The sequence below is a fragment of the Balaenoptera musculus genome, chromosome 20 (genome assembly GCF_009873245.2).
Source record: "Balaenoptera musculus isolate JJ_BM4_2016_0621 chromosome 20, mBalMus1.pri.v3, whole genome shotgun sequence".
NCBI classification, from domain to species: Eukaryota; Metazoa; Chordata; class Mammalia; order Artiodactyla; family Balaenopteridae; genus Balaenoptera; species Balaenoptera musculus.
Window position 1 is genome coordinate 1979415 of NC_045804.1, and position 142722 is coordinate 2122136.

Genomic DNA, 142722 nt, shown 5'->3' on the forward strand with positions numbered 1-142722 from the left:
GACAAAGTCCTTTCCAGCATTTTGTGCCCATTGGGACTGTGTGGCCTCCACTTGGCGACAGCACCCCCGAAGGGGAGAGCGGCCCGCTTGGCCAAGCAGACACTTGGCAGGGATCGGATTTCCTGGACCGGATGGCGGCCCGGAGGCCGCGGCGCTGGCCGAGCACAGGATACGCGGCGGGCGTGCGCATCCCGGGATCCGCCCGCGCTGGGCCCCTGGTGCAGTTGCCGCGGATCCGCCACCTCCTCCGGGGCTTGGAAGCGGCAGGAATTCCCCCTCCCCGGCCCCGCGTCCCCCTCCGGCCGGGGCTGCGGGGCGGAGTCGCCCACCTGTCATCCGAGACGCCCCACGTGGGTCGGCCTGGGTGGGGGGCGGGGGTTGAAGGCAGGGAGAAAAGGCGGAGGCGGCGAGGGAGGTGGGAGTGAGGGTGGGGAGAAGAGAGGAGAGGAGGAGAGAGGGGAGCTGCCCACAGCCGCGCGGAGAGCGAGCGAAGAGCAGCAGAGAGAAAAAAGAGGACCTGTGGCGTCCAGACTGGAACAGGTAAGGGGCGGCGGGTGTACAGAGGAGGGAAGCCCCGGGCTAGAGACAGTGAGGAGAAGACCAGAGGCAAGCGCGAGGAGGGCTGCGGACGAGGGACGAGGCAGGACGGAAAGAAGAGTAGAAGGGGGACCATTCTAGGCGGAGGAGGGGCGAGGGTCCTTCAACGAGTGGCGGCGGAGGACCCGGGGCCGCTGCCCCTTTAAGGTTGCCAAGGCGACGGCTCTGGCCAGAGCGAGGCGCATTGACGTCAGCAGCCGGGCGCTGATTGGCTGCGGCGCGGCCGTTTCCGGTGGAGCCGCCGCGGAGCAGCTGTAGCCGAGTGCATCCAAGCTGGGAGGGGAGCGCTGAGGTAGCTCCGCCGGCCGCCGCCTCGACCGCAGTCCGAGCCCGCCGCCGTCCGCCCGCAGGTGAGAGGCCTCTGCGGGGGCCCCCACGCGCCCAGCTTCGCCGCCAGCCGCCCGTTTGGGGGCGCCGGGCCGATCCAAGATGGCGTCGCGGGGAGCGACCTGCGGGGGACGGCCGCACCCCCTGCGTCTCCCGGCCCGGCGCCTCCAGAGGGCCTCCCGCGTGCCTCGCTCCCCGGCCCGGGTCTGCGCCCCCCAGACCCCCCGGGCCCGCTCCGGCCGCCCCGCCCCCGCGGCCTCCCCGCTCGCCCTCCCGCATCTCCTGAAGGACGGTGGCGAGATGTCCCCGGAATCCGCCATCGCCCCCCGGCCTTTCCGGCTGCTCCGGGGACCCGGCGGTCCTCGTTTTCCTCCGTCCGGCCTCCTCCCCGGCCTCTCCCGCGGGCGCTTCCCCTTCCTTCCCGGGATTGTCGCCCCGCCCCCGCGGTGGTCGTCGCCCGGCCGCTCCGTGGCTTTCTGTCCCCTCTCCCCTGCCCCCCTTTCCCGGTCCCCGCCCCCCAGGTCTCCCCTTGGCCTTCCGACCAGAGCGGGATGCAGGATGGGCCTCCCTTCCGCTCGTGGCCGTGACTGTGGCCTAAGTGGAGTGAAGGGCACTTCCGTGTCCTTGCCCCCGAAACGTGCGCGGTACCTGTGACCCGCCCCCCCCCCCACCCCCCGGCAGCTCAGTGCAGGCGCGACGCCAAACGGCGTCACCGCCGGAGGGATGCGCGAGAGATGGGTCTTCTCGGTGCTCCGAGGATGACCCCCAGGAAGGGCTCCTGGCTGGTGTGAGGGTCTGCGGCCTGAATCCGCGAGTTTCTCAAGGTGTCTGACATAGCGCCTCGCATGTGATCCCTTTGAAACGGAATTGTGTCACAACCGACTTTCCGAAAGAAAGAATCTCAGTGTTTTCTTAGGAGGAGAGGCAATGCAGTGTATGTTTTGCAGCAGTTAAATAATTGGGCGCGGGAGGAGCTAAATTGTTAAGCTTTTACTACCAAGTACGAGGACTGGCTTAATCTAGGCATATTCGATTAAAAAATTAAGACTGTGAAATACGGATATTCCGGGGTGTACACGGTGACCTGACTGCGCCAGTCCTGGGGCGTTTACGTTAATATGCTACCTTATTTCCGTTGTCCTCCTTTCGGTGTTTTAAATACATTGTTGCAAACAACAAACCAGTCTCACCGCTTAGCCCCAGTTCTCGCATTTCTACCACAGACCTGATCTTCGAATGATTTCTCTGATCAGTTGAATACATGTATTGATATTCCTGAGATGGCTCTGAATGTTTTGAAGCATAAAAAGATCTGATTGATCATTGTTCTCGGTGGCTTTCAGTCCAGTATTTTTTCAAATGCAGAAAATCCTACTGAAGTGGATTCTCAGTTCATGTGGTTGTCTGAGCTGGAAAAGAGGCTGGTGTAAATCTATCCGAAAGTAACGTGTTTTTTTGTGTTTGTTTTGTTTTGTTTTTTGTGTTTGTATTAGAGTGTTTATTTCTGAAGTAGCAGCATGAGTCTTTTTCTGTGGCCTGTAATTTACGTGCTTGTCAGGGAGCTACAGACTTTCTCATGGTCTGTTAATTAGTTTACTCGTTATTGACCCTTACCATGAAATTTGTCAAAACAAGATGCCTAACAGCACGTATCTCTTTACTCTGCTGATTCTTTCTCCTTTGAAATTTACAGTGTCAGCTCAGTGGTTTTGTGTGTATTATATTTGAAAAAGACCAATTAGTGTTGAATTTAGTTGCAAAGTGGAGGAGACCTCACTTTTATCTTCTAATCTTAATTACTTAATAATTAGGAGTTGAAAGGAAAACAGTTTATGGCTCTTTTGTTAAATTAGTAAGCTTTTAATTCCAGGGTAAGGTTAGCTGCCCATTCTTATATTTGTTTATTTTACTTCACATCGAGGTAGTTTGAACCCTCTAAAATTCACTAAATGCAGTTTTATCTATTGAGTGTTCATGTGAGTTTAAAACTTAATGTTTTAACATTTTCCTGTCCAGATGAATAAAATGTTTTTTTTCCTGTCCAAATCTTTTATCGTTTACTTGGTAAGGTGTTTTTTCATTTATGTGGTTTTGGTTTTTGTTTTTTTCTATTAAGGATTTGCCCTCTTACTAGTGGGTAAGTGTGTTATCATCTAGAGCTGGAATCTGGTAAAAAGAGTCTAGGATTAAAAGTTGCTTTTATAACTCATCTGGGGTTTCTTTTGTGTTTTAAAAAATGGTGATTGCGCTAGTAGTTGGCTAACCAGAGCCTTTGCTCCAGTGGTTTGCTGGGTGAGATTAGGACACTCCCCTGGGATCCGGGTTACGTATAGGGAATGTCAGATGTTCTGTCTTGTGCTTTCTTGCTTTCACTTAGAGCTGACTTGCGTGCCCTTGTAATTCTCTGTCCCGTTTGCCGTGTACACACTTCGCACGGCATCATGATTTCTGTTGTAGGAGGAGAATTGAATGAAATTCCCTTAAGGGCCTGACTCCTCAGCACCCCGCCTCTGCCGGGGATAAGTGGCTCATACTTCCTCCCGGGAGCCGAGGTTCTTCTCACTGTTGCTGCCTGCAGAGCCTAGATCCTGTGCAGCAGGACCTCAGTGAAACACGACTTGGAGAGAATGCTATTTCTGTACATACTTTACCCCCTAGGCCTCACCTCCCTGTTTTAAAACAAAATCTACTTAGAAAGAAATCCTTGTGAATCAGTTGCCTAGTGAATTTGTTAGGTCAAAGGCCAGATTGACGTTTGCTCTTTGTAAACAGTTTTCACAGGCATCTGTGTGTTTTCCCCACAGCGAGCCATGGCGTCTGGCAGCACCGCCAGCGAGGAGGAGCGCAGCCTCCGGGAATGCGAGCTGTACGTGCAGAAGCACAACATCCAGGCCCTGCTCAAGGACTCCATCGTGCAGCTGTGCACCGCGCGGCCCGAGAGGCCCATGGCGTTCCTCAGGGAATACTTCGAGAGGCTGGAGAAGGTAAAAATAAATGGGGCAGAGCATGAGCTCACCCTGACGATTGTTAAGGGGGATGCCGTAGCGTGTCGCTGATTTGTATCCTTTGGAAGAAAAGGAATTCTGACCACATAATAATTGATCATCATCATCATCATCTAAAATAGAACTTCAGAAAAGAAATGTAGTTAACACACTTGAAGTAATTTTTAACTTTGTAATCAGTAGAATTTATCAAAACCAATCTGTATGCTGAGTTTACTTGGCTAACAGGTTTTCGTTTTCCAAACATAGTTCCTTGTAACTATTTAAATTAGTACATAAAACTGACTAAATGAAATAACTGACTAGATACAGTTGATCAGAAGTAGTGCGGCACTGTACCGCAGAAACTAACACAACATTGTAAATCAGCTATACTCCAGTAAAAATTTTTTAAAAGTAATACAGCAGTGGTATGAAGTGAGAAATTCTACAGTACTTGAAAGCATTTAATGCTTTTTTATTCAGCAAAGCAAGTGAACTTGTAAGTTTTATCCCACCTTTTGAAATCACTGTAATGAAACAGTTGAGTCTAGCTTGTGACTGAAATTTCAGAAACTGAATTAGTGAAGTGTGTTTTACTGTAGAATATGTCTCAGGTGAATCGACTCTGGAGCAGAGAGATCAAGATTGATGGTTGTCAGAATTTTACTTCACAGTTTTGGTCAGGACTTGTTTCCTCTTGAAAAAAAATTAGTGCAGTTCTTAGTCGTTGTTGTTCACCCTCATTCTGTGTATGTCAGTGGGACCTAAGCATGTGGTGTGTGCTTTTCTAAGCAAAATGATCATTTTTCATCAAGGTCGATGCTTCAGTTCACTTCCCTCAAAAAATGATGAATGAGAAAGTTTGGATTGTTAAATGTTTTGAGTAGTTTGTTTGGTTTACTTCTGAAATTCAGCGAGATAAATTTACAGGTTTTCTTAAGCATATTGAAGTTTTGATGTGGTTCGTAATGATTGTGAACCAGTTGGGAGGCATTTTCTTAGGTATATGATTGTTAATTATCTAATTGTATTGCAGAAATATTTGTAATGTATCCCACTGGTTTGGACAGTTTCTTAACCAGCATAACTTACTAGTAAAAGAGTCTGTTTTACTGATGTTTAAAAAATGTTTGGGTGGCTCAGTGATGAGGAATTTTCTACTGTTTTCTTGAAAAGCTGTTTGTTGAAATTGGTGTCTAGTACCATGATTAGATTAATCAAAAACAACAACAACAAAAAACTAACCAGTCCCGGTGAATGTCGCCTTGCTGTCTTGGAATTGTGGTAGAAAGTCTGGTTTTCTCTCATTTAAGCAGTTTCCTGATAGTGAAATGCTGTAGCGCCAGGCTGCTGTGGGCCTTCCCTGTTTTGAAGTGAAGCGTGTTGCTGGAGACCTGGTTCTGAAATTGGTCACTGTAAGGGGATCCCTCTTCCCTCTGGACATCAGTAGAAGCCGTCTGATGAGGGGTGAGGTTGGTGAGACGTGAAGGGCGTGTCTTTTTATAGAGAGTGTTGAGTGTGTGGCGCTCATTTCAGAGCCTGTGCTCTCATGGCCCTGTTGAAGCACTGACCAAGGGGAAGACAAGAAATGATCATTAAAGTAGTTTCTTTGCACGTGGGATTTTTTAATTTAATGTGTGTTGGCTTCTTTGCCTTTTATTTATTTATTTATTTATGGCTGTGTTGGGTCTCCGTTTCCGTGCGAGGGCTTGCTCTAGTTGCGGCGAGCGGGGGCCACTCTTCATCGCGGTGCGCGGGCCTCTCAGTATCGCAGGCTCTCTTGTTGCGGAGCACAGGCTCCAGACGCGCAGGCTCAGTAGTTGTGGCTCACGGGCCCAGCTGCTCCGCGGCATGTGGGATCTTCCCAGACCAGGGCTCGAACCCGTGTCCCCTGCATTGGCAGGCAGACTCCCAACCACTGCGCCACCAGGGAAGCCCGGCTTCTTTGCCTTTTAATAAAAGTCACAGCTTGACACTTTTTCCTATAATTCAAGGATCTTTGTTCATTTGCATACATTCCTTTAGCCAGGGTTGAATGTAAATATCTGGACTTTCAAGTAACTAGGTTTTCGACTTTTCAACAGGTCATTGTTCTGTGCATTAGGTGTTAGGTTATATGTGTGAAAATATGGTCACACTCTTGTCACCTCTTTCCCTGTGTTAACCAGGGGTCATGTTTCTGCTACCCTCAACTGCTCAATAACAAATGCACCAAAAAACTCCATTGAAAGCTTCTGCGTTTTATTTCAGACTGTTACCTGTAATTTGAATCCTCTTTTCTGCATATATTTATTAGAACCTCCCTGTCTGATAGATCAGAGGAATTTCAATAGCTCCGACCATGGAGTGTCTTCTGTGTGCCAGGTACCGTGTGAGCACTTTACACACCTACACACATACTCATTATTCCAGTTGTGTGAGGTTGATGGTCATCACCATTTTACAGAGGTAGCAGGTAAAACTGAGAGAAATCAGGTAACGTGGCTGTGGTCATACAGGGTAGTAGCTTTATGCTGCAGTACGATACGACCCCCAAATTTCAGTCGTTTACTACCAAAGTCCTGATTTCTTGGTCATGTGCAGCTCTTGTGGGCTCAGCCCATCTTCTCTCCTTGGCTCCACGTGTCTTGTCCTGAGGTCGAGTGGAAGGAGCAGCCATGTGTACAGCACGCTGTTCTCAAGGCAGAGGGGGTCACATGCTGCAGGGGCCGGGGTCAGGTCTTACAAGAGGACACGGTGTGGCGAGTCAAGCCGCCTGCCAAGCCCCAAGTCCGCGGGACGACGGGACGTGTACTTCCCCTACAGGGAAGAATGGAACGGCAGGGGCAGGGAGGGGACAAATAGCGATGGTTGAAAGCATATTAAGTAAGCGGTGGGCACGGGCATCGGAGCTTAATACTCGAGGATGTATTGACAGTAAGTGGACTGGGAGGGGTTCTTTTGTCTGTTCTTGTTTTAATAAGTGAGAGAACTGAGGAGGGAGGAGACTGACCGAAGAATGAATGACAACAGCAAGAAAAAGGGCGTAAAAATGTATAATAGAAATCGGTGATCTCAGTAATGGCTCTGAGTCATCAGGATTAGGTTCTAGCTGATTGCTATTAAAGATGAAAACCCATGGAACAGTGTTAAAATCAAAATGCTTTTGGTACTTCAAAATTGTCTTAAAAATTCAGTTACAAGACAGTTCCAAATGAGATATTACTTGTGAAACTTTACATGAAATTTTTGTGAAATATCAGTGACAGATTTTGGGGGTAGAATTTGTGTTTCCATTTATACCCTTGAACTTTAGACTTTGGGGAGACTTGAGTTTTAAAGTTCTCTGTTAATATGGAATGGGAAAACCTTACCTGTTTACTGGAATTACCAGAATGAAAATGAAGTGGGTTTTCTTTAAAAATGTATTTTTTAAAAAAATGGTTCTCTATTTGCACATGGTTCAAAATTCTGCAGGTGCAAAAGGATATGACAATAAAAAGTCTTTTTCCCACTTCGTTGTCTTCCTAGAGTGCAGCCTGTGTTCCAGGGACAATATATGGGCACTTACAGATTCGTATCCAGCACGTTCTTATCCAGCATGTGCGTGGTATTCCACTGTATGGATGTACTACAGTTTATTTAATCACCATGTTGACGACCGTTTTGGTGGTTTCCAGTGTTTTACTATTAAAAGCAATGATATAATAAATAACTTTGTATATCTGTCATTTCTCACACATGCATATTTTAGAATAAATTCCTGGCAGTAGACTTACTGGATTAATTGGTCAACAGGTAAGTGCATTTGTAACTAAATATGCAAATATATTAAAGTCGTTTTTGTTATAGGCTTTTCTTACTGTGTTTTTAATTGAAAATTAGAAAATCTAGAGAAATGAGAAAAATAAAGCCAATTCCTCCCTCCAAAAAATAAAAAAATAAAAATCAAGCATGAGTCTGTAATAGAGATAAACACTATTAATGCCTTGATTGTTATCATTCTAGACTTTTCTTGCTGCGTTTATATGTTCTTTTATTTGTCTTGATGCCAAATGCAGAGCCGAGTACCATGCAGGAGAAAAAGTAGGCAGCTCCTTAGTTTCTTTTTTATCAAAAAATTTTCAGAAATAGTAAATGCTGAGTTCATTTAGAATTTGAAAGACGGCTTAGAAAAATAATGGAGAGTGAGTCAGATGAATGAGAATGTAAATAGCTCACCATTCTTGGCTTTTTTCATTCTGATTTTACGTCAGGCATAACTCATTCTTTACTGAAGACCTGAGAGGAATTTCTTTTTAAGGTCCTAGATCTGAAAAATAAGAATGTTAAGTAGTTGATATCACTTTTAAACGAATTGGTTTAATAAGTTTTTAAAAGTGGGTAAACTTTTTTTTGTTTTAACTTCAAGTGTCAACCTTGACCGTAAAGAATGCTTCCAGCTCTGTTAGGAGAAGTATTGTTGCAGCCGGTCTTAGTTAAATTCTAGGTTGCCGTCACATTTTATGATCTGTTTATAACTGAGGCTCCAGCTAGAATATGAGCTCCACAGGCTCAGGACTCTCTCCTATTGTTTTTTTGTTTTTTTTTAATTTATGTATTTATTTATCTATGGCTGCGTTGGGTCTTCATTGCTGTGCGCGGGCTTCTCATTGTGGCGACTTCTGTTCCGGAGCCCGGGCTCTAGGCGCGTGGGCTTTAGTAGCTGTGGCTCGAAGGCTCTAGAGCGCAGGCTAAGTAGTTGTGGCGCACGGGCCTAGTTGCTCCGCGGCACGTGGGATCTTCCCGGACCAGGGCTCGAACCCGTGTCTCCTGCATTGGTGGGAGGATTCTTAACCACTGCGCCACCAGGGAGCCCTCCTATTGGTTTTTATATTCCCCTTGCCTAGTGTAGACTTGGCGTGGCAGATCCGGAGAATACATATTGAATTAATGGAGTAACCCAGTGATCTAGACATTCTTCTATCACTTTGCTATGCCTGAGTGATTATTCCTAGATGGCATTCTTGGACGCGGCAGGGATCTCACACTAATTTCCCAGCCTTTTGTTTTGCAGTTCATTACTGTTGAGTGCATTACAAATCATTGTCAGTATATTATCATAATGAGTATATAATTTTTTATTTGCATGTTACGTGCCCTGTACCAGTGGCTTTTGTTCATTAATAAATATAGCATCTGTTGCCCTCTGAGAAACAGTAAAGTCCTTTCAGAGTATTTCTTTTCAAGCTTGACTCTCCATTTCCCCCCGCCCCATTTGTAATTGACCTTTGCCCCTTAACTTTCACCTTGGTAATAGAGGGAGAGATCTGAAGTGACTGAGAAGGACCGTCATTGGAGTATGAGAATACCAGCTGAAGAATACCATGCTGAAGGGTCTCATTTTATAAACTTATAATTTTTTTTTTTCAGGAGGAGGCAAAACAGATCCAGAATCTGCAGAAAGCAAGCTCTCGTGCAGACTCGAGGGAGGATGAAATCTCTCCCCCTCCACCCAACCCGGTGGTAAAGGGCCGGAGACGACGAGGTGCCATCAGTGCCGAGGTCTACACGGAGGAAGATGCCGCGTCCTACGTTAGGAAGGTAGTTTTGATAGCTGAACACTGAGGAAACGGCTTTGGGACCCACGTGGTAGCCATCCAGTCTCCTTTGACGAATGCGTGCACTGTTTCGAGGAGTAAAACACAGACAGGATGGATCGTACTCCGTCCTGGACAGTTCCTGGGTACTTGGGGAACAGGTTTCTGTAACAACATGCCATCAGAGGAAATAACTAACAGTAATTATAAAACAGTGCATAAGTGAGTTTTGGGGGTTTTCTTTTGCATGTTGTTGTTTTGCAGTAGAAGAGCAGGCAGTACTCCTTTTTCTCTTGAATCATGGTGTCAGTTTCTTGACATCCTGTAATTCATGTTGTGGCTTTTAACCTTTTACCCCACAAGCGTCATTTGTCTCAGTTAGAGCCAGTCTGCCATTTCGAGTTATGCTGTTAGCCTGAAGGGGGAAGAGAATTGTGCTCGCAAGAGGTTGTGAGACTAACAGTACGTGATCACAGTTTAGAGGTTGTGAGACTAACAGTACGTGATCACAGTTTAGAAAATGACCAGTTGTCATAACATGCTTAGTTTTGCCTCACTAATCACCTTGGGCAAGGTGATTTTGGTCTGTTCCTTTAGTTGTTGACTAGGAACCAAATACTAGCCTTTAAATACAGGCCTAGATATAGGCAAAGGGGATTATTGAGTCAATATTTGTTGAGTACTTTGTGGATCAAAGACAGTGTGAGAGTGTTGTGTTGAAAATGTTTCACTCAGGGCAGCTTTGTTTAAATACCGTGATGTAGCTTGACATTTCATTGTAATTTAGGTTGCAAGCATGAAGTGGTCTTGCTTTATGGAATTGTCATTTTGCCTTTCTGTTCTTTCTTAGGTTATACCAAAAGATTATAAGACAATGGCTGCTTTGGCCAAAGCCATTGAAAAGAATGTACTGTTTTCACATCTTGATGATAATGAGAGAAGGTAGGTACAGGTACTTTGTTATACTATTTTTCCAGTACAGCTGGTGTCCCAAACTAGTCTCATCACTGTTGCAAGTTTTAAGGCTCTTAGTAATTGTTCACCTGATAACAATCCAGGCTGAAAATCTGGGAGCTTTAACTCTAAGGTTAATGTTTGAAATCCACAGAAGCAGCACATGAAATGTAACGCGAGGCCTTCTCTCCCTTGCAGTGACATTTTTGATGCCATGTTTCCGGTTTCCTTTATTGCTGGAGAGACTGTTATTCAGCAAGGTAAGGGTTGCTGCTTTTATGGCACGCACTATGATTATTGAAGTTTGTTTTCCTCTTTAAGCCTACCATTTTCCTTCTGTTATACCACTGGATTTTCTTATTTCTTTTAATTAAAATCTTCTGAGCTAAAAGGCACACTTTGCCTAAGGGACTAATATTTCCCTAACATCTGATATAGTTTTGTTTATGGTAACTGTTAAAGGGAATTCATGCATTTTTACTTTGTATGGAGTTCCAGAACCTCACTTATTTCATATATCCTTTATATTGATTATTAACCACTTACAAAGTAAAATAAAGTAGAAAATAAGCAAAACACTTAATATTCTTCATCATCTAGCCCGTCTCTTTATAAGGTTCTGTGCCTTCTACTGATGCTTGCCTTTTTTTGACCACATATAAGTAACATGGATCTCATCTTTTGGTGTCCTCTCTTTTTTCCTTTCTTATTTACTCTCGATATTTTCATGGGTCTTCATCATCCATATATTTTCTTGTTTAGTGACAATCTGATATTTGTTGCTTACTATTTGAGTTGTTTCTTGTTTTGTTATAGGTGATGTAGTGTTTAGTGTCTTTGTACACACAAGTGGCTTTTTTTTTTTTTTTTTCCAGAGGCATTCTTCACCACGAGATGACTAAAAACTCGATCAGTTTTATGACTTTTAAAATAAATTGCTGGACTTTTTTTCTTGAAAGGTTCTGTTAATTTGTAATATACTCTTTTCTCTCACAGCACCTCTCTAACATAAGTTCATTATTTTACATTAATTTGGTTTGATTTGTGCTTCTTTAATTAATATGCTTCTAACTTTTTTTACTCTCGCTTTTAGGTGATGAAGGGGATAACTTCTATGTGATTGATCAAGGAGAGATGGATGTAAGATTTAATAATTGCAAAAATATGTTGATAATCTTAAAAGTCAACTTGTTGATATTTATTGCTTCTAAGAGTTTCTGAAGGGCTATTACATCCTTGTATGTTCGATTCCTTTTGCCAAATATTTTACTGACACAGATACTTTCTAAAGGTAATTTCTTCAGCTAGACCTACAGTTCAGAACTTTTGCCAGATTAGTGGTTAAGGCGCGTGTGTGTGCTGTGGAGTAAGACAGGTGTCAGGGAGAGTCTGGACTGGTCGTGAGCTGGGAGACTTGGTACAGCTTTCTTGGTTCTGGAAGTCTTGTTGCTCCCGTAAGATTATTAGAAAACTCGGCACCTCCTGCAGGTAAAATGCGTGCTTAGCCCGGTGCCTGGCACAGTGCTCTGTAAGTACATATAGTTAATATTAATGCTTAGTTCACTTTTTTTGCCCTGGTCATCCTTACAGAGGACCTTTTTCTTATCAGATAATTAAACTAGGTAAGCTACAGACACTCTGAACTTACTTAACTCATTGTCAGAAGTCAGCTGTTTTGTTCCCTTGTGTACGGAAAATGTAACACATTTTATTTTTTAAAACAAAGTTCAGGATTCTGACCTCTTAAAAAGGTTTGCAGGTTTTTAATACTTACGTATTTGTCTATGTAGAAAAAAACAATGCTTTTGTGTTTTAGGTCTATGTCAACAATGAGTGGGCAACCAGTGTTGGGGAAGGAGGGAGCTTTGGGGAACTCGCTTTGATTTATGGAACACCTAGAGCAGCCACTGTCAAGGCAAAGACAAATGTGAAATTGTGGGGTATCGACCGAGACAGCTATAGAAGAATCCTTATGGTAAGATACATGGGTTCTGGAGTGTGGCTCACAATCCAGACTGTGTAACTAATGTTCAAACAGTGTCACCACATTAAGATGGGAATGTTTTTTACTTTTAACGATTGAATGCTTGTGTTAAGCCCAACTTAGCATTATTCATTATACCGTTTGAGACAGTGATCTTTTAGAACAAAGCTTTGGCCAGAAATAACATGGGAAACAAATGTGGTGTATACGCAGTGGTCAGCTTATGTTTGGGAATCTCTCCATTCGTCAGTCAGTGCATCTTCCCTTAGCTGATCTTTACACATTACAGTCGGCCTGAGAGGTGCTGCTTCTGAGTGCATGACGTTATTGAAGCCCACTCAGAAGCGATCAGCTTCTCTAAATGGAAAGGAGGTTAGCGGTGATGCAGGTTTCATGTCCCCTCTCACTGTAAAGGAATAAACGAAGTAGTAAAACCATTGGAACGTTCTGCTGATGTAATTAGACTCTATGAGAACTTTCTGACAAAATTATGGAGTAGCTTGGGTGTTTAAGTCCCAGTAAATGGCATTAGTCATCTTAAATGGCTTTCTTAAATTTATGTATTACGTGTCTGATTATTTGACAGTACGCGGTTGGACGTACTTAGAAAATTTTCTGTACTGGGGGATGGAGATATGTATATCTATTGTGTATATACTTATGTATATGTAATAGATACATATTATATAATAAATATTAAATACGTACTTAGAAAATTTTCTGTACTGGGGGATGGAGATAATGTATATCTATTGTGTATATACTTATGTATATGTAATAGATACATATTATATAATAAATATTAAATAATATAAATACATATTATACATACATATTTATAAGTATATAAATTGCCAAGGCAATTTACTGTGTAAGGGATGTTTATTATAGAGGAACTGTGTGTTTCCCCCTTTCTGTCCCCCAGATATATTTAGCAAACCTTGCAGATAAGACATTTTGGTTTAGTTTGGGGTTACGGCACTTTTTTTTGTCAGGGTGGGGTGTTGTTTATATGGTAGCAGTTGTATATCCTTCCTTCTGTGGAGGATCGGGGTTGTGGAAAAGGACCCTGCGCTGGAAATACATTCAGCCGTAGTCACATATATTACTTGGGTTTTTGTGTTTTGTTTTGTTTTTTTTGGAGAACTGATTGTTTGCTTTTTTGACATTTCACTAATTCGTGAATTCTTTGGGCATATCCGTGGTGTTTCTTTTAGGAGCAAGTTACTAAGAGCTTTTGATTGCACTGAACAGAGGGCTTACCGTCTTCAACAGGAAGAAAACAATCATGTATCCAGCAGCAGCAGCAAGCTTTGACTTCTCTGTTGTTGTTGTTCATTTACTTGAAACAGTATTTCTTACTCCACAGCATTATGTGAGTTACACTTTCTTTTTTCATTTATAGGGAAGCACGCTGAGAAAGCGCAAGATGTATGAGGAGTTTCTTAGTAAAGTGTCTATTTTAGGTAAGTTTTGGAAGATTGCATGGAGAATTGTTAAATTGAAGTGTTAGTAATGCTTAAGGAAACTGATTGTATTTCATAAAGATTACTCCAGTTATCAACTCTTTTTCTTTTTTTAATGGTAACAAAAGCCACATGGAATGCAGAGTTGAAGTTTGACTAAGTTAGAAGTAATTTTAAAGTGTGTTTAATTTGCTAGTAGATGACAGACCTCTAACTTAGAAGTAAGTGTTACTTACTCCTCCTGGAGAGACAGAGGACTGGAAGTGTTCTCCTGCGTGTGGACTCCCACAGTCAGTCCCCCGGGACTTGTTTCTCTGTTGCTCCATCAGTGAGTTTATTGGTTCAGGAAAGTGAGAAATGCATCCAAGAATGCATTTCCTCTGTAGAAGAATAGGTGTCATTTGCTTGCTTTCTCTGAAAAAATGCTAGAAGTGTGGGGGAATTTAGAGTAAAGTAGGGTAATTGGAGGCATTTCTACATATTTTGTTATGTGGACTTAAGAGACATTATTACAAGCTGTTCTTCATTGGGAGGGGAAATGGCGATTTTTGTAAGGTAATATAGTCTTGAGTCGTTGCTTTGTTATAGTGAATTGACTTTTTTGCCTTTATTTGTCCTTTCTCTGGAATGGTTACATTTGTTTAGTGTCTTGGGTGTTAGTTTGGCCTTTGGGAACAAAAGTTATTTTCTAGTTACTCTTGTTGGTTTTGTAAATAAATTCTACTGAGGATTTAAATTGATAAATTATTTCTCTTAATCTCTGTAACTATTACTTTTGGGTCCTGTAATTGTAGGTTCGGTTTGCATTGATGGCAGTCTTTAGGAATACTTAACGATTACATTTTTCTTATCCCTGTACCATCGGATGCAGTTGGTATAGGTTAACCTGGCCACTGGGCTACTGAAAGAAAGCTCTAGGGTCATCTGTAAGTAACAGGAGGATCTTGGTGAGACAAGAGGTAGTTGAAGACAGGTGCCATGTTGGATTAGAGCCACTACTAGAGTATTTTGGTTGACTTCTTTATACCTTTTGTTTTGAGATTTTTAGCAATACCAAATAATGCAGAGAAATTCTTTTGATTCCTGCCTTTTAGAATCTCTGGACAAGTGGGAGCGTCTCACGGTAGCTGATGCGTTGGAACCAGTGCAGTTTGAAGACGGGCAGAAGATTGTGGTGCAGGGGGAGCCGGGAGATGAGTTCTTCATTATTTTAGAGGTAAAGACGGGGCAGCACCGGGCGGGGAATAAGGGGGACACCAGTTCTTATTTACAGCTACCGTTCTTAAGATAAACAGTTTTATTTAAAAATGATCGTTCCCTTTGAAATGTCGTTGTTTGGTTTTCGGCCAGGCCACCACATTTTAAATGAGGGCTTTGCATGAAGTAATAGCCGAATTCTGACCTACTCGAATTAATTCTCCTCACAGAAGCCAAACAGAACTCAGCCATTTAGCACACAGGCTGTGATGTACTGCACCGTTCTTGTTAAAATCATGCATTTGGGCTAATTTGGCAAACAAGGATCAAAGGCAGGTATTTAAATTCTAAATGTTACCATGTTTTATATCGTCACAATCCATGGAAATGTATAGCAGATACTCTTGCCAGCCAAGGAGATCCACAGAGCAGATTCGCTGTGAATGTGGCTCAGTAGATGCTAATCGGTGTTGTTTAAACCAGGGGTCGAGGAACTCTTTCTGTAAAGGGCCGGACAGTAAGTAATTTAGGCGTTTATGAGCCGTGGTGTTTCTGTTGCAGACTCAACTCTTGTCATAGTGGGGAAGCAGCCGTGGACAGCATCTAAATGAACTGCTGTGTTGTTCCTATAAAACTTTATTTGTAAAAGCAGTGAGCTTGGGTTGGCCCTCCTTCTGCAGTTTGCTAACCTGCGTCTGAACCCTCGAAGTACCTCAGCGTGATGAGAAGAAGTACCTCCTAGCAGGAACTGCTGGGGTAAATAAGGATCAAGCCTGTAGTGACTCTTTTCAATTACCTTTTATCACATGAACGCAGAGGATTTGAAATAACTGCTGAGTCCTTTTTTTTTTTTGCAGAGTAGCTAAAATTGCATAGGATATTTAAAATGCCACCCCAGGATTGAAAGTATTAATGCGTTTTGCGTTTTGGTGAGTTTGTTATAGGGTTCAGCTGCTGTGCTGCAGCGTCGTTCAGAAAATGAAGAATTTGGTTGAAGTGGGAAGATTGGGGCCTTCTGATTATTTTGGTATGTTGGATTTCCTCACAATAAACACATAGTTCTGTAAGTCACTTCTCAGTGAGCTATCACAGTCTTTCATAATCTTGTCTTTTCTTTTCCTGAATTTTATTTTTATTTTACTCTTTCGGCTCTCAGAGAAGTAGTGTGAGATTTTGACCTTGACTCAGTTAATTAAGTTTATTGATTGTCTCATATCTGTCAGTTGGTTTTTTCCTGAGGTTGCAGATGTAGTGTGGCCTGTACTGAGTTACTAGGAGGAAAAATACGGTTTTCTTCTCCCCGGAGGGCGCCCTCAGAAGACGTTTCTGAGGGAGGCTAGCCTACTCTCAGCCCTTTCCCCTCCTCCAGGCGAAATCGCGCTGCTGATGAATCGTCCTCGCGCCGCCACCGTGGTTGCCCGTGGCCCGCTGAAGTGCGTCAAGCTGGACCGCCCGAGGTTTGAACGTGTTCTTGGCCCGTGCTCGGACATCCTCAAGCGGAACATCCAGCAGTACAACAGTTTTGTGTCCCTGTCCGTCTGAAAGCCGTTTCCCGTGCCTCCCTTCCGCCTCTCCCTGGCCAGGCTTCCCCACGCAGACTGCTCTCTGGCCCCTCTTTGCAGCGCCACGTGGCCACTGGCATCGCAGCTTCTTGTCTGTTTCTGTTCAAAGTTGCTCTTATTGCACCGTTTTTATTTTGGAGCATTAACTGAGTGCTCATACACAGTTAAATAAATAGAAAGAGTTCTGTGGAGACTTGGCTGTTCCTGCTTCTCTCTGTGCAGTGTTAGTGTTCGCCCTGGGCCGCGCGTGCCGTGCTTCCTGGTGAGGGCAGACCCTGCGCCACGTGAGTTACCGTAGAGTCATGATGTAACCGTGCAAGATTGCCTTTCAAGTGACAGAAGTTTCCTGTTATCATAAGCAGATTCTAGACTGTGGCCATATATGCTATATTTCTTTATAGAATAAGCGATTTCTCATTAAGCTCTGAGGATTAGGAAAAACAGATATAGAAAAATCTTAGTATAGTAGAAAGACATCTGCCTGTATTTAAACTAGTTTAAGGGTGGAAAAATGCCCATTTTTGCTAATTATCAGGTAGAAATGATCTGTTCAGTTTTTTTTCTTTTTAACAAGAATTTTTATTTGTCAAGTGACTTTGCCTGGTTTTGTTTATATCTTGTTCTTAATGTTTCCTCTCCAATTCTAAAATATGTTGAGGTGTGGCTATCTATACCTACCTGCCTTTTAAGGTTCACACCAAATCATAAGCTGCAAATATTGGGTAATGATTTAACTGCATCTGCCTCAGCTCACAGATTCTGATTCCACCCTCATTTACCCCGCTAGTGCCAAATGTTGATCATCAGATGCTGAATTGAGAATAAGAATTTGAGGTCTGCACTCTCGGTTGTTAACTTAGAGGTTTTGGTTAATGTATATCCTTCAGTTGAGTCCAGGATAATAATCTCTTATGGTCTTTAAGCGCTGATTCCAGGAGATTGGATTTACTGGGAATAGACAGACTGAATGTCGTAACCGAAAATGGAGGTGGGCTTGCTGAAGGGAGAAACGGCAGGGGGACAGAGTTCAGCGTTGGGAGCTTTGCCCCACTAATTCACTGGGGCGGGAGGTTTGGGAAGAGGTTTTTTACTTTGCTTTAACCTTTCCTCCCCTTTTTACATCAACTAGAATTTATGGTGGGTTGGGGGGTGGGGTAGGATGTGTCTGTGTTTCAAATTGGTCTAAAAGGCCATCCTACTGAAAAGTTCTGCTTTCCCATCTACCACCTTACTCCTCTGGCAGACTTTTTTGTGTAAACGTGTGTTTTGAGTCTTAACTGTATTTCAGTATTTTCCAGCCTTATCAAGGTTATGTGTTGTTACATTATTCCATGTGCACCAATGATACCCAACTGTTTATTTTTATTACTGTTATTTTTTGAAACAAAATTTCACAGTTCCATAATGTAGGCACTTTTATTTGCATTGTGATTTATATAGTATACAGGGTTATACTGGGGGTGACTGCAAGCGTTTTTTCCATCTGTGTGCATCTGGCTCTGATTTTTAATCCCCTCTCCTTCCCCTTTCCCAGGTAATTTAAATTGGTCATGGTAAATTGTTTTCATAGATTTGAACAGCTTTTGGGTTGTTACGAAGTTTGGAGTGTAAATCTGGGAAAGAGATTTTATTTACATTTTAGTGTGGGATAGAAAGCCACCTTATTTCAAATTTTTTATTTTTCAAAACGATCTTTACTAAATGAGGATTTTCTGGTCTGTATTTTGTGTTTAGCTTTTTATATTTAAAAGATTAAAAATAAAAATTATGTTCTTATTAGCTTAAAGCTTGATTTGATCTTTGTTTAAATGCCAAAACTGTACTTAACTAAATTATTTAGAATGCCATAAATGTGCAGTTTCATATATGTATATAATCATGCTCATGTATATTTAGATTCATAACAATGCTTTCTAAATGAGTTTTGTTCTTAAGTCATTTGGCTTTGCTGTTTACTCCCTTTTGTAGTTTTTAATCTAAGAAAATTTAAGTCTGAATTTAAAAATGATCACATTTAAAGCTTTATCTTTGTGCAGTCTATGTGAGAAATCACGATTGGCATCATTTGTCTCAGTGGATATTCAGGGCTTCAGAAGGCATTATTTCTGGGCTTGGTGAGTGGGTTTATGAGCTCCACTGCTCTAGGAAGCATAGGTGGCCAAAGGACCATTTTGTATTGTTTCCTGGTCCCTAGCCTGATTATACTGTGTGTGCTGATACACCCTCTTCTCTTTGTTATAGATTGTCTTAATGGTAGGTCAAGTAATAAAAAAGATTAAATAATTTAATTCTCTAACGAATCAGTTTTTCTTCCCTTTCTCCTTCGCTTCTCTTCTCCCTCTCCCCCGAGCCCCCGAAGCTGCTAATTGGTGGGCACGAATGAAAATCGAAAGTGAATTAGGGGATCGGTGTTTTGAAAGAATAATATGTTTGTTTTCAGTGTTTTCCAATTCAGTTTGTCAAAGAATGAATCTAAAAACCTTACTTTAAGGGTAATTGAGATGTAGCAGATCTGTACTGAGCAATGGAAAGAAAAGATTAAATCAAAAGTCAAAGGTTTCCTTTTTATTGAGGGTAGACTGGTTCTCTGGCTTTGGAACTTTCCCCGACTCAATGGGGGAATGTCATTTCTAGGTCAGCATGCTCTTTGGTTTAAATTTAATATGTGCATTCATATATTTAGGTATGCTTCTATATTTTGCATGCATATAAAGTCATTTCTAACATTTATTTCTCAGATTTCTGAGGGGGGGATGATTAAATTGAATTCATTAGCATATTGGAATTAATTTCTTTATATCCAGTGAAGTTGGAGATAATGTTGTACTGCCTAGAACATTGCTTAAGTTGTGCTGCTTTGTAACACATGCACTTTGTCCAGATTCAGTAATCCCCTCCCTCAACCCGCTGGAGTTGGAACCTTTTGAGTCACAACAGAATATAATTGAAGAAAATTTTCCTGGGTTGACTGTACTGGTTGTAGTTTAATTTTCCCTCTAAAACACTGGCTTATATGAAATCCCTTTTTGTTTTTTAATGACTTAAATATTGACAGTGTAAAATTGAAGTAGTATGATGTTAGTTTTCTTAATATTGCTTTATCTCCAACCACAGATGAACAGCTGAACCCTTTTTGTATTTTTTGTTAGGCCCTGGCAGTGTACTTCTAGATGGGCTAAAACTAAAACAACATGGAGAAGCAGTGTGTCGATCACCATCATAATAGCCCTCAGTAAAGACTGTGGAGAGGAGAACATAAAAGGGAGAATGGTAAATCTCTCCCTTCTTACCCTAAGGAATTTCACACAGCAGTCAGTGTTACTGTGTACATACAAAGTTGAAATTTGTGTACTGACAGAAGTCCAGAGCTGTGACTTCATCCTGATGCTGCCTAAAAACCCAGACCACTAATGAGCAGAATGTTTTCGTTGTGCGAAAGCTCTCTGCCAGTGTAGCTTAAATAGCTTTGTGGTTTTCTAAGTCACCACTAGATGGAGGGCTTTTTATCATCTTTGTTAGCCTTAAAGTCAGTTACAGTTGGTCCTCATTATTCACGGATGCTGTATTTGCGAACTTTGCAAATTTGCGTACTTGCTGAAATTCATTTGTAACCCCCCAGATCAGTACTCCCGGCACTGTCACAGTCATTCCCGGACTTGAGTGGAGAGGGGCCCGCGTCTCCCGACACGCAGGTGCCTGGCGGAGGTCAGACCAGGCCCACTCTGCCTTCTAGTTTCAGCTGAAATCAGGCGCCCTTGTTTTGGTCTATTTAGTGCCACTTTTTTGCATTTTTGTACTTCCTGTTAGTGATTTCTCTATTTAAAGTGGCCCCCAGGGAGTGCTCGTGCCCTGGCTGGGGTCCCGAGGGCGAGAAGGCGGTGGCGTGTCTCTAGAGGGGTGTGTGTGAGCCAGCTTCTCCCAGGCGTGAGCGGCAGCGCCGTTGGCCGAGCTCAGTGTCCGTGAAGCAGCAGTGGATGCTAACTGAGGTGTCTTCAACACACCATAACACAGGACTCGAGATCGTTATTGGTTGGTTGACAGAAATGTCACCAGAGGCTCAGCTCACAGGAACCTACAACCCTGTATTTCTTCTAGGGGCAGATGGTTGTCTCCGCCAATTCCGTGTCCTTGGTGACCTCATCAACCATAAAACTACCACAGATAAGAGAATCAACTACCCTTTTTACCGTCTTCAGACTCAGATTGTCCTCCTGACTTTGGGGGAGGCTAAGTGAGTTCCTCCAGACCCCTTTCTCCACCAGCTCGTGGGCTGTCCGTTCCCTTTCATTTTTTAGTTTGCTAAAACTAAACATGAAAAGTTCTTACATAGAGACAGGAGAGTTTTTATTGTCGTGGAATATTGAACAGTGGTCCAAAATGAACGTGTTGGAAGAACTTGATAGTTCTAAGACTGGGGTCTTTTGTTTTCTGGTATTTTTGACAAATGGTAGAGGCTTAATTTTGGTATTAGTGAAAAAGTAATGGATGGGTGAATAATGAGACATCTAGGTACGCGACATACTGTGGTCAAACTCAGTTCTGTTACTCTCAGTCTGTAAAGGACGCCAGCATTTTTATTATAGGCCATCTGAAAACTAGTCCGTTGTCACGGAAGAGGCTGGGTTAAGGTGGAGCTGGACTTACCTTCCTGAGGCTCTGCAGTTTGGAATTTCAGACCATTTTATGCAAGTCTTTGAACACCTTCGCCTGAATATTTTCCTCTCTTCCCACTGTGTGTAATTACCTGGCTCCCCCTCCAAAAGGAAATGTAGGCTTGAAGTAGAAGAAACCGTTTGTGAAGTGGGAGGCCCTGAGCGGCAGTAGAGACACCGCAGTAACGCAAGGCTCTGGGATTAAGGTTCCTCTATTAAAGACTGATTTTTGTTTTAAAGCCAACGAATACAACTTCATAAATTGGGTGAGTTACTGTTGAGTTTTTGTGTTACAGTGGAAAGAACGCTTTGGGATAGTTTTGAATCATTAAGTTGCGTGATTTTAGTTAACCTTCCTGAGCCTTAGTTTTCTTGGAGGTACACTGGGGGTCAGGGGTTCTGCCTGTCGGGGAGGATTGGAAGCCTGCGTTTGATTTTCGCACATGGAGAAGGAGCTCCGTGAATGGAAGTGATGTTAGTATCATGGGGACATAGGTTCGGGGCAGTGTACGAGTAATGGGGGGAGCCAGGGTGGGCCAGAAGCACCTCTGTCTCTGGGCACACGGCAGAAGTCTCGGATGACGTCTAGAGGCATCTTGACCCGATACCCACTTTAGCGACAGCTTCTTCCCACCCCGCTCGTACTGGTACTTGTGCCTCTGGCCTGTACCAGAAAAGCTGAGCTGATGAAATCAGCCGTTTTTACTTGCTGAGTGATTAATGTGAATACACGCCTATCCCGTGTGTTTTCATGGATTGTTGAATAAGAAACAGCCTCCTATTCAGACACGAGCAGGTCAGCAGGGAGGAGGCTGAAGAGACAGGAAACCCCTGAGATGCCCACTTTTGAGGGAGGCTTGGAAAGTAAACTTGACTTAGTCCTTTCCGAGTGAGCAGTGGAGGGTAGTGGCATCCAGAGTGCCAGACTGCCCCAGGTAGCCGTGCTCCTCTTGGGGGTGGGTGGGGGCAACTCCTGAACCTTAGGGGGAGGAGGGCTGCCACTGGTGGGCCCTGGTCGGCCCTGGCTGTTCTGCTGCCTCGGTGCAGGCTCATGTGCCTGCTGGACCCATTCTGCTGCTGTCCCACCTTCAGGGCCACCCTTGTTCTGCCTTCTGTTGTTACTGGATGCTAGCTTTGACAGCCTTGATGTTACTTCAATTGATGCTTACTCTTCGGATTGAAATATCCCTTTTCTGATACTCTGAGCAAATTCCTATGTTATTTTCACCTCTTGTAATAACACTTCTGAGAAATTACTTTAGGACCAGTCAGTAGGGATTATTGTGTTCAGACTGGGCCACAGTGCTTAGAATATGAATAGAAAGTGTGCAGACTACTTTGAACCAGTTGGAGAGTTACCATATTTAGGTTTTTTTTTTTTTTGGTCTGCTCGTGAGATGCCAGATGTTTATTAATCTGGATCGGGAATTATCCTTGTAGATATAATAAAGATCTGGGTGTGTCCATCTGATGTCCCGTAATTTTATTTGTTACAGTTAATGCTCTCTCCTGGGAGCCAGGCTTCCAGGCCGGTCCCGCGTCCAGATTTCCCAGTGGGCTCAGCAGGTGGTGTGTGGCCTTGAAGCAGAGCTTCTGGGGAGAGAAGGAGCCAGGGCAGTGCTCCAAGGAGGAAAGTGCAGTGGGTCCCACTTCTTTTGCTCTTTGGGAATCATCCCAGTGCCCTGCCTGCTTCCTGAGCTCCTGAGCCAGGCCCCAGCCTGGCCGGGGCCCGCGAGGACACTGTGGTCCACACTCCAGAGTCCACCGCGGGCTCCAGGCGTAGTTTCCGAGGTTGGACTCGTCCAGCCCCTAGCTGGGGCCGGAGTCTGGGGCCGACTGTCCCGTGGGGCCGTTGGCCACGACGCTGTGCTCTCCGTGGGCCTCTATGCAGCCCCGCACGGTCCTGAGGACAGTCTGGAGTCTGCGATCCAGGGCGAGGAGGTGCGGCTCTGTGAGCACAGGGGCGAGCTGGTCTTGCAGCAGCGACTCCCTCATTACGTCGCTGAGTCTGTAGTCGGCTCGGGCCAGCAGCTGCAGGTGCGAGAGTGTTTTCCTTTTTATTCTGGAAGGACAAAGTCGGGGGACCAGGTAAGTAAACGCAAAGAAAGAAACTTCTCGAACTTACTTCCTTCCCCGCCGACAGTGCTGGGGGCTGACGTCTGGAGAGCCTTGGCCCCCAGTGTCTTCTCAGGCGCGTTTTAGTGCAAACCCGGTAAGAAGGGAGTGGATGAAGGGTGGCGGCTAGGACTTCGCGGTCCTTGGCCGAGTCGCCCTGCCAAGCATCTGTGCTCTAACAGCTGTGACGGCACAGCATCAGATGCTCCTCGGGGAACCCGGACGGAAGTGCCATGTACTAGTGACTTCTCAAGGACACTGAAAGCTAACGAGAGAAGCTTCCAGTAGGTGAAATGGTGAAGACGTGTGCTGTCTCAGAGGCCGCGGGTACCGCTGGGCTCCAAGTTGTTTCTGCTCGACTTTGTAATTCTGATTTCTCTGTGTCAGATTCTAAAATCAGGGCTGGAAGTGGGGTAGGGCCAACCTTGCCTGTAGGAGTTTGATTTCTTTTTATGTGGGAATGTGACTTGGACTCAGATGTGTAAGCAGCTTAGGTGTCCACGCATCGTCATACACAACTCCTGCCTTTCCTACGCGGGAGGAGAGGAAGGGGCTAGGGAGGGAGGCACACGTCAGTTACCCCAAGAAGTGGAGAAAGGAAGTTCAGGCTGTGCTCTGAGTTTTCCAGCTGGAAATAGAGACCGTTCTGCTACGTGTGGACCACGTATTTCTAATTAGCTCCGGACCCTGCAGCTGTGCAGGTGGGCCGTCTTGACCAGCTCGGCTGCAACACCGGAGAGGTGTAGAAGCAGGGCAGAGATTCTCTGGAGAAGTGTTGGCCAGGCAGGGGCCTGAGTACTTCCTCTAACCTGACACGAGTTCATGGGACTTCAGTCAGGATTTTGCTTGGCCGGCGATCAGGCAGTCATACTTATGCGCTTACGTGAGTGCGGGGCGCAGCAGAGTTCTGGTTAGTCCTGTCAGGGGCCGCGGGGCTCTTCGGAAAGTGAGTGATGATCTGAGTGTGTTATTAAAGCGGGCGACCGAGAGGTTTTAAAAGATTAGATCCTAAGTCATCTGCTGAGAGATGAGGGTGTGAGAAGTGCTGGGGGCGGTTCTGCGGTTGTGGCATAAGGAACGAGGTCGTGCCTGTCCTTCCACCCACCCGCATCCTCGGCCAGTGAAAACGGATGCAGACCTGCGCAGCTTGGTGGCAAGCAGGACGAAGTGTCACAGCTGTGACCCGTCCCTGAACGGAAAGCTCACCGGCAGCACTGCGAGAGCGGCGAGAGGATGGAGATTTCGTCGTGGGAGTGCCGTCCGAACCTGCGGGGAGGAGAGACAGGCTTTCATGGGGGCGCCGGGGCGGGGTGGGGGCGTCGGGCACCACCTCCCGCCTCAGTGCTTCCTGCTGCCTCCCCCTCTGCCGTTTCTGAATCCCAGCTTGGGGTAAAATGCCAGGGGTCACGGCGGCTGCCTCTCCAGCCCTTCTCCTCCATCAGGTCACAAGAGCCTCCGTCCACAGCTGGCAAAAGCAAGCGTCCGTCCGTTCCTTTATCCACCGGCCGCAGAGGGCCAAGGCCGAGCACGAGGGTGAGCCGCGCGCTGGGTCTCCGGGAGGGGAGCGTGGGGTGAGTTACGGAAAACGTGGGTCCGCTTCCTAGCGCGCTCAGGCTGGAGGAGAGTCAGGCGGCGCTCAGCCGAGATCAAGAGCAGAGGAAGCGGGGCCCGGAGCGGGCGGGACGCGACCGCGGAGGCCCTGGCTCGGGCCTGCCGCCCCTGGGTCGCTTAACAGCGGCGCCGCCGGAGAAGGGCCCTGGGCACGCTCACCCCCTGGCGTTGTCCAGGTGAATCAGGAAGCCGTCGTCCCCAAATTTGCTGAACGTCTCGTAGTGATGCCGGTCCATGTTCCCTGTGGAGGAGGGAGGCGTGGGCGCGGGCTCCCGCCCCGTGAGCCCCACGGGGCACGGAGGCCGGAGCCGGAGCCCGGCCGCCAGCTGTGGCGCCCCCAGCGTGGCCGGTGGCATCGCGGAGGGAGCAGGAGGGAGCCCGGCAGGCGGACAGAGCCGGTGTGAGCTGCTGGCCACTCGGGGGCTTTGCCCCGGCGCCCCCGCTCAGGCGCGGCCCGGGCTCCAGAAGCACACGGGCCGCCTCCCGGGGCGCACGGCCGCCTTCCTGGCGCGCCTGCCCTGGGCGCCTCCCGCAGCCCCCCGGCCGGAGGGGAGCCCGGCCTCTCGGGCAGCCGCGTCCCCGCCCTCACAGTGACGTCCCCTCCCGAGGGCGGCCCGCTCGCTCCTGTCCCCGGGGCCTCTACCACTTGGAGCCCGTGGGTGGCGCGACGTTACTGAGGCCGGTGGCCCAGGCCACCAGGGTCCCCGCCCGGCCGGGCCCCGCGGGCAGCACCCACCCGTCAGGAAGTCGAAGATGGCCATGTCGATGATGTTGAGGAGACGGCCGCTGCTGCTGTGCGGGTAGACCTGCTTCACCGTGTCGCAGTAAAGAGGGTTGACCTCCCACCTGGGCGAGAAGAGGACCTGGGCTGCAGAGGCCGGGCGGCAAGGCGTCCGCGCCCGCATCCAGGCCCCCCGGTCCTGCCCGGGCCGCTGGCGGCAGGCGCCCCCCGGAGGAGCTGGGCAAGGAGCTGGGCAAGGAGCTGGGCAAGGACCCGCCGGAGCCGCGGACTCGCTGGGTGAGAAGGGCTGGGGCCCGTTCTCCGCGCGTTTCCCGAGCGCCCGCCCGGCTGGGCGCCCGTGTGCCCGGGGGGCACCTGCTCCCTCTGCGGCCCCTCGCCCAGCCTCTCGGGCGCTGGCCCTCCGCTCTCCCGAGCCGCTCGCAGCGCCCCCGCCAGCCATCCTCTGCCATTTCTCTGCCACATGGGCTCCTCCGCCTAGAGCGCCCCCAGGTCTCTTTTCGTCTGGGGGGGGTCTTCCTCAGCCTTCACGAGTCCCCCAGAGATTCTGGCCCGGTTACTCCTCTTCCCACCACGGTTGGGGTGTCTGGATCGACGAGCCCATTCATTCAGTCGCCTCGTATTAACTGAGGACCTGCCCTGTGCCCGGGAGTGTGCCACGCCCTGGGGAGCAACCGTGAGGTCCCGGCTTCACGGCGTGGGCTCAGCAAGCCCGGTCCCTCCCGCGGCCTCCCCGTGGGCATCTCTGCGGGACAGCAGGTGGGCACTGCGTTCCCACAGCCTGGCCACCGTCTGCCGCCCCGCTGGACCGCAGAGCTTCTTGAGGGCACAGCCCGGGTCTGTCCTTTCTGTCTCCCCCAGCATCTAGTGCAGGGTACGCAGTGGGCTCTTTATAACCAAACGCGTGAAGTAAAGGGACGGAACGGACAGCGGGCTCCACGGGAGACGAGGCAGAGGAGGACCGAGGCAGCGTCAGGGCTCCCCGAGCCAGGCGAGCAGGTCCTTGGTCCAGGGGCCCACTCACTCCTCTTTGCCCGCCAGCGAGTAGGAGCGGATCCAGGGGCTGGGGACGGACAGCCGGGGGGCCAGGTTGAGGGACGGCAGGAACGCGGACAGCGAGCCCTCCAGCAGGTGCGGGTTGCCGCACACGGCGTACTCCGTCTTGCACAGGTACGGGCACTTGGCGAAGAAACACACGTTGCTGGCTAGAGGCGGAGAAGGAGAGCAGTAAGAGGAGGACGCACGCCGTCCTCCTGCCCCACGAAACCCATGAGGCGGGAAGGGAAACCCAGAACCCGCGGCTCGGGGGGAAAAGGCCGGGGAAGAAGAAAACAGCGCCTCTTCCCGATGTAGGGGCTTGTGGATGCTGTTAAACTGAACATCCTGGGGACCAGCTCGCAAACGTCTCAGAGTAGAGACAGTGTGGGGGCAGCCTGGCTGCATCGCGCCCGCGCGGCCAGCCCGGCCTTCGTTCGGATGGGTGGCATCTGACTCGGGGGCGGCCGGCATCAGAGTTCAGAGCCCAGGCTGGTGAGCGTCTCATGTCCAGCCGTCTCCCATCCCCACGTCACCTTGTGTGACGCCCAGGTGGCCCAGGGTGCGAGTGTCTGACGGCAGCATGTAGCCGCCTGATAGGGGATGGGGCCACCAGCAGGAGGTCAGGCCACACTGGCCAACCACATTCTTAGACCCAGAGTGTTGCTTTGGCCAGAAGCCTACCTGGAGAGATAAAGAAAACACTCTGCAGGATTTCATTCTTGGTGACCTCCAGGATTTCCTTGGTGACATTGACTAGCCTCCCTACGGTCGGTGGTACCCGTCGGAAGTCCAGAATCCTGAAAGAGGGGGAGCCCAGTTCAGATCTGGGGGATGATCGCCCATTAGAAATGGACCTGCTGCGAATTCCCTGGCGGTCCAGTGGTTAGGACTCCGTGCTTCCACTGCAGAGGGAACGGCTTCGATCCCTGGTCGGGGAACTAAGATCCTGCCCTCAAGCCAAGCGGCAGGATCCAATCCAAAAAAAAAAAAAGAAAAGAAAAGAAAAAAGAGAAAGAAATGGACTGGCCTTCTGACCACACCCAGCCGAGGGCGGGGGTCTCCGCAGTGCAGAGCTGACCGTGCCGAGGGCAAGCCTGCATCTAAGGGGCTGGGAGATGGGGTAGGAAAGGAATCCTTATCCCATGAGGCCTCCTGGGCAAAGCTTCCACCCTCCAAGCTGTGTCCTAGCTCAGTGCTTCTCAGGCTCCAGTGTGCACATGAGTCACCCGCGATCTTGTTCAGATGCAGCTCTGAGTCAGTGGGTCCAGGGTGAGGCTGAGAGTCTGCATTTCTGAAGAGCTCCGAGGGGGTGGCCAGGCTGCTGGTCCCCAGACCACACCTCTAGTAGCAATGACAGGCAAACAGAGGGAGCTAGGAAACTGAGGAAGGTGCTCTCACCTTTTAGTATCGTGACCTTGAGACCCTTTGGGGAAATGGCCGTGGGCACATTCTCCCCACTTTCAGGGCAGGAAACTAGAGCCAAATCACAACGTCAGGTTCAGGTGTAGCTTGGGCAGTCTGGCAGGGTTAGTTTTCTTACTAAGTGACTCTTTTCATTACATACATTAAAAGGCCTTGTGGGGCTTCCCTGGTGGTGCAGTGATGAAGAATCCGCCTGCCGATGCAGGGGACACGGGTTCGATCCCTGCTCTGGGAAGGTCCCACATGCCGCGGAGCAACTAAGCCCGTGTGCCACAACTTCTGAGCCTGCGCGCCCTAGAGCCCGTGAGCTGCAACTATTGAGCCCGTGAGCCACAACTACTGAGCCCACGAGCCACAACTACTGAGCCCGTGTGCCGCAACTACTGAAGCCCGTGCGCCTAGAGCCCGTGCTCGGCAACAAGAGAAGCCACCGCAATGAGGCCCCCGCACCGCAACTAGAGAAAGCCCGCGCGCAGCAACAAAGACCCAACACAGCCAAAAATAAATAAAATAAATAAATAACGAAAAAGGCCTTGTGATTTTCGATCCATGGGGTTGGATGGGTCGTGTTGGGTTTCAAGGTGTTGGGACCCAGGAAGAAGATGAAGTGCCAGGAAGAAGTGGGGTGGGGGCAGGGTCTCCCTGGGGCGCCCTCTGGGGATTGGCCTCCGCAGTCAGCGCTGCCTCCCTGGGGCCAGACCCTACCTGTCCAGGTGGAAAGCTGCAATCTCAGCGTTGTGTCTCTGAAAATCAATGAAGTAGAAGAAGTCCTCGGGCGTCTCTTCATCTCGCAGCTGTCTAGAAGGAAGGAATCATGCCCTGGACTCAGACCTCAGCTGGGGGCCTGAGAAAAGAGCTCACACACATGACCAGACAGAAAGGAAGACACGCCTTTATGCTTTTCAGGGAGGCACGGATGATGGGACAGCACATCAGGAACAGCCCGTGGCTCCCTCGGCTGGGGAGACCCGCAGGCGGGAGGAGCGAGGCTTCTTGCAAGACGCGGACCATCCTGGAGGCCCCCCGGTGCCAAGCCTCCTTCTCGAGCAGCTCTGGTGACGGCCGCTGATTCTCTGAAAAGCCCAGTGGTTGGAGGGAAGAAATCCACTCGTCCGCAGATACACAGAAGGCAGGGCACTGGCTAACACACCAGAGGTTGTGTACACCCGGGGGCCAAGGATTAAGAGAGGTGGGGTACGAGACAGAACTTTATAAAAGGAAAAGTGCCCTACAGGTGCAATTTAGCATGACTGACACGGAAGAGCAAAAAGTTCTGGGTCTGTGAATCGACCGTCTACTCAGAGGCACCTCACCTGGGTCGTGAGACCAGGTCCTGCCAGAGATTGAAGGGAGGCTAATGCAGAGGATATGTACTTATATACAGTAAAGAATCCCTACTAGATTCCTGCAAAGCACCATCCTGCCTGGTCATGAAGGGCCGGCTGGCTATGTACGTTTAGGTGCCTCCCAGTAATATGAAGGGGATCCCGGCTGCTGGGCCCAGGTTGACTGGCCTCAGTGCTGATAATCCTTGGAAGAAGGATGATCTTCGAATAATTTTATAATCCACCGTGCAGGGCTGCACGAGGGCTGCGAAAGCAACGTGAATGTAAATCAGCGTAATGTTGTGTAATGAGCTGTAAGTGCGCGGCGCCCGAAATGGAAACAGTGACCGGCGCTTCGTCCCAAACACCAGCCAGTCCTGGAAACCACGGCAGGGGGCTGCCCGGAGCGGGCACTCTCCTTTAAAAGGTGCCGCCACACTTAGAGTACAGCCCAGGCCTGACCCAGGGCTGCTTAGAGCATTGCCGAATGTCCAGGCCAGCAAGGACTGTCCGTGTGTCCTCAGCTCGTTTGCATTCCTGAATTCTGTATGTAAGAATACACAGTCTGGGAATTCCCTGGCGGTCCAGTGTTTAGGACTCAGCACTTTCACTGCTGTGACCCACGGGTTTAACCCCTGGCCAGGAAAAAAAAAAAAAAAAAAAGGTAAAGAAAAAATAAAAATAAAAAAAAAAGAGAGAATACACAATCTCTGGGATGCCCTTTAGCATTTTCTAAACCATCATTTCTTCATTTTTGTATGGCATATTTAGGCATGATTTTAAATTTGAAAATCATTTCTCCTTTACGTCGGTACTTCCCAAAGCTTGAGAAGCACAGATGTATTTTTCATTGCATCTATTGAATTATATTACATTAAAAGTATAATCTTTGTGGTCATAATTTGTATTACCCAAAGATAAATTTCTACTTTCCTTTTTTAAAAAGGGACAAATGCTGTTCACTTGTAGAAAAAAAATGCATGCTTTTTCAAGAAATACATTTTAAAATGATACTTTGGCTTGGGACTAAATTTTAGAAAATGCAGATTAAACTTTGTGTTATGCCGTGAGCGTAGATCAAATGGCTTTTGTGACCTAATGTGGGAAGCTTTTGCATTATACTCAAGGAAACAGCTGGTTCAGTTGAGCACTTTTTGCGTTTTGTTCGTAATTGACAAGGCAGAGAAGAGATTTCAGGCTGTTACTTCATGGGCTTTCTTGCAAATGAAACACTACAAGTGTGAGTAGTTTTTCCTCCCCCAAATAGAGCTCATTCACTTTCTATTAGCTTCCAGTTTTTAAAAATTACAGACACCTTAATGTGCCACATATGAATTTTGCTCAGAGAACGCAATTCGTGGATCTGGCGGTAAATGGTGAATTTGCAGATTTCTCATTATTCTGACGCTTCTCTTTAACGTCTCGTGTTTCTACGCCAGTGTTCCTTCTGCTTCCTCTCTAACTGATGCTCAGTTAGGACTCTACATTAAACATGCACGACTAACCGTAACGATCATTTAAAACTCTCCAGTGGCCCAAACACCACGGTGGCTCTGTGTTCAGCTGAGTGGCACCCAAGAATCTTGTGCCTGCTTCTGGACCTGGGCTGGTTGCCCTGTGTGTGCAAAGCTGTCGCTCTCTTTTAAAAGGAACACAGTTCTTTTTAGTACTTGATAGGCTTGAATATAAGATGAGACCCCCCTCCTTCCCCAACCTGTCCCTCAGAAAAGGGAGTCTTTCCATATTCAAGGGCTCCCTCTCAATTTCTTTATTTTGTTTGGGACAGATTCATTCAGCTGAGATGCTGCTTTTATTACCTGACTGAACTGGTTAAAACAGGCTGCTGGTGGTGACAGGGGCAGAATTTAACATGGGTTTAACATTGACCCCAAACTCGACTCCAGCGATGCTGAGGACCAACGTCAAAAATTTTGGACGAGTGACATGTGAGACTGGGGTGGGGGGGGAGCAATATTTCCAAATCTCGGTATTGTTTTATATGATGAGATGTTTCTTCATCGGTAAATTAAATACAGGCAGACATTCCCTCGTTTCATGTACATCGTTATATATTTATTTATTTATTTTGTAGTACTCCGTTTCTTTTCTTTTTTGAATTTTATTTCTTTTTAATACAGCAGGTTCTTATTAGTTATCTGTTTTATACATATTAGTGTATATATGTCAATCCCAATCTCCCAATACATCGTTATATATTTAAATTGACCAAATAACTAGATTTTTGGATTTTCACATGGAAAAATGGAGGATCTCCTTGTGTGGCAGTGGTTTTCAAGGCTGTCCTTGCCTTGGGATTAGAGGGGGCCCCCAGACCAATCCTATTGGACCCCCTGAGGGTGGGATTCAGGCATTGGGGTTTTTCAAGGCTTCCCAAGTGATTCAACGCACAGCTGATGTATTATAAAGCTCTCCTTAGTACTTTATATGCCTAAGTATGTAAGTGCTTAGTGCTTCATAAGGGTTTTTGCTAGGGCAGTGCAGGGATCAGAGCTAAGACTCTTTATTTAGTGCTCATTCGACCATCAGACCCACCTACAGGGCCTTCAATATGCCTCTCCGTTATTGGAAGTTTTGGAATCTAAGTCAGCTGAATGGGATTCCGCCGGAAGACCGTGCCTTCTGGCAGAAAGCATGACTTGGGTAACAGGACCCCTCCTGGGCCATTTTCTCTTGGGCGTGTCATGTCCAGGAGACCATCCTGATTCAGGAATCTCAAACCTCTGCTGCAGAGCCTTTGGGGGCCAGGAACCCATACGCACACCAAGCTCTGTTCGTAGACTGAATACATATTATTTCACCCACATAGACACACTACAAAATTTTAAAGGCATGTATTTGCTGTTATGAATAAAATAGAAATTAATTTAAAAGTGTGATTGGCTGTAGAGAACAAACGTATGGACACCAAGGGGGGAAAGCGGGGAGGGGGGTGATGGTGGTGGGATGAACTGGGAGATTGGGATTGACATATATACACTAATATATATAAAATAGATAACTAATAAGAACCTGCTGTATAAAAAATAAATACATAAAATTAAAAAAAAAGTGTGATTGGCTTCAGGGGAGCCTTTCTTCATGGTCTAGTTTTTCAATCAAAACAAGTATTATTATGTAGATACCTCTAACCTTTTTGAGGGTCCTAGCCGTGGAAAAAAGCGAGGCTCATTTCTGGAGGTAGAGTGTGAATCTGGCAGTCCAGCTGCCTGGTTTGAATCCTGCTTCCACTGCTTGCAGCTGGGAGGTTGGGGCGAGCTGGCCTCTCCCGGCCTCAGTGTCTTCATCCATAAAGTGGACATTATTAACAGTCCCCGACTCAAAAGATAGTTGATGATCCAAAGGCACAGTGCATGTCAAGTGTGTAGCAGAAATACTAGCAAAGACCCAGCTCTTACTATTTTGAATCATTATCACCAAAACAGCTATATGCTTGTGCAGATGGCCCCAAAGAGAGTCTATAAATGCTTGGCTTAAAGATTTTAGACCACTTTTATTCATTTTTGGTCAGAACTCCCCCAGGGCTGCCACAGCTGTGCATATGGAGGTGAGGGAAGCACTCACTTACCTCATAGGTTTGAACATGGCCTTCCCGAAGTCCGAGAACCTCAGAACCAGTTTGAGGTGGACCCCGCTGGGTTTCACGACTGTTTGGGGAGAAGGGGGAGTTAACGATGCTTCTGGGCCCAAGCTCCGGGCTGTGATCATTTCCTCATTCAGTAAACCCAGCCCATTGCTTCTCCTCGCCCTTCTTCCTTGAGACCCTAAAGGGCAGGACTTGCTCTCAGAGCCGGCAGGGTACAATCCATCGGGTCAGGCCGTGGAGAGTGTGTCCGTGGACTCAAGACAAAACTTCCTCTGCTGTTACAGGGAAAGGGCAAGACAGTGCAGCTTTCCCCAGAGGGACACTCGCTGAAAACCCCAAAGGATGTTTTCCTAAGAAGAGCTGACCCCTTCCTCTTTGCTTCAGCTGTGCCTTAGAGACTCTGATTATGCCCCCTGTTACATGGCATTAGACTTGGTTATTGATATCTCTTCCTACGTAAAACTGGCCACCTGGGCTGTGATGGGGCTTGGTGACACCTGAGGTGCACGTGCATGATCTTGACAGTGGGTACTGCCTCCTGATGTGTGTCCTGGGCACCGCACTCGCCTGGCCCTGCCCCGGCCCTGCCGTCAGCCCTGCGAGGGGCGGGATAATGCCTCCCTCACCTTTGCCTTCTAAAAAGTGGCAAATGGCAGGGGCGAAACTAAAGAAAACGGAAGCCCCAGGCCCTACAAACTTGTGTCTTTAACAAGTCGTGACACACGGAAATTTCTGACGTGTGCTCAGTTCATCGAGGTCACTGGAGGGGGCTCCTCGTGGCCGGCAGTGGCTGGTGGGACCTCAGTGTCCAGGCACACCCGTACCCAAGTCACAGCGCCCTGGCAGGGACCGTGGTGTATCTCACGCCTATCTTTTTGACTCTACTCATCATTTACCCCAGGGGGTCTCAACCTTGGCTGCATGAGGATCACCTGGAGCGTTTTTATATAAAATGCTGATGCCTGGGCTTCCCCCTGGCAATCGAATCAAAACCCCTGGGGTGGGGACCAAGACGCAGCAATTTTTAAAGCTCCCTGGGTGACTACTCTGCCGCCGGGTTGAGAACCACCGTCCTGCACCACTGCTTCTTAAATCTGAAAATGTACTCTAGTCCCCTGAGGATTTTGTGAAAATCCAGATTCTGACTCAGAAAATCAGGGCGGGGACTGAGATTCTGCATTTCTGACAAGCTCCTGGATGGTACAGAAGATGCTGGGCCAAGGACCACATGCCGCCCAGCAGGGTCCTACCCAAGAGCTCCTCTAAAATGCCGTTTCTTTTGTGCGGGAAGGTGGGGAGAAATGTAGGTTCTCAGAGATGAGGCAGAGGGACTCATGCGCCTCAGCTCCTGACGGATCCCCATGGAGGGGACAGCTGGACCTCCACGTTCCTGCCAGGTACTGGGGTTCACAAGGCAGTGAGGGGATGGAGGGGGATGGAGGTGGGGCGGGGCCACGATTGGTCCAGGGCATGGGCGTGGCGTGACTGGGGCGCGCGGCCAGGGCCTGGGGCGGGACCGGGAGTGGGGCGGGTCCGGGGTGGGGCGGGGTTGGCGATGGGGCGCGGCCAGCTCCCGGGGCGGGCCGGGTCGGGCCAGGGGTGGGGTGGGGCCGGCGATGGCGCAGGGCCTGGGCCCAGGGGCGGGGCGTGGCCGGGGCCACGGCATGGGCGTGGCGTAGCCGGGCGCGCGGCCAGGGCCCGGGGCGGGGGCGGGGCCGAGGCCGGGGGCGGGGGCGGGGGCGGGGCCGGTGATGGGGCGGGGCCAGGGCCCGGGGCGGGGGCGGGGCCGGGGATGGGGCGGGGCCAGGGCCGGGGCGGGGGCGGGATGGGGCGGGGCCAGGGCCCGGGGCGGGGGCGGGGCCAGGGCCCGGGGCGGGGCCAGGGCCCGGGGCGGGGCCAGGGCCCGGGGCGGGGCCAGGGCCCGGGGCGGGCCGGGGTGGCCGCGGGCGGGGCCAGGCCACTTACTCTGGGTGCAGTCGCAGGCTCCAAGCAAGGCTTTCTCGTCCTGACTGTAGTCTGTGAAGGAGGAGCAGGGCGCTGAGAACCCTCGACTCCGGTTCAGACACCGGAGAATCCGGTTCAGAGGGGGAGCCTGGAAGGCAGCTCGGGGCCCTTGCGCATTCAATAGGGGGCCTCCCCGAGCCCCATTTGGGGCCGCAGCCTCCCAGCCTGCTGCATCCAGGCCCCATGCTCTCTAGCCCTTCCGTGGACGCTCCAGCAACAGCTGGTGGGGAAACCGGTGCTGGCTGGTGTCTGCAAATCCCTCTGTGTCCCTTAGGCTGGCGTAGTGCTCGAGGCCTCAGGCAGCAGGCCACCACTGGGTCCTCGGCCAGGTCACTTTTAAACTGTCCGAGCCTCAGTTTTCCCATCTGTAAAGCGGCAGTGATAATGTCTACATCACGAGATCACTGTGTAAGAGGGAGTCGCCAGATTCAAAAGGAGCACTGGATCGGTGGTGGCCATCGCCTTTCTGTAAGCTACGGAGCACCTCCTGTGCCTCCCTGATGGGGCTGTGATGAGATCACGGTTGTAAGATCTCTTTCAAAGGGAAAGAGATCACTGTCTGTGTTTTTCTTCTTCTTTCTCTCTTGGGTGTCAGAATCAACCCTTTACTCTTTCACCCTGGAGCCTGGCCTGATTGGGGTTTACCCAGCCTCTCTGGGAGAGAGTCAGTCCATCCCGCCTGGTCCTGTGACCCTCACCAGCGCTGATGGTGGGAAGGTGCCTCATGTCGTGGAGAAGTTTGCTGACGACAGGACTGGACCGGGAGTACAGGCCGTGGCGGCTGATCCCCAGGTGGAACTGGACCCAGCTGGTCTCCAGGCGGAGCTGCAGCGGGGGATCCAGGGAAGTGAGATTCAGCTGCTCCTTGTATATCTTGTGTCGCCTGAAAGAGCAGGAAGAGTTTTTCTTCAGCTGGCGGAACAAGGGCGCAAAGACCTGCCGAGGCACCTTGTCTGGACTCTCCGTTCTTTCATTCATTTGGCAAGAGTATAAAGCACCTGATATGTAGGAGGCTTCACGCTGTGCTCAGGGTACCATGGGGGACAAAGCGGCCACAGGGCTTCCCTGCCCTCAGAGAGTTTACAATCCAGTGAGCGAAACAGGCAAACAGTTACACAGTGCCACACATACATCCACAAATACCTAACCACAGACCATGACGAATACTGTGAAGGAAAACGGCAGACGGTTAAGAGGCAAATTAGGGGCCTCGTATAATCTGGGATCTCAGGGAGTGATCCTGGGCCTCTTCCGGCACTTTCCCATGAAAAAGTCTGTATTTTATACTTCCCAATATTTCCTGACCTTAGGAGTCAGGAGGTAGGAGAGAGAAGGTAATTGATGAGAATGAAAAGAATGAGGGTCAGGATTGTTAAGGAGAGCTGGAAGCTGAGTGAGATTAATCAATACGTCCTATAAGAAAAGAAGAATTGGGCTTCCCTGGTGGCACAGTGGTTGAGAATCTGCCTGCCAATGCAGGGGACACGGGTTCGAGCCCTGGTCTGGGAAGATCCCACATGCCGGAGAGCAACTGGGCCCATGAGCCACAACTACTGAGCCTGCGTGTCTGGAGCCTGTGCTCCGCAACAAGAGAGGCCGCGACAGTGAGAGGCCCGCGCACCGCGATGAAGAGTGGCCCCCGCTCGCCGCAACTAGAGAAAGCCCTCGCACAGAAACGAAGACCCAACACAGCCATAAATAAATAAATAAATAAAATTTTAAAAAAGAAAAGAAGAATTAATTAGCCATATACTGTTGGTTCTGCTCAGGACACTTTTCTGCCAGGGTAAAAAGAAAAAGCTGAAAAACAATGCCACTGCCATGCAGAGGCTCAGAGCCCAGTCTGGGAGACAAGCGGTACATCTGTGAAATCATCAGAGCAAAATATAAGGCAGTTGTAATCAACTGCTGGACATGTGTTCAGACAAAAACGCCTTAACATTTTGGGGAAGGGAAAGACGATTATATGGTGAAGTAGTCAGAGGAAGACTCCGATGGGAGAAAGTGGACTTCAGCTGGATCCACATGGGTGGTGTTTGGATTGAAGGGGAGACGTGGGGTGTGCTCCTGGATTGGGGACAACATGGACATTACAAGAGGCAGGCGAGGGACAGGTATATCTGAGGATTAGAGAGGAAGGATGGAGAAAATAGATGGCTGAGTGAAAAGATGGAGGTCTTCTGACTGGAAAGCAAGGCGAGTCGGCACGTGTCATCTGGTGAGGTGAAGCTGACCGGGGCGGGCTAGGTGGGATTATGGGGCAGGGTTTGGGTGTCCCTATACATCCGTATTTCTCAAACCGTGATACCTTACCTCTGAGATCTGTGGTGGGGTACATAACAAAACAAACACGGCCGATATTCTTGGCGTGTCAAATGTTCTCTCTGGTAAATAGTTTTAAAAATTCCTTTTATATTAAAATAAATATAGACACGTTATGGGGAGGAAAATGAAACAATCATTTTTAATAGAAAACAGTAGTTTTCCAAGAAAATTTCACTTGGTCACCTCAGACTTTACCTCCAAGAGTCCAGACCCTCAGGAGGGAATGGAGTTTTGTTTTGTTTTGTTTTGTTCTGCACTCACCTCGCCCTGTGTGAATACAGTCAAATAATAACGCTGTCCTGGGTGAGAGTCAATTGTCTTGAGGAAGAGGCTCAGTTTTATAAACTGATGTGGAAGGAGGGATGTCTGGCGGCTCTTGGTCCTAGCCTTCTTGGTACCTGCTCCAGGGTCCTGGTGGCCTCTGGGTGCCCCTACTTTTGGAGACCTTCGCCTTATACCATGTCAAACATATTAAAATCCACCCCTCATTCAATATTTTTTGCTATCCCTTTTTTTTTTTTTAATTTTTATTTATTTATTTATTTATGGCTGTGTTGGGTCTTCGTTTCTGTGCGAGGGCTTTCTCTAGTTGCGGCAAGTGGGGGCCACTCTTCATCGCGGTGCGCGGGCCTCTCACTATCGCGGCCTCTCTTGTTGCGGAGCACAGGCTCCAGACGCGCAGGCTCAGCAATTGTGGCTCACGGCCCTAGTCGCTCCGCGGCACGTGGGATCCTCCCAGACCAGGGCTCGAACCCTGTCCCCTGCATTGGCAGGCAGATTCCCAACCACTGCGCCACCAGGGAAGCCCCTGCTATCCCTTTTGAAAGTTTTCTTTTATCATTCTGAATCTGTTAAGAATAAAGTATCAAAGTAAACAAACAACAACAACAAAGAATAAAGTATCTAGTAATATAACCAAGTCAACAATACCGGGCCAAAGTCTTTCTAGAGCTTCCATCAAGGAGTCCTGGCTCTATCCCCTGGATTTATGCAGAACAAATTCCTTCCTTACATTGTAGCCTTGTAAATATTTGAAGATGGATGTCACGTGACCTCAGTTCCCATCTTCAGGTTGAGTTTCTGCATTCCCTTCACCACCTTCCCAGGCCACGGTGTGAATCCATTTGTGATTTTGGTTATGTGGATCTGTTTCCCTCTTCTTTCTTTCTTTCTTTTTTTAAATATTTATTTGGCTGCATTGGGTCTTCCTTTCGGCACTCGGGATCTTTCGTTGCGGCCCGTGGGCTTCTCTCTAGTTGTGATACATGGGCTCTAGAGCACATGGGCTCAGTAGTTGCGGCGTGTGGGCTTAGTTGCCCCGCGGCATGTGGGATCTTAGTTCCCCGACCAGGGATCGAACCTGCGTCCCCTGCATTGGAAGGCGGATTCTTAACCCCTGGACCACCAAGGAAGTTCCACTTCCCTCTTATTTCTGACACCCAGAATGAAATGCAAGAGCCCAACATGGATCGCCCAGTGCAGAGCAGAAGAGGATAATTACCACCCCCATTCAAGATGTTTTCTTTCTATTAAGGTAGCCAAATAATGAATAAATGTGGAGAAACCACATCACATATCTCTGAGAAAATAGAGATGTTGTGGTTGGCAGAATTCTAGAACTGGCCTTCAAGGTTCCACGCCCTCATCTCTAGAACCTGTGAACATGATGACCTGTCACTCCCAGGATTATTCTATGTTGCCTGGCACAGTTGACCAGGGATGAGGAGATTATCCAGCAGGGCCTAATGTAGTTACATGACTCTTGAAAGCAGAGAGTTTTCTCTGGCTGGTAGCAGAAGGAACCGAAATGTCTGTCGATGGATGAATGGATAAAGAAAATGTGGTATATACACACAACGGAAGATTATTCAGCTTTAAAAAAGAAGGAAATCCTGCCTTTTGCAACAATATCAGTGCACCTGGAGAACATTAAGCCGAGTGAAATAAGCCAGACACAGAAAGAGAGACACTGAGTGATCTCACTTCTATGTGGACTCTGAAAAAGTCAAATTTAATAGCAGCAGAGAGGAGAACAGTGGTTGCCAGGGGCTGGAGGGCGGGGGAAACGGGGGGGATATTGATCAAAGGGTGCAAAGTTTCAGTTGTGCAGGATGAATAACCCCTGGGGATCTAATACACAGCATGGCGACTCTAGTTAATCACACTGTACTGTATACTTGAAATTTACTAGAAGTGTAGGAGATCTTTGTTCTCCAAAAGGAGGTGAGAAAAGATGGCTGGGACGTCCCCCCAAGACAGCAAGCTCTGGGCAGGCAGCCTTCCAGCTGGGGGTGGAGGGGAGGCTTGAACTACTGGTATAATTATCCGAAGTGTCTCATGTTTAAACTGCTTCAGTCCTAGCAGTTTACTAGGTCTGCAGGCCACCGGCCAGCTCTTCCTTACTTTATTCACATTTATTTTTATTTTAAAAGAGAGCCGGGCCAGGCTCTAGTTCCCAAGGCTACTTTGAGGCTTAAACTCTGGGACTGCTCGACTCCCTTGGGAGTCTGATGGAAAGACTGCAAAGTCCTGAGCTGAGTTAGTCACCCTGAGCTAGAGCAGCAGAAAGAGAAACAATGATTCTGGGATTTGGGAGCAGGGCTGGGGAAGAGGTGGAGTTTTCTTAAGTGGAGCTGCAAGCTGATGGGTTCCAGCTACAACAACAGTCCAACAGTCGCGGCTCCAGCCTCCAAAGAGAAAAACAAATGTGGCAAATTGAGTGTAACTTCCGCAGGAGGACGACTCGTTCTTGAAAACGTTCATATTTACTGTTGGGTGGGGATGCATAGCTCTCTGGTTAGCGATTCTGCCCTTTCCAGGGCCAGTGTCACAGCCTGGGCGGGGGCGGGGGGGAAGCACAAAGAAAGGGCATCACGGGGTCCTTCCCACTGGGTTTTTGTTTGCTTGTTTTTGGGTTTTTTTAATGGTTAAGGTAGAGCTGCTCAGAGTTGTCTATTTTTTTTCTTTCTTTCTTTTTTTTTAAAATCAGAAACATTGTTTGTGTGCCCTTTGTTCCTTGGGGACAGCCAGCAGGGGTGTGCTGGAGCTGGATTGGACAGGTAGCTTGACATCTGCCGTCCTGGGAGAATTTACACCATGGAAACTGGCAAATGTGACAGGCCGGGGCTTTTTGGCCCCCAGAGGAGAGCCCCTTCTGCAGCACACTGGCCTGTGCTCTGATTATGGTTGTGTGCTTGCAAACATAACAATGGTAAAAGAGATAACCAACAAGGACCTACTGTACAGCACGGGGAACTCTGCTCAATATTCTGTAATAAGGATCTAAATGGGAAAAGAATCTGACAAAGAATGGATATATGTATCTGTATAACTGAATCACTTCTCTGTACACCTGAAACTAACACAACATTGTTAATCGTCTATACCCCAATATAAAATAAAAATTAAAAAAATATGGCGAATACAGAAATTACCTGCTTTTTTTAACCTGTTTGTTATACCCAAGGAAAAAAAGAAAGTAGATTTCTAAAAACGCAGCTCAATGTGGCAAAAGTAAATATCACTATATTTTAAAAATATTATATATATAGGGGGAGGGATTGTTATGTAGAGTATCAGCCAAGATAATCCTGGTCTTTAAACTAGCCTTACTTTTAAAGGAAGAAATAAAGTAGATACCAAAAAATAAAGCACAAAGCATTGATGGGATGTTGCTTTCATTCATAAAAAGAAAACCTCAGTTACAAGTCCCATGACCTTAAGGTGAGGAGTAAAATCCACTCTCCTCATTACCCTCTGAAGTACTGGAGTTTTCCACAAAAATTGTTTTGAATAGGAAATACTTACATGGTTCAAAGTTTTAAATGTCAAAAATCTCCCTTCCATCCCTGTCTGCCCGTTCACTGACTTCCATCTCCAGAGGTAACTGATGTGGCCAGTTTTTTCCCGTTTCTCTCCCCTTTTACCCTTATAGGTTTTGTAGCATAAAATCCACGCTGTCCTGAAACTTGCTTTGCTCTCGTCACTAGGTTTTGGCAACTGTTCCAATTCAGCACCCAGAACGCTCCTTATTCCTTTGTAAGGCTGCCTAGTATTCCAGTGTTTGGGAATCACAGAATTCACCTTATTCCTTCTTGGTAAAAATCTAGGTTGTTTGACATCTTTTGTTACTGCAAGCGATGTTGTGAAGTCTAACCTGTACCTGTGACGTTTCCCTTGTGCGGGAGGACGTCTGTACCGTGAAATTCTAGAAGCGTAATTGATGGGTCAAAGGTAGATATTAATACATTTGTCATTGTTACAGAAATTACCAAGCTGCCCTCCTCCAAGGGTGAGCAGTGTCTGAGACTATTTTCACGAAGCGTTGCCAACAGTGTTACGACACTTTTTGATCTTTGTCAACCTAATAGGTGAAAAATGGTACCTCCGTGTATTTTAAACGTGCATCTCTATCTTGCTAGGAGTTAAGCTGTGCTGACCACGCAGCTGAGCATCTTTCCACGTGTTCAAGAGTCATTTCTATTTCCTTTGCCCATGTCTGTGCTGGGTTGTTCATCTTTTTCTTATTGGTTGTGCACATGTAGAAAATCAGCTCTTTTTCCCTACTATGATTTGCAAATATTTCCCCCACCCCGATTTTTGGACTTTATTTGGGATGATCTTTTTTCATGCAAAAATGTTGATTTTTATAAGGTTGAAATGACCACTCCTTTTATTCAGGCTCTGACTTCTACATTATACTTAGAAAAGCCAGTCTCACTTTGAAGTGACAGGAATACAAAGCCAAATCAAAGCAAATCATGGTTCCTTCTAGTATTTTCCGGTTTCATTTTTTCCATTTAAATATTTAGTAAAAGGTATGTAAAAAATATTTAGTATGGTATGCACCTTTTTCCACGCTAGATAGCTAGCCAGTTCTCTAAAAATCATTTATTAAACAGTCCATTTTAAAAAATCTCACTGATTAAAAATGTCATCTTTTTTCACACAATAAATTTCCATTTATATTTTTGGGTCTATTTCTGGGCTCTCCATTCTGTTTCATGTTCTGTCTAGCCATGCTCTGGTATGATAGTTTGAACTTTTAAAAAACTTCATAAAACACTTTAATAGCTTGTAGGGCTAGTCCCCCATTATTGCTCTTTTTAAGAGTTTTCCTATGTAGACCAACTTGTATAGTTACCTACATGAATTTTACAATTATAAGATGCTTTTAAAATGGAAACTTTAAAAGGGTTTAAACAGGCTTATTGAGTCGCATTGAGTATAATGCTTTCTTGCATTATTGATGAAAGTATAATTGGCACATCTTTTTAGAGGGCAACTTTCCATTTCAAAATTTATAATGAGTTTACCCTATGACTCAGCAGGTGCCCAAGGATAGTTGCCATTTTTAACTATTATTACTGCTAGAGAGCAGGTAGATCATCACATTTGCAGTGGGTTATTAGAAACCACCGGCTTCACAAGCCATAGCAAAATCCTCGGAACATCCTGTAAGCAAGGGAAGGACCTCTGTCTTACTGCTGCGCTACACGCTGCCCTTCGCCTGCCCTGGCACGTCTGCAAGGTCACAGATCATCCCAGGGACCCGGGAATCCCACTGTGGCTCGTCTGCGGTCTCCAGCTGTGCTAAGGAAGCAGTAGCCAAGTTATCTTTGGGGCATTAGAGAAAAATGCTTTCTCCATCCTTTGACTGTTCAGGCAGGTCTGGCCTGGGGCTGGGTGGGAAGCCTGGAGCTGGGCACCTCAGCTGCTGCCGCCCAGCTAAGTGAGGGCCTGGGTCCTCTTCCTGGGATGTGGGGAGCCAAGAGCGCGTGGAGGATGCCATCCCGGGCTCTGGTCCCTCCTGGGATCCTCAGGGCAGAGCCCCTGGGGTGTGGTATTCAGGGGCCAGATGCTGGCAAGGAGGGGAGACAGCTGCTGTGACTCAGAGGGTTCAGGAAGGACCTGGAAGGTTCTCAGAGGCTTGGGCGCCACCCTCCCCCGCCCCACGCTCCCAGCCGCTGAGCGCACGGCTTCAGGTCTGAAAAACTTCCTCGGTTTCTCGATTTCCGGTCTGGAGGAAAGACAAGGGGAAGGATAGACCCCCTCCCCACACCTGGTTTCAAGGTGTAGATGCTTCCACTGTATTTAGGTTCCTCATGGGGCGGGGTCAGGCCCTTTGGGGATAATTTTGGCACCAGACCGTGCAAAGAAATACGCAAGAATACTGTCTGATGGCCCATAAAGCAGAGAGGCTGGGGCCGGAGTGGCAGTCGAGGCCCCATTAGTTCCAGGAACAAGCTAGTCACTGCTCAGGTGACCTGGCTGCGAAGCGCAGGCACCTCTGACTCCTGTCCCCCCCAAATCGTTCCTCAAACCCGCAGTTTCGCCTCTACAACCTCTACAGTGTTCCCTTGCCTCCTGCTGCCCTGCCACCTCAGCCCTCACGCCTCGCCTGGAGCTGATCTCGGCCGAATTATCTGGAAATCAGAGCCCCAAGCACATGTCTCCCTCCTGCAAAATCCTTCGCCACGTCCTCGCTGCCGGTGAAATCTGGTCCAAAGCCCTGATTCTGGTATCCCCCAAGAGCCCCTCTGACCCTTTCTAGTCTTCCCCCCCCCCCCGCCATTCCCTTCCTACCTAAGCACTATGTTTAAGGCTCCCAGACCTTCCTCCCCACCTCGGGCTGTTTCTCCCATGGGAATGCCGACTTCCACGTTTTCATCTCCAGATTCCAGGGTCCGACTCCCAAGGAACGTCCTCTTTGAAGGTTTTCCAATTCTGCACCTGGATGTGAGCTTTCTCTCTCGCTCCTGCAAATGCGTATACACCTCCCATCTCTTCTGTTGTTCTTGCTGTATGCAACAGGTGCTCAATAAAGTTTGGGGAACCAGTGAATGTGCTCCTTATCTCACCCACAGTGGGCGCGCAGCTCTGTAAGAACTACCCTCTGTATTTTTCTGGAAAGACAATTAATGGGAATCACAGGCTTACTTAAGAGCAGCTGATTTGCATGCTTCTTGGATAGCGTATGTTTGCTCTAATGCTAAAGTTTCCAGAAATCCTGCCTGCCGTCCTTCCGTCTTTCTAACCGTAGCACCTCGTAAATTTCCTGGTTCTCCTGAGTCAGGACAGACTGAACCGATCCTGGGAATTAATTTCTGTCCTTTCCGGCTGAAATAACTAGTCTCTCTTTGGCATTTGGACCCACGTTCCCTGCCAAAAGCAACGATGCCAAGCCCTTGCAAGCAGAGCTATTTCAGCTGCATGCCTGAGAATTTATATTTTGCTACATTCTCTCGTTATGAAGCTGTGATGAGAGATGACATACTCTCTGCTTTAAGGGCTCACACTGAGGTCCCCTGGGGAGGAATCTGGTGATAATCCATTAATTATTTTCTAATTGGCTGACCCCCTGCTTGTTTTTTAGAGCTGTTTGTTCCCAGCATGGCTGGGAGATGCCGCGCCTGGCGGAGAAGTGTGATGGGGCTCCCAGAACCCCATCAACCTGGCTTAGGACAGATCATCTGCGGAGGTTCACAGAGTCCAGACCATCTTCTCCCAGCATCCTGAGCAGCCGGAGGGAGGCGGGGCTGTCAGGCACTCGGGCAAAATTCCCTCTTTTGGAAACTCAGTTGAGTGGTCGTTGTGCTGTAGCATCGGGAAGGAGATGGGGCGACAGTGAAAGATTTCAGAGCCATGTGGGTTTTCTTCCCAACAAAGCTCTACGTCTCTCGAGGGCTGGAGCCTGCCTAAGATTTTTACATCTTCCTTAGCATTTGACAAAGTGCTCTGCGTGCAAGAAATGTTCTATAAATAACTGATTCTTAGATGCCTGAACAATTTTCCTGCTGCAAAAACTCCATCAGACTCCAAAATACTAGTATCAAAACTTGGGGCGGGGGGGGGAGCGAGAATCTCTTGAACACAGGAATTGCACTAGAATTCTGTCTCTGTTAGAAGGGAACTCATAAGGTTACTTATTGACTTATTTATTATCTTACTCATCTTATGAATTTCCAAAAGCACTCTGCCATGAAGAAAATTATAAAAGCATGACAGTGAGCCTCTAAGGGACTCGGCTTTCGACCTCAATCTGTGCCTCTGTTTGATCCACGGGTCTGTTTCAATATTCTTAGCCTTGACCTTGGTCTTAGAAAGAACATTTTCCCAGAGTTGCTTCGTTTGGGCGGTGACGAGTTTGGAAAAGCCTTCCTTCATTTTGTCCTATTTCTCCTGTGAATAAGAAGGAGCTGGGTTCAGTGGGACCTGACGCTTACACATTTGGAGGACCACTTCTAGGAAAAAAAGAGTACAAAACTGTGAATACAAAATTAGACATGCGAGTGACTATTTCTTTGGAATGAGAAAAGATATCAACAAATCACTAGTGCCCTGAGGATTTAGATCCCTTTTCCCTGAGATTTCATACTTAACGTAGAAGCTGCCTCTTCTTCCTAGTCAGCACCCCACTCACCCCACTTACAACTTCCTGCACCCACAGGGGAAGCAAGAGGCCCTGGGCTGAAGCTTTATCAGCTTCGTGGTAGACCTGCCTCAGATGGGCAATGACACAATTCACAACCCAGAGCTTTTGACTGAATACCTGGTATGAATATCACGGGCAGGCACATAACTTTAGGGAACTCAGGGCTTTATGTAAAGGACCCCCTTACTTCTCCTAGCCAACACTTGATAGGGGAACATTAGCACAACAGCTAATGAGGACAAGTGATGGAGGCCAAGAAGGCCGTGGGCTTCTGGAAATGGTTTTTCTGTTTATTACTCGAATGGACTTTATTTCTGAGACCATCGGGTCCCTGCAGGCTGCATGTTCTCACTACAGAATTATCTGGAACAGCCAACTCTCTCCAAATACACCTCAGCAGACTGGTGGGCTCACCATCAAAATCCTGTGGCTTCAGGGAACTATATTCCATATCCTGGGCTAAACCATAATGGAAAAGAATATGAAAAAGAATATATATGTGTGTAACTGAATCACTGGAAAAGAATATGAAAAAGAATATATATGTGTGTAACTGAATCACTTTGCTGTATAGCAGAAATTAACACAACATTGTAAATCAACTCTACTTCAATTAAAAAAAAAAAAATCGGGCTTCCCTGGTGGCGCAGTGGTTGAGAATCTGCCTGCCAATGCAGGGGACACGGGTTCGAGCCCTGGTCTGGGAAGATCCCACATGCCGCGGAGCAACTGGGCCCGTGAGCCACAGCTACTGAGCCTGCGCGTCTGGAGCCTGTGCTCCGCAACAAGAGAGGCCGCGATAGTGAGAGGCCCGCGCACCGTGATGAAGAGTGGCCCCCACTTGCCACAACTGGAGAAAGCCCTCGCACAGAAATGAAGACCCAACACAGCTAAAATAAATAAATTAAAAAAAAAAAAAAAAAAATCCCGTGGCTTTTCGCAAACAGGGCCAGGATGCTAATGGGCATCTCCCCACTGCTCCATCCCACGGGTTCCAAGAGCACAGCCCCCATTGCAGCCCTTTCTGTTCACCCGCCTCCCTCTCTGTTTACCCCTGTGCCCTCGAGGCCAAGGCAAGCCCACGGAAGCTGTGAGCCAGATGGATCTGCCACCAGCTGTCAGACCCCAAAGCGGGTCCCCAATCCCGCCTCACCTCCTCATCTCACTTCCCAAGACAGAAAAGCATTCACCCCCTGGAGTCCTTCAGCCTGAAGGAATATCCGCTTCGCTGAGCCCATGGGCTGCGGCTTGACTCTTAGGGGTAGGTGACAGGTGACGATGCTGCCGTATCTGTAACTCAGAGTCACTGTTAGTGCTGAGCCTGCACATCCAGAGAGACAGGGCGGGTAAGAGAGGCAGGTCCCTCATCCAGAGTCCCAGCTCTGCCACGCTCGGCTGTGTGACCTAGGGCTGGTTCCTTGACCTCTCTGCACCTCTGAAAAGTAGGGATAATAAATGTACTACCTTAGGGGGGTTTTAGTGAGGATTAAATTAATTAATAGGTGAGTGAGTTATTACTATGATTTCTAAGATTCCATTTGTATAGGGTGGGGAAGGAGGGCCGTGAAGGATTATTGTGACCTCTGCTTCATTTCCCAGTTCCCCGAATTCTGCTCTCTGCTGCATCCCTGCGGCGGGTTGAGTGCTGGGCCGAGATATCCATGTCCTCACCCTGGGACCCGCAAATGTTTCCTCACACGACCAGAGGGACTTGCAGAAGTGATGCAGTTAGGATCTGGAGGTGGGGTGCTGAGCCTGGATATCTGGGTGGGTCCCAGAGGTAACTACAAGTATCCTCATCAGCCAGGCCCTCGGCGGATACAGAGCAGAGCAGGAGACCACGTGGCCCCGGAGGCCGACCTTGGAGAGGAGTGACCCGGAGTCAGCAGAGGCTGGAAGCCAGAAATGCATTTCCCCCTGGAGCCTTTGGAGGGGGCATGGCCTCACCTACACCTTGAATTTGGACTTCTGCCCTCCAGAAACGTAAGAGAGTAGATTTCTGTTGTGTTAAGCCCCCCCCACGGCGTGGTGACCTGTGATGGCAGCTCCAGGAAACGAATCCAAGCAGCCACTGGGGCCACAGCTGATGGAGCCGATGGGAACCACCAGGCAGGGAGTGGTCCTGGGGCACCGCTGCTGCCGGGAACAAGTCCACGGGGCTCCCCCCAAGGAACCGACTCCCCCATGCCCAGGAGCTACCACTGGGTGGGGGCAGTGGATGCTAATAGGTTGGAGAGAGGCTTCTGCTTCTCCCTCCATCCCAAGTTCTGCAACGTGGCTGCCCACTGAGCCCTTTAAATGGACCTGGCTGGCCAGTGGAACAAGCTCCCGGGAGAACACGAGAGCCCTGGCAACGGCTGGCAGGCTGTCTGGCCCCCTCCTCACGGCTGTCCCCAGCTCTGCTCTCACGTGAAGTCATCACGCCAACGCCGATGGGGCTCCGTGCCCGCCCCCCCCGCCCCCCGTGAGCACCCCACACCCACCGGCTCGGGACCCTCCTCCCCCTCCCGAGGGCGCAGGGACACTGTTGGCCTTATCTCACAGACAAGGAGGCCGGCACGGGTGAGCTAGCTCAAGGTCACCTGGCTGGAGAGTGCCACCACAGAGCAGCCGTGTGAACCTGGCCAGCTGGCTTCTGAGGTCAAGTTCTGCATTCCCACTCGACGGGGCCTTCCACACGGGGGCCCACGCCCCGCCCTCCGCTCCCCGCGTGGAAGCAGCGCCGAGCCCAGGCTCCCTCTGACCTCCCAGCTCGTCCCCAGGGAGAGGGATCCATAGGCACGTGATGCCACCAGGAGCTCCGTCCAGAGGGGGAGCGTCTCTGGAGACAACTTCCCCTCACCTGGGGGCTGGCTACTGCGGAAGACGTTACTCAGTGGAGCTGGGGATATAGGGACAAAGGGACTTGCTGGACTCACTCAGAAATCCGAGATAAAGTGAGGAACCTCGGTCCTTATGACCCAAAATGTGGTCTTGTTTTTTTTTTTTCTTGGTCTTATCAAAGTGGTTAGACTTGCCCGTTTTGCTCAGACCTTGCTGATTTTTTTTTTCCTATTTATTTATTTACTTATTTTTAATTCTATACAATTTTTAAAGGTTACTTTCCATTTACAGTTATTACAAAATACTGGCTGTATTCCCTGTGTTGTGCATACATCCTTGAGCCTGTCTTACGCCCGACAGTTGGTACCTCCCACTCCCCCCCCACCCATATTGTCCCCCTCACTGGTACCCACTAGTTTGTTCTCTGTATCTGTGAGTCTGCTTCTTTTATGCTCTATTCACTAGTTTGTTGTGTTTATTAAGAGTCCACATATGAATGATATATGGTATTTATCTTTCTCTGTCTGACTTATTTCACTAAGCATAATACCCTCCAAGTCCATCCATGTTGCTGCAAATGGCAAAATTTCGTTCTTTTTAATGGCTGAGTAATATTCCATTGTGTATACATATACATATATGCATCTGTTGATGGACACTTAGGTTGTTTCCATGTCTTGGCAACTGTCAACAGACCTTGCTGATTTTGGATGAGCTAACAGAGCGAGGACACTCCCGGAGCTCGGACTATGGCCTCAGTGAGAAACCTGCATCTCCACCCTCGCAACAACTTCCAGACCTATTGCCGAAGATGAGGGCAGATTGGACATCCTGGAGAAGATGGCAGGTCTTCTTAGATCCTGGTCTAAGGGATCCCCAGAGTCGAGGTAGGGACCTAGCAGAGAACTTCTAGCTGGGCCATGTTGCCCAGATTCCGGTCCTGGGCACAAAGCAAAGCACCAGCACAACTAACACACATCACTTGCCCCATGCAAATAAAATTGGAAAGAGTTGCAAACTGCAACCTCTCTGGGAGAGTCACAGTTACATGAAGACAGTAAAGGCTCTGAGAAGTCCTGCAGTCAGGCTTCCTGTGCAGAGGGCACTTCCTAAACCTTTCCTTTACAGAGCCCATGACGACGTGCACTGGATTCTGTGTGGCGCACAACGCATCTTGAGAAACATTAAATATTAACACTGAACCCTCAACCTCATCACGACGTGACCATTCACAGAGCCGAGGTCCCACAGCTGTGAACTACATTGTTCCATGGGATACGGCCTCCATGGTGTAGACCAGAGGCTGTCAACTAGGGGCAACCTCACCCCTCACGGATGGCAATATTTGGAGACATTTTTGCATCTCAGTTGGTGGAGGGGGGTGCTGACAGATACTGCTAAACATCCTCTAATGCATTCTCCTCTTTTATTTAATTTTCTGTTGAGCCTAGCACGACGGAAAATCATCTGCCCCAAATGTCAGTAGTGCTGAGGTTGAGAAACCCTTGGCTGGAGTTACAGAATCATGAGCACAGAAAGCACTTAGTCCTCTGATAATGACCTGAAAATTGCTATGATGGATTCTGGACTCTGCGCAATTTAATATTTTCCATAGACAGCATAAAAGCCTTCCTCAGGGTCTCCTACACTCCTCCGAGATCCTCTGCACAGCAAAAAATCTAAGTATTATTTAATTGTGTAAAAAAAAAAAAAAAAAAAACAAATGTGAGTCAGCCGTCATTTAGTTGTCAGGCTTATACTGACCTAACAAGCATATGGATAAAATACCAACACACGTGTTACTTGCAAAGGATGCACTACTAAATTCTGGTTCTTTCCTCTTCCAACTGTGCAACCTAGAATAGACAAATATATGTTTCACACACACACACACAGTTAGCAAATGACACTGACATTGGAATTGGATGGCTGTGTATCGCCCCTCCTCCACCATTTTCCCGAGTGCAAAAAGCAGAACTGAGGTCTAAAGGCAGCGCTCAGCGTGGACTAAGAACAAGGAGGAGACTACAAATCCACACGCTGGGTCCTTCAATAAACAAAGGTTGAAGGGAATATACATCTTTTCAAAAGTGTTTGAACTTTGCCTTACTGCCTGTCACCAGGCATGGGCATCCGAAGGAGAGAAGGATCTGACTGTAGGGGCTGCAGGCACATATTTTCATGGTTTGTAGGCAAATTTCCTTGTGGCTTCCCCACAGATTAAATTCTTTCAAGTCCTTGGCCCATGCGCTGGTGCTAATTTGCATGGTGTTATTTTTCCATCTGATTTACACACGAAGAGGATAATTGGCCTCTTTTCCTCCTGAGCATGAGAAGTCACCCGTGGGGTAGGATAAGTTATTGAGACATTAATGTGGTTTTTGTTCTTGTGGAATTTTACCCACCCCTATTCTAAGAAGGGGCCGGACTTTGTGTTTCCCTGTCTTAGGGGGTGTTTATGATCCAGGACCAGGCAGACATTTAGACAGGATTCCCCACTCCTTCTCTGGCTTTTAAAATGGTTTTATTTTCGGAAAGCCTAAACTCAGCGAAGGGAGAGGCTAGACAGGGGAGAGAGGAGGGAAGTGCAGGCAGAAGCACACGCTTTGGGGGAACAGGCAGATTCGCCAAGATCAGGAAAGGAAAGCTGGCTTGGGGTGGTGAGTCCTGGAGGTGACCCTAGGTGGCGGGAAGCGGCTGTGCGGTGCACCTGGGAAGGCGCATTTCAGGCACCAGCAAATAGTCCCGCGCCCGAGCTCGGCACAGAAGAAGCACTGCCACCCTCATGCACGGGACCAGGTGACAGAATGAGGACCTCAGACCTTCTGCTACCTAAGACCCTAAGGGCATTCCCCCGACACTAGGGGGTCTAGGGAAAGGAACATCAGTGACGACTGAGATTGAATTTCCAACCAACCTCACGGGAAACGGGCTTACAGTCCCACTGGGTGTGATTTTAGAAATAGGGATCCTCGGTACATCTCTTCGAAACTTGCATTTGGAGAGTAAAATCAGGTTCTGGGGAGAAACAACATGGTCCTGACAGCTCAGTGGTTTCACACAGCAAAGGTTTATTTCTTAGTTGTGCTGCTTCTCTAACGAAGGTCAGTCAGTAGGGATTCTGCTCCACAGAGGGACTCAGGGGTCAGCTGGATGGACACACCAAGACCCCCGCTTGTGGTCTCCCAGCCAGCAGGGCTGCAAAAGAGAGGAACTGGAGGGGTTAGGTCCCGGCTTTTAAAGGCTCTGGCCAGGAAGTGACGTAGATCATTTCCACTCACATCCCACGGGCTGGAACTCGGCACATGGTCCCCCCAGCTGCGAGGGGGCTGGGACACCCGTGGATCCCGAAGCCTCTCCTACAGCCTTGTGGTACTTATTTGACGTAGGAGGCATCGTTGTAGTTAATAATATTGATCTCTGCATTTGCGAAGAGCTCATTGCGAATGTATTTTGGGGGTTCTCTCCCTGTGCTGTCGAAGCCCTGTGACTAGATCACCCCTCCAATCCACGGAGGAGGAAAGGAAGGTCCGCACAGGGGAAGCGGCAACACGGTCCGTGGAAAAGGAGAAAGTTAACAGCCAGGGTTCTGACCTAAGCCTTTTCTGCCCTTCCGCGGAGGCTGCAGAGACGGAGACGCTTTGTCAAGGTGCATCGAGAACGCTGAGGGAAACTCCTGAAACGTCAGGGTGGTGGTGGAAACTCTGAACCTGCTTATCTGTTTTCTGTTGAGAAAGTAATAACTGTACGGAGATTTCACTGAGATTTTGCCAAACGGGCTGATTTCCCGGCACAAACCCCTTGCTTTCTGGCTGAAATACAATCGCTTTCTCCTCTTGGAGCTGTGTCGCAATGGGCCACTTGTTTTCACTCCGGGCTTCGCTGGGTCCCTGGCCCCATGCTGCTGTCCCAGAACCACAGCTCTGGCCTGGCTGTGGAATAAGCCCTGCCCAGAGATCAGGGCTTCCGAGCCGGAGCGGACGGAACGGGGAGGGGCACGTCAGAGACCATCCCACGTGTGGGAGCCACGGGGACCTCTGTCCCTGTGAACAAACATCAGGAGGAAGAAGAGCCAGTGGCCCAAAGGGGTCCACAGGTCTCAATAATAACAAGGAACGTAGCTCACCCTCCCCTGGCACTTACGTTGCACCAAGCACCGTCTGAAGCACTCTGCAATTTTAACTCTTTGAGGCCTCCCAGGAGCTCCATAGCAGGTCAGTATTATTGTTACTACCTCGGGACCCAGGTGAAGGCGGTCCAAGTGAACTGTCCAAGGTCACTCTGCTAAGAAGTGGCAGACTTGTGATTAAACCCAAGCCTGGAATCAGGACATGGGTGAGAGATTCTTCCAATAAAGCTTTTTACCCTGATGGTAAAAAACAAAACTTTTTAAGTCTAAAGATCAACAGCAGCTCTACGGTGTACAAGGACGGACAAGTCGGGCTCTTTGTGGAGCTTTTGGGCTTCGTGACAACGTCCTCTCCGGGAGGACCACGGCAGTCTCCACCTGCAGAGGCCAGCGCCGGAAGCAGCTCTGCCCTTCCCACCTGTGGGCCTCGCAGGGCCGGGACTACGATCGCCGCCCACGACGCCTCCCGCGCTGAAACCGCACCAGGATCCGACCTAAGACGCGGGGCACGGTCGGCGTGAATGCGGCACCTCTGCCTTGAAGTCCGGGTTCCGGTGTGACCCAGCCGGTCTGAGTCCCCATCTGAGGATGGGCTACAGCGCCTCTCTCTGGGGCGGCTCTGAGGCTAAAGGAGACGGTCCGGGGGGGTGGTCGGCTCTGCGGCGCGCACGGAGGAGGGGGTGCCCGGGGAAGGCCCCCAGCTCAGCAGAGGCGGGGCCCGGGGAAGGCCCCCAGCCAGCGGGGAGCGCCCTGCTCAGGGGGCTTGAGGCAGGCTTCGGGGAGAGGGAGACGAGGAAGGGAGAGGGGCTCCTGTCGCGCCAGTGAGGGGCGTTATGGCTGACTGCTTCCCTCACAAGGGGGTGTGTGTGTGTGTGTGTGTGTGTGTGTGTATGCGTGTGTACACGTGTGTGTGTGCAGAGGCATGTGTGTGGATGTGGACGTGTGGATGTGTATGTATGTGTGTGTGTGGACGTGCAGATGTGTGTGTGTGTGTGTGGATGCATGTGGATACGTGTGTACATGTGTATGTAGAGGCATGTGTGTGTATGTGGACATGTGTATGTGTATGTATGTGTGTATGTGTGTGTGGATGCGTGTGGATACGTGTGTACACGTGTGTGTGTGCAGAGGCATGTGTGTTATGTGGACTGTGGATGTGTATGTATGTGTGTATGTGTGTGTGTGGATGCGTGTGGATACGTGTGTACACGTGTGTGTGTGCAGAGGCATGTGTGTGTATGTGTATGTATGTGTGTACGCGTGTGTGTGGATGCGTGTGGATATGTGTGTACATGTGTATGTAGAGGCATGTATGTGTATGTGGACATGTGTATGTATGCGTGTGTGTATGTGTGTGTGTGTGGACGTGCAGATGTGTGTATATATGTGTGTGTGTGGAGGTGTGTATGGATGTGCGTATGTATGTGTGTGTGTACGTGTATGTGTGTGGATGTGTGTGGATATGTGTGTACATGTGTATGTAGAGGCATGTATGTGTATGTGGACATGTGTATGTGTATGTATGTGTGTATGTGTGTGTGTGGACGTGCAGATGTGTGTATGTGTGTGTGGATGCGTGTGGATATGTGTGTACATGTGTATGTGTGTAGAGGCATGTGTGTGTATGCGGACATGTGTATGTATGCGTGTGTGTATGTGTGTGTGTGTGGACGTGCAGATGTGTGTATATATGTGTGTGTGTGGAGGTGTGTATGGATGTGCATAGGTATGTGTGTGTGTGTGTGTGTGTATGTGGAGGCGTCTGTGTACGTGTGTGTGTGTGCGCACACGCACGTACGTGGGGATAGAATTTCGGACATCGGTAGACTAACTGCAGGCTGCCCCAGGTCTGTGTCTTCCCCCGCCCGCAAGCTCTGGGTATCTGAGGTCAGAGTGACTGCGGAGAGGTGAACACGCGCACTTTCTCTCTGGCAGCAGAACCTGAGGCTGAGGCCAGGCAGGCCAGGGGCTGGGCCGGAAGCGCGGGTGCTTTTCCCTGGCGTCTGGGGACCACAAAGGCTGTTTCTTCCTCCTCCCCTCCACCCAACTGGGCATCAAACATCGATGAACGCGGCTGGCTGTTGGCGGCTATCAGGTAACCCATACGGAGCGTACAACAATAACAACTAACTAGTGGTCCCTTACCTACTGGTGACTCAGGGCCGCAGGAAGCAGGCGCACCACCCCGTGTGTTACACACGTGACCTCACTCTGCCCTCCCGACACCCCCAGGGGGAGGTATGCGCCCACTTTACAGGGCAGGAAACAGAGGCGGGAGGAAACGCGCTTCAGGCCTCCCAGTGCTTCAGAGGCAGAGTCAGGATTGAAACCCAGAGCTGCCCAACTGCAAAGCCCCCGAGGTGCTCCCTTATTCATTCGTTTACCAGACACTCAGTAAGCACCTGCTATACACAAGCAGCATTTTAGACCCCGGGGTTACACTGCCCAAGAAGCAAACAAGCATCCCGCCTTCTGTTCATTTCCTGTGGTGGCCCTAACAAATGACCTCAAACTTGGGGGCTTTACAGATCTCAGAGCTCTGGGGCCCAGGAGTCTGAAACCGTGGCGTGGGCCAGGCCGTGCTCCTTCTGGGGGCTGCAGGGGAGAATCCGTTCTCTGCCTCTTCCCGTTCCGGTGGCTGCTGGTGTCCCTTGGCTTGCGGCCACGTCACTCCAGCCTCTGCCTTCTTGGTCACAAAGTCTCCTCCTTTTCTGTCTGTGTCTACTCTCGCTCTGCTTTTCTCTTACAAAGACACGTGTCATAGGATTTGGGGCCCACCCACACAATCCAGCAGGATCTCCTCACGTCAAGATCCTTAACTGCACCTGCAAAGAATTTTTTTCAAAGAAGGTAACGGTGACACGTTCTGGGGATCAGGACATGGCTATATCCACTCGATTCAATCCATCCTTAAAAAGCTGACAACCCAGTGAGGATACACGCAAAGCATATCAATAAACAAGAGGGCATGTGTTAAGAGCCCTGATGAAAGTAAAGCAGGAGTTGGTAAAAGAGGGTCCTGGGATCCCTTATGTGGGAGGGCAGGAAATATCTCTCTGAGTGGGCAGTTTTGCAAGTTGACCTGAAGGACAAGAGTCAGCAGATCATCTCCAGTGGGGCCCAATGTTCTGGCCCACCTGGTTGTTTACTTATACCTTAATGAGTAAGTAACATTTTTGGGGGGCTTCCCTGGTGGTGCAGTGGTTAAGAATCCTCCTGCCAATGCAGGGGACACGGGTTTGAGCCCTGGTCCGGGAAGATCCCACATGCCGCTGAGCAACTAAGCCCGTGCGCCACAACTACTGAGCCTGTGCTCTAGAGCCCGCGAGCCACAACTACTGAGCCCATGTGCCACAACTACTGAAGCCCTGCGTGCCTAGAGCCCGTGCTCTGCAACAAGAGAAGCCACTGCAATGAGAAGCCTGCGCACCGCAACGAAAGAGTAGCCCCCGCTCACCACAACTAGATAAAGCCCGTGTGCAGCAAAGAAGACCCAGTACAGCCAAAAATAAATAAATAAATAAATAATTAAAAAAACATTTTGGGTGCGTTAGGCACAGCGTCCCCTGCCCGGAGAGTGAGGAAGAAGCATTTTCATAGATGCAGATAAAGTGGTTTTAATATCACAAATTACAAGTAGCCTAAACAGACTGCTAGCTTGGTTCCTGCCAAAAAGAAGGGCTGCAGATCAATTGCTATAAATCCAAGATCATCGTTTTTGGCCGACCCTCCCAGACCTTTCGATGGATTTACAGCTCCTAACAGAACAGAACGCCACCTCATCCAGTTACCTGGGGTGTACAGTTTGCAATGAGTTTAACCCAGAGTGGTCCCTGGTAAGTTACACTGCTCACGTTAGGCCTCCAATGGTTGCTTTATTGATGGTTTTTTTTTTTTTTAATTAATTAATTTATTTTTTTGGCTGTGTTGGGTCTTCGTTTCTGTGCGAGGGCTTTCTCCAGTTGCGGCAAGCGGGGGCCACTCTTCATCGCGGTGCGCGGGCCTCTCACTATTGCGGCCTCTCTTGCTGCGGAGCACAGGCTCCAGACGCGCAGGCTCAGTAGTTGTGGCTCATGGGCCCAGTTGCTCCGCGGCACGTGGGATCTTCCCAGACCAGGGCTCGAACCCGTGTCCCCTGCATCGGCAGGCATTCTCAACCACTGCGCCACCAGGGAAGCCCCATATTGATGTTTTTTTAATACCTAAGGTGGGCACTGGCTTATCATCTATTTTCAATATTTTCCCAGCGAAACATTTTGCAGTCGCAGTCCACGGCACACGGTTTGATGCACTGATTACCCGCTGGCTCACCTGTCACAGCAGGTCCAAAAGAATTGTCCGAGGCGAGTCCAGCCTGCTCTCGGCCTTTCGGCCCCTCTCTGGACAGAGGTCCGTGGCTTGAGTTCACTCACTGATCCCGTTTGACTCCGCGACCTTCGTAAAGAACCTTTGTTCCTATGTCCAAGTTCAGCTAATCACTAGATCTATTTCTCTGTTCCGAATGACACCCCTGACGACCTACATTCCAGGCACTGCCAAGCGTTTCATCCTAAATGCACTGCCCCTCAATGTCTATCAGAAGCTCTAGCAGAGAAGGCAAGATCTGTAATGTAAACGATAAAATACTCCTTTTACGTAAATCTTTTAGGTAAACGATACAAGTCTTCTTAAAATAATAAAAATAAAATGGCACCTGCATGGCCTTTATGGTCATCGTGAGACACGACTGTGGTGGGCCGCACGGTGCTCCACCAAAAGATACGTCTGTGACCTAATCTCCGAAACCTGTGAAAGTGACCTTCTTTGGAAAAAGAGAGTGTGCAGAGGTAAGTAAGGCTCTTGAGATGAGATTGTCTTGGATTACCAGGTGAGTCCTAAATCCACGACGTGTGTCCTTAGAGGAGAGAGACAGAGATAGAAGAGGAGGTTATGTGATCAAGGAGGCCGGAGCTGGAGTGATGCAACCACAAGCCGAGGGACGCTGGCAGACAAAGAAGTTGGAAGAGGCACAGAATGGATTCTCCCATAGAGACTCTGGAAGGCCTGCTACCCTGCCCACACCTCGATTTCAGATCGCAGCCTCCAGAATTGTGAAAGAATAAGTTTACGTTGTTTCAAGCCACCAAGAGTGACTTAAACAGTGGCAATCTGTCACGGTAGCCCTAGGAAACAAATACAGGGACTGAATTCTCTTTTTAGACCCTGCTCAGGAAATGCCAAGAGATCTGATGGCTTAAAGACTTGACTTCCAGCTTCCTAGAAGTGGGATGTCTCAGGCTTCCAGCTGTTGCTGTGCAGCTCATAAAGGGATCTCTGAAAGGGGTCCAGGTTACTGAGGCAGAAAAGTTTGTCGCAGAAAACCCATCCTGGATGGCATATTTAATTTTTTAATAGCAAATTACATGAGAAGATCTCAGCTTCTCACCATTATATTATAATAACATACTGATTATAATAAACAGGGAGCACACACTTTTCCCTGTGTTGCTTTGAGGGCATCGAGTTGCACTGACGGCGTTTTTGTCCATTTCAGTGGAGAGTTCTCTGACAGGTCTGGCCTCTTGAGGGTCTCAGGACAAGGCAGCACTTGTGGTTCTTGCCGAGTTTTTTCATCAGGGGTCCTACACGGAGCTCACTGAAGCCTCGCCAGCCTGGGGCAATGCCAGGGGATACTGCTTTATAATAAAATATGGATTGACTGGACATCTTTCCATGGGGATACGCCGGTCAACCTCTTACTGGCTGCAAAGCCCAATCTTTTTCAGTAATGAACTAATTATAGCTTGTTTAAAGAGCTTCAGGAAGTAGAAAGGACTCTGCCTATTCATGGTGTTAATATTAACAATTATTTTCACAGATGCCTTATAGATAAATGGACAGATAATGGCCTTTGGAAATTTGTTTATAAAATACAGGCTCTTAATACACCTGATAAGGAAGAACAAACCTTCGTTATTGTTCTAAGTATTATGTTGGTTAATACAAAAGGTTGGTTGATATGAAAGTGTTTAAAAATGTATAAAACAAGCTTTAAGATCCTTGTGAGAGGATGCTGTGTACTCATTCCACTCAATCAGAGCATCTGTGGCCTTGGGGAGGACTAGGGTTACTATAGGAGGAATGCAAAGAGAGACAAAGGGCCAGTTTTCAGCTTTTGACCTCAAGGATGGTCTGCAGAAGAAGGTGGAGCTTAAAGTCTATCCATAAATAGATAGGTTGAAAAGAGAATAACTGAAGAGCTAAACACGTGGCCCCAAGGAAAGGATTGAGCCCATCTTGTCTGGGAGTCAGGGAGGCCGAGAGGCCTCTAGAGGCTGGAAGGACCATACCGGGAGGAGGGAGACAGTTTCAGAGATGGCTTTCAGCACCCTGCCCTGGGCACTGAGGCGGAGCCGAGCCTAAGTCAGCACAATTTGTGGGGACACAGTTCAGTCCATAGACGCTTCACTAGATTTGTGAAGGGTTATATTATTTTTCCCATTGACACACAGGAAGGGCTCTGACCCCTGACAGTTGCCTGTCCACCACCCAACAACTCACCAGGAGAAAAGACTACCCTCAAGCCTTTGCTCATTAGAAGAGTACGAAGTTGTGCAGACCACCTCCACTTCGATGGCCATGGTACCTGCATCTCCCCAGGTGGCCTTGGATCTACTGGGGCCAATCGAATGTTGCAGAAGTGACATTCGTCAGGTTTTGTCCAGGACCTCAAGAGGCTACGCACACTTCCGCTCTCTCTCGGTACCCTGCTGCTACCACGTGAACAAGACCGATTGGCTGGACTGGGGGATGAGAGGCCACGTGGAGCCGAGATCATCATCTCAGCCCAGGTCCTAGACACGGGACTCCATAGGAGGAAGTACATCCCAGATGTAGACCATGGATGCCTGAGGGAGCCCAGCAGAGACTAGAAGAACTGCTTGGCTGAGCCCAGCCCAAATCGCTCACCTGCAGAATCATGAGTTAAGTAAATGGTTCTTGTTTTAAGTCACTAAGTATTGGAGTGATTTGTTAGGAAACAAAAGCAAAGAGTACACAGGGCCTAAAAGTTCCTCTTTTATGCTCGAGTGGCCAGAAGCGTTGGCAAAGTCATGGTGGGGGCTTGGTTATCAGAGAGAATGAGTGATAATAGCTGGGGCTGGGAGACGAGGGGAGCAGGAGGCTTGGGTTGTAGGCACATCGATTTTAGAAAAAGAGGAAAGAAATCTACTCTATTTCTGTATATGCCAAATCAGTGGTTTTCAAATTTTTTCTAGAAGTGGAACTTTCTTTTCAAAAGAAATCTTACACAGAATCCCCAATGTATAAAATAGGTCAAACTTTTAACTTTTTGGTATAAATTGAATTTATATGGTCAAATATGTAAAATTATTTTTAAAAGTTAATAGGAACAAGAGGGATAATAGGATTATGAACTCAAGCACTCAAAATGGGGGGGGTAATGGAGGACAGGATAGTCTTATTTCAGTACCCACTTAATTTCTGCATATTATTTTGGGAGCAGAGTGTAAAAAATCCTGATAAACACACAGAAGTCACTGGGACCAGGAGACAGTTTTTAACAGCTCTCCTTGCAATGTCAGGACACTCCTCAATGAAACAAAGATGGGAGGAAAGTCATCTGTCCACATAAATTACCCGTGGCAGGCTCAGTGCGCTACAGTGTGCATAACACAATCAGGTGTGCATTTTCTCATATTACATCGAAATTGCCTTAAAGTATATACTTTCAAAATGCAAATTCAATCAATCATTTGCAGAACCTGTGAAGCACCTCCAAGGACTCTGGAAGTTCATGAAACACACTGGGAAAATGCTTGTCCCATATGTTCACTCAGAAGAAATCCTGGTTGAAGATGTGCAGAGCTTGGAAAACAGCTGTCAGAGCCCTTGGGAACCACAGACTCACCCTCTTCATGTCAAAAGGAGGAACGTAGGCCTGGAGAAGGCAAGTGTTTCTCTTGGAATTAACACTCAGGCATCTTGGTTCTCAGTTGAGTTTCGGGAGAAGGAGACACGAGCCCATTAATGGGTCCACATGAATTCCTTCTTTAGGTTTCCATGAAGAGAGCACGGCTGATTTAATTTAAGAGAAAGCCCAAATAAAGATTCCTATCTTCTTGCGGTATTTTAATGGTTGGTGTAAAAGTTCTGCACATTAGGAATCTGTTACGAATGAATTTGTTTTTAAAAAGTCTGATTAAAACTCCAGAACAGTGGCTATAAGAGTCAGAAACTGCAGCAAACACAAGTTGAGAAACTTTCTAGCATCACTCTGGTCACATAAGTTCTTCTGGGTCACTTGAGGTCTGGGCACCCAGCCAGGTTTGGGGGAACTGCTCTTCCCACACTGAGCCACGTGGCTTGAATGGAGAGCTCAGTGGAGAGTTTCCAATGACTCCACCTCCCCGGCGTCAGTGATTGGTTGAAGCCTGGGCATCCTCTTCAGAACTGGACCAATCATAACCCTCTAGAGCCTAGTTGTATCCCCAGGCCTGGCCAATCAGTGGCTTTGCCCGGGATCTTTCTTTTCGGAAATTTTAGAAGCCCTTTTCTCTCTCTGGTCCCAGGGTTTTTGGGGCTTGAAACCGCAAGAGGGGATTACAACAAGAGGAAGAACTAAGCGTAGGGAGAGTAGAGACAGCTGACTTCACCGAATTTTGGTTACTTGATTCTCTACATTTCCTTTAACTGCTTGCGTTGGTTGGAGTTGGGTTTCTGTCATTTGACATCAAAGTACTCTGATGAGTGTAGGCAACACTTTGCAAATACAATGTACTGTTTCCTAAGAAAATAAACATATGCACAGAATGCAACGTATGCATAAAATTTAAGGGAAATAGAGACCTCATCACTTGGACTCAGTAGGATCCAATGACCCCAGTTTAAAAAAAAAAACACAAAAAATCCTGCAACGAAAGGGTGGTTCATCAGGGCTTGACTTGATGATGGAATTGTGGCTGGTCAGTCTGACTTCCCCTAGCGTCTCTGAGTGCTCAAGAGGAGCACAGAAGGCATAAATAAGCAGCCGCTGGTTGTGCAGAATTCTTTAACTCAGAGTGAAAAAAACATGAGCTGGGCTGTGAGTGCAGATAAACACACTTTCCCTACAGGATTTGTCACTCTTCAGCCACTGAAGAAAATGAATCAGAAAAATAGAAAGCCCATTGAAATTGACGAAACCGGGATGACTGCATTGGCCAGGAGAGAGAATCTGTCCCTCCATACAGGCTCCGTTTTGGTGACCATCACGAAAAGTACTTACCCACGAACTACAGAGCTTGACCCAGGTACAGACAGCTGAAGGCAAGTCTGCTCTCTGAGAGCTGAACTTGACTTCCCAGGGCTGAACAGCTCTGGTCTTCTTCTGCCAGCAGAGCTCTTTTCTAACCCATCCACTTCTCCCAAGCTGTCTAAATTCCCATCTCTCCCCAGGCCATCTTGTTTTTTATGGTCCAGCGCCTCAGTTCATCTGCCCCTGTGCCAACGACTCCTCAAGTTTCTCTCTACTCTCCACATTTTGCTGAAATTTTATTACAGGTTTCTCTCTACTCCCCACATTTTGCTGAATTTTATTACAGGTTCCTGGCTTCTTGGGAACCATAGTCCTGCGCTATTTTCTATCCCCTGTGGCTTCCCAAATTTACCTGGTTTGTTACTAGAGAATCTGATCAAATAGGCCCTTTTCTGGTTCTTAACTCTGCCTCTTGCTCAAGCCCGATGATGCCGGCGGTCTCCAGTTCTTGGCTTCCAAGGTCAGCCTCCAGGGATCGACAGTCTTGGATGTTGGCATCTCCAAGGCACTCAAACTCAGTTCTGTCTTGATTTCACGCTTCAACCACAGGACATCCTGCCAACTGTCAGGCCATAAAAAGAACTAGGCCTTTTCTTTTTCCGTGCTATGGTTTTCCTTAGGCATATACGTGTGTGCCTGCCTGTAATAACAGGTGCGCAGACGCTCTCACTCCTAGGAATTTCTGCTCCACTAAAGCTGCAGCTGTTTAGAATTCTCACTCGGCTTTTATTTTTTATTTTTTATTTTTTTTTAAAGGTAAGCAGTCCATTTCTAATTATTTTTCTTTTTTTAAAAAATTTATTTTATTTATTTATTTATTTATTTACTTATGGCTGTGTTGGGTTTTCGTTTCTGTGCGAGGGCTTTCTCTAGTTGCGGCAAGCGGGAGCCAGTCTTCATCGCGGTGCGCGGGCCTCTCACTGTCGCGGCCTCTCTTGTTGCGGAGCACAGGCTCCAGACGCGCAGGCTCAGTAGTTGTGGCTCACGGGCCTAGTTGCTCCGCGGCATGTGGGATCTTCCCAGACCAGGGCTCGAACCCGTGTCCCCTGCATTGGCAGGCAGATTCTCAACCACTGCGCCACCAGGGAAGTCCTCACTCGGCTTTTAGCCACGAGAAAGCCGACTTCAGCAGAATCCACAGGTTCTCATCGCCCTCCAGTTTAATGAATAATCACAAGGAAAACACAGGTCAGCACCTACCAAGGGGTGAGTGGGGGTTGCTTTGGCTGAGTCAGGGTCTCTCTGTGGTTCCCACTTTTCTTGAATGCATGACTTTTTGGCTGCTCTTCCTCAGAAAGTTCAGGAAGCTGAGGAAATTCTCTCTTCTTGGCAAACGGCACCTCCTCAACTTTCCTTCAGGGCTTTCTTGTTTTGGAAACTGATTTTATTTACGCTACTGCAGTAGGGAGGGCACCCCAGATCCAAATCCCAGGATGTCTCAGTAGGCTGGCTTTGCCTTTGACTTTTAGAGGGAGGAAGAGCCAGGGTATAGGTGGGATAATTTTACGGTTAAGATTGTTTTTGTTCAAGGCTTCTTCTCTCCCATAGGGGCTAACAGGCCATTGACTAACGGCCCCCAAATCCTGAGGTCGTCTGTCCCCCATTGTTTGTCCCACAGATATTTACTCTGGCTCTCCCCTATGGGGAACCATGAAACAGATGTATTCGTGCAACCGTGTGCAAGCTGGGGGCTTTTCATGCTGGGAGCAAGTGGCCATTCATGCTCACACGACAGCTGCCATGAAGCTGCACGGTCGTAACAATGAACGTGATGGTATATGGAGAGGATGAGTCTAGTCAGGGAGGGACCAGAGTGGGTGGAAGCAGTCGGAAAAGCCTTTCCAGGAGAGAAAAAGCGAGCACCTGTGGACGTCCAAGGATGCAGAGGGTGAGAGCTGCTGGTCAGAGAGCATGGATTCTAGAGCCAGACCCTCTGGGTGCAAAGGCTGCCTGAGGTTTGCTAGCTGCCTGACTTAAGAAGGCAAGTTATAACCACCTTCCCATCCCCCGTTTCCTCCATAAAATGAAGTAAACACAGTGCTGAATTAGTTTTCCAACCTTGTGGCTTTAAACAATACCCACTGATTAGCTCCCTGAGCTATAGGGCAGAAATCCAGCTCAGCGGGACTGAGTTCCCTGCACAGGCTTTACAAGGGTGAAGTTGTCATCAGCTAGGTAGAGTTCTTGCCTGGAGATTCTGGGGAAGGATCTGCTTCCGTGCTCACTCTCGCTGTTGACAGTATTCATTTCTTGTGGCTGTAGGACTGAGGTCCCTGTTTCCTGGCTGGCTGTCGACTGGGGCCCACCTTAGACCCTGAGGGTCACTCATCTCTCCTGCCACATGGCCCCTCCATCTCCAAGTCAGCAACGGGACATCCAACCCTTATCATACGTGGAGTCTCTGACCTCCTCTTCTTTGACCAGCCAGAGAAAACTCTGCTTTTAAAGGGCTCATGTGATTAGGTCCGGCATACCTGGGTAATCTCCCTATCCCAAGGTCAACCGGTCTGGGACTTTAATTACATCTGTAAATTCCCTTTACTGCAGTACCTAGATTAGCATTGGATTGGATAATGAGGTGTGTGTACACCCAGGGCCTGGCCTCTAGGGGGCGCATCTTGGAATCTTGCACCTACTTCTCAGGAAATTGTGAGGCCTGAGTTAGCAAGTGTATGTCAAGTACCTGGCACCTACCAACCATGTCTCAGGTAGGATGATTTGCATGCAGAGAACTACCCAGTGGAGTTCCCAGATGGATGAGAATTTGTTTGGGGTAAAAGGGGGCTGTCGGCGGTTGGGACCAATGGAACAGCTGATGAGCATCTTTCAGTTCTTGGCCCACGGGCTTCATTCTGATGCAGCTGGAGACCGGAAGTGCCGTCCTCCTTGGATGAACACTGGTACCCTCCCTGGTTTAGGTCTCTGCTGTGCTGACCGCAATGCGACCTGAGCTTTGAAGTGAGGGAGCAGGAACCTGGAAACGGCCTCTGGATGAGCTCTCTCTGAAACCCTCTGCTTGAAGCTTTTGGCTCTGAGAAGAGTGGAGAGGTTTCCTCCAGCTACAAATCCAGGGATTCAGAAACCACTACAATCATAGCTTTTCCCAACCGGCCAAGCAAGGCTCTAATTGGGAGAAAAGAGAAATGGAAGTCCAGATTCCCACTTGTTCTGCTAACCACATACAGGTGGTGACTGAGGTCCCTCTTCAAATCCCAGGAGGCTCATTTCCTTTCTCAGCCTGGCATCACTGGCGGAAGAATTGAACAAGGGGCCCAGGTCCTGCTGACTCTGGGTGAATGACAAATGGCCGGCATCCCTGAGTGAGACCCTGGGCTTTTATCTGCTCTGTGAGCTGAACTGCCTGTTCTCAATAACTCTGCGCTCCAAAAGATCTGGGGCCAGCGTGAGATAAGCAGGAAAGAGATAAAAAGGAGGGAGTGAGAATAAGGAGATTTTATTTCCTATTTCCCGGATGCCACGGTGGGAAGAAGCTTTTTCTCCAGCAATTCCTAGACCAGACCACTCTCATGCCCAGCTGAATTCTTGCCCGTCTCTTCTGGCATCCCCCCCCCCGGCCCCGCCCTCCTCTGCCGCTCTCCTACAACTGCTTTGGCTTCTGGATCTTCTCATAGCTTCTCCGGGAAAAACCGGAGCCAATTTACTTCCCTCAAACAGCTGTCATTTTTGCAAAGCTGTGTTTTTGCTGTGATTTTCAAAGGGAGACTCAGGGCCAGCCTTTCTTCAGCAAAGGCAAGCGGTGGAGGTGTGAAGGCGGAAGACAGGGGCATCCGATGGAGGGAAAGACACAGGTACACACACGTGTTTGAGAAATGCTGACTCGGTAAGTGCAGGAAAATATAACCTTCTTGATACCTGAGAATGAGGTCAAGAAAGAAAAGCAGAGAGTGGAAAACTTGCATGTGTGCTGTAGCTGCCGGAGTTCTTACACCAGGCAGGCATGACCCTGTCTGACCTTGACTGTCAGACCAGAGGGTTACAGAGGAACCGACCAAAGATATGAGGGCAAACGGCCAAGCCAAGGTGACCGGCTTTGACATGTCAAAGGACAGATGCTGTCTGGCTCAGGGCAGCTGCTGGGCGGGGAAGGAGCCCAGAGCTCAGCCTCTAAGATGTAAGGGCAGCAACAGCATGAACCTGGGCTCCAGGTAAGCACCGCCCTCCACCACTGCTTTGAAAGGAAAAGGCTTCGTCTGGCTTGTTGGCTTAAGGTCTGAAATAGTGACGACCCCACTTCCCGGGCTCCCTGTGTGCCCTCCTCTTCGCCAGTCAAGAGAGGCGCCAAACGTGTTGGACCGCTCGCTGTGATCAGCGGCCAATGGCCCAACAGAGATATTTTCCCCGATTGCATTTTTAACTTGGATTGCTGCCCCACTCAGTTACATTGCGAGGGGGAAAAGAGAGGAAGGGAGGGAAGAGCAGCTCGTCGAGGAGGTCTGCAGAAAGCTTCGTGACAGCACGAGGACAGCACAGCCTACCCATCGTGTCAACTACATGTTGACGTCCCGCGGACAAATACCGATCGAGAACCTGAAACATTCAAAACAGTGTATAAGCTCCATCTGCCACTGAAATCAAAACGAGACGTGCTGCGGAGGAAAAGGCAGGCCGTGTCCTAACTCCTATCGGTGACGAGCTCAAGTTACAGAAAGATACGTTCTGACTTCATACCAGGACTTATTAGTGTGGTGGTTTAAAATAAAAAAATCACTCACTCAGACTAATGGGCTCCTCTGGGCCACTGGGGAGGAAATGCTGATTTGGTTAGTTTATTACCTGCACGGCTCCCGGTGAGGCAGATTGGTTTACTGCTACAATTATTCTGGATAGCAGTTAATGAGGCTAAGTAATTACTGGTAGGGTGGCATCCACATATGTCTAGAAAGCTCTGGCTTTTCAATACTGGCTGGGTTGTGGCTGCAAACAAGGGGGGCTTGTCTGTGCAAGAGGGAAACAATTGGCAAGGTCCCTCCCGGTTTTTTTTTCCTTTGCTGCTCGTTCTAATTCTGCACTGAAATCTGGAGCGTTGGTTGGCCCTGCACATCGTAGCAGGTACTTTTTAATGTGTCCTCACATCATCAGGGCACTGTCTCACTTAAGGTAATGAGTGACTATCTCTCACAATAGAACTTGGAGTGCAATTCCAACGCACCCTGGCTAATGAGTCTTCCACGTTCTATTTTTAGCCCTGGTATATACACGTATTAAAATCCTTGCCTTGACATTTACAATGCAGTTTGGGTGAAGGTTCTCTGCCTCTGGGGTCCGGTTTCAACACTTGTAAGTGTAGCTCCCCTCCTGTTACAGCCCACAAACCTCACTTGAGATCTCAAGTATTAAAAGGCAGTGATGAATAGGTATCACAACTGTCACGTTCAACCAACCACACGAAACTACTCTGTTAGCGCCGAATACAGCAAGGTCACTAGTCCCCATCAAACCTCTGTTAAATGCCCAAGATCATTCCTGGTCAGTAAATGTGTTTTTCTGACATATAATGGCACAGAACTCAAGCTCAAAATTGTTTGTAGGACAGATTGGTGAGAAAGACTTTTGCTTTTCTGCCAAAATATTCCCTTTGACTCTCCTTAAGGACAAAAGTAATATAGGGAAGTTTAAGGCCACAGAAATGTAAGCGAATATTGATCGACATTGACAAAAGCAAGCAACTTCTCCCACAGTCCCCCCTCAAATCCTCAATGGACGTGGAGATAATTTTCCAAGGGCAAAATTTCCTAGCTCACTGATCTGCACGTTATTGATGAAATAAAGGTAATATCGAAAATGACAGTGTCTGAGAAGCAATCTCAAACTGCCTTTTTATTGCGTCCAATTAGCAAGAGAATCGAGAACCACTTTCTTTTTAATATAAAATCATCAGCCAGTTGCAACTGAAACGCACCACAGTGACTTCAGCCAGTAACTCTCAATTTTTTTTCTTTTTTGCTTTCTAAAGGCCCCCTCCACCCCTGGTCAGTCTCAGCACTACAGAATAACGAGCAAACAGTTAAACTGGGCTAGCGCTGAACTTCCATAGAGATTTATGTCTACCCATCCTCCAGAGGGACTATAAAACCAGCGAAGACATCTCATTTGGAAATCTCTTGTATTAAGAAAAGTGATGGGTGCGGTCCAAAAGTGGACTGAATGATCTGTAGACCAGTGTGTACTTCAAAACAGAGTCCTAACTCCTATGAAGGCCTTCTGTCATCAGCTGAGGATCTCAGAACTGACCATTCCAGCTTCTCCAAAGGACCCTCCCACCCTGTTCTTTCACACACAAAAAAATCCTTCTTAATATTAGCCTAAATACGTTTGGCATTTTTTTCTCTCTATATTTTGCCTTGGATTTAAAAAAATTCCCAGGTAGATTTTTATCTCCCCCGTGCCCAAATCCCCACTATAATAAAACTGCCGGGAGGTTGTAACACTCACGGGACAAGCCACGTTGTAAATAGCACAGCGTGGCGACCATTTCAGGAAACTGACCACTGACTTTCTGCCCGGCTGACCTCTCGTGATCTCTGACCCCGGGCAGAGGAATAAGCAAAGGGGAAGAGCCGGGTTGCGGGTGTAGCCTCGGTTCGTGGAAGGCGCCCAGGTCTAGAGGTAGGTGCCGGATTCGAAGCAGCTCTCTCTCGAGTTGCTCTGTTGGGGAACCTCATTCTGGAAACCCGAAGTCCGGCAGCGGCTTTCCACATCAGGACCGGGAGAAAGAGGGGGGAGATGGCCCGGGGAACAGAAGGGGCTCAGGATGGACCCCCCAGGGGCTCGCGGGGAGAGGAGCTGGGAGCACCTCCTGCTGGCGCTGCTGCCCAGAAACTCTTCCTCGCGCGGAGGTCGGCTCGGGGCCGGGCGCCGGGGCGCGGGGGTCTCACCTGTTCCAGCGGGCCACCTTCCTCCGGTAATAGCGCACCGCCTCGGGGCCGGCCAGGAGCGAGTCCTCGGGCCCCAGCAGCGGCGGCTCCTCCGGCTCGTTGTACAGCGGGTGCGCGAAGAGGGCCCGCAGCTTGGAGCCGGGGCCGCCGCCGTCCGGCTCGGCCGGGGGAACGTGGCGCGCGGCCGGCCGGGGGGCCGAGGGGGCGGCGCGGCGGGCGCACGGGCAGCCGGGCGGGCGCTCCCGGGGCCGCAGCCGGCGCCGCACCCGGGGCCCGAGGTGGAAGTAGAGGTCGGCGGCCAGCAGCGCGCCCAGCAGCAGCAGGGTCAGCAGGCGGTCCCGGCGCAGCCCCGGCATGGCCCCGCCGCGGGGGGGTGGGGGGCGAGGCGCCGGAGCCCCGGGACGGGCCGGGGTCCGCGGGGCCGGGGCGCTCCCCGCGCGGAGAGGCCCCTCCGAGGGCGGTGGCCCTTGAACTCGGGGCCGGGGCGCCGAACGCGCGGGGGCTGGCGGCGTGGAAGGGCGTCCCCTCTCCGCGCGGAGTGGTCCCCGGGGGCCGCTGTCTCCCGGGCCCCTGTTTCTCGCACCTTCTCTGCCCCGCGCCCGGCCGCCCGGGAGTCCGCGGCAGGTGGAGGCTCGGGGCGCGGGGACGGGCGGCGCTCGCCTCTCGGAGGAGGGGGAGGGCGGCTGCGGAGCCCGGGGCGTCTCTCCGGAGGATGCGGTCGCTCGGGCTCCTCCTGCGGGCGGCGGGGACGCCCGTGCCCCCGGCTCCGCGGGCCGAGCTGGTGTGCGCGCCCGGCCCCCGGAGGAGGGTGACGCCGGGTCGCCCCCGCCCACTCCCGCTGGCACCTGCCTCCGGCGCCGCCCGCCCGCCCGCCAACTCCGAGCCCTCTTCCGGCCCTGCCGGTCCACCTGGTCACCCGCCCCGCCGCGCGCGCGCCCTCCGCCCTCGCCCGGGACCCCCGCTGGCCCTGCCCGGGGCTCAGGCCGGGCGCTCGGTGCGGGGAAGGGGGGGCTCCCGCGGTGTGTGCGCGAGACCTTCGATTTTCATGTTGATTTCCTAGAAACAAGACAGCTCCCGGAAAGCCTGTCTCCTGTAAGATTTGCCAGGTGTGTGTGTGTGTGCGCGCGCGTCTGTGGTCTTTTCTCTCTTTGCATCTTCCCGCAGAGCGCCCACTTGATCCATAAGGACTACATGTCGTGTGCATGTGCTTGGCACGTAGTAGGCGCTCGGGAAACAGCCGCTTAGACAAGGAAAAAGTTTGACCTTTAAAAAGAAGGCACCGGTTCCACCTAGCATCTTGGCGACTTCCTGTTTGGAGGGAGTTTGGTGCCAACTGCGCCTGCACTCTACCGAGAGGAAATCTGTCTTGCAGCGAAGGAGGGGGGCGTCCACGCCCGCCCCCATGACCCCACTCCGAACTTTGCGGTGCGCTGGGTGTGAAGGCGGGTCCGCCCACATGAATCAGGCTTTCTCCCGATATCCTGTGAGGTCACGCCTACTTCCCCACTCCATTTTCCCGTTGAGGAAGAGGGGGAGCCAGTTGCCTGGCCCTGAACTCCGGGCTCCTCTGTTTAATGACCTGGTGGGATGGTGAAGTGCTCACCCAAACCCCCCGCCTGCTGGATGTGGAGCGAAAGGCATCTTCGCCTGAGCCGCCCGCCCAGGCAGCAGCGGTTCCCTCCCGCGTCTGGGGACCCCGTTCTTTAACCCCGTCCTTCCCTGCTGGAGTCAAGAACCCTCAGACACACTTGGACTTGTGGGTTCAGACCAGAGTTCTTGCTCCTGTGGTTCGGCCTTTGCCATGCCCATCATTTGTAAGGGAACATGGTAATAGAACCTACCCCACAGGGTTATCGTGAGGCTTGAGCCACTTAAAGCCTGTAACTTGCTTTGAACAGCACGTGGTAAGTGTGAAAGATGTGTTTGCCAGAAATATGATTACTTCCTGGTTCCTGTCGTACACCGGGACAGGTTCGAGATGGCGAGTGGGACAAAAATAGAAAAGTACTGAAAAGGAAGATGCCAAAAAGGGACCATCGTCAGCAACACAACGTAGTGGCCTAAAATGCCTAGTCCGAGTGAGCAGGTCCGAGATGATACTATTGGCAGCTGCTCCGCTCAGCTGGGTGTGCTGGCAGGATTTTTTAGGGGGTTTTTTGAACCACCTTCTTCTTTTTCTCTGCAATTAATTTCGAACTGGTCTGCAGTTTCTAAGACACTTTGCAGCTTCGGATGTGTCTAATTAGGCATCCATGCCAGAGGGTGAAGAAGTCAGGCGTGGGTTGGTGTTGCATCTGTAATAACTAGACTGCGTTTCTGGGCTGGCAGAGGACGTGGGCATGAAGCCACCACACGTCTTATGACTTCACTTCTCGCGCACCCATGGGGTCCTGCTCGCTCAGTAGAGTCTTTTGTGTGAGCTCAATTCAGGAAGCAGTATTCCTGACTCAAGTAGGGACTATCTCAACGTGTTCTCCCTGCCCTACAAAGGTCAAGGGCAAAACCGCGTGTGGAAGTCAGATATGAAGTGTGAATAAGGTTGGGGTGGGAGAGTGGAAACCCTACAGGCAGAGTTGACCAGGCAGAGGTCACTGTCCTCAGGGTTTGTCTAAATCTCTCCTTCTCTCTCCCAGAAATGAGCCTTTCCCTTCGGGTTCTGCTCTGACTCTCCACGTTTTGGGCCCTGGCTTCCTCACCAGCCTCATCTGTGTCCCTCATGTTGAGTTTAGTGGTTTATTTGCTTTATGGTTTGAATTTTGTACCCCCCCCCCAAATTTATATGTTTAAATCCTAGCTCTTAATACCTCAGAAGGGGACCTTATTTGGAAGTAGGGCCGTTGCAGATGCTATTAGTTAAGATGAGGTCATACTGGAGTAGAGTGTATGACTGGTGTCCTTATAAAAAGGGGGACTTTGGACACAGAGGCGTATGCACATAAGGAGAATTCCACGTGAGGGTGAAGTCAGAGATCAGGGTGTTGCTTCCACAAGCCAGGGAAGGCCAAGGATGGCTAGCAAACCTCCAGCAGTTAGGTAAGAGGCATGGAGCAGACGTGCCTTCATAGCCCTCAGGGGAGACCAACCCTGCCAACTCCTTGATCTTAGACTCTGGCCTCCAGAACTGTGAGACAATATACTTCTATTGTCTCAGCTACCCAGCTTGTGGCCCTTAGTTACAGCAGCCCTTGCAATCGAATCCAGTGCACGTCTGCCTTCCTCGCTGGAGCATGACCTCCTAAAGTGTAGAAGGAGACTGTTACCTAAGGACTGGGGGCTCTGAGGACAGGGTTTATCGCTTGGGAAATGCTTGAGAAGTTTTTGCAGAAGGAATGAAGGGAAATCATTGGAGGCAGGGATCTCAGGCTATACCTCTGCAGCTGTAGCCTCTCACACAGAGCCTGGTATCCCGGAGGGGCTGAACTATTGGTTACAATAAAATAACAACTTGGGACCCTGTAGGAGATGAAGAAGAAACACAAGACATGGTTCCTCCCTTCAGGCATCTCCTCTGGTTATTAGAGAAACCAGATCTGTCTGTATCCAGGAGACAATTAAGACAGAGGACCCTGGGCAGATGAGAGAATCTGAGCCACGGCAGGTATTAGGAGGAGCAAACGCAAAGGGCACTTGTGTTTCCTTTCAGTCTAGCTAAATATCAAGCCCTCTATTTCCAGGAATTAAATCATGAAAACAACAGTCAGCATTTAAACACAAGAGCTCTTCAATCTGTGAAGGTTGCACTCTTATTTCTATTGTGCACATGTTCATATGTTCCTTAAAACACGACTAGTTGTTTCTTGTTTGTGTGGTTGGTTTTCTACACTAGGCGCTAACTCCACGAGTACGGGGCCGACCTGCTCCCCCTCCTTTTCCTGCTTTCATAGGAACTCTTACATCGAAGGCATGGAGCTGAAATTAACAAACACCTGTGGAATAAATGATGCTTGTATATGTGGGTCTGTGTGTGCTCAGGTATCCAGGAGGTGGTTTGAAAAAAGAGTATTAAAAAAATCTGGACTTTTGGGACTTCCCTGGTGGTCCAGTGGGTAAGACTCCACGCTTCCACTGCAGGGGGCACGGGTTGGATCCCTGGTCAGGGAACTAAGATCCCGTATGCCGTGTGGCGTGGCCAAAATAAAAATAAAAATAAAATTTAAAAAATCGGGACTTTTAAGATCTGACCCCAGAATATGTTAAATATTATATTTAGTTAGAATATCTAAGCCTTAGGAATCTTGATGGACCTATTGAAAGGGCAATAGGTAAGGGACGTATAATGAAATAACTATGCTAACTGCAGACATCTGTGTCCCTAAGAGATTTTGTTACTGTATAGATGTGTATGAGGACAAGGTTACCTTTACCTGCTGTCTCAGTAACCAGTGAGAGAGGAGGGAAGCAATTAGACTACTGTCAATGGAAGATCCAGAATGGAGCGGGATTCAGAAAACTGATACTGATTTGGTGTTGGACTCACTCTTATCTTATTCTGAGCTAGAAAGTCCAGAGTTTTCTATTCATGACCAAAACATAATGCCTCAACACAGGCCAGAGATTTCTCAAAGTGCAGCCTGTGGATCTGAATTACCTGGGGTGTTTGTAAAAAGGTAAATTCCAGGGTCACTCCCTAGATCTAGTGAATCGGGGTCTTTGGAAGTGGGACCAGGAATGTGCAGTTTCAATAAGCTGATTCTTACCAGCTCATACGGTTCTGCACACACTGACGTCCAATTCTGATACACGCTGAAGTTTGGGAATCATTGGTTGAGAGGATAGTGCTAATGAGAACAGAGTTATAGATTTGATTCCAAACGGTCCAGCTGGGATGCATTGCCCAGGGCTGGTGTTCTGACTTGTGTCGTAAAGTTGAGAGAGAGAGAGAGAGAGAGAGAGAGAGAAAGAGTGAGTAGGGGTATAAGTTAGTTTGGTCCAGCGCAATCCATCACCACTACTAGGGAACACAAACAAACAAATAAACAAGCAACCCCAGTGCTTGCTTTTTACAAGTGTGATCTTGCTATAAAAGGTCACGGCTTTGCTGAATTACCTTACCTGGGCCTCGGTTTCCCCATCTGAAACACAAAGCACAGATATGAGTCATCTCTGAGGTCCTTCTCAGTTCTAAAAAATGATAATTGTACAGTTTTTTCTTGTACTAGCATACAATAATCCAGCTCTTTTTGCACAACTTTATTTCCAGTGTAAAGTAAATAATTGAGGCAACGTAAGAGCACTGAGCTGGGAGTCAGGAAGCAGGAACCTCGATCCTGGCTCAGGCAATAACCAGCTCGGTGACACGGGGGCAAATTATCTGATGCCTCTGGGCTTCATTTTCCTCATATGTAAAATGAGTTCTTTAAGTTAGACAATTCCAAAATCCCCTCTTAGAATTATTATCCTTCATGAATGATGATGAAATACGAATAAAAAAAACTAAGAGAATTCGTTGCCAGCAGGCTTGCTCTAATAGAAATGCTAAATCAGTTTTTCAGATGGAAGACAAATTCTACCAAAGGGAAACCTGGAACGTTGGGAGTGAAGGAAGAGCAACAGAAATGCTAAATATCTGGGAAAATATAATAGATTCTTTTTCTCCTCATAAATTAAAAAAAATATGTATGATAGTTGAAAGCATGTCTGATGGAGTTACAACATCTACAGACTTAGTGACCACTAAACATAAAAGGAGGAGGGTAAAGTAACCTATAAAGCCGGGAAGGGTTCTATACTCCCCTTGAAGTGGTAATATTAATGCTAAGTAGACTGAGAAATGTTACATTCATAGATTGTAATCCCTAAGGTGACCACAAAAAAAACCTCAGTTCACCAAGAAGGCATAATAATCCTTAATGTGAATATTTTAACAAGATGTATGTTAACAGGTATGTTTTTTTTTTTTTGTACTTTGCATTTTTTCTAAGAAATTTTCCATTAATCTAAGTGATCTAATTTATTGGCATATATTTGTTCATAGGAGGTGAGTATTGGTTTAAATGTCATAGACTCTTTCTGTTCTTAATGAGTTTTAGTAGATTTCCTTGAATATGTGTTTCTTCATTTTCTCTTTGTCCTTAGGAAAATTTGCAGAGACTTAGAATTTTTATTTATTTATTTTTGGCTGTGTTGGGTCTTCATTTCTGTGCGAGGGCTTTCTCCAGTTGCGGCAAGCGGGGGCCACTCTTCATCGCGGTGCGCGGGCCTCTCACTATTGCGGCCTCTCTTGTTGCGGAGCACAGGCTCCAGACGCGCAGGCTCAGTAGTTGTGGCTCACGGGCCTAGTTGCTCCGCGGCATGTGGGATCTTCCCAGACCAGGGCTCGAGCCCGTGTCCCCTGCATTGGCAGGCAGATTCTCAACCACTGCGCCACCAGGGAAGCCCAACATGTATGTTTTTAACAACATGAAGTAAAACTAATAAAGCCAAAGGAAGGAATGGACAAATCCAACAATTATAGCTAGAAACCAATTTTTTTCTTCTCTGCAAGACAAGGATATAGTAGAACTGAACAGTGCTTCAGCCAACTGGATCTAATTGACATTTACAGTATCCGCCACTCAACAGCAACATAATGCATATTATTTTTAAGCGTACGTGACATACGCCAAGATAGACTATATCCTGGGTTATAAAACAAACCTTAAAAAATTTTAAAGAATCCAAATCATACAAATTATGTTCTCTGATCATAATAGAATTATACTAGAAATCCATTACAGAAAGATCCCTGTAAATTTCCAAGAATTTGGAAAGATAAACGCAAACTTACCGTTAGACCCCGTAATCCCACAGCTAGGTATTTACCCAGATGAATCGAAGACTTCTGTGTGCACAAAAACCTGTCTGTGAAGGTTTAGAGCAGCTTTATTAATAACTGCCAAAGTTCGGAAGTAATGCAAATGTCCTTCGATGGGCAAAATAGATGTAAAGTGTTGTACATTCATACAATGGAATACCACTTAGCAATAATAAGGAACAAAGTATTGATGCACGCTACGGCCCGGATGCAGCTCCAAGGCATAGTGCCGAAAGGAAGCAGCCGTATTAGTATGATATCCTGGAACTGGAAAAACTATGGTGACAGGGAATGGACCAGTGGCTACCAGGCATCGGGGCAGCGACAAAGGTGTGATGACAAAGGAGGAACCTGTCAGAGTTGTTTTGGGTGACGGACCTGCTCGAATTCTCATTGTGGTGGTGGTCACACCAGTGCGTACATGCCTTAAAACTCTCAGAGCTGCGCCTTTTTCAAAAAGGTGAATTTTATTGGTCATAGTATTCTCTTATCTATACATTAAAAACAAAAGATGCATACGTCTATCCCAAAGAACTTTCCCTGCAGCCTGCCTTATAAATAGCAAAGAAGTGCAAAAAATCGAAATGTCTATCCATAGGAGAATAAGTAAATAAATTGTGGTATGGCTGTACAATGGGAAACAGCAGTTAAAATGAAGGAACTGTATTTTCTGAACAGAGATACATCTTCAAGTAGAGAAAGGATGGGAATATTTATATATGATATATAGGTGTGTGTGTGTATAGTAGTAGGATGCTATTTAATAAACTTCAAAACTGGCAAAGCAATTCTCAATATTATTTATGGATAAATACAGATTTAGTGAAATTATAAAAACCTGTATGAGAAGGATGATTACCAAATTCAGCATAGTGGATATATATGGGATTGAAGTGAGACCAGTGGGATGGTGGAAGATTATACACGGGTCTTCAATAATGTTGGTTATGATTTATTTCTTAGAAAAAGAGATCTGAAGTGTATATCACAAAATGTTTAAATCTGACAAAGTTGGGTGGTGAGTATATGGATGTTAGTCATATTATTCTCTATGCTTGTTTGTATACTTACAATATTTCCTTAAAAACTTGATTTTCCTTGTGGCTCATATCCTGGGGTATTCAATCTTCTTAAAGAGACAGTTGAGCTAAAGAGTTGGGCTTTGATATTCAGATTAAGCAGGTTAATAAAAATCCACAGTCAAGAAACTTGAACCATTTCTTTAAAAAGGAGATGCATGATAGAGGGCAAAGAATACGTGTGAGAGCCATCTTGACTTAAATCAGCTGCATAATATTAAATTCTATTTTGAATTGGAAGAAATCCATAAACTTACGTGTAGCTGCTTCCAAATCATGTAATTCTTCTAAGCAGCACACTTGTGCATGTTATGTGAGCTTTATAATCCCACCGAACAACAAAAGATGCGTTTTCTCTGGTTCACTTTTTGCTACTTTGATAGCATAGCTGTTTTCAGAAGGTGGGAGGTTGGGATTTTGGGGGTCTTTAGAAAGCCAGGTCTTTAAGCATTTTTCACTGTTCCTAACCCATTATGCGAATTCACAGCTAGTGGGTGAGACAAACATTAGACAAATGTAACACAAACAAATATCTTGTTCCGGCTCAAAGTTCAGCCACAGGACATCAACACAGCTGAAATAAATAGAAATGAGTCCAAAAGGCTTTGAAAATTAACCTGCCTTCAGTCAATATCTTTTGACGGGGTGGAGAAGTGAAAATTACCTTACCGGGGTTTTTGATGATTAGTGTACCTTTCTAAACATCTGGGTAATTAAAGAATCTTTCCTCCCTGAAAGGAGGATTTCAAATATTTGTAACACAATATTATCATATTTTGGCCCCATCAGACAGAGAATTATACAATTCTCAGTTGTGATAAGTACAATTCCATCATCTTAACTCTTCATGGTTTTTGGTTTTTAAACATTTTTAAAATTAATTAATTAATTAATTTTTTGGCCACGCCCCACGGCATGTGGGATCTTAGTTCCTCGACCAGGGATCCCACCCACGCCCCCTGCAGCAGAAGGGTGGAATCTTAACCACTGGACCACCAGGGAAGTCCCAGTTTTTTGTTTTTAATTGGGAAGCAAGGATGAAAGGTGTGAAAGATGACTAATCATTTTGGAAGGAGGTAGATGACTGTAGCCCATCCTTGGGCTGAACTAATCATGTCCTTTTCTCTCTGGGTTAGACTAAGTCCCACGTTTCAAAATCTCCAACTGTGTTCACCCCATAGTTGGGAAAAGGCACTTGGACCCTATATTGGTCTCTATATTCTCCTTTTGTTCTCCCCAAGAGGTACGGTGACCATAACTCATGAACTAAACATCTGAACTTAGGGTCCAGCCCATGGTTTCACATGTGCTCTAACAACGTCCCATCCCCCGAAATACAGGAAGTAGAGCTGCTGTGACCAAGCACATATGCTGGGCCCTCATTTCCTTTCGGTGTTCGAGATGCAGCCTTAGAGAGATGAGGGCTGGAGCCTGCGGTTACAGGTCTAGATAAGGCACTTCCAAAGTCGGTTGCTCAGCTCTGCTGATGAAGATTCTGACTAGTACCAGCTAGAGAGAGGTTGCAACAGCACGTTGCTGTCATGATGGATATATGCTTAATTATAGAAGTAATCCATGAACGTCTTCTCTGTGGATAGTATTTGGACAATATATAAGATTTTAGAGTAATAAATGGACGGCCCCCTTCCACCTCCGTCTCCTTAACCTCAGTCCCTTCCCGGGGGAAAGTATTATTGGTTGGATATAACTCCTTCCAATACAGCATACACTCACATAGTCTTTCCTCCACCTTCCTAGTAATCAAGGAAAGGCAAATGAAAGCAATCGACAAGGGATACTTTCTTTCTTATCCTATTGTCATTGCTAAAAATGAATGAAAATATCCAGAATTGGTTAGAGCTTGGGGAAGGCATTGTACATGGGCGCAACAGTTCTGGAGCTTAATTTGGTCACGTCAATGCATTGAGACTTGATTATCAGCCAGGCTGAGTTAGGAGACTGAAAGCACATTGGTTATTTGAATGAGAAAGATTTAATCAAAAGGACTGTTAGCTAGTAAAAATGATAGGACACCTTTCAAGGATCCAGAAGTAGCATGTGCAGAAAAGAAGCTCTTGCATCTAGGCTGAGGAAAAGTAGACAGTGAAGGAATGAAGGTTGAGGAGGGGTCTTCCATCCCCTACGCAAGGCTGAGACTTAGATCTCCTTGAAGGTCATGTGTCCACTACTGGAAAACCCAGCCACGGGTAGTGGAGAAACTGTGCACACAGCACGCCGTGTGGATCTGTAGACGTGTCCATGGAAGGTGAGACAGATGTCTGAGGCCATGGCCAGAGTGGCAGCGGAAACAGCTACAGTGTGGAGGTGTTCACGTGGCTGGGCCTGGGGTTGGAGCTGGTCTGTGAGGGCGGCCTCTCTGCTGCCTAAAAAAAGAGGCGCTGGGACCCAGAAGGAAGTGTCTTCCTGCCACTGCTGCCTTGCGGTTTTTCTACGGCAGCTTCTGTTGACAAAGCCCCACATTGTGCCAGCTGGTAGAGGAGAAATGTTTACAGGGTCCAGCTCTGGTTTCACAAAGCAGGGGAAAGAAGGGTAGATTTGGAACTGAGACAAGAAATTGATAACTGGCACAGACTTTGACCTCTAAATTCCATTTTTAAAAATTTAAGGAAATCATCACATGTGTACGTAAGTAGTTAGATAAAGAATGGTTGTTGCAGTATAGGAAAAAAAAATGGAAATAAGGTCAATGTTCCAAAGTTGAGAACTGCTTAGGCAAAATCTCTAAGATGAAGCTCTGTGTATTTATTATCACGAACATGTGTCTAGATTATTAGGTAAAAATATGTATTAATAGCAACTTTTACATTATAACCCATTAAAAATATATTTATGCATATATTTCTGTGTATGGGTAGAAAAAGACTTTGAAAGGTTTGGTGTCTTATTCTTCAACTCCTGGGTATAACAGCTAGTTCACAGCTGTTGTTCAATAGTTACTGAACAGATGTATTGTATTAGCTTCCTAGGGCTGCTATAACAAATGGCCACACACCTGGCACCTTTAGACGACAGAAATGTATTCTCTTGCAACTCTGGACACCAGAAGTCTGAAAGCAAGGGCCATGCTCCCTTGTCTCTTCCAGCTTCTGGAGGCTCCAGGTGTTACCAAAAGTGGGGTGTGTCTGCTCCCTGCACGAGAGGCTAGGTTGGTGGAGAGGAAAGTCTGCTTTATTCCCGAGGCTGGCAACTGCGGGGAGGGCAGGCTCGTGCCCAAAGGCCAGCTCCCTGACTGGCAACCGGGGCGAGAGGTTTTAAAGGGGAGTTTCAGGGGTACGTAGGCAGAGGAGGGGGCTACGTGTAGAGAAAGCACAGCCAGCTGGACCCTCATCTTGAAATTGGTCCTGTGGTGTCTGATCAGCGTCATCTTGACTGTCTTAAGTACAATAAATCTTCAGTTCCAGGGTAGGTTTGTTCCCATTTTCTTGAGGACTTGGAATTATGGCAGCTTATGTCACAGCCACAGTCTGGTCATCATGGAGTTAACTTCCTCCGCCTGGTGGGGTTTCAGTATCTCTAAGGCAGCTCACAGGACACGGCTCAGAATATTATCTAGAGCCCTTGAGAAGGAACCAAAGGTCCTTGACCCTGTTTCATGACTCAACTGCTATTATTTTGGCCTGTTTGCTTTCCTTTGCTTCTGCATTTTCTCACTTCTCTGATTAAACTTATTCTTTGGCTAAAGTTTTTCTACAGACAAAAGGCAGGTGGAGGACGTGGGGGGAAGGACGTTAGGGTCCTGCTCCGGTCACAGGCATTCCTCGGCCCGTGGCAGCATCACTCGAGTCTCTGCTTCTGTCTCCACGTACTTCCTCCTCTCCTTATGAGAACACGAGCCATTGGATTCAGCACCTATCGGATAATCCAGGGTGCTCTCATTTTGAGATCCTTAACGTAATTACATTTGCAAAGAACCTTTTTTCCAAATCAGGTCACATTTCCAGGTCTAGTTGACATATCTTTTGGGGGCAGTGGATGAGCACATTTGACCCACTACATGTATGACCAAATACATAGCAACATGTTACAGTGGCTTCCTTGGGTGGTAGGATTTATGGATAATCTGAATTTTCCTTTGTCTTTTTTTGCTTACCAGTATTTTTATGATTTTTATGCAAAGATCTTTGTATTACTTTTGAAATAAAAAGTAAAAAAACAGTTGGCGTATGACAAATGAGGGACCACATTGAGAAATGCCGATCTCATCCTCTTGAAGACATGGTTGAACCCACAGTTCACAGAACCCCAAACAACTGTACCCACTTAGAGAAGGAAACAGGGGGAGGAAATCAAGCAGCTCAGGAGGAGGGGCCAGTTCATCACGCAGAGACCTGTGTTCATGTATGCTCTAGGGCAAACCTGAAGAGCTCCCAGCTCAAAGCTGGACACGGAAGTTGGTAACCAGACGTCCACGCTTAGCCTCCTGGGCATCTGAGTTGAGCAGACTTGTGGTCTGTGCAGCCCTCACCGCCTATAGCAGCAGATCAAGTCTGGAATCTCCCTGCATCTCTTTCTTTCAGTGTAGACCTCCTCCTCCTCCTCCTTTTCCATCTCATTCTCAGGCTATGATTCATTGATTAATTCCTAAGAAGATGTTGCACCATTAAAATAAGAAGGTCTGTGACGTCAAAAGATCCAGGGATAAAAGGCATTTTAAAAGGCTGACATCTTCTTTTATTTAGAGAGGCAATCTTTCCAAAAGGAAAGAAAGGAAAACACGGCAGTTAAGGCATAATTATCTTTTAACTTTTTTTAAAGCTATAGTTTTATTTCCAGTCTCTTGTGTAGGTTAATCTTTTTTTTTGTTTTAAAGCTTGACGTTTAAAGCTAACCTAAAACATGGATGAATATAGAGTGCTATACTCAAGATTCTAAATGTCTTCTTGGTGATAGATTTTTTAAAATTGAGTTCATTAAAAAATAATAATCACATATTAATCAAAAGAAAAGAAGAGTATTCATTATGATCTTCAGAAATCATTGCTGATTTCAGATTGACACATTAACAATGATGTTAACATGTTAAGGTGTCAGTTAAAATGTTGTGAATGGATAATGATGAACGAATAAATACCTGAAATGTGAGAAAATGCCATGCTTTTTTAACTAGGACAATTTTTGTTGTTGTTGTTAAGAGCCAGATAGTAAATATTTCAGGCTTTGTAGGCTAGATGGTCCTTGTTGCTATGATTCAACTCTGTCATTGTAGTAGGAAAGCAGCGAGAGACAATACGTAAACAGACAGCATCTCTGTGTTCCAGTAAAACTTTATTTACAAAAACAAGTGGTGGGCCAGATTAGGTCCATGGGTGGTAGTTTGCTGACCCCTGAAAGAAAAAATCAGAAAGTTGCAATAGGATACCAGTAATACCGTACTGGCTCTCTAGAATCTGGGAAAGCAGATTTTTATCTGCTTTGTTGTTTTTCTTTTTATTTATTTTTGGCTGCGTTGGGTCTTCGTTGCTGTGTGCTGGCTTTCTCTAGTTGGGGTGAGCGGGGGCTCCTCTTCGTTGCGGTGCGCGGGCTTCTCATTGCAGTGACTTCTCTTGTTGCAGAGCACCAGCTCTAGGCACGTGGGCTTCAGTAGTTGCAGCACGCGGGCTTAGTAGTTGTGGCTCGTGGGCTCTAGAGCTCAGGCTCAGTAGTTGTGGTGCACGGACTTAGCTGCTCTGCGGCATGTGGGATCTTCCTGGACCAGGGCTCGTACCCGTGTCCCCTGAATTGGCAGGCAGATTCTTAACCACTGTGCCACCAGGGAAGTCCCTGTTGTTTTTCTTGTAAGAAGGAAATGCCAACATATTTGTAGCTATATGTGCTTTTCTTGGAATATTAATCTGGGACCAGTGATGATTGGTATAAAAGGAAGAAAGAGAAAATGAACCTCTGTCCTTGTGAAATAAATTGTTAGATTCTCAGAAACAAGAATCTTTTCAATTAATTCTATTGGCAATGCTTCTGCCCATGATGTTCTGGGAACAGATTTAATACATGCCTTGTAAATTCACCTTACTATACAGGGCTTTTGCCATATGGAGTTATGTGTTGAATGACTGTGGTTTATGTCATAAGATAGCTGAGTCTGGAAAATAATCAGTAATGACATACACAAAGGGGCTTGAAAGAATTCTTTTACACGTGATTTATTAATTCATCCTCGTTTATTTTTCCTATGTAATATTTGGTTGCAAGATAAAATTTAAGAGGTAAGTAAAACAATAGAAATTAATGATATTTTGGAGAGAGTATTGATGGAATATGGTTATATTCTGGGTTAACAGAGATAAAGAATCAGGGAGAATAGAGACAGACATGGATAACATGTATGGATACCAAGGGAGAAGGGGGGAGGGGTGGGAGGAATTGGGAGATTGGGATTGGCACATACACACTATTGATACTATGTATAAAATAGACAACTAATGAGAACCTACTGTATAGCACAGGGAACTCTACTTAATGCACTGTGGTGACCTAAATGGGAAGGAAATCCAAAAGAAAGGGGATATATGTATACGTATAGCTGATTCACTTTGCTGTACAGCAGAAACTGACACACCATTGTAAGCAACTATACTCCAGTAAAAATTAATTTAAAGAAAAGAACCAGGGAGGACTGAGCACATTAATTAGAAAGTGAATTGCTTTGAATAAGAATATCTGTATTTGGTAGTTTTGGTTAGTTGAGGAAATCACTAACCTCTTACCTCTTTACTTTAATGCCTATTAAATGCTTATTTAAGCAAGTCGAATAATAGGCATGAACTCGTGTCCTTTGCGTCAGTTGGGTTCTCTGGGATACAGAAGCTGCGTACACAAGATTTACTGGGCAGAAGGGGTCATCTGACTGCGATGCAGCTCTGATAGTCTCTACCAGCCCAGTGGAGAGCTCTGGAGTCCTGCATTGGTGGGGATTTTGCACCATGCTTTGCTCTGTCATTGGCAGGGCTGCCTTAGCTAAGAAGTGATCTTGCCAACCGCTGCCCTGGCTCAGTTAACTGCCTTAAAAGCTCTGGTATCTCAGGCTTTCATCTTCTGATCCATTCTTCATGCTGTTGCTGAAGCTACTTCTGCAAAATGTAAATCTGTCATGTTGTTCCATAGCTTAAAATCTTACACAACCTACGCTATTAAGGCCTAACTCTTTAGGAAGGCGTCCCTCATGGTCTCATGACTGCTCTCATTTTGGCTTTATCTTTGGCTACTTCCTGCTATGTACCCTGTGTCTCATCCATGTTTTTATACCCATATCCATTGTGAAATACCTAGCGTACCCAGACAGAGATAAGCCTCATTAAGACATAAATCTTAAATTCTGTCTTACCTGTCTGCATAACTCCCCCCCCACCCATACCACCTGGGAAGTTCTAGCAAGGTTGAAACTCATGTTCTTCTAATAAAGCTCAAATGGTTTCTTAATCTTTATGAAGATGACAAAAGGCTGGCTGACTTTAGCGGAAAACTGATGAGTTTGGATTTGAACACGGTGCTTTAAGCTGATGGCGTGAAACCCGAGTGGAAACACCTAGGACTTGGGGAGTCTGGGGGTGGGAGAGACATTTGGAGATAAGAATTTTGATGAGGTCAGCATAGATATCACAATATATTCTGTGAGAATGGATGAGGTAGAGTTTTGGAAGAATGATTCAATGTATTTGGGTGCAAGTAATAGAAATACAGTCAGTAGTTGATTACTTACCTCTAGACCTATTGTTGTTCAAGCATATGGGAAGATTCAGCATTGGCTTGGAATTTCCTTGATGTCAGGGGACAGTCTTGGCTTCTATGTTCTTCTCTTGACCGTCCCTCTTGGTGACAAGATGGCATGGCTCGATACTTCATGTTCTTATGTGATGACATCCCAAGAAAATAGGGATGGGCAGGAAGAAATGCTTTTCTCCTTGTATGCCTCTCTTATACGAAGTAAAATGTTTCCCTGAACCCCTAAGAGGTCTTCCCTTTATCATGGATCAGAAATGGGTCACATGCCCATCCCTACATCACTCACTGTCAAATGGGAACATTTTGCCATGATTGGGTTGAACACCTTGTTCTATTAGTCAGGTCAAGTGAGCATGGCAACCGTGAATGCTTGCTATAGAGTTTACCAAGACCCAGGACTGGATCACAGTTTTGAGAGAAAGAACATGAGACTAAGACAAAAAGACAGATAAATAAGCCAGTGGTGTTGGTTGGGTAGAAAGTGGCCATCAGTTTTGAATGAATCAAAGAATTCAAGAGGAACAAGGGCTGAGTAAAGACTGAAGAATGTGACAATGAAGAAATTGTTGGTGAACTTTAAGAGCAGTTCTTTCCATTGAATGCTTGGGTTGGAAGCAAAAGGTCGTGGAGTCCTGGAGCAATTCAGTGATGTGGAAATACAGGTAGAACCTGTGTAATGATGTTTTTAGAGCTTTGACAGTGAATGAAAGGGGGGTGAGCCGGGAAGGCAGCCAGAGGTGGGCAATAAATGAAGTGAAAAGTGAGAGGGTTTTCAAAACGAAGGGACCTGGGTATGTTCAAAGGCAGGTGGGAAGCAGCCAGGGGAGAAAAAGAAATAGAAAGGATGTAAAAGGAGTGGAGAAAAGTGGGTCTCCTGGGTTCAGTGGAGGGTAGAAGTGAAAAGCTCACTTTGGAGGAGGAGAGGCGTATGATCAGAGAATGGAGAGAAGGATGAAGAATGTTGGTGGATGTTTTGAGATGTTAACAAAAGAAATGCAAAGGCTCAAAATGGATCTTAGAGAAGCAGGAGGTCTGGTCATCTCTAGAATTTACAGAGGAATAAAAGTGGAGAGTGGAGGTAGAGGGAAGGAATAGGTTAGAAGTGACAGATTGAGGAGACAGGAGAAGATCTGGAACATCAAGAATTGGGAAAATTTTACAAGTTTAGAATAGAAACTAAAAAAAGGAAAAACAAAACTCCTGGGAAATTAAATTTGATGACCAAAGGGAAACGGGAGCCAGAATCCGATAAATTTCCCTGGGAAGGGGAGGATTTATAGATGAAGAGGAATTTGACATGGAAAATTCACTTTTGGCTTTTCCCAACCGCCTGCTGTTTGTGCAATAACAAATGATGTTTCTCAAAACCCAAATGTTTCAGTTTCCTCAGTTGAGAGATGCCATGTTGCTGTTGTACTATTTATAAAGTAAGGCTTTGTTTGTTCAATCTCACTCAGGATGAGAAAGCTGAAAATAAGTCTCTGGGATGGAATTCAAGCCAGCTAAATCAAGGCTACATATAGGACACACATTGTCTGGATGAGACACTAGGTTTTGAGAGGACCTAAAATATAACACCCCTCTAACCTGCCTTAATTGGGAAGAGCTGAAAAAAGGACATAAGAATTAGACAGATGGAGATAAAAATATCACCTTTCTTACTCACAAAGCATTATATTGTAGGACGTGGGTCAATCTGGCCAATAGGTTTGTTTACACGCCCCTGAATCAAACTTGCATCCCTCCCCAAAACTGGAGGCCTTCTTTGCTGGAATGATCCTGCCCCAAACTTTCTGGGTGGCCAAGAAGAAATGAGAATTCAGTGAGAATACAGGTTAACTATAGGTGGCTCTTCCTCAAAGAGAGAATGGAGGCGGGTGGGTGCTGAGTTGAGCAAACTCAGATCCTTTTGCCAAACTCATGAGTCAGATAAGTCATTTTCTCCTTCCCTGGGGTGGAGTCATTAAGGGGGGGAAGAGAGAGCCCTGAGTATCATGCTAATAAATATTGTTCCCGTAGACTGTGTATTAAGTACCCTTCCCCAAACAAGGCACTTGTATTGGGTGCAGGGGCACAGGGGGATATAAAGACAAATAATACATGTCCTAGGGTTCAAGGAACTTATAATCCAGCATGAGAGAGAAGATACAGCATGATGCAATGGGTAAAAACACAGAGATGCGAGAGTGTAGGGCATTCAGTACAGGGTGAGGGAAATGGGAGAAACTGAAGTTGAAAGGGGCCAGAAGGGGCCTTCACAGTCTTCATTAAGGAATTTGGTCTTTATTAGACAGGACTAAGGAGCCATGGAAAGTTTCTGAGTAGCAGAGCGAAAAGTTGGGTTTTGTTACCGGTTATTGAACATAAGTTCGTGTGCCCAACACAGAGTGAGTCCAAACAAACTGAAACATCGGAGTTTGAAGCAGAGAAAGGTTTATTGCAGGGCCATGCAAGTAGATGGGTGTCTCCTGCCCCCAAAGCCCCGAACTCCCCAAAGGGTTTCAGCAAAACCTTTTTAAAGGCAAGGTGGGGGAGGGGTGTGGTTGGTTGGTGCATACTTCTTGGTGCTGGAATCCTTTGTTCTCGCATCTGTCCACATAGGTCAGATAATGGTGTTCCTGTCAACCTTAAACAAAACAAACGTTATTCTCTGTTCTGCAACTTTTTAACTCTGTGTGAATGGAAAAGTGTTATTAAAGGTCAGAGACTTGAGAATGGGTTGTCCTGTATATTTCAGGCTCTAGGCAACATTCTGTTGCAAAAGGTGCAGAGTCAGCATGACTAAGCACAGGCAACAGAGCACAAAGGTGGAAGGAAAAGAAAGAGATCCACACGGAGTCAGACATACTTCTCCCCGTCACAGTTTTAGGAAGGAGTGTGTAGGATGGGCTAGAATGGAGGAGAGGCTCAAGGAAGAGGCAGTGAAGACCTGACTCAGGCAGAATTCAAGAGAGAAGTCAGAGATGGAAACCATAGCGGAGGACTGGTTTGGGGGTATTGAAGAACGTGGGACAGTTAAAGGACCTTCCAAGACAAGGAGGAGCAAAAGAGAAGAAGACATTGAGTTTGGCTTTGTATATTTTGAGTTTGATAGGTTGGAAAGGTTTGTGCTCTCTTAGCAGGGAGTTAGACGTAAACAAAGAAACACACATAGACGAAAACAAATGAACGAGCACTTACCGTGGGGTCAGCCCTGTCTTAGGTACTAGAGACACGAGGGTAAAGATGTTAGATTTTGTCGTTGTCTTCATACAGCTTACCGTTGATCCAAAATCTTCCCATCTATGAGTGGCAGGCTCTCAGCCCTCATTTAAATGATTTCCCAGATGTTGAGGGGACTCTCCCAACGGATGGGTCCAGAAACCAGTCTGTCCCCTGCAGTGCATCTGTCCTGCTTGGACCCTCCCATTCCAGCTCCCATTCCTCTCTTCCAGTCCCACTGCCTGAAAAACCTGTGCTCGGGGGAGCATCAATGTCAAGTGCAAGGGTGCCACCCTGGGCTGGGCTCTGTCTATGCTTTGTCTCCTGAGGTTGCAAAATATCCCTCTTTCTGTCTATAGTTTTACAACAGCTGCCCTGGTTTCTGCCTCTACTGTTTTCCCTCCTGCTGGACCTGAAAGGGACCCCGTGCATGGACATGGTTTCATTCGTCTTCATTTGGTTTGTTCTCCAAATTTCCTCTTTCAAATGCCAGTTACAAATGGAGGAGGCTCCCATGCATGTGAAAGGAGATAGAGGTGTGTGTGTCTGTGTGTGTGTGCATGCACGCACGTGTGGTCTGTTCTAGCAGCAGGCAGATCAAAGTACTTTGCTTCTCAAGTACTTGCAACAAAGTACAATGACTGGGACTTCCCTGGTGGTGCAGTGGTTAAGAATCCACCTGCCAATGCAGGGGACACCAGTTCGGTCCCTGGTCCTGGAAGATCCTGCATGGCGCAGAGCAGCTAAGCCCGTGCGCCACAACTACTGAGCCTGTGCTCTAGAGCCCGCGAGCCACAACTACTGAGCCTGCGCTCTAGAGCCCACAAGCCACAACTACTGAAGCCCTCATGCCACAAGTACTGAACCTGCGCTCTAGAGCCCGTGAGCCACAACTACTGAGCCTGCGTGCTGCAACTACTGAAGCCCGTGTACCTAGAGCCCGTGCTCCGCAACAAGAGAAGCCACCGCAATGAGAAGCCCGCGTGCCGCAATGAAGACCCAATGCAGCCAAAAATAAATAAATAAAATCAATAAATTGATATATTAAAAAAAAGTACAGTGACTGTTGTGTGAAGGGAAGTAAAGAGCCCTGCGAAGACAGATGATTGTGGATCTAATGGTCTAAGACAGAGATTCCCAAACTTCCTGGGTTCACAGAGTCCTTAGTGCCTTAGTAATTCTTCCGCAGCACGCGAGGCCGAAAGAAATACCCAAGTTCTGTTTGTTAAGTGATCAGGTCCAAAAAACTTAGGGTTTATGTCCTAACAATTTAGTAGAAGTTTGAAAAATAATACACAGAAATCGAGAGAAAACTCTTTTATTTTGTTTTGAAAAATGATTACTTGCTAACGTTACATGTGTGCTTGTTGGGGATAACTTCTCAAATGTTGGCATCAGATCAGACCCCGCCACTCTCAGGTCCTTTCCCACAGTGATTGTCAGGTGGTTCTTGCTTTTTGATCACGCCAACTGCCCTAATCCCAACTTTGCTCAAATTTGATCAAAAAGAAGGCAGTGATCTAAAGTTGAAACTGCAAAACATCTTGAATTAGGAATTATGTGTCCAACAGAGTCAACCACTGTAGGATTTCCCTTGAAATTAAAAAATACCCCAGAGTGTTCCCTGTGAATTTGCTACCGTGCTCTGGGGCATCACAATGCACTGGGGTAGGGGGCTCAAAGGAGGCCTCTGCGGGAAAGGAGGTTTGAACCAAGACACTAATTATCATTAATGAACATTAATTAATGGGTAGGAATAGTCCAGGCAAAAGGGTCCCTGTAACAACGTAGTGAACAGGGTGACGTTTTGTGAGGGTCTCGTTCACGGAGGAATGTGGATTTTACAGCCCTTATCATGATCTGCGTTTTTATATATATACATATGTGTGTGTATATATATGGTATATACATATATACATATGTGTATATATATATATGGTAATATATGTAATGATATTTTATATATAAAATATTTTAGATATTTTATATATTATGTAATAATATAGTTTGTAATACAGAATTATATACTACATTATTTATATTTTATATAGTGTGTAATATACTTTACAATATGAAAGCAGCATATCTACACATGTGAATATACACTCACGTCCGACTGTCTTCTTACGGCCATGCAGGGATGGGAAGGTTGTTCGCTTGGCGTGATGACCCAGAGCGTGTGCCCAGTGGAAGCTGTGAGTCCTGGGTCTGTAGCACAATTAGCACAGTTTTAGCACTTCCTCTAGCAACATTTGGGAAGAGGAACAGAGAGAATGGATGGTTGGCTTTATTCAGGGTCAGGAATTGCTAAAGAAAAAAAAAAAAAAAAAAAAAAAAAAAAGCTGTGGCAGAAAATCAAGGGGTTTGAAGGTGTGAAGATTTCGAAAGTTCGCTATCTTAACCTCAAAGCGTGGCTTTCACAATGCCTTGTCGCGGGGGGCACTGTTGGGGGGATGCCTTTTGTGGCTCTTTATCCCTGATTTGTAAAATTCTGTGATGACGTGCCTTTGAGGTAGGTGTCTTTTTGCTTCTGATGCTGGGCTCCTAGAATGCTCTTTCAACCTGGAGGCTCCTTTCTCCTTGTATATATATATTTCCTACCTACTGTTTTCTGTTTGGAAGTAGAGCTCCTGTTATTATTTGGCTGTTCAACCTTCTGGATTGATCCTTTCTTTCATGTCTCTCTCCCCTCCACCCAATAGTTTTCATCTCCTTATCTCTATATTTGTTCTCTTTCTGGGAGAGAAACTAGGATGAACTTTATCTTCAAGTTCATCAAGAGAAATTTTTATTTTGAGAGCTTTCCCTTTACTTTTCGAGAACTCTTTTTTGCTCTCTGATTAATAAATTCTTGTTTTATGGATACATTATTCTCCTCATCTCTCTCCAAGGATGTTATTTAACATTTTTTAAAAAATCCTGCATTTTCTGTTTTCCTTTCCTCTTCCTCCCTCCCTCCCTCCCCTCCCTCCTTCCTTCCTTCCTTCTTCCTTTGTCTCTCTCTGTCTCTTTGCTTCTTTCTCTGTTTTTCTTAATTAACCAAAGTTCTGAGAAAATTGAGAAATAAGACAAAAACCTAAGGCAGATGGGAGATCAAAACACCACTTCTATTAAACTGTTAAAAGCTCAGGTTGAGATGTGGCTTAGAGTGAGAGCCAAGTGGGCCTGTGGCCTGAACCCTAGAATGTGTAGACTTACACACCCACTCATGGGCGGTGCTGGCCCCAGACAGACCTCCTCTCATGGTGAGACTTGTATCAGGGAAGACCAGAAGGAAACATGCTGTCTCCTGGACAGACTCTCTCCCAAGAAGAAAGCGGGGCGGGGGTTGAACTAAGCGTGGCCAGATGTTCTCAGATGAACCATTCTTGCTCCGTGGGAGGAGCAGGTGAGGGTTTGGGAGAGGCCAAGAGTGAGTCACATCTCCATTCGGAAGAAGACACCGGAAGTTGGTACGTTTCCCTGCTGACGTCTGCTTGCGGGGAGGATCCTTGCCTGCACAGGAGTAGGTGAAGGTGTTGATGGTGATGAATATCGGCTTCCACCGCACACTCTAGGGTGACTTCTTGTGACCCCCTCCCACACTCTGTGCCATCAGATATCCCCAATTTATGTGTCTCTTTGAAGTCCAGCAGTGGGGAGAAGCAGTTCTTTTCTCAGTCCTCCTCTTTTATTCATGGTGTTCTCTGCCCGGCTAAATAAGCTACTCCTCCTGCCCTGCTTTCCATTCTTGAAGATTCTATTGATCCATTCAAGGATATCCCTTCTCCTGAAGTCTCTGTCCTTGAGCATTTATATTTCTGTTCCTTTACTGTGTAAAGAGGTGCATTAAAGCACAAGCTCTGGATTCTTACACTTGCTTTGCCACAAACTAATTGTATGCCTTTGGACAAATTCCTTGACTGCTCCAAGCCTTAGAATTTTTTCATCTGTAAAACAGGTTGTTATAAGGTTTTTTTTTTTTTTTTTACCAAGTCCAAGCTCATACTGTTTGCCGCATGAAAGGACAATAAATCGAAAAACTAGTTATTGGGGCAAGGAATAGTGGCTTTATTTGGAAAGCCAGCAGACCGAGAAGCTGGTGGGCTAGTGTCCCAAAGAATCCTCTTCCCCGAGTTAGAATTCAGGCTTCTTTTATACTAAAAGGGGAGGGCGTGTGGTTGGTTGTTGCAGACTTCTTGGTGTCAGAATCCTTTGTTCTTGCATCTGTCCCCATAGGGCAGGTCATGATGTTCCTGTAAACCTCCAACAAGACAAATGTTATTCTCTGTTCTGCAACTTTTTCTCTATGAATGAATGGGAAAGTGTTATACCTATAAAGGTCAGAGCCTTGAGAATGGGCTACCCTGTATATTTCAGGCTATAAGCAACATTCTTTTAGTGATTAACTTATAGAAAAAGCAATAGAGTACAAAGGTTAAAGTAAAAGAAACAGATCCAATATGGAATCAGATTTGCTCTTTCCTATTACAGTTTAATGTTATAATACCTGTAAAACATTCATATCAATGTCTGACACATCATGATAAATTTTAATTATCATCATTGTAATCTCATTATCTTCTTAGCAGAGTTTTGGGAAGGGTAGAATGTAAATGCAAGTGTTCTATCACCATCTTTCTATTCGGTCTTCACAGTTCTCATTTTTATTGGTGTTTCATCCAGACTGTAATTTCCATGAAGGCAGAGTTGATCTTTCTCTTATTCTTTACTGTATCCATTGCACTCGGCACAACACATAGGCCTGGAAATATTTGTGGAGTGAGTCAGTGGAAACAAATTCACTCATAATGCTCTTTGTAGGAGGCAATATTGTGTAGTACTTGAGAACATGGGCTTTTGAATCAGGCTTCTTGGGCTTGATTTAGTGCTGGGTCACTCACTGGTTGTATAACCTTGGACACATTCTTAATTTCTCCAGTTCTCAATTTCCTCACCTGTAAAATGAGGGTAAAACAGTGCCTGCCTCTTAGGGCTCATATGAAGACTAAAAGAAATAAACCGTATGAAGCCCTTGGCATAATGCCTGGCATGTCATAATTGCTCGGTCAATGCTAGCTGCTATTATTGTTGTTATAATTGTTTATTTCCTGCATACCAGTCACTGGGATAGGCACAGTATACGTGTCATTGACCGAGTGCCTACAGTTTGCTGTGTCCTGTACTTAATCCTGTAGTAGTTGAGAGTGTGGTATCTATAGTCAGATGGCCAGGGTTTGAATACGGGTGTCAGATGAATAATTTTGAACAAGTTACTTGACCCTGTTGAATCTTACTATCAATGCTTGTGGAATGAGGTTATAAAAAAACCTATGTGTTGGACAGTTATGAGGCAGACCATGTAAACCTTAGCACAGAGCCTAGCACAGGGTAAATACATGGTCGGTAAATATTAGCTGTGTTGATGAGACGATGCTGGTGATTACTGTCGTTACTGACTGGGGTTCTTGGCCTCCTTAATCAATAGAAATTGACTAGAGACCAGACAAGAAATTCAGGCAAGGTTTTACTGGGGCCCCTGCTGCAGCAGGGGGGACCGAGAACAAGTAACAGGTCCCCTTGCTCGCTCAGGGCAGGGCGAGCTGGCTCCTTACATGGGGTGAGGGCAGGGGTGCATCCGGGGGTCGGGCAGGAGGGGTGGCTGACGTGGTCTGCCCGCCCCTTAGGTGGTGTTGAGTGCAGGGGGCCTGCACAGGACTCTGCTTTTGCTCCCGACACCCTGCTTTTGCTCCGAGCTCTTCAGAAGTGGCAGTTGGGCTTTTTGGTCTTTTTGTATCTTTTGTCCAGAATTTGCCCCAACTGGGCATGCAAGCAGTTATTTTTAGTCCCTTATAGTTTCTTTGTAGTTTGTTGCCTGAGGAGACGTTTGTCCAGGTGCAAGCCCTGCAGCAAAGGGTGCCAGGTCCCAGCCTGTCTCACTATGACAGTGATGATGAGGACCATGACAAAGATGACTGATAGTGGTGATGACCAGGACAGAGTCATGGTGATGGCAATGTCGACCACGATGCTAGGGACGAAAATGACTCTACTGACTTGTGAAGTAGCAGAGCGTGGAGGTCATATGCTCGGCTTATAGCATCAGAAGGTCCTGGAGTTGAGTATCTGTTCTGTCTCACTGATTGTGTGACCTTGGACAAGTTCTTTTCTCTAGTTACATTTCTGCATATTCATCTGTAAAAAACAGTAACTATTTCACAGGGCTGTTGGGAGGTTCAAATAGGACACTATATGTCATCAATTCTAGGATGTATATTGTCCATAGTTTAACGGCTCTGAAGTCAAGGATGCATCTTACAATTATTGCCAGACAGGTGGCACATAAATTGGATATTTGTGAAGCAAGTATTCATCAGTGGAGAAATGACCACAGTTCCATGTTTTTTCTTGCAAAACAATGACGGTTTCATGAGACCCTAAGGAAGGGATTCGATAAAGTGAGTCGATATCGACTCATTCGATATCGATGAGTAGATAAAACTGCGTTATTTATTTATTTATTTTGGAAATACACACAGAAGGATTTTTTTTATCCCTTGCTAAGCTATGTGATTGAAGGCAGGAGAAATTGTGAAGTTCCACAGACTAGATGGAAGAAATTTCAAAGCAGTGAGAGGTTGTTGTGATTGATTGTAGTATGATCAAGAAAGCACCAACAGCAAAAGCTGCAGAACAGGTGTCAGTGTTAGAAGAAAATCCCGGAGGAGAATCATTGGTCGCCTGAATTTTGTGTGGAAAAATATGGACGTTGATGACTCAGATTGAAAAACGGTTTAGAACGTTCAGACTCAACGTTTTAAATGTCTTATATTTTCTTTCTCATTAAGACACACACAGAAGGGATCTGTGATAAACAGTCACTAACCATATGTCTAAAGCAGCTCTCTCAATAAGTAGACAGTAAAAATTCAAAGTGATAAGAAAGCTTCACGCCATAACTTTATTGGGAGCGTTTTACTTCCTTTTCGGCGGCATAGAGAATAGCAGTATTTACATCTAGGTTTGATGTACAACAGGAACGCGCGTAGCCCTCTTGGCACAGTGCCATAGCCTTTATGGACTTGTTTTTGTCCCATTTTGCCTCCATAAGATTTACAAAAACTTAGAAAAATATATACTGGTGGTAGCCAGCCTTCGAAAGGCTTCCCGGTGATTCCTGCATCCTGGTTTTCATGCCCTTATGTATGTTTCATGCCTTCCATGTTGAATGGGGCTGACACGTGCGGATAAGAGGATGTCGCAGAAATGACAGAGCATGTAACTATTGGTCATTCAAACACTGCGGCATCCGTCCTCCTCTTAGGTCACTCACTCTGAGGGAAACCAGCTACTGTGTCACCGAAGACACTGGAGCAGTCCTGAGAGAGGGTGCACATGGGGAGGAAACGAGTCCTCTTGCCGAGAGCCAGAACAGCTGTAAATATTTATGTATGGAAATCAGATTGTCCTCTTCGTGTTTTTCTATAACCTACTTTTTCTTTTTTTTAAAGATTTATTGATTGATTGATTGATTGATTGCTATGTTGGGTCTTTGTTTTTTTCTGTGCTAAGGCTTTCTCTAGTTGCGGCAAGCGGGGGCCACTCTTCATCGCGGTGCGCGGGCCTCTCACCATCGCGGCCTCTCTTGTTGCGGAGCACAGGCTCCAGACGCGCAGGCTCAGTAGTTGTGGCTCACGGGCCTAGTTGCTCCGCGGCATGTGGGATCTTCCCAGACAAGGGCTCGAACCCGTGTCCCCTGCATTGGCAGGCAGATTCTCAACCACTGCGCCACCAGGGAAGCCAAGCCCTCTGTAACCTACTTTTTAAAATACAGTAAAGTCTTGTTTCACTGTGTGTGTATCCACATCGGGGTCAAAATTCATTGACTGTTACATTGAAGATTTTGTCCTTTCCTATGTGTATATTATTTCTTAATTTTTTTTTTACATTATATGTATGTTTTATATTTGATAACTTGATAGATGGGAATAATGTATCTGCTTGTTTGTTTGACCTTGCAAGTGGGTCATCATTACACCTAAAAGAGGGCCACCAAATTTCTTTGATTGACCATCAGTACATTTTTTTTTTTTTTAACAATTAGAATTTTCCTCTCTGGCCAGGTAGTGAAAGCCTTATCGGTATTGTATCTGCAAATCAACATTAAATCTCCTTGGTGGATGCAACTTGAAAAAAATACAGTAATGTCTTGGAAATTTCTTTCCATGTCAATAAATAATAGACCATCATTGGGAATGAATGCAGAGTGTTTCTTTGTACGTATCTGCCATATTTTGCTTAATCAATCCTCTAGTAATGGACTTTTAAGTGATTTCTAATCTTTCTCTATTGCATAGTAAAGCACGCAGCGATAAACATCCTTGTGTAATTCCTAGAATTGTGACTGCTGGTTAAAAGGTATGCTGGTTTACACTTTGACACATATTTCCAAGCCAACCTGGAGAAATATTGCTCACTGTTGTTTCATTTTTATGTAGTAAAATCGATCTCTTTACTTTTTGATTTCTTCTATTCAAATCTTGGTAAACTTTTTTTTTTTCAAAGCCTTGGCATATCTTTTTGTCATTTTTTCTATAATTTGAGTTTTTACACAGATACAACTTTAACCCAACTGGTGCTTGCAGGCTTTTGATTTCCAGTTTTATTAGAAATAAAGTGACTAACTTTTTCTTCAGGGCAGTAGTCAGGTGTTTGAGGTAGTGTTTACTTTTTTGTAAATAGTTATTATTATTCTTATTTCTACAAGTTGTTCATGACTCTTTCTTGTGAAAAAATGCAAAAACAAAGCACAAAGCAAGAGATAAATAAACAGCCCATGGACCTCTTCAACCACCCCTCGACCATCACATCCATTCCTCTCCGCAGAGGTAACCTGGGTTTATTACTTTTGTATGTATCCTACCATTCACTTTCTTTTGTATTTACATATATAACATGTGCATATAAAACCATATAGATCCTGTGTTTTTGTTCTAATATAAATGCGATCACGCATATGTATTCTGCAGATTGCTTTTTCTACCCAGTAATATGACATGGTTCGCTCTCTGTATCTAGACTTACCTTACTCCTTTTAACTGGTACGTAGTATCTCATAATACAGATGTGCCTTGGTTTACTTAACCATTTCAACTAATGGATATTTAGGTTTTTGCACTATTAAAAAAGATGGTGCTGTCAGCAACTTTGTATACGTGCTTCTTTTGGGAACCTTTTCTCTAGGAGGATAAGAGAAGCAGAATTTCTAGGTCAAAGGAGAAGTACATTTGAAGTACAGTTTCATTTCATTTTCAGTGTTTCTCGACCTTTTTTTCCCCCATTATCACTGCCCCTAAGAAAAAAATTAAATGAAATTATTAAATGCAATTAAATACTTCAATTAATTAAAATTAAATGTGTCTCTGATGAGAGAAATTAACTTCTAGGGAATAAGATTTTGTGGGGTAGAGTTGAGCTTTGGAGGGCCGTGCACCGTTCTCATAGCCAAGGTATTTTCAGCTCTAAGAACCGGTTTTCCTCCCACCGAGAATGCATGATTTAGATAAACACAAGCTGAAAACATTTTTTGTTGGGTGGAAAAGACACATCCCTCTTTTGTGATGACCGCAGGATGTCACATAGAAGTCTTGTCACCGGGAAGCACTTAGCGCTTGTGCCTTGCCTGGAACCCTCAAAAAATAGTTACTGAATTGAACTGAATGTTGTTGATAACAACGTCCAAGAGTGTTATCACGCTTGTTCTAAAGCAGAGCAGAGAGACACTACTAATTTGTCCTCCTTCCTCAGACCTTAATTAATGTTGTCAAGAATCCCTAGAATATTGCTAGGCAATTCACCAAGGAAAAAATGTGGGAAAGAAATAATTGGGCTGGAGGCTGTCACTCATGGGAGTTTGCTCACACATTCCTTTTGTAGTAGCTTTTATTTTTTACATGTTTAAGAAGAATGGAATCTGAGGCCCAGGAGACTCAGCCTTTGAAATACGCTTTGTGACAAGCAGGATGGCAGGAACACCAAGCCATTGCGTTGGTTCTGTGAAAAAAACTTTGATGAGTGACTCTGGAAGAAATTGGGCCCCTCAGACGTTGGAAAACTGCAAAATGAAAGCCATGACATTTAGAAATAATTAATTCTAGCTCTGCACTATGAACGCACCAATCAAACTGATGTGAAAGGAAGGCGTTCTAAACAATCACAGGAATGAGACACAAAGTCGCCAAGTGGGGAGGCTTGGAATAGGGCTGGAGACACAGCTGCTGTCTCAGTGCTGTTGGGGCAAAGAAGGATGCTCACCCCTTCTGTATTTCAGAAAAGCTGTGGTCTATTCCGCCCTGCACGGCCGTGTAAATCTTGGGCAAATCGATTGGTGATTCTGGTCCCCGGCTGAGCTGGAGGAGCTGGAAGCCAAAAGGTTTTGCTCAAGTCACTTGGGTGGAGAGATTTAATGTCAAAACATTTAGAACTGCAGCTGGGAGCTAATAAAATGCTCACGGAAGAATGAAGAGACTTCCTCAAGTTCTCAGTCACACTTTTATGCATATGTGAATGTTTTTATTTCCATAGTTATGGTTTCCCTTTCACATGGATTAGAAAAAAAATACAACTTAGCACATCAAACTACTGATTTCATAGGTCTTATTTATTGCCTAGGATGTGGCTTCTAAAAAAACCAAATTCGTTGTAAATTGATTTATGTAAAAATAATGTATAAGGGTTGTATATGGAAATGGTTTAAAAACATGAAGATGTTTCTAGAATGACTAGTTTGAGAAACAGTGATGTAAGCCATTCTTTCCGAGAGTTGACTACACTGCCCACCATTTAGCGTGGACCCGACGGAAGCAGTTAAAACCATTTACTGTGTCTTCTGCAGCTGAAAAGGAAGAGCAGGGAAGAAATCTCCAAGACGGTCTCAGCTCCTTTGTTAGGTATCGACACACAAAACACCTCCTCTTACAAACACTAAAAACTGACATTTATTGAGAGCTCACTGTGCCGGGTGTCATTCTAAATGTTTTTAATGTATTTTGTTCCATCTAATCCTTTCGACAATCCTGGAAGCTAAATTCCATTATTATCATCATTGTCCCCATTTTACAGGTTAGGAAACTGAGGCCCAGAGAGCACTTTGCTTAAGGCTCTAGAGCTGATAATAAAGAGGGCAGGGTTCGATCTCAGGCAGACTCCCTCCAGGCCTGGACTCCTCTCTGTGCTTATGATAGGGTTTCACACAGCTCCCACTGTGAGCTGGAGCAGTTGGGGGTCTCATGTTTTTAAAAAAGACTTTATATATTTTTTAGGGAAGTTTAGGTTTAAGACAAAATTGAGAGGAAGGCACAGAGATGTCCCATATTCCCCCTGCCCCCTCCCCCCACACAGCCTCCCGGTGATCCACATCCCTCACCAGAGCCAGACGTGTGTTACAACGGATGAACTTACATTAACTCATCGTCTGAAATCCGTCGTTTACCTTTGGGTTCACTCTTGGTGTTGGATATTCTATGGGTTTGGACAATTGTATAATGACGTTTACCTATCATGATAATGTCATACAGAGTATTTTCATGGCCCTAAAAGTCCTCTGTGCTCCAGTGTTGGGTGGGGCCCAAGAGCCATTTGTAACAAGCTCCCAGGTGATGCTATTCCTGTGGATCCTTGGACCACACTTTGCATATAAAGACCCAGAATCCTTTGTGACTGTAGGAAGCACCTCTCTTGTCATTTCCGTACCTGTCCTGTCTGTAAAGCAGCAATTGAGTTAAAAGTGCGCATGAAATTGGATCCACACTCAGGATATTTGGCAGTCAGAGGGGAACCAGATACAGCACCTGTTTTTCTGTGGATTTCTCCCTTCCTTTATTTGTTGGCTAAAAATGGAGCCTGTCTAGCTCCTCTCAAAGAGAAAAGCAAACAGTGGCATCAAGTCCACAGAGCACAAAGGTGGACGCTGCCCCTTCCAGGAAACAGGGTTCCTAGTACATTTGGAGAGGTTCACTATTCGTCTTGGGCCTTGGGCTGCACATTGGTGTTTAACTTTATGTAACATTTTGGCCCTTTCCCTACGAAGAAGTGTTTCGAAATTGTTTGACGTCCCTGCTCTGGGATGTCTATAAAGAAACAAATTGTCCTTTAATACGAGATGACTTGGCAGTAAAGCATGGCCTGTCCCTTTTGCTGTCCAGAAATTTCCCAAACTTGTGGTCTGTAAAGTCTTCCTTTCCATCCTTCCCTGAGATACCCTTTGAGACAGGAGACCGCCAGGAATGCTCGCCTGCTTTGCATTCAATTGTATAAGTTGTCATAGGTGTGAATGTTAGCCCAGAAGCCTGAGTGTACAAGAAAAACAACTTACAATGTATTTCTGAAATTCAATCTAACTTCTATTTCAAACCCTTATTTCACCAGAGTGGAAAACATTTAATCTCGGTTAACTGTTTTTTTTTTCTTTTTTTGCTCTAGGATTGTATTTAAATTTGGGGGAACCAAATGTCCCACGGGCTTATCTACTCTTTAATGAAGTTACAAGGGCATTTGATGAGACAACTGCCACCCAACTTGGTCTTCCTTCATTGGCCCAAGCATGTCCCCTTAGGGACTTCCTTGTTCCTGTTGCGTGGTTCCTACCTGGCTTTACTCTTACTCAGGATGTTTTCCAAGAAATATTTTGTCTAGGCTGAGAGTCCTTTCCAGGCCCTAACATCCTGGGCTTTTAAAACATTACAGTCTGGAAAGTATTATTTTTTCCCTTTGCTTCTTTCTTTACATCATCCCCTGAACCAATAAGCATGAAATAGCTTTGCTGTTAAAAACGGAAGAAGGGCCCAAAAGGAGAGAACAAAAGTTAACAGTATTTGAAATATATTACCTTGCTACAAAATCTAATGCCCCAGGTGAACTGCCATGAAATGTGTGTAGATCTAAGTGTGTTTTGATTTTTTCCACCCTGTAGGCATTTTTTTTTTTCTAGAATAAGTTTTGCTCTCTCTTTTTTTTTTTTTTTTAAATTAATTCATTCATTTATTTTTGGCTATGTTGGGTCTTCGTTTCTGCACGAGGGCTTTCTCTAGTTGCGGCGAGCGGGGGCCACTCTTCATCGCGGTGCGCGGGCCTCTCACCATCGCGGCCTCTCTTGTTGCGGAGCACAGGCTCCAGACGCGGAGGCTCAGTAGTTGTGGCTCACGGGCCTAGTTGCTCCACGGCATGTGGGATCTTCCCAGACAAGGGCTCGAACCCGTGTCCCCTGCATTGGCAGGCAGATTCTCAACCACTGCGCCACCAGGGAAGCCCCCCTGTAGGCATTTTAATGATACTATAATTCTCCTAGAAGCTACTCTTCATGTTTGGCCTTCTTTCTTAAGGTTCACCCGATGTCTGCTAAAAACGTGTGGTGTCTGGAGAGGTGGGAGCTCCGGAGCTGGAGAAGGAAGGAAAATAAGAGAACCCTCCTGGAAACTTTGCTGGGTTATGCTTTGGAAAACGTGGCTTATACCAATGGCCCAACCTATGTGCGTTTGTAGCAAGGTGAGATAAACTAATTAACTCAATTCCATTCATTGAGATAGTACTGGTGGCAAGTTCATTTTACTGTGTTCTGTAACTGGGTGGTAGTTAAGGACATCAGCTTTGGAGTGAGAAAGCGTATGTTCGATTCCTGGTTCTGGCACTTTTCACATTGTTGACCTTGGGCAAGCTACTCCACCTCGCCAGTTTTTAAAATGGGGATAAGAGGAGTACAGCACCTGCCCTTCGTATCCGCGGGTTTCATATCCGTAGATTCAACCCATGGAGGATTTCCAATCGCGAAATTACGATCTGCGGTTGGTTGAATCCTCGGATGCAAAACCCCGCAGATATGGTCGACTGTACTCGCTTAGGACAGCATTTTATATGAGGGACTTGAGCATCCGCAAATTTGGGTATCGGCAGGGGCTCCTGGGACCCATCACCCAGGGATGTCAAGGGACGACTGTATGGGATAGGGCTGTTTAAATGTTTAAATGAGTCACTCAAATGCATGTTAAGAGTTTAGCGCAATGAATGCCTGGCCTTTGGCAAGCACAGAATAAATGTTAATTTATGATAATCATCATACAAATAGGGTTGGTTTTCTGAAAATTTCCCCTTTTTAGTTATCATCAAGGAGGTCCATTGTTTGGTCCTTGTTTATGAAGATGGAAAAACCCAAGAGGCACAAAGACCTTTATTTAACTGTGCATGAGTCTGAAAGCAGGCAAAGCCTCTGATGTACACTAGCCGTTGTTTCTTTCACCATGGGAATTATGGCTCTAACATATTTTATTTTGAGCATGTTGATTTAGCAAACCTAAGACCCTGGTTTTTATATACAAGATTTGAAGCATGGCCTCTTGTAACATATTCTCAGATGCTTGTAGTGGGAAGACTAGGTTAGGCTGTACCTGTTGACATCATGACTGGTCATGTCCAAAAAGCAAGACACATGCTTTGGAGGTGGCAAAGGAAAGGGTATTTTCACCCTAAACACACAGTTCATTTCAGTAATTGAGGCTGGATATTCACAAGTTGCAAAACTCTAGACAGGTGTTCACAAGCCATGAGCAAGGACTGATAAAATTCACAGAGCTCTAAGCTGAGTCTTATCGTCAGAGAGTTCATACATATGCAGGAGTCTTCGTCCGCTGCCACGAGCGTGATTTCTGGGCTCCGGCTCCAATTTTATGGACTCCTTCTATCCAGGAACCTAAGCTTGGGAGTGACAGACATCTGCCTACCTCTGAGTTCCAACTCAGGTTGGCTGCTGTTACGTCACCCAGCTAATCCTTTTGGGGTGTCTCCATAGAGCCCCGCTTCCCTACACACTCTCCTTCACTTCTTTAATATTCCCTCCCCCCTTACCTCCCCTTTTGCTTTTTTCTTTCTAGCCTGCTCTCCACCAAAACAAACATCACAGAAATTAACCAGTATCATCTGGTAAGGCACAAGTTGCATGGCTGTGTAGCACAGTAGTATAATACTTTACCTCTTTCCAGAGAAAGAGTTTGGAATTTTGGTCCTGCCTCCACCCATTTCAAATTAAAAAGGCCGACAACGGCAGCGCCCGTGAGGATGTGGGGAAATGAGAACCGACTTCATTACTGCTGGGAATGTAAAGTTGTAGAAACACTTTAGGAAAAAGTCTGACAGTTTCTCATAAAGTTTATACACTTACCAGACGATCCAGAAATGTCACTCCTAGGTGTGTACGTAAAAGAAATGAAAACATACATCCACAAAAAGAATTATACAGAAATGTTTATTGCAGTTTTATTTATAATAACAAAAAAAAAAAAAAAAAAAAAAAAACCCTGGAAGCAGCCCAGACGTTCACCAGATAGTGAATGGATAAAGAAATTGTGATATATCCATTCGGTGGATATAAAGCAATAAAAAGAAACAAAAACTACTTTATACCTGCATCAGCATGGCTGTATCTCAAAAACCTTATGATGCGTGGAAGGAAATAGAGTAAATGGTATCTATGAAATTCTACAGCAGACAAAACCAGTCTAGAGTGACAGTTCAGTGGTTGCCTGGGGCTGAAGGTAGAGATGGAGAGCTTTTTGGAATGAAGACAAAGTTCTGCATCTTGACTGTGGTGGTGGTTACACAGATGTGTGTGTTTTTCAAAACTCACTGACTGTATATATATTTTCCCAGTTTTATTGAGAAATAATTGACATACATCACTGGATAAATTTAAGGCGTGTAGCATGATGGTTTGATTTACATATATGGTGAAATATATGAAATCACCACAGGTTTAGCTAACATCTATCATCTCATGTAGAGACAATAAAAAGAAAAGAAAGAAGAAAAGAAAAAAGAAAGCAGATTTTCTCCTTGTGATGAACTCTTAGGATCTTAACAACTTTCTGATATATCATGCAGCAGTGGTAGCTATAGTCATCCTGTTGTGCATTACATCCCTAGTGCTTATTTACCTTTTTAATTTTTTTTTAATTGAAGTAAAGTTTATTTTACAATGATTCAGGTGGACAGCAAAGTGATTCAGTTCCCTGCAGAGAACCCCCTGTAAATTATCTTAATTTACCCCTGTAAAAAATCTTAATTATGCTATATCCTTAAAATTTGTCTATCCTTAAATGTATGGTTGTAAAGAACATGCAGCAACAGGGAAAATGCTTATTAAAAAAAGAACATGTTACAAAATCGGACCCCTTCATAACAACTTTATTTGAAACAGATGCATAAGAAAAAGGATGGGAAAGATGTACCAAATCCCTTAACACTGGTACTGCTAGGATGGTAGGATTCTGGGTGATACATGTTTCTGTCCCTCTAATTTTTACCAAAATAAAGAAAATTCAAAGGCATCAATTCTGTTCAACTGTAGGGCCCACTTCCTTCAGAAATACCTGTGCGTAAGGCAAGGTGGGAGGGAAGATTGAGTGAGCTGACCTTTGGAAGGACTTCAATTTACCTCTTGCCTTTTAATTTTTAAGAACACAGTCAAATAATACAAGGGTAAACAGTAGTCACCCTTTCCAGCCTCGAGTCTGAGAGGAGAGGTACACCAAGCTTTCCTTCCCAGATTCCTCTCTCCCTGACCTGCTATGACCTAGAGGTTTCAAGGGCTGTGGGTGGGAATGGAATTCTAGTGCTGACCAGGAGACTAGGAAGCATAGGAACAAGGAATGAATGAGATTGTCTCATTAGATAACTTGTTGCCTGGAGCCAAGAAGGAAATCAACAAGGCAGTGTACCAGGATAATTCAGGCTGCTATCGGGTGGGACACATCCTGTCCTCATCAGCTCAATGGAAAGACCGTGGGCTTGGGAGTTAGATAAACCTGGGGCGAGAACCGTTTGACCTTGGCCAACTCACTTGCCTTCATTAACCCTCAGGTTCCTCACTGAGAAAGGGGGATAGTACCATCTATCAGTAAAATTTAGACTTGTTTTGTTACAAACATTGGAACCTCACCCAAGACAACTTCAGCAATTTATCTTAAGGCTGCTTCTGTATCTATCTCATGTAACTTACAAAAAAAAAGGAACCAGGAGCAGGAAAGCCACTGGAAATCCCGGAACAAGAATTTCTTCTTTCTTTTCTACGTTTCCCTTGCCAATGTTTTCATTCTCCCATCCCACCCTCCAGGCCAGCGTCTAAACTACTTATGGGGGGAGGGGGAGTTTGGGAGGATATCTGTATAAACTTGGCTGTGGAAGTCATTATTTTAAAATACTCGTTTGGGGCCTTTCCATATTGGTGACACAGGTCTTCTTCAAAGTTGTTTCTCATATTGACTGGTGTGCTCCGGAACACATGGCTTCTGCTGCATGTATTAGTGGCCGCAAAAAGCCTGCCTCGGTGCACAGGAAAGCCACACCACGTTCTCCAATGCATCCAAGTGAGCTGTGGCCTAGGAAGCGCTTTGTCTGTTTTCTGTGTGCTGTTTCATCCAGCCACAAGCTCGCCTTATAAAATTTCAACAGCTGGAGGAGAGTGGGGCTGTGGATGAGAAAGCCTACTATTGTTAACTGTGTTTTAAACTTGCACCATGGAGGTGGGGGGGTACTACATGACAAGTACTAATGTTTTGTGAATTTCCCTACCCCCCTGCGCATGTGCATGATTATAAAGAAATTGACCAGAGAGAGAGAAGGAGGGAGAGAGGGAGGGAGAGAGACAGAGAGATCAAAGCCAAAAATACATAACAGGTTGTGATTTCAGTCTTACCTCTACTGATAAATTCTCTGAGGTTAGTCAGTGGAGTGCAAAAATCCCACTTTTAACAACTGGAAAGAGAAAGGTTGCCATACCATTTCAGGGTTAAAGTTAACAGCTTTGGTCAACAGAGAGGCTGGCCTTTTGCAAGTTTCTAGAAGAGATACTCTGATTGGACCAGCTTGGGCAGCTACCCCTTTCTAGACTAATCATCTGTGACCGGGGGCTGAGGTCACCGTGTACAGAATGGATTCCAGGGGTTCACGACTTTGCAAAGGGACACAATGACATGTCATAGGGTACTGGACCTATCCTCTTCCAAGTATCCACCACACAAGCTCAGGAAGTGATGTGAAGATTAGATGTATGTCAAAACCCCAGTTTGAGACTGAAACAAAACAACAAGCGTTTGTTTCTTTTCCTGAAGCATAACCCTGTTTCCTGAGAGCTCAGGATGACTTGTCCATTCTGCTTACTCTTGGCTCTGCTGATACACGGATGCCGGGTTGGGGTAAATCATCACTATTTCTAAGAAACCATTCCCTGAAGAAACCATTTCCTGAAGGAAGCAATTACCTGTTATAAGTATCTTTCAATTTTCATCTTATTGCACAAAATACTCAGTCTTGATAAAACTCCAGATCTACATTGAGCTCGACCTCCTAGGTTATTTCATGAATCCCCACAGGAATCCTTTAGAAGGACAGTTATTATCCTTCGTTTGCAAACTTGTTAATTGGAGATCAGGGAGGTGAAGTGGCTTGCGTAAGGTGATTTGACTTAAGTCATCCAATTCCTAGTTTCATGCCATCTTCGTTAGACAAAGTGGGGTCTTTTTAGGAGTTTCACACTCTCATAAATAGCTGAAGTTATTTATTTCACTAGAATTTGGTGTTTGATCAACGCTTGGAAATTTTCGCTCATTCCATAGTGACCATCAGGCACAGGCTGGGCATGGTCTCTGCCCTTGGGTAGCTTACAGCAGCAGAACTGTAATATTGCTGAACAAATAATTATAGGGTAGTTTAATTATTTTTATCCTGAGTCCTGGGTAGAAAATGTACAGAGTATTTTGAAATATGCCTCTTAAAAATAGAGAATTTGGTGTCCCTGGTGGCACAGTGGTTAAGAATCCGCCTGCCAATGCAGGGGACACGGGTTCGAGCCCTGGTCCAGGAAGATCCCACATGCCGCGGAGCAACTAAGCCTGTGCGCCACAACTACTGAAGCCCGTGCGCCTAGAGCCCGTGCTCTGCAACATGAGAAGCCTCCGCAATGAGAAGCCCATGCACCGCAACGAAGAGTAGCCCCCGCTCACTGCAACTAGAGAAAGCCCACGTGCAACGAAGACCCAATGCAGCAAAAAAAAAAAAAGTAAATTTACAAAAAAAAAAAAAAATAGAGAACTTAAAAATCTTCCTACCCCTTAACCAAGAATTCTATTTGCAGGCATTTCTAATGTTTAACTTATTTTTTAATTTTAATTTTTTAATTTTTAGTTTTTGTACAATTTTAAAAGGTTACACTCCATTTACAGTTATTACAAAATATTGGCTATGGTCCCTGTGTTGTACACTACATCCTTGAGCCTGTCTTACGCCCAGTGGTCTGTACCTCTCACTCCCCCACCCCTGTACTGCAGCTCCCCCCGACCCCCATCACCGCCACTGGTACCCACCAGTTTGTTCTCTGTATCTGTGGGTCTGCTTCTTTTTTGTTATATTCACTAGTTTGTTGTGTTTATTAGATTCCACATATAAGTGGTATCATACAGTATTTGTCTTTCTCTGTCTGACTTATTTCACTTAGCATAATGCCCTCCAAGTCCATCCATATTGCTGCAAACAGCAGTTTTGTCCTTTTTGATGACTGAGTAGTATTCCATTGTGTGTGTGTATGTCTATATGTATATAGACATATACACATCTTTTTGTTTTGAAGTGAACTTTTTTGTTTTCTACATGCATCTTTGTAGTACTGGCACTGGTATTTTCTGAGGATACACTCTTAGAAATGGAATTTCTGATTCCAGGGATATGGGCATTAATGAATTAATATTTGTGCATTTACAGTCATACCAACAGTGTATGACAGTGTCTTTGATCTTGCCTTTTTGCTAACAGTGGATGTTATCAATATCATAAAAATATTTGCTGTAATAATTTTTATCCCGCTAGAGTTTCAATGAGGTTTAGCATTTTTTCATGTTTGCTCATGATTTGGGTTACTTTCCTGTTGTCTGTTCTTACCGTTCACCTGGTTTCATTTGTTTGTTGGTCTTCTGTTGTGCTGTTTGCCCATTTCTTGTTGATTTGCAATAACTCTACATTCTGGATATTATTTCTTTATATTTTATTTGCTGAGCATATTTTCTTTCAGGCCGTTATTGGTTTGTTTGATTTTAACTCTGTTTATGGTAACTTTTGTAGTGCAGATTTTCCATTTTTGTGTTGTCAAATCTGTCAGATCTTTTCAATTAGACCTCAGTTTTATGTCTTGCTTAGGAAGGCTTTCTTAGCCTTAAAACTATAAAAAATTTGTCTATTTTTTCTAATGCTTTTGTGGCTTGTGGTTTATCTTTGGGTATTTAATCCATCTGGAATTCATTTTTGTGTATGAGGGAGGGATCTAACTCCTTTTGCAAAATGGAAAATCTCAACACAATTATTAAATAGTGTTTCTTTTCCCCTCCACTTGGAAAATGCTACATCCTATACTATATGCCCACACAGTCATGCTTTTGTTTCTGGGCTGAAAATAATTAATTCTAATATATAACTGTCACCAAGTCAGTATTGCTTATGCAGATGTGCAGTTTCCCCAATATCAAAACAAACTAATTTTCTTGAAAGAAACAGTCCCCTTCCACCTCTGATTATTCTTTTACCTCTCGTACCTTTAGCATTTATGGCTGGTTTTCTTTCTTCTGTTGGTGTGGTACTTTGTGTTACTCCTGAAACATTTGACCTTGTGAATAGGCTTGATTTCCCCAATAAATGGTGGCGAGCCTGGTAGCTTTTTCTCCTGCATATTCTCCAGCTCTGAATTTAGCCACTTGCAACAGACTTTGCCTCTGGATTATTCTTTCAACCTTGTTCTTGTTTGCTTCCAGAAGAAATCACAATATGCTGGAATCTTAGGAGTGGGGAAGAGTCATAGGTTATCAGGATCACATACAGGTTCCCAGGTCCCACCCCTGAAGTTTATTGGTTTGAGGTTTAGCCCTAGAATCTGCACCTTTACAAAGTTAGGCCTTTGCTCTTTCTGCAGGCTAATCTCTCGTTTGTAAATAAGATGACAATTGGGCAACCAGAGCTGTGAGAACAAAACATCTGATGCAGCAAATGATCCTCTAGGGTCACTCTTCTAGTTTCCTAACAAGAGATGCTACAAATAAACTCTTGGGTCCTATTATTCCAAAGGCCACTTTGACATTTACTTCAGTGGAACAAGATGGAGGTATCTTCCTAACAAAAGTAACCAGCAAAGCCAAAAAGAGAAAGACATCCAAAAGCACTAGATTGTAAGCATCTCTGTTGAGTGTCTTGCATCCTTTCAGGATACGTGGGGATTACGCATTATGCCTTCACACTCCTCTCTCTTCTGAAGACGTCACTGAAGAAAGATTCCAATGCTAACATCAGTCAGTTGCTTGGAAGCTGACCCCGGCTGAACCATTGCTTCTTTTTCCACCGCCTCTTCTGGAAATTATTAAGAGATAAATGACAGAGACCAAAATTTGAGAAAATGCCAGGAGTTTGTTTATTCTGATCTGGTTCCTTAGAGATGCAAATGCATCAATTATGAATATGATGGATGAAATCATAATATTTCAACCTGCCATCTCTACATCAAGGCCTAATTGGGTCTTGCTAGGAAAAGACAAACGGGCGCTCTGTTTGTCAAGACAAGAGAAGAGACTTCTGAGAACTTTTACCTCTGATAACTCAAGTCCAGACTCAACAAATTAGTTCATTTATAAAGGGTTCCATTTCTTAATGCTAATGTATATGCAAATAAGCCCCCTTGTCTCCGTACAGGTATACGCACAGATGAACACCCCCAAGAGTGTGGCTTTTGCCTTCATTGTTGCAAGATAGCATCTATACCTAAAATTGCATTCTTATTTAGGCAGGAAGAAGGTGGAAGGGCAAAAATCAAGCCAGTTGAGTCTGTCCTTAAGAAAAGCTCTCCTAGAATCCTTTACAGGTCCCTGGGCCACTCCAGCAGTAGACATAGCTGAGGATAATAAGCATTCCAATATTCCTGCCTCGAACAAAAGTGAGACTCGTAAGTGAGAAGGGGAGTGTGGATCCTGATAGCTAAGTAGCAGTGTCTGTCTTGGGGTTCCTCCAAAATATTTCCCAAACCTCTGTGCTTCCCTGCATCTCACCTCCAGCAGCCCAGTGGTACTACAATCCACTCTCACCTGCATCCCCTTCTAACTGATCTCCCTACACAGCGACTGGTTATCTTTTTATTTTTATTTATTTTGTAGTTTTTAGTTTATTTTTTAAAACGGCTTCACATTTCTTTCTTTCTTTTTTTTTCTTTTGGGCCGTGCCTCGTGGCTTGTGGGATCTCAGTTCCCCGACCAGGGATCGAACCCGGGCCTTCGACAGTGAAAGCTCAGAGTCCTAACCACTGGACCGTCAGGGTAGTCCCTTGTAATCTCTTTAAAATGGTGTGAATTTGGATCACTCTGCTGGTTAAAACTTTTTATGACTTCCTATTTGAGTTAGAATAAAATGCACACATTTTTCTGTGACCTGAAAGGCCCATGTAATTGGGTAGCCTCCATTTAATTTTGTTCTTTCTTCCTCCTGGCTTATAACAGTCCAGGCACATTGGCCTCCCGGCAGTACTTTAAACCCACTGCGATCTTTCCAGTGTTAGGGCCTAGGTAATTGTTTCTCCTGCTCGGTTTCTCTCTTTCCACAAGTTTTTGTCCAAATGTCACTCTTTGGGGCCATCCCATCCAGGACATTGCGATGGTCTTTTTGATGTGTCAATTTAGCTAGGCTACAGTCTTTAGTTCTAGAGCCAAACACAAATCTGGGCACTGCTGTGAAAGTATTTTGTGGATGTGATTGAAGTCCATAATCAGTTGATGTGAACACAGGGAGATTTTCCTAGGTAATCTGGGGGAACCTGATTCAACCAGTTGAAAGGCCTCAAAAGCAGGGCTGAGGCTTCCATAAAGAAAAAGAAATCTCACCTGTGCTTAGCCCTTTAAGTCCATGTCCAGAGTGCCAGCCTGCTCTTCCCAACAGGCTGCCCTATGGATTTTGGACTTGCGTAGCCAGGGCCCACCGTTGTGTAAGCCGGTTTCTTGCAATAAACCTCGTGATATATATCTGTACTGGTCCTCTTCTCTGACTGACCCTGAAGGACACATCCCTCTTCCCCCACCTACCAGTTGCTCTTTATCACAAAACCCCATTTATTTCCTCCAAAGCACCGAATCCCATCTAAAATTACCTTGCTTATTTATGTATTTACTTGTCTATACATTTATGTCTTTTCCTACTGAAATGGATGCTCCACGAAGGAAAAGTCGGTGCCCGCCATCTTCACCACTGTGTCTCCAAAGTCAGTGCCCGCCATCTTCACCACTGTGCCTCCAAAGTCAGTGCCCGCCATCTTCACCACTGTGTCTCCAAAGTCAGTGCCCGCCATCTTCACCACTGTGCCTCCAAAGTCAGTGCCCGCCATCTTCACCACTGTGTCTCCAAAGTCAGTGCCCGCCATCTTCACCACTGTGCCTCCAAAGTCAGTGCCCGCCATCTTCACCACTGTCTCCAAAGTCAGTGCCCGCCATCTTCACCACTGTATCTCCAAAGTCAGTGCCCGCCATCTTCACCACTGTATCTCCAAAGTCAGTGCCCACCATCTTCACCACTGTGTCTCCAAAGTCAGTGCCCGCCATCTTCACCACTGTGTCTCCAGTACTTAAACAAGGTTTTATTCATAGTCCTTGCTCAGTAAATGTTTGTTGAAAGAATGGATGAATGGAAATCTGGTAATAAAATTTGGCCCACAGTTCCCTCCCAGATTACACATAGTTACATTTCCAGGCTACACCTGAAGAAATGATTTGGCAAGACTGCAAAAAAAAAAAAAAAAGTTAAATAAATTGTGGTGTATTCATTCACTGAAATGCTAAACAACTGTTAACAATGAAAAGGTGGCTCTGTATTTGTGAGTAAGGAAACAATTAAGCAAAGAAAGGAGGCTACTGGACAACATACATGGTAATTTACACAAATGTGTAAAGGAAAAGGGTAATATTAGAAATATACAGTTTCAAATGGATGCTTTCTAAAATATATTTTTGGCTAACAGAAGTCCTAAAATAGTTTATAGATTTGGAAATTGGAAAAACTGATGGCTACACATCTGTAAGAACAAATTTGCTTGTAGCTTTGGCTGGTCAGAGAATATATACTCCAAACTTTATACGTGTTGCTTCAGGTTAATTGGTCCTAAGATGTGTGAATCAAAGAAACACATTCCTTGCATACAATGGGACCCACCTCCAGCTGGGAAGGTCCAGCTGGGATGGGTGGGAAAGCTGAGAGGGATGGTGAAAACGTGAGTGGTCTAGCTTGGTGGGAGCACAGAGGAGAGGAAACTGGGGCTGGAGAAGGATTTTAGGAGCATCCATGGCGGGTCTCCAGCTTCCAGGAGAAGCGCTAATGCCTAGTTTAGTAGGCAATAGGGGGGCCACTGAAAGTTCTTGAGCAGGGCAGTGGTACCTGCCTGAGACTGTAGATGCTCCGTAAAGTTGAATATTACGTGAATGATGGGTCACAATGATCCTGTTGAAAGTTACCTTTAGAGAACAGATATTACTTGAGATCTACCTCGGTCCTGAGAGCCAACAGAAGCATGTTCATGAAATACCTCTTCTGCCAAAATAAAGTGTGTTGTACCCCCTCCCCCTAACCTCCACCCCCCCTTACCTACTTCCACGGAACCAGCAGTGACAGGCACTTGTCCCTAATTCCTGGACTCTCAGAATCCTGGGAAATCAAGGAAAGCTGCTCTGAGATACATCTGGTCCATATAAATGACAACTCATTTTTTTTCCTAATCAGATTTTTTTTTTTTTTTTGCTGGCAGAATCACATAGCTATTTTCTAAATCAAAGATCAATTTGTTAGATTATTTTTTACGGGTGGCATAGGGGTAATGGCTTCTGTAAAACATCTGTTCTATAATGAGAAAACAAAGATTTCTTTGCCCCAACTGAGTGCAATTACTTTTGGCTACCAGAGAGAAAGTTGTAGAAGCAGCGTCAAAATTCAAGGAGGATTGTTTGCAACAGAATTTTTTCTTTTCTATTTTTTTTTTCAAAAGTAGCTAGGAGACTGTGTTCATTAGCATTTTATACGCTGTCACAGAATAAAGCAAAACTTCCAAATCTGTGTGGGCTTGTTAATACAAATGACGGGTGAATTAGATTCAGTCAAGTCAAAGGAATTCTGGTTTGAAAAGAAGTGAGGGGAAATCCGAGTTAGGGGCCTTTCCTGCAAGTCCGTACATAGTTTTAATTCTAGGGCATCATTCACCCCCGTGAGTTTAAGGTCTACACTGGCAAAAAAGAATGACTATTCTGGAGGCCCCAGGCTCGCTCTGATTGGTTCTTCATGAGCATGTACCTCGATGTAGGCTTGCTGTGATCGCACACATCCTGAGAGCGTGCTTCTCTGCTGTTCGATTGTCAGCCGGTCTTCTCCGTGTGTCGCTTGCAGCTTCGTTGCCCCTGCACTCTCTGCATCCTCTGTGTTATCTTGCTGTTCTCCCCCCATCACACCCAGGCCCTGATCTTATTCTCTTAATTCGTTTTTTGGATCTTCCCAGTACAGCTCCTACCCTGATTTCACCAGTGTCGAAAATCCATCCTCATCCAATTTCTCGTTGCCACCTCGCAAGTTCTCCAAAAGTCGACTCCTTCCTGGAGCTTTGCCTAACACGCTGAAGACCGTGCATTCCTCTCTCGTTACTTTTCCAAAGTCCTTGTGCTTTGCAGACCGCTCTTCCTCTGACCCGGAGGATTGGTCTTCTTCATCGTTCTGTCCTGCACTCTCTCTTCTCGCTCTGCCTGCTTTCCTCAGGCAGCTGCATCCTTTTCCTCTCGTGACCCATTTGTTGTCAACTTGCAGCCCGTGTACTAGTCTTCTGAGCTCTAGATCCATGAAGCCAGCCAGCAGCTCAGTGTCTCCCCTTTGATGTTGTATTATTTTCCTGGGGCCACTGTAGCCAATACTACAGGCTGGTGACTGGAAACAGCAGACATTGCTGGGAAACAGAGTGATATTAGAATTGCTTTTATTGGTGAAAATAGTACCTTGTTAGCTAGCACGATGATTGTTAGAAATCAGCTCTCATCGGAGAAAAGAAAGCATTCAGGTTTTGGGTGTTGGCTAAAGTGTTTTGGAGACACCCGTACCTTCCAAACCCAGGGTATGAAAATCTTGCAAGGCTGTAGCCGGTACTCTTAGAGTGAGTAGTCTTGTGTTTAGCTTGTGACCCTGGAACATTTCCAGTGGCCTGAATCCAACTGAGAGAATTGAATCCTGCTTCTGGAGTTGTTGTGTCTGTCTTGACCAAACCTTTCTAATAAAGGAACTGTTCAAAGCTCCCAAGAGACAGAGAGTTGGGACTTCATTTGAGTCTGCAGAACTGATCGCGTGAACTGTTTTGTGTCTGCTTGCCAAGAAACGTTTGTTGAGTAAATGTCCATGTGGTTGGAAGACTTTGGTCTGAGATTTTCTTTCCTTACTCCCTGGCAGAAAGGTTATAAGAGAATAGCTAAAACTTCCCCACCCTAAACTTCTTTAGCAGCTGCCATGATCTCCCTAAAGAGCTTACAAGTTATGCATGACCCTTAGGCCAGATCACAACATACGTAGACGTAGAGATAATAGACCATTTCATTTATCAGTTTATGAATTGAACAGTTAGACTGCAAATGGACAAGTACAAAAGCCTTTCTCTGGACAACTGAGAGTTGTTGCTCTCAAGGAAACTTCTCTTAAGCCTCGGGAGATGGGTAGCAGAGGGTGAAAGAGGAGAAATTCAGGGACCCGGACGCCCACTCTGGGGGAATAACTGTGGCCGAGGCTGGCGAGATGGAGTCCTCGTGAATCCAGTGGCAAAGAGGAAAAGACTCTGGTTGGGAAATGCATGACCCATGGCAATTATCTTTGTCCACAAAGATTTGTGACTTATTTCCTTCTGTTAAATCAAGACCAGACCGGGCCCGAATGCCAGCGAGTCCATAACAGCAGAGACCTACCAATTAGTAGGACAGTGAAATTAAGGACAGACCCATCTGGCGTGAGGAAACGGCCATTAAGGTCCAAACCCTGCCTTGTCTTTGTCTTCTCATCCTGCATTTCCTTTGGTTTGGATCTGAGGTCAGTATCTAGGGGACCAAGAGGTGAGAGATTCTGTTTTTGGGTGAACGCCATCTCGACTAAACAAATGTTTGTGTATTTTAATCTCAGGACAGTGGTAGGAACGGAAGGTGATTAAATGAAGGAAGGATAGGCCTTCCACTCACCCATCCCTGCTTTTGGGCTTCACTCTTACTAAACCCGTTCCACACTGATGTCCCTCCCTTCAAGGCAAACGGCTTTATTTCTTATTCAGTCATCACAGTGGACCGATCTGTTACTTAGCTTCTGAAGATGTGGCGTTTGCAACTTCAGGGGGGACGGGAAGAGATAAAGACTGGCCAGAGGGAAGGGGTTAGAGGTGGTATGATTTTGACAAACTGCAAAGAACAGTTGGCAAACCTTCCTGAAGGCTCTGGTGGTTCAATTTGCAGGAGCTAAATTCTCCGTTTTTGTTTTTTTTTTTAATTTTATTTTTATTTATTTATTTATTTTTGGCTGTGTTGGGTCTTCGTCTCTGTGCGAGGGCTTTCTCTAGTTGTGGCGAGCGGGGGCCACTCTTCATCGCAGTGCTTGGGCCTTTCACTGTCGTGGCCTCTCTTGTTGCGGAGCACAGGCTCCAGACGCGCAGGCTCAGTAGTTGTGGCTCACAGGCCCAGTTGCTCTGCGGCATGTGGGATCTTCCCAGACAAGGGCTCGAACCCATATCCCCTGCATTGGCAGGCAGATTCTCAACCACTGCGCCACCAGGGAAGCCCTAAATTCTCCATTTTAAACAGAAGCTCGAGAAGTCAGGCCTGAGAGTGGATCCAGGTTGGAGACAATCTAGCCAGGTCGTGGATTGCAATGATGCCCGGGTTGGCCTGTCTCTGTTCCAGTGTCTGCAGCAGGTTGTCATCTTTCTGCGTGGCAGCGGGGCTCTGGACATCCTGACACCCTCCTGTGCTGTCGCCCCCGGGGGACACGCGGGTATTTCTGGAGTCTGGAATCCCTGATTACCTTTTCAAAGAATGAATTCCAGACCCAGAGAGGACCCCACGGAGATTCATTGCAAGCTGCCCTCCCATTTATTTATTTTTCAGAACAATTATGATTTATTTTATTTTATTTTTAAAAAATTTTTATTGGAATATAGTTGATTTGCAATGTTGTGTTAGTGTGCGCGGTACAGCAAAGTGATTCAGTCATACATATATATATACATATATCCACTCTTTTTCAGATTCTTTTCCATATAGGTCATTACGGAGTATTGAGTAGAGTTCCCTGTGCTATACAGCAGGTCCTTATTCGTCATCTATTTTTTTTTAATTAATTAATTTATTTATTTTTGGCTGCGTTGGGTTTTCATTGCTGCGCACAGGGTTTCTCTAGTTGCTGTGAGTGGGGGCTACTCTTCGTTGTGGTGCACAAGCTCTAGGCACACGGGCTCAGTAGTTGTGGCACATGGGCTCAGTAGTTGTGGCTCACGGGCTTATTTGCTCCACGGCATGTGGGATCTGCCCAGACCAGGGCTAGAACCCGTATCCCCTACATTGGCAGGCGGATTCTTAACCACTGCGCCACCAGGGAAGCCCATTAGTTATCTATTTTATATCTAGTAGTGTGTATATGTTAATACCAACCTCCTCCTAATTTATCCCTCCCCCCACCTTTCCCCTTCTGTAACGGTAAGTTTGTTTTCCATGTCTGTGAGTCTGTTTCTGTTTTATAAATAAGTTCATTTGTATCATTTTTTTTAGATTCCACAAATAAGTGATATCGTATGGTATTTGTCCTTCTCTTTCTGACTTACCTCACTTAGTATGGTTTTCTCTAGGTGTATCCATGTTCCTGCAAATGGCATTATTTCATGCCTTTTTATGGCTGAGTCATATTCCATTGTATATATGCACCACATCTTCTCTATCCATTCCTCTGTCGATGGACACTTAGGTTGCCTCCATGTCCTGGCTACTGTAAACAATGCTGCTTGCTGTGAACACTGGTACAGCTTCGTATTGATTGCTGTAACCTGGCCGTCAACTCCACGCCTAGTTACAGGCAGCAACACTCCTGGAATGGGAGTTTCGATTGAGAAAAAAGAAAACATTGAAGTTGAGAGGCAGGGCTGGGGTGGGGAGGCTGTTAGATGGAATTCCGAATGATGTAATAAACAACAACAGAAACCATGACAACTAAAACATGTTTATCATGTTGTTTCATCATACGACAGCCCACAGCATCCCACTAATTTTCAGGTAGAGGGCTCATGAATGGTGTGAGCTGACGTCTCTGCACCTCTGTCCTTTCTGCTTGTGAGTAGCCGTCCAGCTGTCCCCGTCTGCACGCTCACCCCGCATTTCCTGACCTCCCCCAGCTCCAGGCTTGCCTGAAGTTGGTGCTGGATTCCCCTCCTCTGCACCCTTCTGTGCTGCAAGAGTCGTAACCTCTCATTACCCTACTGTAATTATTTACCCGTGTCTCCAACTAGACGGGAAGTTCCACGAAGACTGGGGTCTTGCCCTTCCGTACAAGAGAAGGACTTCAATCATTAATGAGAAGGGAAGAAGAGGAAGAAGAGGGGCAGGATGAAGAAAGGAAGGTCAGATGGCACCAAAGGCAGATGCTGTGATGGTCTCTAAGGGTTATTGGTGCTGGTTCCTTTCCTTCCCAAAGTCTAATCTCAACAAGTTAGGTCTCTGCTTAATATCCCCTCCTCTACCCCGTTATTTCCCTCTTCTAGTTCAAGTGAGTTTGGGGGAGGGAGGCGGGAAGGCTTAGCTGGGTCTTTGTGTTCTACTTCTCAGAATAACTCAGGATTAGGGGTGCACGGCAGTAAAAAGAAGTTACATGAAATCGAGTGTAGTGGATGATGAAATACGCCACTGAGATCCCACTTCAGGACCAGAGGCTGTTCCTACAGCTGTCCCTAGTGTTGCCTGGCTTGTGCTGAGCCCCCAGCGCCCCCTTCACTGAACAGAGCATCCTTACACAAAGCACGTCCTCCCGCGGGGTAACCCCGTCCAGTGGCTGGTTGATGCAGAAATCCAAAGATTCAGCTTTCTAGAAAGAAGGACCATCGCTGCTTCAGGACTCCCTGTGGGGTGGGGACTGAGGCTGCAGTTGCAACTGCCTCAGAGCTCAAGCCTCCCTCTCCCCGTCCCACGTCCCTCACTCCTTCACAAGTACGGCTCCTAAGAGCACTCAGCAGCGAGCCTTAGTCACAGGTATCTCCACCTCGGCGCTGTGTCCTAGGGCTCCTATCCTAGGACAGGTAGTTCATACTCCAAATGCCCACATGCCTGTCTATACACATAGCCTGGTGAGAATTTTTCACTTAACAAATATATTTAAGAATCTTAATGCAACTCATGGTATCTCCAGCCTGCCTAGGGGTCAGAATGGGTTCACATTAGTAATAGTAACAACAGATCCTGACTTTGGATGTGCCTTGCTCACTGTTGAAGGATGAAGGGCTCCCTTCTATATCCCCACCCGTTATTCCTGGGTGTCCTCATATGTGCTCATAAGTAAATCTTTGTGCTTCATCTGGCCTCTGCCATGTTCTTTTCCTTCTGCCTTGGCTCCTTTGATGATATTTTCTGCCCATGGAGCTATACCCAAGGACTTGGCCACAGCACTGCCGTGGGAGGGGCCCATGATTAAAAATACTGGCATCTCCACCGAGGGCACTGACTTTGGTCCAGAGTTGCCAGTGCCTCTTCCTGCTTCCCAATTAGCTGTGGGTTCTGGGGGCTCATTCTGTCAGCGCTGGAGCCTTGGGCGCTGCTAATTGGCTGGTGGCTATGGGGTGCCAGAGTTGCTTGGGATGCCCCATCTCTTCCCATTTTGTGTTACCGTGTCTTGGTTCCAGGCCATCACTGTCATGGCCCCCACGATCCCATAATATTTCCATCATTTTACTTGTAGCCTCTTTCTTCCCGGGACTCAGTCCTAAGTCCACGAGGGGTTGCATCATTATTTGATCAACCTTAGAGGCCTCTAGTGATTCCTGCTCATACCTGAGTCCTCAGGGAAACACAGCTTAAGTTCAGGACAAGATCCTTCCTACACTGAAAGCAATGGCAGTTTGCTTTCCTGAAACTCTTAGAAGAGTTTTCAGACTCTTTTGTACCTGGGAAAATGTCAGAATGGTCTAGATTCTTCAATATGTGCAAAAACTCAGGCACACATTGTATAAAGAATTTTTAAAAATTTTAAGTGTGATAAAATACACACAACATCTACTGCATTAACCATTTTAAGCGTACAGCTCAGTAGTATTAAATACATTTACCCTGTTGTGTAACCATCGCTACCATCTGTCTCCAGAATTATCTCCGTCTTGAAAAGCTGAAACCCTAAAGCCATTAAACACTGACTCCCCATTCCTCCCCCCACCAGCCCCTGGCTACCACCAGTTACTTTCTATCTCTCTGATTTTTACTAATCTGGTTACCTCATATAAGTGAAATCATATAGTATTTGTCTTGTTTTGACTGGCTTATTTCATTAACAATTTCCTCAAGGTTCATCCATGTTATAGCACATGTCAGAATTTCTTTCTTTTTTAAGACTAAATAATATTCCACTGTATTTATAGACTACATTTTGCTTATCCATCCATCCACTGATGGACACTTGGTCACTTCCCCATTTTAGCTATGGTGAATAATGCTACTATGAAAATGGATGTACAAATATCTAAGACCCTGCTTTCAATTCTTTGGGGGTATATAGCCAGAAGTGGAATTGCTGAATGATATGGTAATTCTATTTTTAATTTTTTGAGGAACTGCCATACTATTTTTCACAGTCGCTGTACCATTTTACCTTCCCACTAAAAGTGCACAAAGGTTCCAGTTTCTCCACATCTTTGCCAACATTTGTTATCTTCTGTTTTTTTTTTTTTTCTAAGTAGTAGCCATCCTAGTGGGTGTGAGGTAGAGAGCAACTACATTTGAAAGCAACTCTGTTCTAAGGGCAGAAGACCTAAATAGACATGTGTCCAAAGAAGACATACAGATGGCCAATAGGCATAGGAAAAGATGCTCAACGTCATTAATTATTAGAGAAATGCAAATTGGAACTATAATGACGTACCATCTCACACCAGTCAGAATGGCCATCATTAAAAAGTCTACAAATAACAAATTCTGGAGAGGGTGCTGAGAAAAGGGAACCCTCCTACACTGTTGGTGGGAATGTAAGTTGATGCAGCCACTATGGAGGACAGTATAGAGGTTCCTTGAAAAACTAGACATAGAGCTACCATATGATCCAGCAATCCCACTCCTGGGCATACATCTGGACAAAACTCTAATTCGAAAAGATATATGCACCCCTATGTTCATAGCAGTACTATTTCACAATAGCCAAGACATGGAAGCCACCTAAATGTCTATCGACAGATGAATGATAAAGAAGATGTGGTACATATACACAATGGAATACTACTCAGCCATAAAAAAACGAAATAATGCTATTTGCAGCAACATGGATGGACCTAGAGATTAACATACTAAGTGCAGTAAGTCAGACAGAGAAAGACAAATATCATATGATATCCATTTACCATGTGATAGATTCCATGTGGAATCTAAAAAAAAATGATACAAATGAACTTATTGATGAAGCAGAAAAAGACTCACAGACATAGAGAACAAACTTACGGTTACCAAAGGGGAAGAGGTGGGAGGGATAAATTAGGAGTTTGGGATTAGCAGATACAAACTACTATATATAAAATAGAAAAACAACAAGGTCCTGCTGTGTAGCACAGGGAACTATATTCAGTATCCTGTAATAAACCATAATGAAAAGGAATATACATATGTGTATGTATATGTATAACTGAACACGTTGCTGCACACCAGAAACGAATACAACATTGTAAATCAACTCTACTTCAATAAAAAAATTAAAATTAAAAAAAGAAAGCAACTTTGCTCTCAGCTGAACAACCCGATGATGATTTTTTTACTCCTGTGAATATGAAGAAGGATATTTCTCCAGTCTCTCTGTTAGTGCTCAGATATGATGCTATTGCTATCTGAAGACCACACAGGCAGATCCAAGCAGAGAGACACCTCAGGTGCCTAGGCCATGAGAAAACAGGAGAGAGCCAAGCAGAAGTCCTCTTAAGAGGGCAAGAGAAGTTCAGTGCAAGCAGGGACAGGGCCCAGCTGAGCTGGTGACGGCTGCACAGCCGACGGGTCGAATTATATCTCTTGGATGAAGATCCTCATTAAAGGCCTGCACCTCAGAGACATTGTGGCCTCCCAAGGTGCATCATTATGGAAGACGAGGCATGATAACAGTCACTTAAATGGAGTTGAAAGAGCGGTCTAACTTAGAACAGGTATTCACGTTTCAATCGCTCTCAGGAAGAGCCTCCCTGGGATAAAGTCCATTGACTGAAGGAATCGTGGGCAAGATAATCGTTCGAAGGCAAATTTTCCCTGTCCCGGTGAGCAAGAAACATGGAGCACAGCCCATGGCTGTCAGGGTCGATTGTTTTCTTCCAAATCATTTCATTACAGAATAATTTTCATGTTGTCGGTGGGAGGGGCCGGTTTATCAAATGCTACCTTGTACTCAGAAGCACAGCCATTGCTAAGGAGCTACATGCTTCCCTGGGAGGGAGAGTTGCAAAATGACTCTCTTGAGGAATGCTGGCTGGAGGATGGAGCACTTTTCCCTGTACTGTCCCCAGCTGTGCTCCCCTGCATTCTCTCACACTCTCTGAACCCAGCAAGGTGATGGTAAGACAGCTTCTCGGGAGAAAGGGAGCAGGCAAGTGTCATTTTCTTGCTGCACTTTATGACACCCAACAGAGGAAATGCAAAGCACAGGTGTGGGAGTTTGGCTGACTTGCAGTAAAAAATAAACGTGGTTTCCTGTTTGCCGCTTATTTTCATTCCTAAGTGGTGTGGCGCTGCTGGGACTTCCTGCCAGGACTAGCATTTTCTGCAGGCAAAGTAGGTGTCATTTGGGGACCAAAAAAATGTCAATACCTGCAACCTTCCAAAAATTCTCACATCTCACACTCATCAGTGTCATTCCTTAAAGTAATATTGACTATTTTAAATTGGGCTAAATCGTTGTGTCACTTGGAGTGTTGAAAGACTGGCACCTTGAAGCACTAAAATTTTCTCACGTATCTGATTAACTTAAAGCAATTCTCGGTCCAGAGAATATTCAGTTGTCCACCCATCTACCCATCCATCCATGTACCCACCCAACCACCTATCCATCCATCCATCCATTCTCTATGTGCCTTTTTACTCCCAACTGATTTTATACAATCTTCCACTGATCTGATACGGTCTTGTGACTTCTAATAATTCCAGGTATATATGCTGGCTTTTCCAAGCAGACTGCAATCTCCTGAGTGGAGAGAGAATATCTACTACTTAAAAACTTTCATCAGAGTGGAGAGCAAAAGGCCAGGTCCCCAACAGGTGTGCAATATATTCATGCTGAAATAAAATGAGACCTGGGAAACGATTTGCCCAGCCTGACAGGGGGAAGGCCTCCCAACAAAGCCTTCCTCCTGTTTCCTTGCAAGATTGCCGCAACGTGGCCATTTTCAGACTCTGATTTACAAGATGGGTAGAACTGCCTCAGTTACACAAAACACACGGTGCTGCTTAAGGAAGCTGCTGGCCAGTTGCAGGGAAGCCTGCTGACGTTCAGTTGTAGCTCTTGGAGCTTTCAAACACCCCACGTGCACCCCCTCCGTCACGGGCACATTGACCTCTGAGTCTCCTTGTGCTTTCATCAGCATCTTCTCCAGTGCCTGGTAACAGCTCTCCCCTTAGTGCAAAACCACACCTGATTTTCCAGAGCCTGGGGGCCATGTTTTTCTTTTCCTCATTCATCCTCTTCTTTGCCAGACGTTGAATGAGTAGCCATTGAGTACCAGGCATGGGGCTGGGCGTGGGAGGACACAGAGGTGGTTAAGACATCACTGCTGCTCTTCAGGAAATCAGAGTCCTCAAGACAGACAACGGATAACCGCGACTCGCTGCGATAAAGATTGTAACAGCGGAGCAAAATAGAGGCACTGATCCTGCTTGTGAGTAGGGAGGAGGCTTCACAGAGAAGGTGACTTTCCAGCTGAGTCCGGAGGACACGCTGGAGTTCCCCAGAAGATAAGGAGAGGAAGGACAGTCATGGCAGAAGGACGATTCTGTGTAAACGTAGAGAAGAACTTGAGCATCCAGGATATTCAGTGGTGAAGAGGGGTCAGTGCGCATGGAGGGGTGTGGATGTGAGGGGGCGGAATTGAAGAAGGTGTGTGGGAAGAAGCAGGAGATGAGGCTGGAGCAGATGAAGAGGGGCCCCGTGTGACTCGCCAAGGGTTTTGGCTCCTACTGTTTAGAGGCAATGGGGAGCAATTTGAGGAGTGGGGACCCACGATCACATTTGTGTTTCAGAAAAATCGTTCTGACAAGGAGAATTGTTATGGGGCTCTTGTAAATGTAGAGAAGAGATGGAGAGGGTTAAAGCTAAGATAGTGGAGAGAGGATGGAGATGAGGGATGTAGTTAATTCGAAAGATGCTTAGAAGGGAAGGGAAGTGGGTCACACACACACACACACACACACACACACACACACACACAGAGGAGGGAGAGAGATATTAAGACTTCCCCAAGATTTCCTTTTCTAATAACAGTAGACGGCAGCTTTATTAAGTGGGACGGGGAATATAGGAGGAAAGAATAAAGACTTTGGAGGGGGTGTGATGTTTGGAGTTTGGAACATGTTGGACTTAGAGACACCCAGACAATTCTAGAACCCTGGGAAGAGGGACGAAAGTACAGATGGTGCCGTTTCAGGGCTGTGGAACATCTCTGCACTTGACTCACAGGTCAACAAGTTTAGGGTACAATGGGAGACTTTATCTTCTTGAGCATCACATGGGCTTGGGTTCAAGATCTGTCACTGTAAGTTACGCACAGCCTGATGCAATACAAGCTAACCCACAGCCAGCCCGCTCGCACACCTGAAAAGTGGAGGAAGTTACTCCCCATCTCTGTGCTGAGATATCAAACAGTGGGCTGGTGTTGATGCCCTGAGGCATGGGTGGCACTCTGCAAGCAGTGGTGTCTGTGGCACAGAGCTCTAAAAAGACGCTTCTAAGCGCTCAAGTAGGCTCTGGGCAGATGTAGCTTTTCCCAAGATTCTAATTAAAAAAAAACAACACAGAAGATCACTCTGGGAAATGCTCCCAAGCTGGATTCACTGTGCTTTCCAAGGCCCTGCTTCTTCACCTTCATTACTCCTGGAAGAAGGTCTGCAGATTCCAGGACCAGGGGCCCTGAGATTCCACTCACGCGGTTCCCTTTCCCGGCATTCAGAAAAAAATTTGGAAAAAACCCCAGAGACTACCGTCCACACAGCAGCCCTCAGCCGTGACTGCAACTGCTCAATTATATGGTTAGTCACGAAGTGCAGATTATAGGGTTTCATAGCTGAAGGCTCTGTGAGTTGACCAGATAAAACTAAATAAGAAAAAAAAAAAAAACTCCAACATGCAAATGTTGGACGTTTTCTGACCATATGGCAACATTTAGTTCCAGTCAGCAAGAAATAGGAACAAAACAAAACAAAACTGTGAGCAAGTCTTTTGATTTTGCTTTTGTTTTGTTTTTTTTCTGCTTTGTTTGGTTTCTCAGGGATGTGGATAATGTGAGACCCAGGCATGCTTATAAAGAGTTAGCCTTGTTTGAAATTCCCTGATACAACAAAATGATAAATGGACAGGCTATTTGCTATTTTTGTTTTTGTCTTTCAGTTCACTTTTTAAACTGAAGTATAGTTAATTTACAATGTTGTGATAGTTTCAAGTGTACAGCAAGGTGATTCAGTTATATATATATGTAGATAGATATACATGTATACCTATTCTTTTTCAGATTCTTTTCCATTCTAGGTTATCGCAAGACATTGACTTTAGTTCCCTGTACTATATAGTAGGAGCTTGTTATTTGCTATTTTTGTATGAGCTCTGTTTCAGCAGTTTGGTGCTAGATCTGTGTCTTGGAACTGGGGTTCAGTTTTGTCTGGAGACAGTGGTGTATGGGTCCCCAGGTCAGCCTGGATGGCTGGCCTTATTCCAGCAAGCGGTACCACCACCCACCCAGTTGCTCCCGCCAGAAACCCAGAAGCTCTTTGGGAAACCTTTGGATCCCACACTTCTGACGTCTGCTCAAACATCAGGTTTTTCCAGGGTAGCCCCAAACTGTGTCTCTGGCCCCCGGCTTGGGCCAGGTCGTCGCTTGTCTCGCCTGGACTGTGGCATTAGATTCCTAACTAGAATCTCTCGTCTCTGATACTCTGACATTCCCTGCTCGTGGTAACTAGGGTCAGCCTTTTTACGGGCAAGCCTGCATGGCTCTCCCGTGCTGAGATCCATCAGTGGGTCCCCACTGTTCTGGGGGTGAGGCTTGAAGTCTCTGCCCTGGCGTCTGAGGTCCCCCCGCCCCGGCACCTGGTGCCTCTTCCACCTCACCTGGTCCCTCCCATCTCCCTACACAGTCTCCCACTCCAGCCATGTGGGCCCCTTTCAGTTTCCTGAGAGCATTTTTCTCACTCACCACTGGGACTTCCTACGTGCTGTTCCTCATGCCTGGAAGATGCCTGTTCTCTGGTTGGCTCACCCCCATCTCAGTGGAAATATCACTTCCTCAGCAAAGTCTTCTTTGATCCCCCAGGTAAAGCCAAGTCCCCTGCCAATATGGCCCCATGGAATCCCGTGTCTCCCCATGGAGATCACTCACGTATCATCTTTTATGGCACCCACTTGCTTGTCTGTTCTTCACACTAACCGTTAGGTTCTGGGTTGGGCTGGGGGTAAAGCCACATCTGGCTTGCTCCCTGGGTATCCCGAACACCTGCCCGGTGCTGGTACGTCGTAGGGACTCACGCAGACATTTGCCGAATGAATGACTGAGCCTGAGGGACAGACACCTGCCAGCCGCCATGACATCATCTCAGAGTTCCCCCCCTCCACAGCCACCACCCTGAGTGGACAGAGTAGAGGTTGCTTCAGGCCAGGCCCTGGGGGGAGCTGCCACGGTCAGGACAGGCGCTCCGGCAGCGCAGGCGGAAGGGATCGGAGGACCACAGAGCCGGCTGGTGAGGGCGCGGGCAGTGCACTGAGCAGGGCCGTGGGGAGAGTGGACCGAGGACCCCATGCGAGCGGGGACATTGTCTATGCCCAGGCCCCGGTACGAGCCTGGCGTGTGGGAGATGCTCGGGACATGAATGCAGGGGCAGAGGGCCGGGGGCCCCTTCTTCGCTCCCCCTCATTCCCCAGTGACCCTGCCTCCCTCCTTTACCTGTCACCCTCAGGACCCAAGTCCCCTGCAGGCGCCCAGGGGACGGGAAGTGCCCTCTCTCTGGGTTAGTGGCTGTGCAGGTTCCCGCCGGGACGAGCCTCTCCCAGCCCAGACCAATCAGCGTCACAGGTCTCCTGTCCTTCCCGCCACCTCGGGGCATTTGGGAGGGCTTCTGAGGACTCTTATCTGTATCCAGTGACATATCCACAGTCACAGTGGCAAAGCAGATGGAGAAGTTTGACACACAGTAAGAAAATCCATTTCTAGAGCATCAAATAAAAGGCACCCCTGAAACTCCGTAAAAATGGAACCAACCCCATTTCTTTGGGCTTCAGTCTCGCTTCCTCGTTGTAAACAGCCAGCCGCCTGTGCTCTCCTCCACCGGGCGGGAGTCCCGGCCTTTGTGCATCCCAAGGGCTCCTGGGTAGGCTGGCACACCTGGCGGCAAGGGGGGCCCTCTGCCCTTCAGGGCAGGAGGAGAATTTCTTTACTTTCAAGGAAAAAGTGCTCATCAGAGAGAAAGGTGGAGTTCCCCGGATGGTGAGAGGGAGCGTCGCATGAATTTTCCTGAATTCATGACACTCACACACATGTGCACACACGTGCACACACGTGCACACACACTCACACACACGTGCACACACGTGCACACACCCACACACGTGCACACACTCTCACACATGTGCACACACACACGTGCACACACTCACACACAGGTGCACAGAGGTCTGGATGTGAGACTTAGAATGAAGCCTTGGAAAAGGTAAGGAAAAAGCCATGCAGCTACTGTCGTGCGTTCGTCATGCGCTCGACACCTTCTAGGCGGGACCCTGGCGTGAGACAGGCCTGCCATCATCTCCTTCTCACCCGTGAGGACCACGGGGCGTGCCTGTCGGGAGCCCAGCGAGCTGGAGAGAGGACGCTGAGCCGCCAGGTGGCCGAGTGCTCCCTTTTGGACACACGCCAAAAACGAAAGAGTGACGCCTTCAAACACGCACTGCGACGGTACCACCAGAAGTCTGAAACCAGAGGAAACGCTGACTTCCCTGTTCCATTCCCCGCCCCGACCCTGGAACAGTGAGGGTCAGGTGGATCAGAGAGGCGAGGGGTCGTGTCACGGCTGGGGGACCTGAGGTCGGTGGCGGGGACGGAGCGGGGCAGGGGAGGCCGGGAGTGGAAGAGTACTGTGTGCTGAGTCAGGGAGGGGAAGAGTACTGTGTGCTGAGTCAGGGAGGGGAAGAGTACTGTGTGCTGAGTCAGGGAGGGGAAGAGTACTGTGTGCTGAGTCAGGGAGGGGAAGAGTACTGTGTGCTGGGTCAGGGAGGGGAAGAGTACTGTGTGCTGGGTCAGGGAGGGGAAGAGTACTGTGTGCTGGGTCAGGGAGGGGAAGAGTACTGTGTGCTGGGTCAGGGAGGGGAAGAGTACTGTGTGCTGAGTCAGGGAGGGGAAGAGTACTGTGTGCTGAGTCAGGGAGGGGAAGAGTACTGTGTGCTGGGTCAGGGAGGGGAAGAGTACTGTGTGCTGGGTCAGGGAGGGGAAGAGTACTGTGTGCTGGGTCAGGGAGGGGAAGAGTACTGTGTGCTGGGTCAGGGAGGGGAAGAGTACTGTGTGCTGGGTCAGGGAGGGGAAGAGTACTGTGTGCTGGGTCAGGGAGGGGAAGAGTACTGTGTGCTGGGTCAGGGAGGGGAAGAGTACTGTGTGCTGGGTCAGGGAGGGGAAGAGTACTGTGTGCTGAGTCAGGGAGGGGAAGAGTACTGTGTGCTGGGTCAGGGAGGGGAAGAGGGTCTCATTCTTCACCCCGTAAGGAGGCCGGGCTCCTGAAGAAGGCCTCTGTCTACCCGAGGCCTCAGATAAAGACACCTAGGAAAAAAGGTGCCAGGGCTAGGAATGCAAATACAGCTGGCCCACCATATCTGTGGATTCCTCATCCTTGGAGTCTACCAACTGTTGAAAAAAATTCCAGAAAGTTCCAAAAAGCAAAACTTGAATTTGCACCCACCCCTCTCCGCACTGGCAACTGTTTACATAGTGTTGACATTATATTAGGCGTTATGATTAATCTAGAGGTGCTTTAAAGTATATAGAAGGATGTGTGTAGGGTACAAGCAGAGACTACACCGTTTTGTATAAGGGAGTTGAGTATCCGAAGATGTTGGTATCCACGGGGGGTCCCGGACCCAGTGCTCCCACAGACACTGAGGGATGCGTGTGTGAGCAGCACAGCAGGTCAGAAGGGCCTGAGGCCTTGTCTGCGACGCCAGTCAGAGTCTGCATGGCTGCCGCAGGCCTGGTGTGGGGGGGACAGCTTTCCCCTGAGACCTGCCAGGGAAAGCCTTGCAGCTGCCGACAGTCAGGCCTGAAAAATCACACGGAGGTTTTTCACCGGGAACCGGACCCCTCACCATCCCATAGGCGTCACGCCCAAGCTCGTCCCGTCCGAAGTGGCAAAGCTCTCCCTGAACCAGCTGCAAGCTGCTCGCAGTACCAGGACGCCTCAGCCGCTCCCCTCCTCTCCTCCTGACCGCCTCCCCCCGCCCCCCGTGGAGCTGGCACACCTGCAGAGCCCAGCGTCTCCCCCTTAGCTGCCAGGAGGTGGGTGTCCTCGCTTGGATGCATCAGCTCCAGAAACAGCAGCCCAAATGGAAGGACGTTGTCTGCAATCGGGGACAGATGAATCATGGACACCTGTCACACACGCACGGGTTATTTTATCGAGAGAGCTCAGAAAGGAGCGGAGGACAAATAAGCCGCAGGGCAGAAGGGGGTAAGCACACGCGTGGCGGTTCTGAACAAGCGTGGAATATAAGTGATGGCTAATCAGGCCGTTGTGCACGGGCCAAGCCTGGGAGGGTGCCTCTGAATGAGCGAGGGAGTAGGTACGTGCTGATAACGTTATAATCTCTTGAAACGCCAGTTGTCTCATCCTTAATAATAGGGGATTGATTTAGTGGAACAATAGTGTGGATTAAATGAGGTAAATCCACAAAAGCTTTTAATGCAGTGCCTGGAACACAGTAATTACTCAGGATATGCTGGCTGATGTAGTTATTATTATTCTCACCTATGAGTCCTGCCTTGCTCAAGTCCTAGAGCAGAAGAAGAGCTTTGTCTGTGTAGATCTTGCTTTGTGTATGAATGGGTTTCTGCAAAGATGTATGTAAATCAGATTTATTGTCAGCTGTGAATTTCACTGGTAGTTCTTCCTCTTGATGCCTGGGCACGTGGTCTAAGTGTGGGAAGTCTCCTCGGGGGGTCTCAAGCTTTCCTGTCTTCCATCGTAATTGTCTGGAGCTTGACCTCTACTTGGGTCTGGGTGGAAGTCTACACCTTGCATAAAAGAAAACACAATGCCCAGGTGGGGTAGTGCTGAGGTTAAGCCCTCACTGGCACCCATGCAGAGCCGGCCTTTCTGCATGAAATCCTCCGCCTGAAAATAGAAGCAGGTGGGAAGAAGTGGCTTATGGTTAGAATAAAAGGAGAGAAAGATGGAAGCTTATCCACAAACTGCCAGGTCACGCACAAGATATGCTGGACGGTTTCTTATTTGAGATGGCAAATTAGCCTGCGGGCAGGTAGAGTAGGACGGGGACAGTTGTCCACCCCAGGTCCTTCTAGGAAGGGACCTGGATACCTTCCTGACTTCCTTTGCTGGTCGATGGACATCGTCATGGAATTTTGACTTCAAGGAAAATTTTATAAAGTGGAGACAGGTAGAATTCCTTAGTCAGAAATCGTAAAGGGGAATTTGGCTTAAGAAAGAGCAGGCAGCTTTCTCTGTAAAGGGCCAGATAGTGAATATTTTCAGCTTTTCGGGCCATGGAGTCTCTGTTGTAACTAACTAGTCAACTCTGCTGTTGCAGCCCCAAAGCCGCAGTAGAAAATGTGCAAACAAGAAGGCATGTCTGCATTCTCATAAAACTTTATGTACTTAAACCAGGAGGGTCAGGTTTGGCCCAAGAGCTGTAGTGTGGGAATCCCTGGCTTAAGAGAGATGGGAAACCCTAAAATATAAAATTCTTCCTGTGTCGTCGTGAATCATGGCAATAAGATGAAAAGCAAGTAGACAATTGAATTAATCAGCATAGCTGCAAAGGGAGCTGTTTACCCTAGATTGAAAGAGGACACGTGCCAGAAAGGAGGGGACCATGGTGTCTGTGCCTTTCCTATAGCTCAGAAATAAACAGGCTGATGTTAAAAAATTAAGCCCTCCGTGAATCAGCGAAAAAGGTTAAGGATTAAAAATAAAGAAGGACTAGGTCTTGTTTTTGTTTTGGGGGGGCGGGTTGTTTAGTATGTTCAAAAGTTCAAAGCAAGGAAAGGATAGAACACCTGCCTGGGGACAGAGCTGTAATACATGTGCCATGACTTTGATAACCTACAGCCACCTGGAGGGGACCCAAAAGTGGGCCCGGTGACCCTCTGAGAGGTGTTGGGCCACGGTGGCAAAAAACAACGCAATCAAAACTACGGAAAGCGATCCAGCCCCGAAGAGCAATAAAAACAAAAGATTGAGAAGCAGTCTAAAAGTTCCCGGATGCAAAAAAGTTCCTAGCTGTCTTTCAGTGGTGTGATTTGGGTAATCGTTATTTTCTTGCTTATACTTTTGAGTAATTTTTATTATAAGCATATAATGCTTTTAAAATAAAAAGTGAAAGCTATGTAAGGTGGGGCAGCAACCTTAGGATGGATGCTTAGAAATTATAAGACGATAGGTTTTCACTCAGCATAAATTAAAATGTCTCACTCTAATGGTTTGAGCTGCAAACCAGAGAGTGTCCCACGGTGGCAGACATTGCTTCCTACCAGCCGTTTTCCTACGTTGTTTTCCTGATGGGAGAACTCCCCCCGCCCCCCCCCCCCCACGTGAATACCCAATCCTGGTCTTCCCGGCTCCCCTTGTGATTATGGTACAGGCAAACCACATCCTAGCCAAGGAGAATTGCTGGGAAATCTGCTGAGTGGTTCCTGGGAGAGGTTCTCCTTCTGGATGTGTGTGTATGTGCATATGCACGTGTGTGTGTAACACGGGGAGAAACTTCAGCCTTCCAGTGTTGGATGTGCTCCTGTGAGGATGTGGCGTTTGGTGCACTGGCAACTGTTTTGTGACCGTGAGGCGCTAACCCCGAGGTCACCATGCAACACGCTGGTGATGGTAGACCAGAAGGATGGAAAGAGTGTAGCCCTTGATTCATTGAACTGTAACCGTCCCCTCCCCTGCATCTGCAGACTTCTGAGAAAAGTGTACTCATGGAGGATCCAGTTCTCACTGGGCATTGCAGTTTCTGAGGGTTTCACCTTTCCCTGAATGTTCACATGGAGATGTGTTGGTGGAATTCAAGTCAGGTTAGAGAACATCTCAGTATACTCGAGTCCTGGGAATATTAACTGTTTTAACCTGAAGCCTTGCAGCGAGAGGCCAGAATGCAGTTTTGCAATGTTTATTATTTCATGTCACTGGATTTTGTTGCTTTGACTATTGGGGGGAATAAAGGTGTTTTCATGTGGCTTGATGGTTTCTCTTTCTCTTGGTTGTTGGTGTCCTTTCCCAAGCCTAGCTCTGTAGAAGACAAGGATAAATCCTGAAGATTCCCTTCGGTGGTGCACGAAACGCCCAGTCTCTGCATGTGCGGACTTACGGGCAGGTCTTTGGGGAAAACCAGTCTTTGCATCTCCTATCGGCAGAGAATAATGGCAATGAAATAGAGTTCCCTGTGCTATGCAGTAGGACCTTCTTGTTTCTCCGTTCTAAATGTAATAGTTTGCATCTACCGACCCCAAACTCCCAGTCCATCCCTCTCCCAACCCCCTCCCCCTTGGCAAGTCTGTTCTCTACGTCTGTGAGTCTGTTTCTGTTTCACAGATATATTCATTTGTGTCATATTTTAGATTCCATATATAAGTGATATCATATGGTATTTGTCTTTCTCTGACTTACTTCACTTAGTATGATAATCTCTAGTTGCATCCATGTTGCTGCAAATGGCATTATTTTATTCTTTCTTACGGCTGAGTGGCATTCCATTGTATTATACATACTTCAATTTTAAAAAAAGAGAAAAAAAAAGAAATAGAGCATGGAGGTCGGGGGTACCTGCTCCAGCACAGCAGGTTCACGTTCGGGCTCTACCACTGACTAATTGCAGTCTTGGGCAAGTCCCTTAACATGTCTCGTCTTTCATTTCCTCGTCAATAAAATGAGGGTGATGTTAACACGATGAAGGTCATGAGGCTCAAGGCTTTGTGAAGTCTTTAGCACTCTACCTGCCCCATAGTAAGAACTCCATGCAAGGATCCTACTGTTTCCAGTTCCTGGGAGATTTGCTCTTCCCAGGTGGCCCTGTGCGTTGAGAGGGCATCCCTATCTGGAGACATCGTCCTTCAGCAAGACCTCAGGGGGCTGGATCTAACAGAAAGCATTATCCAACTTGGATAACCCTCATCTCCTTCTGGGTCTATCAATGTGTGCTGCGGCTGTTATGATTATTCCATTATGTTTGAGTTTGTAGCACGTGGCTCAGTTTGCCTAACAGAGTAAAAGCTCCTTGAGGGTGGGGTTGAAATTCCATTCTTGGATGCTCCAGAGTGCTGGGCTCTGGGCACGGGGCCCCTGCGTAGGGGATGCCGGGCAGTGAATGGAGAGAGGGACAGCAGTGACCTGGGATACGAGGAACTGGGCTGGGTTCCAGGAGGTTCTCAAACTCGGCTTCGCATCGGAATCACGTGTGGACAGAGTGACCAACCCTCCGGTTTGCACGAGTTCCAGGGACTCGAGACATTTCAGTTTTAAACCCAGGGCGTTTAGTGCCTAAAGATGGAAAGTCCCAGGAAAAGTGAGTAAGTCAGTCCTGGGAAAACTGGGGTGAACTGCTCACCCTACCAGTGGAGCTTTAAAACATGCTGATGCCTGGCACTCACCCCCAGAGCTTCTGATTTCATTGGTCTGGGGGAGGCCTGGGGAGTAGCATGGCCAATTACCCAGGTGACTGTGAAGTTCAGAAAAGAGTGAGAACTACCAACGGGTGAGAGTTTCTGACCCGGGTTCCAGTGTCTGCTGTGGAGCTGTGAATGGGTTACAGGTGGCCTGACATACTGGCCCCCTTCAGCCTTAGGGGCGCCCAGGAAGTGAACAGGGTTGGGAAGCCCTGCTGAATAATGATGCATCAATGTGGGGAATAGAGAATTTGAAAGGAAATTCCAAGGCCCCACCCAAGACCCCCTTGTATGCTACAAGCCTGGGGCTCTACATTTTCATCAAGCTTCCCAAGTGATTCATACTTCCCAAGTGAGTCAAATTTTAAAATGATAAGAATGTATCTCTAGAAAGTACCACAAAGATATAACAGTAATCCTTTCAGGGAAATGCATTTTGGAATAGTCCCACTTGAGTTGACCTGGGTCCAGAAGGTAACAGGTGAGGAAGAAGGATAGGAACCAGAACCATCTTCCTTTATCACAAAAATGCTCCCTTTCCCCTGACTTCTTCCTCCTCTGGAAATGGCCATGTTACTGAACACTGCTGCGGCCGTCTGCCTTCAGCTCTTCCCCTAAACCTCGGGTCACCGACCTTCAGGTACACTGGATTTAGTCTTGTGGTAGCTGGGATTATTGTTCTCAGTTCTTTCCTCCTTCTACCCTGTGAGCTCGCAGTGAACAAAAGTGGAACAAATGTATTTCCCTGCAAGCTAGCAAGGGAGAAGCATAGATGTTTGCCATTGTAAGCCACTGAGTTTTAGGGTGATGTGTTACGCAGCACTTTTGTGGCCAGAACTGACTAATGCATCCCTCAAAAGAAGAAAGAACTAGGCTTTGTCCAGGTTCTCACTAAAAGACTTTACAACCCTGTACAGAAGAAAAGCTTGCTTACCGTGGTGGCAAAGGCCTGGAAAGGGCAGAAGATCTGCCCAAACTGAGAGCACTTGTGCACGTTGATATCTCCAAAGCGACTGCAATGCTCCTTGCGGCTGGCCAGCCTCCTCTCTGCCTTCATGTCCATGAAGTGCTGGAAAGGGCCCTTCTGGGGCAGGTGGGCCACGTGCACCTGTGGTGAGGAGCCCAGGTAGCACGTGGTTACCGAGGGCCACAGGCTCACAGCAAGACAAGGTGCGGGGTGGGCTTTCTAGAAGAGGCACTCTTGTTCATGCCTCTCGTTCATGAGTTGGACTTCCAGGTACCTTTCTTAATTTTCTGTGGCCTCAGGATGCAGATCAAAGGGCCATCCCTCCATGGTCCCTGGGGCTGTGACACAGTGGATGGAGGGTCAGGGCACAAGCTCTAATTGTGACTCTGCCACTCACTGTGGGACCTTGACTCACTACCCGCCTCTATGGCAGATTATTATTATTTTTTTAATTTAAATTTTATTGGAGTAGAGCTGATTTACAATGTCATGTTAGTTGCAGGTGTACAGGAAAGTGATTCAGTTATACATATATTCATTCTTTTTCAGATTATTTTCTCAAGTAGGTTATCACAGAATATTGAGTAGAGTTCCCTGTGCTATACAGTAGGTCCTTGATGATTATCTATCTTACATATGGATTTATCCCTCCAGATTTTTCCCTCCCCACCCCACTGCTCCGTTTCCCCCTTTGGTAACTGTAAGTTTGTATTCAAAGTCTGGGACTCTATTTCTGTTTGGTAACTAAGTTCACTTGTATCTCTCTCTTTTTTGAAATTAGATACCACATATGAGTGATATCATATGATGTTTGTCTTTCTCTGTCTGAGTTATTTCACCTAGTATGATAATCTCTAGGTCCAGCCATGTTGCTGCCAATGGCATTATTTGTTCTTTTTGTTGTTTTCTATGGCTGAGTAGTATTCCATTGTAAACGTGTACCACATCTTCTTTATTATGGCGGATTATTGCTTAGGGTCTGTGCCAGCCTGGAAACGACATGGCTTCTATGGAACTGGCATGGCAAGAATGCCATGGGTCAAAGACCATCTTTCCTGCAGGCAGGAGGCGGGATCTGACGTGTGATGGAGGGTCCGGTCTTTCGATTCCGATCTCACTTTTACTAGACGCTGAAGCATCTAGGAGCCCCGTTTACACTGCACCAGGAGACACACTGACACTAGGTGCCAGTGGATTTCCGGGCCAGAGAGTTTGCCCACATGCACCCTCCCTGCCCACATGCAAGTCTACGAGTTCCCCGTCCCTGTTGAAGGCAGCTCTGCTGGGCCCGCCCTCTGGCGGCACCAGGCCCTGCCTTTCCCCTGCTGTGACGCTTGCCCTCACCTGGTTTTCCCAGCCCCTGACCACTTCACCTTTCCCTACTACGTTCTTCTGGCCTCGCCCCCTGGGATTGATAACAGAGTCCCAAATCCTGCCTGTACGTCAGCTTCTCCAGAAGGACTGGTCCATCCTCTTGCTCTGCCTGAGTGGCCAGTGGGAGACTGATGCTCTAGCACCAATGGGGCCCCCCCAGGATGCTGGGGGGGGCCTCTCTAGCCTCTCGATTCTTCGACACCCGCAGACACAGGGATACGGCTGGCCACACGGCGGTGGTGGATGGATTCCGGCCGCCGGCAGCCGAGGGTGCCCGCCTTTCTGGCTGAGACACCTGCAGAGCGGGGTGCCGAGGGGTGGACGGCTGGAGTCGCCACGGGAACCTCGCCCCAATTAGGGGGTCAGAAACGTGCCTGGACCGTGGGGATGCCGACGGGCACAGAGGCTCTGGGGGCAAGTGGAGGCGCCGACGGAAATCAGAGGCCACTAGGGCCTCTCGAGGTCAAAACGCCCACTTCCCAGATGGAGAAACCGATACCCAGCAAGGTGACAGGACATTCTCAGGGTCTCTCTGTCACCTTCTCTCGCATCAGGCTTAAATTTGCATCTGTAGCTTCCGGGTGACGCTCTCTTCCAAGGAGTCCGCCTGGAAGGGAGACAGACCGATGGCGCTGGACCGCCGGCGGGGCCAGAACACCCCGAGCCTCGTGCATCGGGCCAGAGCTGCCTGCCAGCAGAGCTGTGTCTGCGGTGAACCGTGCGAGAGACCCCCTCGCCAGCCTCTTCCGGCTCCGCTGCCTCCCCTGATGGGCCACTTTGCCTTCAGGAGAATCAGCAGCATCCCCGCCCTCACCACCATCACATTTTAAAGTAGTTTGCGCCTCTTTTGCACTTGGGTCACCTCCCTGTCCCTCTCCTCTCCCGCCTTCCCCTGCCTTATTCCCATTCCTCTTTCCAGGCTCTGATTTTGTCTTCCAGTGAAGTGGCACCCCTACTAGAGGCCTTTCGGGCCACCCCCGTCAGAGCGGGCTTCTCCTCCTCTGGGCTTCCGCAGCATTTACCCCAAGGGTCTGTGTCCCCCACTTGACTTACTGTGAGTGGGTCTCTACTTGGTCATGTCCCACCTAGACCCTAAAGTCCTTGAGGACAGGGCCTGCGTCTTATCCATCTATGTAGATTATCCATCTACATAGACTACAGGTCAGGGGGTGAGTGCTCAACAGAAGTTTGTCACATGAGCGAACAATTAGGTTTTGAAGAAAGCCATTTCTGGATTTTAGGACAATAGGGAGAAAAGGTTATGTTACCACCAAACTTTTCGAAAACATCTCTTTCACACAAAGCAAAATGAACCCATTAACCGGAGGGTAAGGCGTTGTGGGATGTAGACTCAACACCGTACACAGTGGCATGAAGCAGAAATTCAGGGCGAGGAGGAGGGACAGAAGGGGCCTGGGGTGGAAGAAACCATTAGGGACATCAGACACCTGTCCGGTTTTGAGGATTTTCTTTTTTCTCTCTAGGTATCCCCAGTGAGGGTTATGCTGAGTGCATTTCGAGCTGTGCTCGGGGCTTCCTTTCTCTCCCCGCCCTGGTCTCGCATGGCATCAGGGCAGGACGGGGAATAGAAACCAATTACCCCTGTTCCGTTGGTTTGGGTTGGTCTCAACGCCTCCTTTGCTGAGCTCACCCCTGGATGGGGCACATTCCTACTTTTTAGTCTGCAAAGGATAAAGGAAAAAGGGGGTCCTTGGAAGACTTACATCATGTATTTGGAAGCTGTTTGCAGTCGGAGGAGACAACTCCCAGCTTCGTCCCACGGCTTTGGTGGAGCTCAGACTCGAGAGCAAAGGTGGATAGACAGTTCCCAGGGGGACCGGCAGCTTCCAATCTGTTCCAAGGGGACGAGGAGAGCAAGGGCACCCTGAGGACCCGGCCACCACACTCTCTTCCTTCTCACTGGGACCACGGCTGATTTCTCGTGTTTGACCCACAGTGTAACAAGGAAGAAGCTGGTGGAACTGAGAAAGAAGTAGACTCTCACCCCAGAGCCAAGAATGAAAGCTCTTGTTAGGAGATCAACGGAACCCATGTGATGTTCTAATTTGCTTTTCTAGAATGTGATCAGCATGGTGGGCAAGTCTCGTGCCACATGCATTATTCGTAAGTTGTTTTGCTAAGGCCATATGAGTTGAGTTGATTCTTGCTCTGGGGGTTTAACTGAGTAGAGAAGATCACTAGAGGCTCCAACAGGGTCATTTAATTAGGTTAATTAAAGAACGAATTATGTGAGCCTCTCATTTTTCTGCCTTTGTGCAGGATTATTCTTTTACTTGAGTGCAGAGGTTGGCAAATTTTCTCTGCAAAGGGCCAGATAGTAAACATTTTAGGCTTTGTGGGCCATCTGGTCTATGGTAGCACAAAAGTAGCCACAGACAATATGTAAATATGTAAATGAGTGGGCGTGGCTGGCTGTGTTCCAATAAAACTTTATTCATGGGCACCTAATTTTGACTTTCATGTCATTCTCCTGTGACACAAAACAGTCCTCTTTTGATTTCTTTTTCAACCTGTTAAAAATGGGAAAACCATTCTTAGTTTGCAAGCTGTAGGAAAACAGGTGGCAGGATAAATTTGCTGCCCGCTGTGTGAGTGGATGCCTCAGTACACCCCCTGTTGCAAGGAGACAGGTACTGGTTTCCCAGATAGAGAGGAGTTTTCTGAAGTTTTCTCAGCAATTTCAGGATCTGTATGCAAGCTGGACATCTCGTCCATGACCAGCCTTCAAGGAACCAAGCCCAGGCTGGCTGGCCAAATTCAATTACAAAATCTAGGGTCCCAAGGCACCTAGAAGTCATCCAATCCATGTTCTAGACTTTACGTGTGACTGCATTTAAAGCAACTTGGGGATACAAGGCTCCCTTCTACAAGAGAAAAGGAAAGGAGAGGAAAGGAAAGGAGAGGAATAGGAAGAGAAGAGGAGAGGAGAGGAGAGAAGAGAAAAAAGAACCCAACTCTTAGAGTCAATGATCTCGTTGTGTTCGTCCGTCACTCGTGTCCATGCTGGCTAACTTTCACAGGCGCGATGCAACCTCGCCTGCGTGTAATCTAACTTCCTAATGTTGTTGGACAGTTATTTATTCTCCCACACGTAGGCACTGAGGGGGTAAATCGCGGCAAGACTGCATCTCTAGGTTTTCTTCGATGCTTTCCTCTGCTGGGCCAGCCGTGACCTTGGTGTTGCTCACTGGCTTTGCCCCAGATTTTCGGAGCTGATGTTGTGAAGAGAGGTGTCTGCTGATGTGGTCCCTGCATCCTTCCAGCGGCCTGAGGGAGGCATTGCTCTTCTACCAGAATGAAGAGAGAGCATGAAGTAAGCGTAACATAGCACCTTCTCCAGGATGCCAGAGTCGGTATTAAAAAAAAACAACAACTCAGAATGATTCTCTCTGGAGTCTGCCAAAACACACTGAAAATTTAGTGGGATTCTGATGTTTTTAGTGGGTGGGAATGCAGTGGTGGGTGATTAGCACAGCCCGGCATCTCCCCCGTATTGGACTCTCAGCAAATGTCTATAAAACAAATAAAAGGGGGTGAGGGTTTAAAGAACATTTTGTTGAACAGGGACTTTGGTTTCCTTCGAGCTGCGCTGCCTCTCAGGTTGCATTTCAGGTCTTTGTAGAAGCCTGTGATGTTATGGGGGGAAAGTTCCTGTTTAGACCCAGGCAAACCAAATCCAGCCTTAATTTTACAAAACCAGGGTTCCCATCGCTCTCTGTGTCAAACGGCTGCCACCAGCTGAGTGGTTATCTTAAAAAGAGGACTCCAGCTTCCCTGGGCTTTGCCAAAGGCTCCTCAGCCAGTGAGGATGGGTTTCCTGCTGCATTTGCAATCAGGGACTATTCCGCAGGCAGAAGAGGGCAGGACGCGTTCCCGGGGTGTGGAGTGCACCCTTCGTGTGGGAGAAGGACCCGGCGGGTTAGGAGGTGTGAGGGAAGGGGAGCCTGTGGCCTCACATTTCTCTTTCTCCTTGTGAAAATATTATGGCATCCTGGCCAGTTTTAGGACCCTATCCATGGTAGTAATTTTTTGAGGGGGCAGGGGAATGGTGGCTGGGGGCCCAGAGGGGGAAATTAGAAAGAGGCTGCTCTCCAGAAGTGATTAAACCCTGGAGAGAGATACAGATATTCATAGAAGACTGAGCAAGTTTCAGAAATGATTCTTTATCACCTCAAAACTAGTTCCGTGCCCTCGATCCTGAAAGCACTTCTCTTGTACAGAAAGGGCAGCTTTGCATCTTGGCGTTCGATTCTGAGCTTTTTAAGGCGGAGTCTGCGTTGTCCTGATCTTTGAAAACCCAGCACCCAGCATGAAACTTGGCATACAGTAGGTGCTTAATACCTGCAGGTGACAGTAAATGTTGAATGAGCAGCATGAGAAAACAGCCTTCTTGGATATGTGGGCAACTTAATCTTTTCTCAATACTACCCCCGCTACTCCCCAGCCAGAGGCAGGTTGTCTACTAGAAGTAGCAGCCGTCCAGACCTGGGAGGGTGGCTTGAAAAGGTGTGAAATGTGTTGAATTTCAATCTCTTCGCTGAAAGTAAATGGAAAAATGCTTTGTCGCTGGCCATGCCTCTTTGACTTATGTCTTTAGGAGTTTCTCTCTCTCTCCTTTTTTTTTTTTTCACTTTGTCGTAGGCTTTATTATTTTTTTTATACATCTTTATTGGAGTATAATTGCTTCACAATGGTGTGTTTCTGCCGTACAACAAAGTGAATCAGCTCTACGTATACATATATCCCCATATCTCCTCCCTCTTGTGTCTCCCTCCCACCCTCCCTATCCCACCCCTCTAGGTGGTCACAAAGCACCGAGCTGATCTCCCTGTGCTATGCGGCTGCTTCCCACTAGCTATCTATTTTACATTTGGTAGTGTGTATATGTCAATGCTACTCTCTCACTTTGTCCCAGCTTACCCTTCCCCCTCCCTGTGTCCTCAAGTCCATTCTCCATGTCTGCGTCTTTATTCCTGTCCTGCCCCTAGGTTCTTCAGAACCATTTTTCTAGATTCCATATATATGTGTTAGCATATGGTATTTGTTTTTCTCTTTCTGACTTACTTCACTCTGTATAACAGACTCTAGGTCCATCCACCTCACTACAAATAACTCAATTTCATTCCTTTTTATGGCTGAGTAATATTCCATTGTGTATATGTGCCACATCTTCTTTATCCATTTGTCCGCCGATTGCTTCCATGTCCTGGCTATTGTAAATAGTGCTGCAATGAACATTGTGGTGCATGTCTCTTGTTGAATTATGGTTTTCTCAGAGTAAATGCCCAGTAGTGGGATTGCTGGGTCATATGGTAGTTCCATTCTTAGTTTTTTAAGGAATCTCCATACTGTTCTCTATAGTGGCTGTATCAATTTATGTTCCCACCAACAGTGCAGGAGGGTTCCCTTTTCTCCACATCCTCTCCACCATTTATTGTTTGTAGATTTTTTGATGATGGCCATCCTGACCGGTGTGAGGTGACACCTCATTGTGGTTTTGATTTGCATTTCTCTAGTGATTAGTGATGTTGAGCATCTTTTCATGTGTTTGTTGGCAATCTGTATGTCTTCTTTGGAGAAATGTCTATTTAGGTCTTCTGCCCATCTCTTTAAGGGGAATTTCGCTTTCACACCATTGGGAAAAGATCAAGCTTTGGCAACAGCAGTGGTTCTCATCCCTGGGGGGCTGTTGGGGACTCCTGGGGGCTTTAAAAAATTCCAAAGCAAGGGTGCACCCCAGGCCGTATCCATCTGAGTTTTGGCAGGTGGGACCCTGGACAAGCCCTACAGATGATTCAAACATGTACAACCAAAGTCAAGTTTGCTCCTCTGACTATAATTTAGCAGTCAAACCAGGGGGGCTTTTAAGGGTGGAAATAATAATCCTGTGGATTACAGCACTTGAGTGGAGTCAGTACTTTTTATTTTTGACATGGCTTCACTGAGCCAAGAAAACTCTGAGTCTTTATATCAAAAAGTCAAATTTCATTGGATTAAAGTTTTATCTCTATTTGACAACTTTTGAACTGGTGGAGGGGGGGGAGCATTTTTAGTGTTAGAGAAATGCTAGGATTTCTTTCAGAACAAGGTTTGTGTTATTATTTTCTGAATCCCCAGCTCCTAACATGGGGCCTGCCATGGAGTAGATGCTCAAAAATTCTAAAACAATTATAGCAGCTGCTGCTTGCTGGACACCTACTGTTATATTCAGCACCTCCTTTGACTTTTAAAGCCAGCCTAGGAGAGAGCCATCTCGGGGGGATGAGGAGAAGCAGAAAGTGATGAACGTCTTGGGTCTCTGATGCTATCGTGGGGCCACCTACTAGCCCTCCCGGCCTTCCTCTGGACACCTTGTCATTTGGGGAAAATACACTCTTTGTGTTGGTGGAAATTTCTCTTTTCATTTCTTCAGGTCAAATGCTATTCTGTCTGATATACACACCTACTTCATGAGGTTTATCCCTAGGTATTGGAGAATACTTGGCAAACTGACCAGTGTTAACATGCGCATGGAAAAATTCAATGTTTTTGTTATAATTTAAGGATCCCTTGATACTGATGCAATTAGTAAGAAGGGGAGGACGGGCATGCCCCTCTTCCTCAGTACGGACTCATGGGAAGTTTGGATCATGGCGTGGGATGGGGAATAGGGTGGCCTAAACAGATTTAACCAGGATAGCGAATCACCCATTGGGCCTGATGTGTCTAATTTTGTCTGAGGCAGAGAAGACCCAAGAAGGAGTTGCTCTCTGCCTCTGAGTCCCCTTATCTGAGTGTCTGTGTAAAAAATATATGCAGGTCTGGGGTAAGATGAGTGGAGTGTAGCCAGGATACGTGCCAGCAAGGCCACCCCCTGCATCAGTAGACACAGGAGCTGGACCCACTTTTCTCTTCCTGGTCCCATCACAGCTGAATCCTCGAATTCAGCTCAAGGCCACCTGGACAAACTGTAGCTCACTCAGAGGAGAGTGATGAGGATGGTGCGGAAAACGAAAACCCTAAAACTCTCTTCGTTCTTTGGGGCATGACTGGAAGAGGTGGGCATAATTAGACTGGAGAAGAATTAATCCAATGGGGGTCACAGCAGTTACTTTCAAATATCTGAAGGCTGCCGTGTAGAAGAGGGAACAGAT

At 46.7% G+C, this 142722-nt stretch overlaps 3 protein-coding genes and 1 long non-coding RNA gene across 6 annotated transcripts in view; 2 read left to right on the top strand and 2 right to left on the bottom strand.

Annotated features, from left to right (window-relative positions):
* The first annotated feature begins 395 nt into the window (after positions 1 to 395).
* Positions 396 to 16825, top strand: PRKAR1A (protein kinase cAMP-dependent type I regulatory subunit alpha). The gene is given in 12 exon segments (XM_036838446.1): positions 396 to 540; positions 3729 to 3908; positions 9303 to 9473; positions 10320 to 10411; positions 10622 to 10683; positions 11517 to 11563; positions 12240 to 12398; positions 13813 to 13873; positions 14968 to 15089; positions 16015 to 16059; positions 16061 to 16097; positions 16440 to 16825. Coding segments are annotated over 11 exon segments (1143 nt in total). The 5' UTR covers positions 396 to 540; positions 3729 to 3734; the 3' UTR covers positions 16613 to 16825.
* A 1780-nt stretch (positions 16826 to 18605) lies between these two features.
* Positions 18606 to 70061, bottom strand: FAM20A (FAM20A golgi associated secretory pathway pseudokinase). Of its 3 annotated transcripts, XR_005018033.1 has the most exons (12): positions 69045 to 70061; positions 35841 to 36025; positions 35104 to 35154; positions 33121 to 33199; positions 28915 to 29007; positions 27469 to 27584; positions 26774 to 26954; positions 25747 to 25856; positions 25170 to 25251; positions 24606 to 24665; positions 23410 to 23664; positions 23208 to 23315 (listed from the first exon to the last, which is right to left on the bottom strand). XR_005018033.1 is itself a non-coding variant. In XM_036838447.1 (11 exons), exons 1-11 carry the CDS (start codon positions 69398 to 69400, stop codon positions 23094 to 23096), a joined length of 1566 nt encoding a protein of 521 aa, XP_036694342.1. In that variant the 5' UTR covers positions 69401 to 70053; the 3' UTR covers positions 18606 to 23093. The 3 variants fall into 3 exon arrangements, 1 of the variants encoding a protein (XP_036694342.1); XM_036838447.1 differs by lacking the exon at positions 23410 to 23664 and having other exon boundaries at positions 18606 to 23346; positions 69045 to 70053; XR_005018034.1 differs by lacking the exon at positions 23410 to 23664 and having other exon boundaries at positions 23262 to 23346; positions 24538 to 24665; positions 69045 to 70060.
* On the top strand, positions 68035 to 115441 carry LOC118887555. The gene is made up of 3 exons (XR_005018036.1): positions 68035 to 68775; positions 101213 to 101375; positions 111113 to 115441. It is a non-coding gene; the product is annotated as an uncharacterized LOC118887555 (long non-coding RNA).
* Positions 115442 to 133758: 18317 nt separating this feature from the next.
* LOC118886605 overlaps positions 133759 to 142722 on the bottom strand; it is a 19985-nt gene continuing 11021 nt past the window's right edge. Inside the window, exons 3-5 of the mRNA XM_036836576.1 lie at positions 137293 to 137453; positions 134136 to 134335; positions 133759 to 133861 (exon numbers count right to left, since the gene is read on the bottom strand). Of these exons, the coding sequence (XP_036692471.1) occupies positions 133801 to 133861; positions 134136 to 134335; positions 137293 to 137453 (422 nt within the window). The 3' untranslated portion in view covers positions 133759 to 133800. The remainder of the gene's footprint in view (positions 133862 to 134135; positions 134336 to 137292; positions 137454 to 142722) is intronic.

What these genes read in the sequence shown, in the direction of transcription:
- FAM20A (XM_036838447.1), bottom strand. Translation starts at nt 69,400, where the DNA reads ATGCCGGGGCTGCGCCGGGACCGCCTGCTGACCCTGCTGCTGCTGGGC. An exon ending in GCAGCTTTCCACCTGGACAG is followed by an intron (nt 27,585 to 28,914) that starts GTAGGGTCTGGC and finishes CCCCTCTTTCAG; the next exon opens with GATTCTGGACTTCCGACGGG. An exon ending in CACCTGGACAACGCCAGGGG is followed by an intron (nt 24,666 to 25,169) that starts GTGAGCGTGCCC and finishes TCCTCCCCGCAG; the next exon opens with GTTCGGACGGCACTCCCACG.